We start from the raw sequence: 144,179 nt of genomic DNA on the forward strand, positions 1-144,179 counted from the left end.
TGGGGGGTGCTCCGAGAGTATGGGGTCGGAGGCCCTCTGCTGAGGGCTGTATGGTCCCTGTATGACCGGAGCAGGAGCTTGGTTCGCATTGCCGGCAGTAAGTCAGACCTGTTCCCGGTGCGTGTTGGACTCCGGCAGGGCTGCCCTTTGTCACCGGTTCTGTTCAATATTTTTATGGACAGAATTTCTAGGCGCAGCCAAGTGCCGGAGGGGTACGGTTCGGGAGCCACTTGATTTCATCTCTGCTTTTTGCAGATGATGTGGTCTTGTTGGCTCCCTCGAGCCAGGACCTTCAGCATGCACTGGGGTGGTTTGCAGCCGAGTGTGAAGCAGCTGGGATGAGAATCAGCACCTCTAAGTCTGAGGCCATGGTTCTCGACCGGAAAAAGGTGGCTTGCACCCTCCAGGTCGGGGGAGAGTTCCTGCCTCAGGTGGAGGAGTTTAAGTATCTTGGGGTCTTGTTCACGAGTGAGGGGAGAACGGAGCGCGAGATCGACAGGCGGATCGGTGCGGCGGCCGCAGTAATGCGGTCATTGTATTGGTCCGTCGTGGTGAAAAAGGAGCTGAGCCGAAAGGCAAAGCTCTCGGTTTACCGGTCGATCTACGTTCCCACCCTCACCTATGGTCATGAACTCTGGGTCATGACCGAAAGAACGGGATCCCGGATACAAGCGGCCAAAATGAGTTTCCTCCGCAGTGTGGCGGGGCGCTCCCTTAGAGATTAGTCTAGTAGGAAGGAGGGGTTCCCGAGCACCCGATGGACTCTTTTCTGAAACTTGTTTTTTTGGGATCCTTTAGGTGTTTGCTTACGATTTTTGCTTGTTGCCCGAAAAAAAATTGGTCCGAAAGTTCTTTTTTGGAACCCATTTAGAATTTTTGCCTGTTAAAATGGCAAAAACGCAGATTTCCATAACTTCTGAACCATAAATCCTAGAAAGACAAACAAACACACTTTTTCTCATAATATTGACACCAGGAATCCAATGGAAAGGTTACTGGGATGGTAGAACCACTCTTTATTAGGGAAAAATGAGCTTCAAGTAGTATTTTAGGGCAAAATTACCCAAAAACGCTTGAAAATGTTTTTTTCAATCAAGTGCATCTCCCTTTTGGAAATACCTGTTGGTGTATTGTTTACACCAAAAAAAGGCCCAATTAGTCCCCTTTCCAACGAGGTACAACTTGTAAGAAATCTCCATTTGTGGAATGAGTAATGAAGCAAAATGCGGGGGATGCAACCCATTTAGAATGCTTCGAATGTTCAGTAAAAGGGGCGTGTCTTCCCACTGTTAAGTGTTTAGAATGTTCAGAATTTGAAATCTCAAACCAACTGTAGCATCAACTGTCAACTGTCAAACACAAGCAAACTTGAACAAGGAGTGTAAGTATTTTCTGAATGTTTTATCATTTCTAATATAAGGTTATATCTTATCATTTTTGCTAATATAACATTATACATGGTTGTTTTTCTTATATTAGAGCCAGAGGTAATACATTCTTCAAAATAGCTTCATTTCTATTTGGTTAGCTGGACAAGCTAACCAATTAGCATGTTAGCTAGCTTTTTTCATTGAGGTTAGCTTTTAACTCTTACTGTTTTGCTTGTATTTTGTAGGTTTTAACTAACAGTAGGGTACGCTAAAAGAAATGTGACATACAGTAAGTTCGATTATCCAGGCCTTTTTTTTAATAATTTAGTCCAGTGGCACTAATTGTATTTTTTTATATTCTTTTTTTCTGTGCCCAGTGATGGATTAATAAAACATGAGAAGTGCAAAGAGACTGCATGATCAGACTTCTGATGTGTCTGAACCCCCACTAAAAATCCAATCATATACCTGTGTATTGCACACCCCAAGTCCATCGCCTGGGAACTTCATTTGCTTCAGTGCCTCCAAAAATGACCCCAAAGAAAAGTTGCATCACCTTCTTCAAATACGAGACAAGAGACAAGCTGAGCCAATCGACTCACCTTTTCGGATGAAGGCAATTTGTGATCTATTGCCAGAAACCCTAGATGGTGTCAACCTGGACAGTACTGGTTATCACAGGAACTGTTACTTAAATTTCACATCAAAGCTTGATCGACTAAAAAACAATTCACATCAGCTTGAAGTAACAGACAACAAGTACTCTCCCCGGAAGTCACACCCAGCCACAGGCTCTGCATTTCCAGTAGAATGTATATATTGTGACACAGATGAAAAGAAATTCAATGGAAAAATCCAAAGGACTGTCCCATTTACTTGGAAAAACAATGGTGCCGCATGGAAGCGCATTGAACCCATGGCTGAAGCTTTAGGGAAAAGCAGTCTGCTCCGCAAAGTGAAAAATGAAGACCTGTATGCGAAAGGGGCTCGCTATCATGTCACCTGCTGGAAAGCCTTACAAGTAGAGTACTTGAATCATTCTAAGAAGCTGACAAAGGAAGCCTCAGGTCAGAAACTGACAATCTCTGCGCACCTTAAAGCATACAACGTGGTGAGGGACCACATTAAAGAGCAGGTCATAGAACAAAACAAAGTCCTACAACTTCGCTACCTGCGCCACCTGTATATCCTTGAGCTCGAAAAGCAAAATAACCCTAACCCTGAATACAGAGGAGATAAACTTCTGAGTCGTCTGCAAGGTGATGAGGAGCTTGGTGGTCAGTTGTCTGCTCCGGTACAAGTGCCGGACTGTGGCACATAAAAGCACATGTTTTGGAAGTTTCCACTCGCCATTTGTCACTGCTCTACACAGGTCCTGTCCAATTGAAAGAACAAGTCGCTTTGTTTTCTCACAATCAGAAACAGTGTGTCCAGAGAAGAGAAGTTTGAGGAAGCGGTCTAGCTCTTTAGGTAACACCTCTTCTGCTGTCTTGTTTAGGTCATCTGCGGTAGGTGGCCAAGGCATAACACTGGACTTGAAGGCCTTATTGATGACGCTGCGTAGGGTGAGAGCTACATCTTTTACACTGTCCACCGTTCCAAGTCGATACGCACAGGCCATGGCGTCCTCCACAGAAATACGGGAAGAGTGGACCAAGTAAAAGGCAAGGTTTCCTTTGTCCTTAACAGGAACTTTGGAAAAGGCTAAATGCTTCTTAAGCTCCTCATCACCTTGCAGACGACTCAGAAGTTTATCTCCTCTGTATTCAGGGTTAGGGTTATTTTGCTTTTCGAGCTCAAGGATATACAGGTTGCGCAGGTAGCGAAGTTGTAGGACTTTGTTTTGTTCTATGACCTGCTCTTTAATGTGGTCCCTCACCACGTTGTATGCTTTAAGGTGCGCAGAGATTGTCAGTTTCTGACCTGAGGCTTCCTTTGTCAGCTTCTTAGAATGATTCAAGTACTCTACTTGTAAGGCTTTCCAGCAGGTGACATGATAGCGAGCCCCTTTCGCATACAGGTCTTCATTTTTCACTTTGCGGAGCAGACTGCTTTTCCCTAAAGCTTCAGCCATAGGTTCAATGCGCTTCCATGCGGCACCATTGTTTTTCCAAGTAAATGGGACAGTCCTTTGGATTTTTCCATTGAATTTCTTTTCATCTGTGTCACAATATATACATTCTACTGGAAATGCAGAGCCTGTGGCTGGGTGTGACTTCCGGGGAGAGTACTTGTTGTCTGTTACTTCAAGCTAATGTGAATTGTTTTTTAGTCGATCAAGCTTTGATGTGAAATTTAAGTAACAGTTCCTGTGATAATCAGTACTGTCCAGGTTGACACCATCTAGGGTTTCTGGCAATAGATCACAAATTGCCTTCATCCGAAAAGGTGAGTCGATTGGCTCAGCTTGTCTCTTGTCTCGTATTTGAAGAAGGTGATGCAACTTTTCTTTGGGGTCATTTTTGGAGGCACTGAAGCAAATGAAGTTCCCAGGCGATGGACTTGGGGTGTGCAATACACAGGTATATGATTGGATTTTTAGTGGGGGTTCAGACACATCAGAAGTCTGATCATGCAGTCTCTTTGCACTTCTCATGTTTTATTAATCCATCACTGGGCACAGAAAAAAAGAATATAAAAAAATACAATTAGTGCCACTGGACTAAATTATTAAAAAAAGGCCTGGATAATCGAACTTACTGTATGTCACATTTCTTTTAGCGTACCCTACTGTTAGTTAAAACCTACAAAATACAAGCAAAACAGTAAGAGTTAAAAGCTAACCTCAATGAAAAAAGCTAGCTAACATGCTAATTGGTTAGCTTGTCCAGCTAACCAAATAGAAATGAAGCTATTTTGAAGAATGTATTACCTCTGGCTCTAATATAAGAAAAACAACCATGTATAATGTTATATTAGCAAAAATGATAAGATATAACCTTATATTAGAAATGATAAAACATTCAGAAAATACTTACACTCCTTGTTCAAGTTTGCTTGTGTTTGACAGTTGACAGTTGATGCTACAGTTGGTTTGAGATTTCAAATTCTGAACATTCTAAACACTTAACAGTGGGAAGACACGCCCCTTTTACTGAACATTTGAAGCATTCTAAATGGGTTGCATCCCCCGCATTTTGCTTCATTACTCATTCCACAAATGGAGATTTCTTACAAGTTGTACCTCGTTGGAAAGGGGACTAATTGGGCCTTTTTTTGGTGTAAACAATACACCAACAGGTATTTCCAAAAGGGAGATGCACTTGATTGAAAAAAACATTTTCAAGCGTTTTTGGGTAATTTTGCCCTAAAATACTACTTGAAGCTCATTTTTCCCTAATAAAGAGTGGTTCTACCATCCCAGTAACCTTTCCATTGGATTCCTGGTGTCAATATTATGAGAAAAAGTGTGTTTGTTTGTCTTTCTAGGATTTATGTGTAGCACGGTGAGTGCCACGGGGGCCCGACCGACAGGATGGAGAGACACAGAGTTTAATGCAGACCCTCTTTATTTACCCACAAACACCACACACAGTGCAGAAGCACCTTCACAGCAGCTCCACAGCCCCTTTCTGCTGTGCAGCTATGCCTTATGAAGGCTGGCAGAGTGGAGAGGCTGATTGGGCCCACCTGTGCCCTAATCAGCCTGAGTGGCTGCAGCTCCTCCACCCTGCCACACACCCCCAACGCCAAACTCGCGCCGGGGTCTGTCCGGCCGAGCCTACTCCCCCCCCGCCCTCTCGGAGCCGGAGAGGAAGCCCGGAAGCCCCGGGCCTTCCTGGTCGGGGGGGTCGTCCCCGGCGTCGGCCCGCCCGCCGTGGAAGCCGCTCTCGGGGCCGGGCCCATGGTGGCCTCGGGCCACACGGTGCGTCCAGGACCACCTCCTCCTCCTCCGTGACGCAGACCCGCGTCGGCCGCTGGTCCGCCTCCAGGACCGCCTCCAGGACCGCCTCCAGGACCGCCTCCTCCACGGCGCAGCCCTGGTCTGGAGCTGGCGTGTCCAGGACCGCCTCCTCCGTCACGCCGCCCTGCTGGTCAGCCTCCACCTCTGCCGCCGACTCCGCCATCGCATCCGACTCCGCCTCCGACTCCATCCCAGGAGCCGTCGCCTGGCGGCCTGCAGCGACTGCCTCACGGCCGGTCGGCTGCAGCGCCGCCAGCGCTGCCGCGGCGAACCTCAGACGGGGTGCAGGGATGGGTCGCTCCGTTGGCCATGCCGCCTCGGGAGCCGTCGCCTGGCGGCCCGCAGCTTCTGCCTCACGGCCTCTCAGCTGCGGCGCCGCCAGCTCCTCCCGCGCTGCTGCGGCGAACCTCTGGCGTGGCGCAGGGGTGGGTCGGTCCGCGGGCATCAGCGCCGCCAACACAGCGAGCTGATGCCCGCCCTGGTCCCGGCGCAGGGCGGCCAGGTCCGCAATGGCCTGGGCGAGCGCGTCCAGGGCCCGCTCCATGCCTCTCCTCCCATCGGGCCCCACGTTGGGCGCCAGTGTAGCACGGTGAGTGCCACGGGGGCCCGACCGACAGGATGGAGAGACACAGAGTTTAATGCAGACCCTCTTTATTTACCCACAAACACCACACACAGTGCAGAAGCACCTTCACAGCAGCTCCACAGCCCCTTTCTGCTGTGCAGCTATGCCTTATGAAGGCTGGCAGAGTGGAGAGGCTGATTGGGCCCACCTGTGCCCTAATCAGCCTGAGTGGCTGGAGCTCCTCCACCCTGCCACATTATGGTTCAGAAGTTATGGAAATCTGCGTTTTTGCCATTTTAACAGGCAAAAATTCTAAATGGGTTCCAAAAAAGAACTTTCGGACCAATTTTTTTTCGGGCAACAAGCAAAAATCGTAAGCAAACACCTAAAGAGTCCATCGGGTGCTCGGGAACCCCTCCTTCCTACTAGACTAGATAGGGTGAGGAGCTCTGTCACCCGGGAGGAGCTCGGAGTAGAGCCGCTGCTCCTCCACATCGAGAGGAGCCAGCTGAGGTGGCTCGGGCACCTGTATAGGATGCCCCCTGGACGCCTCCCTCGTGTATATATATATATATATATATATATATCATTTTATATATATATATAATTATATATAATTTTTTTCTCGTACTGCCCTATTTTTATTCCACTGTATCCTGTTTATATTTTGTAATTATATATTTTTTACTTTCTTATCCTTCTTTTGCTGCATGTGTGTGTTGTGTGTACTGCTGCAGCTCAAAGCGAATTTCCCCACTGAAGGATGAATAAAGGACAAACTAATACAACCTGATCTCACAAAAATCCGTGAAATGCCCACGACCTCTCACCACTATTTTCCGTGGTACCAACACGGAAAGTGGTATAATTCCGTGTGGGCACCACGGATATTATACCATGCCCATATACCCATATACCCATATACAATGGGATCCGTTGTCGTGATATATACACAGAATATGACATTATTATTATGTATATATTATTCTTTGTTATAGTGGCTAAATTATGAGTTTTTGTCGCGCAAGGTACTGTTTATTACTGTCAGTTTGTAAAAGCATGTTTTTAACGCTGTTTTGGCAGTGTTTTATTTAGGTTTTAATGGGAGCACCCCGGATATTGTATAATGCGAATCAATGGATTCTGTTGTCTTGATATATACACGGATTCTGACATTATTATTATTTATATATTATTCTTTGTTATAGTGGCTAAATTAGGAGTTTTTGTCGCGCAAGGTACTGTTTGTTACTGTCAGTTTGTAAAAGCATGTTTTTAACGCTGTTTTAGCAGTGTTTTATTGGGGTTTTAATGGGAGCACCACGGATATAGTACTATGCGAAGTCAATGGGATCCGTGGTCGTGATATATACACGGATTATGACATTATTATTATTTATATATTATTCTTTGTTATAGTGGCTAAATTATGAGTTTTTGTCGCGCAAGGTACTGTTTATTACTGTCAGTTTGTAAAAGCATTTTTTTAACGCTGTTTTGGCAGTGTTTTATTGAGGTTTTAATGGGAGCACCACGGATATTGTACAATGCGAATCGATGGATACTGTTGTCGTGATATATACACGGATTCTGACATTATTATTATTTATATATTATTCTTTGTTATAGTGGCTAAATTATGAGTTTTTGTCGCGCAAGGTACTGTTTGTTACTGTCAGTATGTAAAAGCATGTTTTTAACGCTGTTTTAGCAGTGTTTTATTGGGGTTTTAATGGGAGCACCACGGATATAGTACTATGCGAAGTCAATGCGATCCGTGGTCGTGATATATACACGGATTATTACATTATTATTATGTATATATTATTCCTTATTATAGTGGCTAAGTTATACGTTTTTGAACCGCAAGTTACTGTTTGTTACTGTCAGTTTGTAAAAGCATGTTTTTAACGCTGTTTTAACAGTGTTTAAATGGTGTTTTGATGATTTTTAACCGTATTTCGACGGCGAGTATTTAACCGTGTTTTCTAGTATTTAACGTAAATTTGAGTATTTAACCATGTTGTTTGCTGCCGCCATGACGGCGGAGTTGGCGTAAGTGATGTGAAATTATTATTTTTAGCAAAAACCACAAGCGTTTCCTACTTCTAAACAGAGCCGGATTAAATAAATGGACTACACTAGGCAGACTGTGATTTTTGGGCCCCCCTCCATCGATGTTATTTATGAATTGAAATCTTAAACTCACCAAAGTTACTAATAAAAGTTAATTCACATTTTACATAGCATAGCCATAGTCAAGTTGGTTCTTTGTATTCCAAAATAAGTCATGTGTTGTATATTAAACAGTCTATTTATTTATTTATTTATTTATACGTTATTACACCGCTCTATTAAATGCTATTAAATTATCCTTATCCTATCGATTGCGAGTATCATTGTTAAGGTATTAGTACCAGTAAATCACCAATAGGTGTCAGCATTGCTATGTAAAGAGAGTAAAATAAGACAAATGTTTTAAGCTATTGCATTTTGCAGAAAATCTTAATTAAATGTGTTGATTAAATTGAATAGTTAAATAAGAAGTCAAATCTACAAAGACCAATAAAATTTGCAGTAAGACAAAGTGTGCTGTAGTATGTATGTCTGTATGTGTATATGTATGTATAGCTGTCTGGGAGATTTGCGAGGCCCTGTGCGAAATGGCCGGGGGGGGCCCTTGCGCGTGAGCGTAGCGAGCATGCGCGAAATTTTGGGGTTTTTCGGGTCGGATTGGGTGTCTTTATGCGCAATTTTAACTCTCCAATTAGCAAAATACTGGATACCTTCCCCTGCCTCATCATCATTTGGCTTGCCTCGACGCGGGGCCCCACGGCTGCTTGAGACCCGGTCGGATCGGTGATTTTTGTAACAAATTTATCAAACGAGCCTTTCAGAGAGGCATTAAACTCTTCCATTTTCTTTAGTTTTTTTCTTTTTTCATCTCCTGATGGAAATTTCCTGAATCTGTCTCGTTCTCTCGACATTGTGTGACAGTTTGTTCCAACTCCACCCGTCCACCCGTGGATCAGAGCAGCTTGTGTCTGCGCTTGGTCTGATCAGTTGTATTGAACAACAGACACGCACATCATTGCACATATATCTATTGATATGCACAGACTAGTACACATTTAGGTCTGTAATGGAACGTGACTGTTGATATTTATAAGGGAAAAAAGGAAAAAAAAAATGTTTTTGAAAAAAAAAAAAAAAAACCCATAGCGCGAGGCCCCTTGGGGCGCGAGGCCCCGTGCGGTCGCACGGTTCGCACACCCCTTGCGGCGGTATGTATGCGTATATATATATGTATGTATACTAAATATAGTAATAATGCACATATATATATATATATGCCTTAGGTTTTTACCGGCATGGTATCAACCATTAATATGTGTGCAGCCTAGGGCCCGATTGACAGCGGAGGGGCCCAGACAGAGGGACAAAAAAAAAAAAAAAATCTTTTCTTTTTTTTTTTTTTTTTTTGTCCCTCTGTCTGGGCCCCTCCCCTGTCAATCGGGCCCTAGGCACATGCCTAGTTCGCCTTTGCGTTAATCCGGCTCTGCTTCTACACATAAGTGGTGCATTAACCTAACCAGACCTTGACCAGAGCGTCGTCCAGCCACAAAATATGGTCAGGCCATGTTCTTCATGCATAAGGCTCCACAAAAACACATTGATAAGCTGTTGAAATGTCTAGAAAAATGTTATTGACAGAATTAATGCTAATGATGACAACATTTATTTCATGAATTTATGTTACAGCCAAGTCTGTTGGATGATGGCGGATGTTGTAACATTCCCAGAGCCAGGTAAAGGCAGCCCATAGGGATGGTGACTGTAACAGTTGGGCACATTGGTTTCAGGTGGAGGCAGAGTCACTCCGTGGGTCACGAGGGGGAACATAATCAGCCATATTGGGGAGTCCAAACACAACGCAGCAGCTCAGGGCGCTCCGGGAGACATCCATATTCAAGACCTGGCGCCACTCATCTGTTTCTCTGTTGTACTTCTCCACACTACAGGTGTTCTTGAAGCCGTTGAAACCCCCAACAACAAAGAGCAGGTCTTCCATGACTTCGATGCCAAAGTTGCTGCGGGGAATTATCATGGATGCAACGTTGTTCCAAGTGTTGGTTCCTGGGTTGTAGCACTCAGCAGTGCGGAGACGGTTGTCACCATCAAACCCTCCAACCTGTTGGAGTAAATTGGAATATTATGGTTAAAATCTGGCTCTCTGCATCTTTTATAAGAGACTGATTAACAATGGATAAAAAAAGTATTTTGGTAATGTCTGCTGGTTTTCAACTTACTGCATAGACTTTATCTCCGCACGCAACCACCCCAACTCCACTGCGCTGACAAGTCATTGGTGAGATCAATGTCCACTGCATAGTCTGTGAATCGTAGTATTCAGCTGTTTCCAGGCACCCTCGCCCGTTGAATCCACCACAAATATAGATCTGAAGACAAAATAAGAAGTATTAAGTGATTTTAGCCTTTATGAGTTTTGTATTCCTGTGTAATCTTTGATTTAATGTTATGTGGTTTAATAAAATGATCTTTTTTCCATTGGTCAAATATAACTAACTTTGTAAGACATAATATTAATAGTTTAGGATTTTTAACATTCAGCATGTGTCTTCGAAGCACCCTTACATGAAGAACTATGTAATTCAATTTTTTTTATTAACCCCTTGATTTTCTCAACATCTAGCATTTCTTTAGAGTTTTGTGTTTTCAGTGGTTGGAGACTCAATTCCATTCACTTCTACTCCAATGACTCCCTGTGTCTCTGTCAGTTCACCCACCTTGTTGTGTAATGTTGTGCAGCTGGCGTCACTCCTCAGCTCGTGCATCGGTGCAATACAAGTCCACTGGTTGGTCTGGGGCTCGTAGTACTCTGCAGTTCTGAGCCGAGTGTGCCCATTGTAGCCTCCAATAGCATATATGCACCCATTTAGTACAGTTACACTTACGTAGCAGCGGCGATAGTACATCGGTGCCACTTCCTGCCACGTGTGTGTTGTTGGGTCCCACCTGCACACACTGTTGAAATAGCTCCGTCCGTCAAAACCCCCAATAAAGTACACGTACCCATTGAGGAACGCAGTGCCGTGATAGGCACGAGGACGCCCAGCATCGTTTGGCACATTTGTGCACCGGTTAGTCCGGATATCATAGGCCTCAATGCTGTTGGTTGGATGTCCAACACTCCATCCCCCCATGGCCAGCAAAATGGACCTTGGCATGCGAGGCCGGGTAAGTATGGGTCTGGGAACATCACTTATCATGGACTGGTAGTCAAGGTTCCTCTTCACCACCTCACTGGTGATCACTTTCATTAAAAAATACTTCATATCCACCATAGCCAGTCGGACCTAAACAGACATGAGAGGATAGAATCCATTAATATAAAACTGCATGGACTGTACTGTAGCACTTAATGTCAAATAATAATATTTAATAATATTTTATTTTTACAGTAATGTGAAATCAGATTCACAAGACACTTAATTGTAGCTATTATGTCTTTTTTTGTAAAGTTGAGCTTTTGACCTAAGGTGACTGCTTTATAACGTTATATGTAAATGATAAAAAGGATTCAAGGAAAAAAGATTGATGAAAGACAAAGCAGCTAGTCATAGCCAATGGACTAGCTAAAAAGACTCAGATTTCACAATGCAGCCAAGACGCCTTTTTATGTTTTTGTAACAGTTTTTCAATGTTTATGATAGAGGATCCAGCTGCCTGTCGTTGTGACACTAGAGAAGATTGAAGCGTCATCAGACTCGATGGATTAAACCTTAGATTGTGTTCAGTTCAATAAATATGACTTTGCAGTGTTAATTATACAGCTGTCAGCACAACACCATAATTTGAAGCCTGATAATATGAAAATTAAACTAAACATATTCATACAAGCTACTGTACCTTCGGTAAGAGAGCAACAATGTGTTTCTCCCGTTCATTGGGTAAATGGTTAATCCACCTAATGATGGCCTCAAACACAGAACTCTCCTGTTTTACAATGAGTTGGTCTTTTTCAATGATATCAGTGAGCTCCTCCACGGGGATCTGCAGGAACTCTTCACAGCTTGCAACCTCCTCAAAGTGCTCAGTGATGTAGTGAAAAGCCTTGGAGCGCAGTTTGGGGTAGAAGCAGGTGTTGGTTAATTGCCAAATGCCAATACAGTTTTCAGGGCACATTTGCTCCTCCATGAAACTGTAGCAAATACGTATGACATTGTCTATGTTGAACTGATCGGCAGCCAGCAGAAGTTCCCGCACGTTGTCCTCTGTGACAGAAACGGAGCCGGTGTAAGCATGGTCAAGGATGAGCTGCATTGTGTCAGGAGACACGTTGGGAATGTTAAAGATCCTCTTGTCCCGGTTAGACCAGCGATTGAAGAGAGCTCTGAAATGAAAGCACAGTAGAGAGATGTATTTCTGCAACAGTCATCATGCAACATCATGCTTTAATCACTATCTATGTCACATTTTTTCAGCTGAATACTTGACACCATAAGTTAAATGTTAAATAGAAGCTATGTGTTGCCATATCTCAACTATGTATCATAATCATGAGAATATAAACTACTCCAATGGTTTCCTAACTGTTATTCTTTCAGAAACCACCCTGCATGTATTTACAAAGCAAAAAATCCTTAACAATACAGTACTCATTCTGATATCTGATAAGAATGTATCCACTGGGACTTCACTTTCAAGGGAGGTGATTACAGAATTAGGTTTTGAAGGTTTTGATATTGAGACTGACCAGTGTGTACTGCATCAGAAGCAATGCTTGAAATAACTACTTGATGTGTCGCTGACAGAAATATGTGGTGCAGAATTGATTTCTATATGATTACCATGGAAGAAAATATGAACAATTGTTTGAAAAGTGTTCCGTTAAATGGTTTTTTATCTAAACTTCTGTCTTGAACATGTAACTGTGAGAAAAAACAGACCTCGTTGGTTTTAAATCATCTGCCATATCTTTGAACTATAAAACTTGCTTAATGTGCAAGGTTGTCAATATCACATTTGACATACCTGCTTTAGTAAAAATCTTAATTTATATTTTCAATTTTACTTTCTGAGGAGTTAATTCTTTGATTCAGATCTTTAAATAAATTAAAGCTATAATTATATTATCAACTCACCGAAAATATGGGGTACAGTTGCATAGGACGACTTTATGGACTTGAAATTCAACATCCTCAACCTTGATGACGGCGTCACAATGTTCCCCCGTCAGACGAAGCTCATTGTACACAGAGTTGTCTGAAGTTTTCTCTTCTTTATTCATCTTAAACTTTGATAATCTGAGAACCTTTGTCAAATGTTTATGGTTTGTATCAGTTTGTTAAAATGAAGGCAGAACTGTGAACGTGCTGCTATTTATCAGCTCAGTATTCCGGAATGGACCTTTATTTCATCACAGTGAGTGACAACAAAGACATTTAGTTTACATTAAAATGGAAAAGTTACCTTTTGCTTCATTTGTTTTTCACAGTAATAATATCAAATCATTATGTTATTGTGTCATGTTTTGAAGAAATGTGTTTAAAAATCAGTCCTTTTACAAACAGTTCAGTTCAGTAACAAAACATCCTTAGATGAATTACATGACAAACACAAGTAAAGGAACCCTGATGTATTTTTGTTTAATTTAATTTATAATATATATTAGCATCAAAACACGTGCCTCTTTTTTGGTATTTTTAACCCAGTGTTACCAGCTCTGGCACATATTTGGCCTTGATGAGATTATTATCTTTAGACTGTTAGACTTCCAGGTTGGGAGGCCAATGACATTTATGTGACCCTTATCATTTGTAAAACTTTCATGATGTTTTTAATAAATGTGGATTCATGTAAAGTAAATGTGACTATTATAAATACTTATTTGACCTTCTGTCAGCCAAACCTTTAATGCTCAGTTTTGCTGAAATATTCTAAGCAATAATAACATTATTGCTTTAGACATGAAAGATAGATAGTAGGTACAAAAGGTGGATTTAAAAATTCAAGCAATATTCAAAACTCAAGATAGAAAGGCATGTAATGGATATTAGTAATAATAGTAAAATACCCAGTGAAAAAGTCAAGAAATAAACAAGGTAGGGTGCATGGTTTGCAGTGCGTAGTTCAGCACAGAACAGTGAGGAATGTTTTCTTCAGTCTGTTTGTGGAGCAGGATGGTGACAACAGCCAGTCACTGAAGCTACTTCTCTGTCAGGAGATGGTGCTGTGTGGTGGTCGAGCCCGATTGTCCTTGATGAGGGGATTGTCCATTATGCCTTTGTGGATTATGATTTGATACTCATTGGGTTGTTATTAAAATGGGAATATTGTATGGATTCCAACATTAAACATACACATGGTCCATGTACCACTGTCCAGTCCACTGTCTCTTCCGTAAACTCTAGATCAGGGGTCACCAACCCTGGTCCTCGAGGGCCGGTGTCCCTGCAGGTTTTAGATGTTTCCCTGCTTCATTGCACCATGATACAAGTGACTGTGTCATTAAGAGAATTGTGCAGCCCTGGATGACAAGCTGAGGACGATGATTAATTAGAATCAGGTGTGTTAAAGCAGGGAAACATCTAAAACATGCAGGACACCGGCCCTCGAGGACCAGGATTGGTGACCCCTGCTCTAGATCCCTAGCACAAATAGCGCTAAAATAGAAAAAAGAATTGAACTAAACAGAACTAAATGACATTTAAAGAGCCAGAATACATGACTGCAACAGTTTTAATGGATTGCACTCTTGTACTTGTGTTCTTTAACATTGGGTCTAATGAATCGTGCAAGCTAAAGTCGCAAAACACCCCCTGGCATGACCCCGTTCTGATGTGGAAGAAAAAAAAAAAGCAAGAAAAAAACTGTTCGTACAGTGGATGTATTAGTATCCAAGATCAGTTTCCCTTTTTTTTAATCATACCATACACTTTTTCGTCTGTAAATGCGGCTTGAACCATAACGTGCACCCGGGCGTGGCATACATCAAAAACGTCTCCACGGCTCCATTATACAACGATGGGAATAACTTTTCTCCATCAAAAGTGTTACAGTGGTGACGCTAGACACCAAAAAGCAGGTCAAAATAGCCCCATTCATTCCTATGGGGCTGTTAGTGTGGCAACGCAAAACCTATTTATTCCAATGGGGAGCATAAAAATGAATGCAATTCAACCACACCCACCTCAGACAGAACCAGAACCACCCCAAATACAACCAGGCCAAACCACAACTCCTGCGAATCAGGGTGTGTGGTTCATTTACCCCCCTGAACCACCTCACACAGAACCAAAACCACCCCGAACATGCCCAGAACCACCTAGAACAACCCAGAACACAACCAGAACACAACCAGAACACAACCAGAACACAGCCAGAAACAGCCTGAACCACCTCAGACAGAACCAAAACCATCCTGAACACAACCAGAACCTGTATTGCCTAGGCACCTATGACTGCAAGTTGATTTCAGAATAAACCCATGTTAATTGAACTGCAGTATCAAAATAGAATATATCAAACATTATCAATATCAAATATTAAACCAGTGTTTCCAGGGCTTTTAGTTTTTTTGGCCTGTAGTTCAAAGCATAGTTCAACAGCTCGTACATTACCTACTACACATGTTCACAAGCAATTAACACTTTAGTAATAATACGTGGTCCTTTTTAAATACTTTTGTATTATACGGATGAAGTTGTGGTCCCGGCCCAGGTCCAGTACTTCATTTTCAAACATAACATTGTGTCCGCCACAATGTTATGTTTATGTAATAATTGCTCGGGGGTCATGTTCTGGGTCTCCGGACAGCACCTAAAGACAACTTCTGTTGTAGTAGACGCTATATAAATAAAATTGAATTGAATATATATATATATATATATATATATATATATATATATATATATATATATATATATATATATAGCAAACACCAGGAAACTGGACCATATCACATGGGTCATGAAATCACTACACTGGCTTCCAGTGAGTCAAAGGATAGAGTTTAAAATCTTACTGCTGGTCTACAAAGCACTGAATGGTCTTGGACCAAAATACATGCTGGATCTGTTAGATAAGATAAGATAAGATAAGATAAGATAAGATAAGATAAGATAAGATAAGATAAGATAATCCTTTACTAGTCCCACAGAGGGGAAATTTGCAGTTCACAGCAGCAAAGGGGGATAGTGCAAAAAACAAGAGGCATTAATAGAAATAGTAATAACAAATACAGTAATAATAACACACTATAGACAGTAAACTGGTATGTACAATTATAATAATAATAATAAGAAAAATAAATAATAAGAAATACTGGTATATACAAAAATAACAGATGGATATTTACATAATTGCACGTTGCAGAGAGTGATCTTGCACATTATTTCCAGTATGTACATTTATTGTCAGGTTGTATGTGGTCTACTGTGAGCAGTGCTGGTTGTGTAGTCTCACAGCTGCAGGGAGGAAGGACCTTCTGTAGCGCTCCTTCACACATTTAGGGTGAAGGAGCCTGTCACTGAATGAGCTCTCCAGCGCTCTGATGGTGTCCTTCATGGGGTGGGAGTCCTTCTCCATCATGGATGACAGCTTAGCCATCATCCTCCTCTCTCCCACCACCTGCACTGTGTCCAGAGAGCAACCCAGGACAGAGCCGGCCCTTTGTTAGTGAAGCTCCCAGACCCCTGAGGTTCATCTGGATCTGGTTTGTTGTGTGTCCCAAGAACCAGAACCAAGCAAGGTGAGGCAGCGTTCAGTTATTCTGCTCCTCACCGGTGGAACAAACTTAAATCAGGGTTAAATATTACAGTTTACTGAAGCGTACTCTTAAATTAAATACTTACCTGCTGTACTCTGCTGCCCTTACTTTTTAACAACTTGTGCTTTTTATTATTTTACCTCTTTGGTTATCATTGTATTTGTTATTTACTGTTTAATTGTGTCTTGCCGCTTTTAATGTTGACGTAAAGCACTTTTAATTACTTTGTGTTGAATTGTGCTATAGAAATAAACGTGCCTTTCCTTCAGTCCAGTAGGGGGCAGCAGCGCGCCTGGTAACTGCAACTAAAATAACACACCACGAAGAAGAAGAAGCAGCTAATCTGCTAGCTTGCAGTTCAGGTGAGATGAATTGTAATTTTATTTCAAATATATGTTTCTATCAAAAAGGTGGTCTCGTATCTTCATTTTGATAGTCGGACGATAATAGCAGTAAATTACACGAATAAATCTGCAAGTGAAGCATTTTCGTCTCGAAGTTGCAGAGACGTTCATATCCTGTTTATAACAATTCAGTAAAACTTTATTGAAATATCCAACTATTTCATAGTTTGTTCCTGTTAATGTTTTCAAGATTGTATTATTTTACTGATACCATTAAGGTATACATTTAAAGTTACAATAGCATAGTTTTTTTTTTATCCCTTCCTGTAAAATAGTACACAAACATTAATGAACGAGTTTTAACAACAAATCTTTTTTCTGAAGGAAATTTTCATCAATAATGGATCAGAAGATTCCTTATGATGATTACCAGCTCCCAGTGGTATTCCTGCCCTCTTATGAGAACCCACCAGCGTGGATTCCTCCACAGGAGGTATGACCAACACTTGATTGATTGTAATTAATGTGATCAGCTGCTCATCAAGGTCTGCACAGCTTTGTTAGTGACAGTCATTTGTGTGAGACTGTGTGGAAGCAGGGACATATCTCAAATGTGCTGGATAGGGGCCCTCGAGGACCAGGGTTGGCTACCCTTGATCTACACTAGGGATGGGCGGTATGGACTAAAAAATGTATCACGATAATTTCTGGCATTTATCCGATTAAAAAAATACCAATACAAAAACGTCATCAACGGGAATTTATCTTTCTTTCTTTCTTTCTTTCTTTCTTTCTTTCTTTCTTTCTTTCTTTCTTTCTTTCTTTCTTTCTGGCTCATTTCTTTCTTTCTGGCTCATATCTTTCTTTCTGGCTCATTTCTTTCTTTCTTTCTTTCTTTCTTTCTTTCTTTCTTTCTTTCTTTCTTTCTTTCTTTCTTTCTTTCAGGCTCATTTCCTTCCTTCCTTCCTTCCTTCCTTCCTTCCTTCCTTCCTTCCTTCCTTCCTTCCTTCCTTCCTTCCTTCACGTACGTTGTGCGTGGATTTAACGCAGAACACAAAAACGTCATCAACGGGAATTTATCGTTTTTACCGCAAGATGACAAATTCTTATCGTGAGGAATTTTTTTGACGGTTTATCGTGAACGGTAAAATATCGCCCATTCTTAATCTACACACTCTATTCGTCATTATTGAAGTCCTTACCACAAATATGAAAGTCAAGACCACAAATAAATTCCTGCCAGATTTGGTTTTCAAAATGATTTACCGGAGCCTAATTGTCTCTGGTCAAGTAAGCTTTTTAACACTAGCAATACATAGACATTGTCCACAGAAATGTACTGCATGAGAGAGGTTTATCAATGATACCATTTCATGTGGGTCCAAATGCGAAGGCCGTTTTTCTCAAAATCTTAAAGGGGACCTATTATGAAAAACACGTTTTCTCTTGCTTTAACATATGTATATAACATATATAAAGTGATCTCCCCTCAGCCTGCCAACTCAGAGAAGGAGGAAAGCAACCAAATTCTGCAGTATCTGTACAGCCGCCCGGATGAGCCATCCAGTGTGATGTGGCTTCTACGATCCGTTCAGATTCTGCTCCCTTTCGTTACGTAACCAAAATGCGATTTACATAGGTTGGCCTCCGACGCCCACAACTAACTCTGGTCGGTACAACAACAACAACTCCGCCGGCCGGAGCTTCCGCCATTTTTTCATAGCGGTGTATCGCGTCATTCAGGCAGGCAATCAGCACAGAGACTCATTATCATAGCCCCGTCCACTCAAGATCCCACATAGATAATGAGGTTAGAGAATGGGATGATAAAGACATGGCTCAGAGACTGAATTTCTAATTTATTTAGCAAAAACAATCAAAAGCTTGTTTTAAGACATTCAAGGCCTGTTTGAAATAGGTATTAGATGCCATAATAGGTCCCCTTTAAATTCTAAGTCTGCTTGGTGTCCGATTTACAATATGACGGAATTATAAGTTAGTTTTAATGTAGTAAATACAGTGATTCGATCTTTTGACAAACAAATGAGCCTAAATATGCTTCCAATCCTTTGATGCAGATGCCGCCCTGTACCAATATGTATTGCAAGGTTTTCTTTCTGATGAGACTGCATCTGACTTGAAGAGTCTCAAACTTATAGTGGTACTTTGTGAAGTTTTATCTGTTCACTTTTAGAGGATTCATCACCCAGACTACAACAATGAGCTCACGCAGTTTCTACCTCGCACCATTGTGTTGAAGAAGCCGCCAGGAGCACAGCTGGGTTTCAACATTCGTGGGGGAAAGGCGTCACAATTGGGAATCTTTATATCCAAGGTGTGTGTGGTAAAATGGTAAATGGCTTACACTTATATAGCACTTTCCAGCTGTATTCCTACAGCCCCAAATCGCTTTACACCGTAGACATTCACCCACACACGCACACACCGGTTGTCGGTGGAGCTGCCACACAATGGCACTAGCCTGACAACCGGGAGCAACTGGGGCCTCTTGCCCAAGGACACTTTGGTGGACACAGGAGGAACTAGGGTTCGAACTACTGACCTTCAGGTTCATGGGCAAACGCTCTACCAACTGAGCCACCTTCCCCCAGATACAATGTACAGATACAATCAGTGTTTTGTTTTTTCATTTTATGGATTTAATATGTACTTACTGACTATTGGCTTTTCAAAAATGCTTACATTGTTTGTAATAATTTGTTCATTCATGTGTTGGCAGGTGGTCCCAGATTCAGATGCCCACAGAGCTGGACTACAGGAGGGGGACCAGGTTCTTTCTGTGAATGACGTAGATTTTCAAGATATCGAGCACTCGAGAGTAAGTTAGAGCAATCTGAAGTCTGGAAAAATTTTATTCAGAGTTGTAACTTAGGGGATGTACAATAAATAATGGTGTCACGCTATTGAAAATTAATTTATTTTCATTTGCGTCTCTTATTTTTCCCAATATTTACTGTACAAAAATCTAAAATGCCAAATCACTCAATATACTTTTTAGTGACTTCAAGGAACAAAGGAGTCACTGAAAGACGCTGACCTGATTGTCTGCTGTGCTTAATAAGACTTCACTGAGCTTTAATAAGTTTAACTTTTTATTAAGGAAAAAAGTAGGTTGATCAAATTATGATAAAGTGCACAAACTGAAAGTAGTCACAGTCATAAAAAAATAGCAGTCAACAACAAATAGGGTGACCCAGCTCACCCTCTCTCTATCCCCTCAATGAGACTGAACAGGTGGCTAAATTCACTAATATCCCTGCCCATAATCATGTGACCCACTATCACCCTACTCAATTTGACCACATAATGATATTATAACCAAACCATAAAAAACCCAACAATATCCATTCACCTCATTAATAGAAAAAACACCTGCTAATTCATTCATGGCTCCGACAACTAGTCTGTGCTGTACTCAGAACCTATTTCAAATGCAGCTCAACTACAAACCCAAATAAAAGTAGTTTGTTAAATTATTTATCTTTGCAAATGATATAAGGTCAAGATGTTTCATGTTTTTCATTTGAAATTCATAACATTTGTTAATCTACCCCGATCCAGTTTTGCATTTTCACCCTGAAGTGCATTTCAAAATAATGTTAAAACAGCAACTGTTTTACAAAGTTATAATACTGATATTGCATTGTGGAAGAATTCAATTAATTCTTCCACTCAGGATACCAAGCCATGAAGTCGTTCACTTGTTATTTTGTCCCATTTGTTTGGTCCACACTTCAGAGTGTGTGTAACATTACAGGATTGTTGTTGCATTTTCCATTTCAAAATTTAATACACTTTCAAGACTGCGGACAGATGAAGACTGCAGACCCTTTGCTGTAGTACCAGAACCTCTTCCTCCTTTGCTTTGCCTTTGTAATGTACGGAGAATGTTATTTTTCATTGTCTCTTTGAAAAGTATATGGATATTCCTGAAAAAGGTGACATCTTGAATGCAGCATATCGGATCAATCTCAGTGCCTTTGTTCTACATTTACTATTTTGAAAGGCACTGATATAAGCCCACATCATCACAAAGCCTTACTTTTGGACTTGTTGGTCCCTTTGTTCATGATCAAGGGCACATGGCTCTCATGTCTTCCTAAAAACATCTGGTGTGCGGGTGTGTATATTTATAATCAATTATTAAATGGTGTTTTTGATGTGATGCTGTCTGAGAGATTGGAGGTCAAGGGTGTTCAGCACTGGCTTGCACTCCTGCCCTCAGTGCGTCATTAGTCCAGATTCTTGAGGGATTTATCACTATTATGCCATTTTAAAGGAGAAACATGAAAATCTCTTCCTTTTATTTCTTTCTCATGCCTTTTTGTGAAGGAAGGGAACATCTTCCCTTCTTTATTTTTCAGAGACCTTTTTACATGTTTGAAATAATATCTATTTTTTCCTTTCACCTCTTTAGTGACCACACATTCAACCATATTATCTTTTTTGGAGATATGACAGGCTTGAAATTCAAAACTATTTTTTTTAACGTACAGAGATAACATTGATTATGTGGAAAAATAAACCAAATCCTAATTTTTAACCACTTGTTGCTGACTGGACATGACGCCTGTGTTTCTCTTTAGGCTGTAGAGATTCTGAAGACTGCTCGAGAAATCCTAATGAGGGTCCGCTTCTTTCCTTACAGTAAGTGTTTGCTGACCAAGAATATGATGATCTCTTTATGTCTTGTATCTTATTGATTTTAGTGGGTGGTTTGTGTGAGCTGCAGAAAGGGGTATTGTTTTAGAAGAATGGGAAAAATACTCTGGAAAGGATCTTTATATTTAATGTCTCTCTTTTTTAGAGCATTAGAAACCACAAAGCTTAGACGTTTGTTTTTTAGTCTCATTTAGATAAAAAGCTTTCTGTCAAGGAGTATGTTATTGATTACTTTTGGATGATTCATTTTTGACCTAGACTGGCTTTATTATCCCTTAGTGTGCTATTAGGATATCCTTTATGTGCCCCATCATGTCCAAATCAGACATTCACGTCTGAGAAAGGAAACATAATGTGTATCTGTAAATAATTAGATTGTCATTAGTTATCAGCATGTTATGACACCCACATTATAAAACAACTCTCCAGCTGATATCACAGTTTGCTTGCTCTAAAATAAAAAAACTTTGATTTGTCATACTGGTAGCAAGTTTTACAACAATGGTTGTCTTTCTTGTTCCACCAGACTACCAAAGGCAAAAGGAGAGAACTGTACACTAGGGGGCAGCAGAGAGGGAAAAGCCAAACAGCTCTGGACGTCATTTCCTTCCTCCCACACAGGCTGCCTGAGCTTGAAGATACAGACGTGCAACTAACAGACTCATTCAAAGTCCTACATCGGTTTCTGGCTTGTAAAAGTATTTTAGCAACTCTTTATTGCTTCTTCAGGATGTAGTTACACTGACTTAATTTATGAAATTTCTAGTTATTCAGAAATGTAATGGCTGAACTTTAAACATAGGCATTATTACGTAATACAGCACTATATTCAAACACTTTCAAAACACCTGCAAACCTAATTAACAATTGTCTTTTACCCCTTTTTTCTCATTCTCTAATTAAATGGTTCTGCTACAGATGTGTGTAAAAAGTTCTGATAAAAAGTTCTGACATGTATGTTTTGCGTTTGACACTTATAAAATTAACCCATATTTTAGTACAATATCACACACTGACACATACAGTATAGGCTTATATACAGAAAGAGCAAACTAGAGTGCAAAACTGTGAAATCGAAGAAATGACAGCTCTATAAGTTAGTGATTATATTGCACACTAGTTTTAAAATATTAATCTAATATATGTAATTGTGTATGAAATGATACATTATATAAATAGTGATTGCTGTCAAAGACTACTTATCACTTTGATATTGCCCAGTAGTTCACATTTCTTTTATGACAGGTTTTACACGCACTGCTCTTTGGTTGAAAACTGTTAATGCTACTTTGAATCTGTATATTTAAGGTGCCATACTGTTGAGTGTAAGGTGAGTGTAAGGTATAACATTGCTATCAAAGCAAGCATCATGAACTGTAGTGCTGTGATGATGCTTGGACTTCAGTGTTCATCTCATTTCGGAGGTCGTCAACCAAAGAGACACTGTTGAATTCAAGAGATGAAGATCTGTAAAATCTGTAGATTTGCACAACTCTTGGTTGCAAACTTAGTATGCGTAGAGGGGAACTGAGTAGTCCTTGATGTTAACTGTTATATATAGACAGCATTCATGTTTTTTTTTTTTTTTTAACCATTTGTTAGGAGCTACTTTTTGCTCCTGAGTTTTGTTATATTTGATAACCATTTCAGGTAAAATGTATTATGTGTTTTGCTTTAAATTTGATTTTAATTATCTGAAACATTTTTTATAACCTGAATTGACTTTGAAAACCCAAAAAGTAAATGGTTGAACTTTAGTAACCCTTGTTTGTGCAGTTAAAGGACATTTTGGTACCATAGAATTCACAAAACTCGTTCCTATGACTTCAGGTCTCGCATGATGGAATTTTAAAACGAAATAAATGCAGTCAATGACACTGATTACAAATCATTGTAATTGTACAAATCAGAGTGATGTTTATTTTAAAAAAAATCATAAACTCTGCAGCAGTTTTTCAAAATATGTAATCATAGAAAAAAAAAAGGTAAGATCTCAGCCTGCAGGGCTTCATTCCAGTCTGTGTTCACCAGCTCGAATTCATCAGCTTACAGTAATAAATACAACAATAAATAAATACCTTTTATGGTAATTCCAATCATTAAGGTAATGCCATATTCAAATAAAAGAATCTTATTTACATAATAAGTGTTACAGCCTCTGACGATGTTCATTCTGAGTCGAACGTCTGATATTTTTCAATGCGTTCACTTTGATTACACAAAACTGCAATTCTCATTACACATTGAAGGCAGAAATATAAGCAATGATGATCTTTAAACAAAAGCCCAAAAATTCACTTGTGACAAAAAAAAGGTCATTTAAAAGCAACATAACTTCACTGGTGACGCATTATTAGTAACAACAAAGTGAACATTTCCATTACAATTGGAGGCACTTGGAATAAGACAGTAGATAACTATCTTTCTTTCCTTTAATTGGAAACACTGCTGGTGTGTTTTAAGCAGCTGTAGTTAAAAATGGCCTGGAGCTGCCAATGTAGTGCTTTAACACGAATGTCACATTAAAACGGTTCTGACTGGACACTAGCGTAGTTCAGCATGGATTGAGGTGTATGGGAACTTGGTTTGTGCTCATTTCTGTCCCTTGTAAACACTTCATACTCTCCATCATCTAAGAAGGCACATAGATATGGAAAATTGGAGGGCGAGGATGCTATCCTGGAGAGCTGAGAGTCTCCTAAGTAACCTCTTTTTTAAACTTTGGTTTCAATATATACAGTCCGCATTCCTTTTTATCTCTTTAAAATGTTTTAAATGTGATTTAGCTGCTGTCCTCGCTGTCCTGGTTATCTCTTTTGGAGCTTTCATCGACATTTTCCAGTGAATCTGCTCTCTGCAGTGACAGTTCGGCAGGGTCCATCCTGGGCAGGGTGCTCTGATCTGGGTAGAGCCAGGGTTTGTGGTCAGGAGAGTTCTGCTGTTTCCACTCTGGGTAGTTCTGCCCGGCATTGTGCACGTTTTTCATCACCTGGAAAAACACAAGATGATCATGAAGAGGGCTGCAGTCTGACAATGAAGATTATGCCACACCTTCACTCTCGGTCGACAAAACTAAAGATAAAGCCAGTCGCTAAACAATGTGACAGATTATACACATTACTTTTCCATTTTGGATTAGTTTTAACTGTTTAAACTTCCCAAATTGTGTACGAAGTCCAAGCACTCTACACAATTATGAGTAATACACACTGAGAGGAGTTTCACTGTCACAAAAAAAACTATTGTTTCTTAAAACGTGTTATGAGTGATGATACAGAGAGCACAGATGCTTGGTATCCTTAAGATTTTCTTTAAAGTTTTACAACAGGGCCTTGGTTTTGGTGGTGAGTGCTGCTTTAGACATTAAAAATAGCTTAGTTCATTAGTCTGTGACCGGCCTGTCAAACGCAAGTATGACTAGATTTGTTTAGTGGATTAAAGAGCCGGTGTTGGTGGCAACTTTGAACAACTTCAGAAACCTGGCAAAACCCCACAAGTCTATTAAAACTTAGTAGAAAGGAAAGTAGCCTTGTTAAAATATCAGTATCACTATATGTCTGTTAGTTGCAATAGAATATACAGGTCATTGTATCTTTTTAGTGAAAAGATTTGAACCACTAAGAGGCACTTCCTCACAAATGCGTTTAAACTTTAGTCCAAATAGTTTAAATCAAGACGTGAAACCTGGAGAACCAGCTCTGCCAGTGAAAGCTGAAGCTGAGATTATCCTTTTGTCAGCAGCACTTCTTGAAGGCACGGGCCATTCGCATATGTTTCCACGGTAACCATTGTCCTTTAAGATACATGAAACCCACACTCCCTCATGTCCACACACCTGTTGTACACGTTTTGAATTCTCTTTGTGGTGACGCACCCACACACCATCAAGATATCTTGACACTCAGTTCAACAACCTTTATCTCTTATCTCTAAAACTCTTGATACATACCCGAGGAGCGAGGACTTGAGACGCTTTGTTCACCACCCACTTTGGAAGAGAGCCTAGAGAGGATACATGCAGAGACTTTACAAACATGTCCAAAACTATCAAGTCCGCTAAAGTAGCCATTGGCTTTATATCCTTACCTTTTGGATCGGCTTGTGAGAGGTAGATGAAGGTGCAGCTGTCGGGCCCCGTGGGCTTGATCAAATAGCCAGTCAGGATGGAGACAGCTCTCACGAGGTGGCTGCGTGGAGCGTGTTTCTTTGGTCAAACCAGAACAGTTGCACAATTAGGACACTACATGTAAAAAAGTGAAGCTTCAACAATAGCATTATGATAAATATGTGGTATTTAGGCCACGAGATAGCAAGTGTAGAAATATAAGGTTGCTGGAGGCGCCGTACCGGGTGTTTGACTGAGAAGTTAACGATAGTGTACTCATCGTCTGCCACCTGCCATGAACGCAGAGTCACAACATCTCTGTTCTTTATGGGCTTTGGACAAATCCCTGAGGAGACAGAGAAAAATGGAGAAAATAAATCACACAATCACCGTCATGCAGTAAACGACAGATACACCAGTGCAACAACAAATCCCTTATTTCCAGATGTAAACAGAAGCAACTGGCTTTCAATAACAAGAAAGAGAAGTAAAGAGCAATAATAGTTAAATGTACGATAGATTGCCTTATAAAGGGTTTGATTATTTGAAAATAACATAGGTGTACTAGCGTGGCCTATTCTGCAGAGTTCAAACAGGTATGTCTTCGGTGCAGGGTTTACACTACACCAACAGGTTCTTGATGGACAACAAAGAGGATTATGTGAAGTGTGAAAATACAAAATATGGGAGTGCTTACATGAGTAGTAGCCCACATCCGCATTATCAGACAGCTTGGCAATGTCAAAGCTCTCCATCATGGTCGAATCCCATTGTTTCCTGTACTGGCCATCATGAATAATGTCGTACATGGTGGCAGCTGACACATCTCTGATGGTCATTTTACACTGAAAAACACAACAACGGAGTGGCGTCAAATTAGGCCTGGAAATAAGACGAAAACATGCCAAGTATATGCTAAATCTATCCATTGCTGGTCACCAGTAACTAGGGTTGCCACCTTTCAGAAATAGAAATAAGGGACGCCCTGATTTCAGCAGCGCAGGAGCCAAAAAAAAAGCCCCAAAACTTCTAAACTGAATAAAAATGTGTTTATTTTATATGAAAAAACAAAATGCTTTGATTTAAAGTTTAAAGTGCTTTAATAGCATTGAACTTGCATGACTGTAGAGACAGACAACCACACTAGCAACTTAAATATCCTCCTATCTGTGTATGTCCACATCAGCCAAGATGTATAATATAGCTACAGGTGAAAAAATATGGTGTAAAATTTAATTTATTTCAATAATTCAACTAGAATATGGTGTAAAAGTTAATTTATTTCAATAATTCAACTAGAATATGGTGTAAAAGTTAATTTATTTCAATAATTCAACTAGAATATGGTGTAAAAGTTAACTTATTTCAATAATTCAACTAGAATATGGTGTAAAAGTTAACTTATTTCAATAATTCAACTAGAATATGGTGTAAAAGTTAATGAAAATACGGTACAAATCGTGTACCGTATTAGTTCAATACGGGACGCAACATTTTTTTCTCAAATAAAAGGACAATTCCGTATTTTACGGGACGGGTGGCAACCCTACCAGTAACTCACCTTGATCTTGTGGATTTTGGGTCCTTTATTTGCTTTATTCGGAGCTGATTCCACCCAAACTTGCATCCCGTTACTGTCATACTTGTTGATCCAGTGCTCGGTTGATAAACACTGCCTCCTAAAGTCAGCAAAGACGGCCTCGTCGGGTAAAATGCTTGAATTCCCAGACATATTTGTGTCGGTAAAAATAAATGTATCTTTGGTCCGGTCTTGTCTCGGCAGCAGGTGCTTCTTTTGAGTGTTTAAGGTTTCTGAGCGGATCCGCTTCGGGCCAAACACATATATGCGCCCCGATCACCGATCCAGTCGAGCTGGATTTTTGAGTTGAATTCCTGTGGCATGCCGTCGCGCAAACACCTCTCCTGCCGGTGTGACAGCACTTCCTGAATCCAGGTGTGTGGATGGAAACAGGTGTGGGACAAAGGTGTGCACCGCCCTCTCAGAACAGACCAGAAACGTGTGCTTTTTCCCTATCAACCCAAACAACAAAACACAGTCTACAGGTAGAAACTGAACTCCCACAGTGAGGTGACATGTAAAGTGTCCTTTAAGAAAATGTTAAAAACTTTAACAAGCTCGAATTTATCAGGAAGATCATGTAAACCTCACATCCTCATCTAGGGCCAGAGAGGCTCTTCTCTTGGCAGCCAAAAATGCCCATATCATAATATTACCTCCACCATGTTTTACCATGTTGTATCACGTTGCCTTTGCTTCTCCAAACTGTTTTCTTCATCAATGTGAGACAATTCTATCTAGGTTTCATCTGTCCAAAGAATCTGAATCCAGATTATTGGAGGCTTTTAGATGTTTTCTGGTTGTAAACGACCTGTATTTACATTCCTGAAGGCGTCTCTGTGGATATTTGCCCCTGTAAATGGAGGTACATATGTTGAAATGGCTATAATTTTTGAACTGTGAAAGCCATTATTTTTAAAATGTCTAAAAATTGCACAATTGCTTTATGATTGTTATATTTCAAATGTATTGTGGTGTATTTAGGCAAACATCCTAAAAGAAAATACTTATACCTGATGTTCAAGATATATAGAGTAGGTCATTCAAATTCTAACTGACTTACAAGTGTCCAACATTTCAAGGAAAATTCTCTGTACTTGTGACGAACAAAACTTACAGCATGTTTTAAGTTTAAATTTGTATTTTTATGCTTTGAACATGAATTCTCAAGGCTGACAGATGGACACTTTGAAGGATTAGAAGTGGAGCTGCCCTGGTGTCAGGGAATCAGTGACAGCAGCTGTTTGCACAAGCTTTTACACATACTAAATCCATCCTGGTTGAAGGTAAACCTCCAAGCTAAGTGGGACAATATAGCTTCAAATGCTGAGCGACTGATATATTTTTGTGTGTTAAGATCTTTTCAAACAGTGTGTGATTATTGTTAGGTTTGGCAGGTGATAAATTAAGCTACTTATCTGCACGTGTCAGCAACATCTCTATAGTATTCCTTATCCTGGAAGACCAGACGGTTGCTCTTGACTTGCAATTTAAAATTATTTTAAGAAAGGAGATGCTGTTAAGCAAAGTGATATTATTGCATAAAAACCTTGTGTGAGGTTGACAGCAGCTTCACTAATCTACTTCCCCTCAGTCTGTTTTGTATGACTAGATGCGTCAACGTCGAAGTTTTGACCCAAAGACTGTGTCCACTGAAGTTCGGACTTTCCTCACAAAACTCAACTGTGCTTCCTGAAATATTTTAAAATTGAAACTGTCTCTCTTCATAGAAACTTCCAAATTGTCAGATGAAAACATTCCAAGTCTTCTTTCTGAAAGTTTTTCCTTGTAAAGATAGCAGTTTGTTGATATACATGCACTCACAATTCATAGTACATTTGTTTTTTTGCTAAATTGGGCCTGTCTCTATGTCACATTGTAGATAGAATTACTAAAAGCTTTATTCATGCATGTCACCTTAAATCTCACCCACACTTTAACATTTAGCGTCAAACTTAAGCAGTTTTGAGACATTTGTGTAACAATGTCACACTCATTTTGTGCCATTACATGTTGCCACACCCTAATGTTGTAACGTTTCACTCCAGTGACGCAACAGTCAGTTTCAGTCTACTTATGTGACGTCTGTGACACTCCTAAATCCTCCTTTTATCTTTGTAAACTGTACCAATAAACACAGCTCAGTTTTATGCATGGCCCACATGCCAGTGCTCCACAAAAGAAAGAGACTAGAGAAGTTATATTTCAGTGAAATATCTTTATTTTATTCCATGTGATAGGCCTACACTTGTGTTTCATTAACTCTCCTTTTTATACATAAGATAGTAATGGTACATTATTCACACAAACGTTGCTTCAACACGAGTAGACATATTTCAAATAGACAAACACGATTCAGAATAGGACAAAGCTGAGTATTTAGTGACAAGTAATAGAAGAGCTGCTCATGGCAAAATGTTTGTAATGTAGTTATATTAATAAAACCCTCAAATTCATTTTAAAAAGCTGAAATTTTAAAACAAGCATCAGCAAATGACCTGTGTCTTTTGTTGTGCTATGTCTAGTTGGACTGTTATGCCACAGATGTGTGTTAGATGATGCAGCCTTCACCTGCAGGTGTAAACCGAGCTACTGACGACACAAGAGAACATTACCAAGCATAAATGTTGCCTATAGGTGAAGAGTTAGCAGACACGCAAACAATAAATAAAATAAAACATGCGTGTCAGCATCGGTACTTTTGGTCAAGCGTACAATGTCATCTGTTTGTTTGAGTTTCAAAATAAATTAATGCATAAAACCCACTGTCCTACACAGGCAATAGTAATAGAGAAAATCATACTGCAACTAACTTCTCTGCACAACTTTTCAAAACAGTAAGGTGTTAGTAAGCGTCAGCTGTTATCTGAGGACATCTATCTACCAGCTCTACAAAACAACTAGTGAAGCCATGAACCAGTCAGCAGGCTTCGCTGATATTTTACAACATTGTGGCTTGATTTAGTGCACAACGTGGTGAACAAACAAGCAAGGCATCTGTGTTCTTATCCATAGAAATCCTGCATGGTGAGCATGCTGCACGGTTTTCAGAGATAGTGTAATCAACACAACACAAACTATCAATGAGATGGTGGCTATGTCATACAGCAGCCAAAGTGACAATTCCTCATAAAAGGAAGAAAATAAAATAAACACTGGCTTTTATTCAGCTTCATACATTTGCCATTTTATAGCCAAACTCTCTTCCTCAGTTGTGTTAGTGTCCGTGCAGCTATTTTAAAACTTTGTGAAAAGAGTTGTTTTTGTTTCAATGCAGACATAGGTTAAGGTTAGTGGCCAATCAGATGAATTCAGAATGACTTCCCTTTGATTACAGTGGACATGTATTCCCTTGTTACTCATCCTTTTGCAGTGCTGTTTCAGATCTGGATTGACGTTATGTTCATTTGGTTTGATAACACGTGACTGTATTCGGCAGCTTCAGCCATTGGATGTGTAACATGTGACAAAGAATGATCCTCCTCTAAGTAAATGCTGCATTTCAGTCAAATATGGTGGCATTATGTAATGTAAACTCACTGATAAGATCCTGCGTCTACTTCCTCAAAACGAAGGAAGAGAGAGACAAAATAAAAGAAGAATTGAGAGAGATACAACAGTTTTAGCTAAATTCTCCATTCGAAATGAAGAAACAAATTAAATTAGCAGAGAATTAAACCTTACAGTCATTTAAATAATCCCAAGCAGTTTAACTTTACAACAAGAGTAACAGCACTAAGATTCTGAACTGTGCAATAACTCAAGAGCGGTTAGTTATATCAGTCTGCAATCATATATAATGCCATGCAACTGGATGAAAATCTGAACATATTGTTTAACTTATTCCATTATTTAAATGTTTATTTCTGAACCGTTATTCCAAGATAACTGGATTCAATACAGTAATGCACATCCACACGGTTACTTTGAAAAGTCACTGAGTTCAAAAGGGAGAGAAATAAAGATGACAGGTCCTGCATCCCAGTGGGAGAGTGCCACGGGCGGAGAGAGCGGCCACTGAGAGACAAGCTGTTGGTGGGGGGGAAACAGGCTGGGTGGGGCCGAGGTGTACTAGCACGAGCAGCTGCTCTCGGTCACCGTCATCTCTGGTTGTTTCTCCAGTTTGATGTCGATCACTGAGAGAAGTTGGGTTAAGCAATACTGCCAATGATTTGCAAGTTTTCACTTTAATTTCATACAGAACCTGTGTATAGTGAATGACCAGGTTATTCCATCAATGGATTGTTCGTCCCTGATGGCACGGGCATATTCCACAATGACAATGCCAGGATTCAACGGGCTCAAATTGTGAAGAGTGGCTCAGGGAACAGGAGACATCATTACTACAGAGTACAGACCTCACAGAGAATCTTTAGGATGTGATGGAGAAGACTAAGTGCAATGGCCCGACTATCCCATCATCAATACAAGATCTTGGGGCAAAATTAATGCAATTATGGATGGAAATAAACTCTACATTGCAACAGCTTATTGGAATTATGCCACAGCAAAAGCGTGCCGTAATGAAAGCTAAAGGCGAAATATTAGTGTGGGACATCTGTCCTTTTTTGGACAAGCAGTGTATGTGTCAGCATCAACAGTGTAAATAAGCTTTACTTAGACTTAAGGCGTTTTTAGATTAGATTCCACTAATATCACTGGATGATGAACACGTTTAACGCGCGTTGGTGATGTAACGCTAGATCCACGTGTTAAACGCGGGGTATTAGCTAATGTAAAAGGGGCTTTGGACATTAGACAGTCTGTTACGACCTTATTTCCAACTTCCTATTGACAGTAAGAATACAAATGGAGGAATTATACCCGTAACAGATCCTCAGGTGGGCTCAGCATAGCTAGCTGTTGAGCAAGTCAATGACTTGTTTGGTTGAAAAGCATTTTCGTGTGAAACATCACCTGACCTCACATTGACACACCACAATAAAAATCCATATTTCTAAATGACGAGGAAACCTGAAAGAGGTCCTCCTGAAATGCTGGGATGATTAGACTACTGAATTATTCAGAGTTTAAACTCTGGCAATTAATATTTGTTTGGACTTAAAGTTTAATGTAAAATGAATTAGATTTATTCATATATAATTATATTATTAATTATATTATTTAAACTGATCTGTTTAATCTTGTAAATATATATATGTGTGTGTATATATATATATATATATATATATATATATATATATATACACATATATATACATATATACATACACACACACACACACATTTTTTTTTTTTTACGCAACTTTTCAAGGATACTGTCTTCTTTGCTTTTCTCTGGCGTGCTGTCCATCCCTGGCAATGCAGCAGCAACACGTCGGAACAGCTATAAAACAAAAAAAGGGGGGAAGAGTTAAACAGATTGGGCACTTTTACAAATTAGTGTTACTACAGTGAACACAGACACATATGCACAGGTACAAACACACACAAAAAAGCTGTCGAACAGAGTTTGCTGATATAGATGTTCAATTGCTATTAAGATGTCATCATTTCAATAATAATAATAATAATAAAAAAAAAAAAATCAATAAATAAAAAAAAAAAATCACATTAACATTTTTCCTTGAAAACTTTTTAAAGGAGCCGTCTGTAAGAAATGGCCAAAACTGGTACTGCAGTCACTTTCAAAATATTGTTGAGCGCCGTGTACCCTCCCCCTCCTCCCCCCGACCAGAGGTTGCCAGGTAGGCTGCAGAATGCAGCAGGAACGTAGGCTGCCATGGCTGCGATAATTAGAGCCGAGCTGGCAACCCGGATGCCGAAACAATACTGACTTGGTGATTGGGAGATAGGTGGAGGGTGGAGCTTCAGACCAAAACAAAAAATGACAACATAAACATCAGTTGAGGGCTGCAACTCCTCTTTTTAAACTGGAATATCCTGGCTTGAGTGCTGTTGTCAGTGACATAAGTATTTGAAATGAACATGATTTTTAAATGTCTGTTGACATATCAGGGTAATTTTATGATTCGTTTTATTATTGCTCTTACATACAGCTCCTTTAAATAAAGCACAGTTTAAATATGATTTGACTAGTGTTATATATATATATATACTTTGAAAATTTCCTCCAAAAGTGGGTAACACATCTTTGTAGAAACTGCCACTACATATCGGAAAGTGTGATGGTGAAAAGTTTCATCCTTTTTTTTTTTACCATCACATGAATCTTCTGCTGCTCCACACGAGTGAGCAAGGATCAGTTATGAAAAAAAAACATGTCAAGAAAAAGAAAATGGCTTGAACATCAATGTAAGAGCTGAAAAACACAATTTATCACCATGAAAGAAAAGTTTAGGTCTGTCTTTATCACAAATGTTCAAAAAGTTGTACTACTAAGTTGTTCATGAACATTTTTGGCACACAGATTATACTTTTCTTGACACATTAAACAAAGTCATCGGCTTATCGAAATAAAAATAACATTAATGAATCACACTTCATGCATACACAGTGGGAATGCGACTGCTTGTTGATAATATCAGCATACAAGTGCAGGGTGCCATGCAAAGCTACGCTACTGAAAAACTGCATTACAAGCCCACTTCCTAAAAGCTGTGATGCTATGCAAAATGGAAATCTGCATGGACCATGCGTAGATTTGAAAATATTTTATTATCATATTAGTCCTATACAACATTGAAAACAGGAGAAAGACAACACATCAAATACTGGAAAAAAAAGAAGAGAGATGGTATAAAGAGCACAATCCTCAGAGGCTGAGTTTCTAGGATGTGCAAAGAAAATAATGATTTTAACATCAACACTACACTATATTATGAACCCCATTCATGTCTAAGGAGACCTAACAAGATTTAATGACCCAATCACAGTCTGACAACCTCAGGATTTTCTGAAAAACTTACCATATTACCAAAAAGGTTAACAAAAAAAAAAGAAGTAAACAAGAAATGCTGCTCTTTTCTTCGAGTCTAAGTTTAGTTAAGGTGGACTGAGGTGGAGCGTCCTGCTTGCAGATCAATCAAAACGTATAAATCCTATTTTGATTTCATCCTTGCTCACGAGCAGCAGAGTTTATAAAGCTCAAACACCAGCACTAAAGATTGGTATGGAGGTATTTCATAATGCTCATGGATAACCTGCACATCTCACAAGGCAAGATTAATACTGTACACCAGCAAGCAGTTTACGGCAGGTTTGGTTTGGTGTTAAGTTCTGATCCAACTGGTTCTGTCACTGCCCGGCTAATGGTTGTTGTCACCTCTGCTATGCAACAGCGTGACATCATACCTATGCAACAATAGTGTCTCTAGTCAATAGGAAGGAACAACAGATGACATCCAGCACACCATCTTCCTTCTTCTAAGCAAGAAGCAGCCGACCTTTATTTGAGAAAAGACTTCAAAATAGTGCATCTTATATTCGTCTCTACGTCACATAGAGGAGACAACGCTTTGTCGACCAATTGTCTGACTGTGGGGTTTTTTCTCGTTCCTTCTTAAATCTACTGTACTGGTTTGGTACCCCAACAGAGGGGAGCCAAAAATTATATGGTACAGTTCTTTTGTACGGTTTGTACTTTTGATACTGGAAACACAAATAAGTGCACAATAGTGAACTGCACTGTACTGGTCATTAGTACTCCAGTGAGTCCAGAAAACCATACGGTACCATTTAGAAAGCCATTGCTTATTTCATTCAAATATTTGCAAAATGCGTTCTCCAAAAATGACATAAACGTGTTCTTTTTTTCATGTTAATTTGGTGCTAAAGTGGCTAACTTGATTAGCAAACACACTGAACTGAGCAAACAACAACTCCCAAACTTGTTATAAAACATGTAAAAAGTGAGCTTATACTTTAAAATTACAATAATATCACTAAATGTCAATATCTGACATGTTGTCTTTATACCATTTCAAAGTACACATTAGGTTTAACAGACTAAAATATTTGCTTTTTGTTTCATTTCCATTACACAACCACCCAACTTTTTAAGAAAGGGGAATTTATATTCATCAAATTCTAAATTCTGGTGAGTCAAACTAAAAAGGAAGTTGATGCTGTAGCTGTCAGATAAAGTGGAACAATAGTTTTAACTTCTACAAGCCAAGCATGTGGGGGTAAAAATACAACAGAGAGAATGTACAGAAAATCCAAAGTTTAACATCAAGATAAAACCAAATCATGATGAGCCATAGGAGGGAAATGGGTGGTAATAGGAGTGAAGTGTAGATTTTGAAGGAAGGATTAGCTGAACTACCCTGAAAAAAAAAAAACAGAAATGCTACCTGTTTGACATTGTAGCCAGTCTTTGCGCTGGTTTCAATGAACATGACATTGAGCTCCTTAGCTCTTTGCTCGCCTTCCTCCGTGGTGATCTGTCTGCTCCAGCGAAAGCAGAGAGGGGGAGATGGACCAAAAGACAGAAATGGGAAAAACATAGCAAAAGGGAAAAAGCCAAAAGGGAAGGGAAGAATAGAAAGAAAAACAAATAGAGCTCCACACAAAAAATTGCTTGGGTTAAAAAGAGAGATGTTAGTTTATAACTTAGAAAAATAAACAAAGAGAGAGAAGCTGCTGTACTGAATAAGGATGAAGGAGCCAGAAATCAACTATATATATATATATGTCACTCATTCTTCCAACAGGCACACCACAATCCATATGATGAGTGAAAACATGGAGGGCTTGAGAGGTCAAGGGTGAGGCGCACTGTCCAAGAGGATATTAAGACCTGTGCTGGAAAAAAGATCATTCTTTCCCTGCAAGACAATCTGTTGCTAAACACCAACCTGTTTGACGTTATAGCCAGCCTTGGCACTGGTCTCTATGTACATCACATTGAGCTCACGAGCTTTCCTCTCTGCCGCCTCAACAGAAACTTGCCTGCCATGGTCCCAGGAGGAGGGGGTGGGGGGAAGGGTAAGGGTGTAGTGTGGTGTTGAGGGAAAAACAAAAAAAAAAAATCAAAATGACATGGAAACAACATACCAGGTAGAGGAACAAAAAAGGAAGGCAATGAAAAAGCAAAACAGAAATATGCTCAAATTATAAGAAATAAAAATGTTTGAATCAATAATAAAAAGGCTGGCGTATGCTAAAACATACCCAAAAATGATAAGTTAAAAATTGGATGAGATGGTACTGAAGGGAAGAACAGTGGGATTCCCAACTTTGGGAGAATTTACATACTGTACTGCAGTACTTAATACTTTGTACTTAAATTTGTACTTTCGTAGCAGAATGGTAAAATTACAATTGTATCTACGTTGTAAACGAGACGTGCAAGACATTTAGTAAGACCATCCACACCTGTAACACACCAACATACCTTTTATCTGCTAAATCTGTTTTGTTCCCAACAAGCATGATAATGACATCACTTCCTCTCTCCGTCCTAACGTCATCAATCCATTTTGATGTTTGCTGGAATGAATTGAGATCTGTCGATGGAAAGAAAGAAACAAAGAAAAAAAAAAGCATTGTCTGCGTTAGGTATTTTAGAAGCAAAAGACCTAAAAAGTGTTATAAAAGCTAGGATTAAAAGTATACATTGGCTGATGTTACATTTCATCACAAAGAAAGCATCTTCGGGAAGCTTGAAGTCATGTTAGTAAGAAAAAGTACTCAGGGAAAAAGGACTGCAGGAAAAAAAAAATAATGAGAAGTTCTTAAGTTATCAAAATGAAGATGCAACTATGCCAAAATAAAATGGCTCAACACCCCTAGAAGAAAGTTAGAGTACAGCCCTGACTCACTGGTGATGTCATAAACAACCACAGCAATGGTAGAGTCACGGATGTAGCTGGGAATTAGGCTACGAAAACGCTCCTGTCCAGCAGTGTCCCAAAGCTGGAGTCGGACCTGAGATTGGAATGCAAGAAAAGGACAAAAAGGGTAGAGAAAAAGGGAGTCAAAGGGAAAAACAAAACAAGAAAGTGCAGAACAGGAGAGACACAAGACTCGCAAGCCAAGCAGAAAAGACAAAAATGACCTTTTTGGAGGAGTTGGGAGAATCATTCAAGTGCAGAGAGCTCAGAGGTGATGAGTGCTATGCATACAAGGCATGTGAAAAGAAACCCTGCTGAATAATTATTTATGTAGCTTCAGAAAATATCAGCCCATGAAGCAACATTGATAGACATTGTGTCTTATCAGCCTCATATGTGACAGAATTTGACAAGTACAGAACCTCCTGGGTACTGCTGGAGCCTTGATTTACTATCACCACAGCAAATGTAAACAGTCTTATCATGTTGTCTAACAGGGTTTGTTTCGCTGCTAAATGCTGAGGTTTTTAAAAAATGTTTTTGCCCTTCCACATTGTTAGCGAGGACAGGGAGGAGAGGCAAGGCCATGATACCTACTGGCTATGTCATAAACCACCACAGCGGCGGCTGAGTCGCGGATGTAACTGGGGATGAGGCTGCGGAAACGTTCTTGTCCGGCTGTATCCCAGAGCTGCAGCCGGATCTGTGGCCAGCCATGATACGTATGTGGGAACATGGGGAGGGTGCATTTTATGGTCCGGCAAAGGGATGGAAGGAAAACAAAATTTAAAGAAAAAAAAAATAATGATAGGAACTAAAAACATGATGACATTTTTAACAAAATGAATGGCAAAATTTAGGACAATGTGAAATGGTGGGAGGGAAATAAATGGCGCCCACTACATAGAAAGCAGTTGCATGCTTATTTATTTATTTTTAGCACTTTTAAAATGTCTGCAATGTAAACGATGAGAAAACAAGAAAATACATAGTCTTACCGTGCGATCTTCTAGGTACATGGTTTTCGACAAAAAGTCAATGCCAATAGTTGCCTGTAAGAAAACCATTTTGCAGTTTAATAGTCTTATCAACATGTCACTAAGTTATGTATTCTAAGATGTACAGGGATGTGGAAAATCATAAGAAAAAATCATGTACGAAATATGCATTTTATCATGGATTTCACAGAAGAAAGCAACAAGCAGCACTCGTGTTTATGCACACTTTTACATGTGCACAGTAGCTAATATTCTGACTGTTTTGCACATAAACAAGAATGTCAAAGATGCTGTACATAAGATTACATAAAGAGACACAGACAATAAACAGACAAAGAGACAAAGACAATATTCTGATGGAGGAATTGATAAGAATTGCTTTTCAAATATTCAAATTTTTTAATTAAGTTGGTTTTAGTCTTCCTGATATTAAGAGTTAGCTGATTGCTGGCCTGTTCAAATTACACATGTCCTTGTTTTGTTAATTGGACATCTTCGTAATTTCCCTTTTCAAATGACATGATTGACCTCAGGTGGATGGTCCCACACTGCGGGATGCGACAGCCACTCAGTCACCTGACTAGTCTCTAAAACCCCATTTTAGTCAACAAAACATGTGTGAAATGAGGCAGACCAAACTGCAGATGTTTATTTGAAAATGAACCAAAAAAAACAAGGGATAAAAGCTAAAGAGAAAAGATAAAGGACATATATCGTTGAATGGATTAACACAAGTTATAGCAGAAATTGTCTAGCTGAAGAGGCTGAGAAGACAACGGTCACCCTGTTGGAGGTTCCTGTCCGTCGGGTTTACTCTGAACTCCTGGTAGTGGAAACCTATCTTTTGAGTCTTTTATTGTTAATACGTAAGTATTTAGTCCCAACCCCCTGCTGATTTGCCGCTGAGCTCGAGTGACAGGCAAGTCAGGCATAAAACGATCTAGTCTGAAAGAGCCTTTGAGGAGCATTATTCAGTTAATAGTCGTGTTGCCATTACCCCTAGATTTGTGCAAAACGTAAATATTGCAAAGAAAAAAACCTGTAATAGAAATGCCCCTAATTAAAAAAAAACTGCCAAATATTGAAAGAACTTTTATACGCTTTCACAAGGTGGTTTTTCATATACATTATGTTGATAGTCCAGTTTCTTGCAAAAGTGTTATGGAAACACTTTTTGCACATTTTTTGTTGCCAGGACCGAAAACAGTGACAATGAGCAAACGAAGCAAAGCAAAAGTAATAAGAGGAAGAGGCCGAAGATGTCAAACGTGTGGGATTATTTTAAATGAAAAATTAAGGCCATCATGGTGTGTGTACATTGTGGAAGACCCTTGTTCCAAGTCCTGGTCCACAGCCAAGCATTTGTGTTTAAACTGGCCTCTCAAGTGTCATGCATCGACCATGAGACTCATGCATTCCAATAAATTCACACAATCTCACGCCACTCATGGCATTTCTCATGCTGAGAAATTAATTTAACCGGACAGTAATTCCAACAGCCCATCTTACAAACTAGACTACGCCACTGTGCGCTGAGATCTCCGAGTTACCAACCTATCAGCCAATCAGAAAATATAATTTTTTGTTGCCGGGTATGGTCTGAGTTTCAGCTTCAAGCTGAAACTCAGACCTAAGACCAAACACACACAGAATAGCCACCACCGTTCAAGGGGCCCATTTGGGGCTAAATGTGTTTTTCTTTATTTAGTCATGTTGTTTGTTTGTTTAAAGGAGCATAAGGCTCCTTTTAAGAAATGAGACTCTCTAGCGCCACCCTTCGCCACGACGGCCGTTGGGGGTACTGCAGCCAACAGCGAAGCCGGCACGGGAGAACGGGGAGAACGCACATGCAGCGTCATGTGACGTCACATCCGCAGGGCAGCGCGGGAAAAGCGGCCCCAGCCTTGCAGCACATTTTGCAGCACACAGCCTGTTCAAGGCAACGGACATATACTAGAGGGCTCACTCTTTTTGGTTTGGAACGCTTCATCTGACATTATTACTAGAAAAATTAAAACGTATACAATTTTTTTTCATAAATCCAGCCTCAAGCTCCTTTAAAGCAGAATGAGACCAGTGGTGTTCACGGGGCCCGTTTGGTTTTGTTAATATTTTTATTTATTATTATTCATCACTAAAACCAATTATTTAATATAGCAGGAATATTCTGAAGAGACAATGGCCACTACAGTGTTTTCCTTTGTTATAGAATAAATAAAACAGTGTATTTGATATAGTCAAATGTTTTCTTTCTGAAGAAGCTGGGTCCATGGGACACTGGGAGGGAGACATTCCTCGGCGCGTGCAACACAGTAGCGGCAACAAACGAGATGGCACAACCTGCAACAAAATGCAACACTTGGACAGCCCCACAGCCTCCCACCACACACAAGGATCCACCAGCCAACAACAGGCCAACACACCAGCCTACCCAAAAGCCCTCCCCAGCACCAAATTCCCCACCAGAGCCATGCCCCAGTCATGCATAAGCCCCTTGAAGCCCCCACCGCAGGCAAGGCCCTGACATCAGACACACACACCAACAACACTGGCCCTCCCTGGACCAGCAAGGTAGAATGGGGGCAAAAACACCGTCTCAATCCAAGAGCCAGCCCTCCTCCATCCCAGTCAAATATATTTCATTTTCTTAATTTTAAGTTTGTGTGTTTTGGGCGCATTTGCATGTCGCTGGCAGTGCTGGATTGGACATTGTTAGTCAATCTAAAGTCATCAAAATCTAGTTTATAGCTGTTTTGGGGGTAATTAATAAGATGTAGTTGTGGAATAACACGACTTAATTGTTGCATGCAATCATTGCTGCCTTCTTCTTATGTTGACTATTGTCGCAACAGCAGTAGCAGCAGTCTGAATAATTTGTCAAAGACTGAAGAAGTTTTTGTCCATCTTCTTCAAAATTAAGATCTTTTTCATTGTTTTTAAGAGAAGTCTGGCAAGGTCAAGATACAAAGAGTTACAGAGAAAGGAAGAGAGAACTAGGAGAATTATGTGCTCATAATAAGAAAAAAAACAACAGACATAAACAATAGCTCAATAGAAACACAGACTAATGGTACATCTAGCGGTACTTTTATCACAAATTCTGAGTTTTGCTTTTCTTTTGCAAAATGTAATACATTTACAATACATTCCTCTGTCTTCCATCAGGTATACTGTCCAGAATTCAATGCAACACCACTAAAGCTGAGTTTTTCAGTTTAATGATGTCATGCAAAACTTAAATTACAGCTCCATGAATTTGGTGCTTAATGCTAATAGAAGATAGTAGATACAGCTGTTTTTGATTTGGACTTGATCATCATCTTTCTGCAAGCTCACAAAGCCCATGTAACCAATGACTATTTAATAATAATAATAATAACCTTACTGATGGCTATTAGAACTGAAGAACAGAGGGACTGTGGGGGGCCAGTCAGTGTGCAATAACTGTGCAATAACCAGGACAGTGCAGTAACTTGTGCAATATTACACAACACTTTTTCTATCCATATAATTCTTTTTTTTTAATGGCACACCACACTTTTTTTAATGTTTTATTTTTACCTCTTATTTGTATTTGTATTTTTTTTTTAAATCGTTATATGGGTGTTTGGCTTTTGGGGTGTTTGATTTGTAAATGACGGTGCTGTGTGTGTGAGACGGAGATGTAAATTTCCCCGAGGGAACCTCCCAAAGGGATTAATAAAGTCGTCTGAATATTAAAGAGCTTTACATGTCTGCTTCAGAATGCAATTTACAAAGAAAAGAGATTATTTTTCAAGTGACATAAGATAAAATTATTGTTTCTCTTTACCTGGTAAGTGTTGTCAAAACTGTCATACATAAACCTGGTGATGAGTGAGGTCTTCCCAACTGTAAAAAAAAAAAAAACAAACAACACATCAATGAAGTTATGGTGGGAAAAGATGTTAGACCAGCTTCAGTAAAAGATTATGACGGAGTATTAGGGCCAAACTAAGACAAATTTTTTGGGGAAATTACGAGAATAAAGTCATAATATTATGAGAATAAAGTCGTAAAACTACGAGAATAAAGTCATAATGTTGCGAGAATAAAGTCGTAATAGAATAAAGTCGTAACATTACAAGAATAAAGTCGTAACATTACGAGAATAAAGTCGTTACATTACGAGAATAAAGTCGTTACATTACGAGAATAAAGTCGTAACATTACGAGAATAAAGTCGTAACATTACGAGAATAAAGTCGTAACATTACGAGAATAAAGTCGTAACATTACGAGAATAAAGTCGTAACATTACAAGAATAAAGTCGTAACATTACGAGAATAAAGTCGTTACATTACGAGAATAAAGTCATTACATTACAAGAATAAAGTCGTAACATTACGAGAATAAAGTTGTTACATTACGAGAATAAAGTCGTTACATTACAAGAATAAAGTCGTAACATTACGAGAATAAAGTCGTAACATTACGAGAATAAAGTCGTAATTTATGAGAACTCTAACAGGAAGAGCCATCTTCTCCCTGTGTTACAATGAGGAATATTGAGCATCTTGTGAAGTTATATTTTGGTATCGGAATTACAAATAAGGAAATCTTTTGGCACATCAGCATGGAATTATTATCAGTATAAGGACTTTAAAACGATTGTGCAAACGACTGTGTCTATTTTGAAGAAGGAACCACACAGACTTGGAAGAAATTACGTCTTTTGTGGAAGAGGAAAATCTTTACGATCATCCTCATTGTTTCCTGAGAAACAACAAAACCTCTTTGAATGGCAGCAGATGTAAACACCGATAGCCTGCAGTCAACCACCACTACTATACTATACTATACTGCTCCTCTTCCACAAAAGACGTATGTGCTCTTCCTGTATGACTTCTCATAAATTACCACTTTATTCTCATAGTATTATAATATTATCGGGGCGGCAGTAGCTCAGGTGGTAGAGCGGGTCGTCCAATGATCGGAAGGTCGGCGGTTCGAATCCCGCTCTGTCCCAGCTGCTGTCGTAGTGTCCTTGGGCAAGACACCTTACCCACCTTGCCCCGTGTGCAGCCACGCTTCCTTCCAGTCCAGCTGTGGCTACAAAACGTAGTTACCACCACCGGAGAGAATGTGTATGAATGAATAATGGTCTAAGTGTAGCACTTTGAGATTCCTTGAATGTAAAGTGCGTTACAAGTTAAATTAATTATCATTATTATTATTATTAATAATATTACAACTTTATTCTCGCAACATTATGACTTTATTCTCATATTATTCTGACTACATTCTCTTCTTTCCAATTTCCAACACATCTGCTGCCATTCAAAGAGGTTTTGTTGTTTCTCAGGAAACAATGAGGATGATCGTAAAGATTTTCCTCAAAAGACGTAATTTCTTCCAAGTCTGTGTGGTTCCTTCTTCAAAATAGACGCAGTCGTTTGCACAATCGTTTTAAAGTCCTTATACTGATAATAATTCCATGCTGATGTGCCAAAAGATTTCCTTATTTGTAATTTCGATACAAAAATATAACTTCACAAGATGCTCAATATTCCTCATTGTAACACAGGGAGAAGACTGCTCTTCCTGTTAGAGTTCTCATAAATTACGACTTTATTCTCGTAATGTTACGACTTTATTCTCGTAATGTTACGACTTTATTCTCGTAATGCAACGACTTTATTCTCGTAATGCAACGACTTTATTCTCGTAATGTTACGACTTTATTCTCGTAATGTTACGACTTTATTCTTGTAATGTTACGACTTTATTCTTGTAATGTTACGACTTTATTCTATTACGACTTTATTCTTGCAACATTATGACTTTATTCTCATAATATTATGACTTTATTCTCGTAATTTCCCCAAAAAATTTGTCTTAGTTTGGCCCTAATACTCCGTCGTAAAAAGACACTACAATTAAAAGAATAAAACAAATCTCTAGTGATGACATAAAAAAACCCACTGTCATCTAAACTTAAATTTCTATTTCAAGAAATGAAAACAAGGGCTCAGTGAACAGCGACCATCAATGAAGACTGCTGAGCTGGCAACATGGGTGGAGTCACACACATCTGGACAATTAAACTCCTTACACTCTTGACACTGTCTGTAATTAAAGAGCGCAGTTGTCAGAATCAGTACATGAACTATTGCTGAAATACAGCCACGTTTCAAGCTGATTTATGCTTCCGCGTTAAATCGACGCAGAGCCTACGGCGTAGGGTAGGCGTCGCCGCGTACCGTACGCCGTAAGCTCTGCGTTGGTGTAACGCGGGACCATAAATCAGACATGATGAGGCCGAGAGACATGCTGCCGACGTGGCGCTGCGAGATGCTCAAAGTTCAACCGCAAAACTCACTCCCCTAACAACACATCTAAGCTTCTCGCCATAATCAATGACTCGTTAAACTGTCCACAGTCGCATTTAAGTCCCAAGTAGCCGGCGAAGGTGAATTCACGGCAACATTTGTGGCTGCAAGTTGTTGTGTGAGCCACAATCACGCTAATGCTGCGGAAGCTTCACCAAATACTGGGAATTGACTAGTTCATGGTTTTAATTTGACACCATAATAGTCTGTAGATAAATCCCTCACGTGGCCATCACAAAAAAAACCCAATTTTAACAGCTCTGGTGGTTTTAGTGTGAGGGCGAAGTGAAGTGAGTGGTTAGCTCAGCGAGCTACCGATGCTAACGGGGCGACCCGGTGACGTCACCGCCAGTGTGAAAATAATGCCGCGTTCCATTTGTCCTCGGAAGTCGGAATTCCCCAGTTCCCAGTCAGAATTTTCAACTGGAACGCCCCTCGAAGTCGGATTTCCTACTGGGAAAGTGGGAGAAGCTTCACCACCCCCGAGTTACCATTCCAAGATGGCTGCCATTCCCAGTTCCCAGTTCCGATTTCCGAGGTAAATGGAACGCGGCATAACAGTAATAATAATAACAACTAACTGGTGGGTTTCTGCACCGCCTTTGCGAAGGAAAAGTCTCACTTTAGCCCATATCACCGCGGGTTACGCGGCCTCACAGGGGGAACCGGTCGGAGCTAATGGGCTAATCTAAGCCACATCTGGAGCAGCTGTTCTCACCGCTCTGCTCGCCCAGGAACACCAGCTTGAACTTCCGCAGAGGGTTGCCGAACTCCCCGCCGGTGGTGGTCGACATGTCGGTAACAGAGTGTGTAGCTGCAGCAGCTGATGGCTGAGGGTTCTGCACCGGGAGGACTGGATCTCTCACCAGCCGGCGCTTTTGTTTTCCTCCCAAACTGCAGGGAAACAGCGCAGCCAAGAGGCGGAGGAGCAGGACACCTGCATGGTCCACGTAGGACCTCACGTAGGATTTTTAAGTATTCATCTTTTGATTTATTTTTGTACATGTAAAAAACAACACTTCAAGAGAAGTTTAAGAAAACAAAACAACAAAACAAAGAATTTCATCCTTTAACACTTGATATCTTAATTTACATGTGCAAAAAAGGAGTAGGAAGAAGTGTAAACTTATTTAATCCTACCCCCCTTCACTAATCATTTAACCCGTATTTATAAATACTCACACACTGTACTCACACTGCTAAATAACAGTATTATTATTATTATTATTATTATTATTATTATTATTATTATTATTATTATTATTATTATTATTATTATTATATACTGTAATTATACTCACACACATACTTATACATACATGCTTATAGTTGAATATTTCTATATATTTGTACACACTTGCCCATAAAAATATTTATATAAATATACTTATTTACACTATACTGTCTCTATTAACTGCATCTTTCTGCTCTATATCTCTGTATATATATATATATATATATATATATATATATATATATATATATATATATATATATATATATATATATATATATACATATATATATATATATATATATATATATATATATATATATATATATATATATATATATATATATATATATATATATAATTAATACATGTTGATGTAAAGCACTTTGAATTACCTTGTGTTGAATTGTGCTATACAAATAAACTTGCCTCGCCTACTTGCGCATGTCTTCTGTACAACATTGTAAAAACGTTCACTTATAGTTATATGCAGAAATACAAAGTACAACAAACTGGGAACTTTGTAAGGACTACATTGCTACTCCAGGAGAGTTATAGTTTTTAGTTCCCATAATGTTGAAGGAACATTTGGCTTCTGCAACTTTTTCTTTTTTTTTTTTTTTACTTTGGCATTAGGAGAACTACATCTGAAAGACTTGTTATTTGTATCCCTTGTAAATGCACCTAGGTAAATTAACTGTATGAAGGTTAAACATTTCCTGCCAACCCGAAGCCAAACATCAGTGACCTACACAGTACACAGGACTGGCAAACTGCACCTAAAATAGTATAGATAGAAAAACTATTGCTCAATTAATGGCACATACTTTACACCCCTTTACCTTCCATAAGGTTTTCCTTCTTTTTTTCCCCCTAAACACCAGTTGTCCTTCCTGAAACATCCATTCCCAATTATCAGGGCTTTGGACTTGATCAGCCGCCTAGTTAGAGGGGAATAGACTATTCCCTACACCATTAAGTACATTGATTTATAATTTGAGCCATTTTCTTATTATCCCTTAATTGGAGATCATTGTGTTAAAACAAATCTGCATAATGACACAGTTCAAATTCACACTTTTTTAGAGTACATTTATGCAGGCATTTTTTAAAGTAGAAATTTGTTGAAAGCAAAATAACAATTTATCATTTATCACAAAATGAGTACAACAAATATGTGGGGGACAAATTTTTGTTTATTTGATTATGATAAAGAGAGACAGGATATTCATCCAAAGCTGCCTTCATTATCTCTTAATACACTAATAAGACTACATATATTAAACTCAGAAAGTCCAGCTTTGTAGAGATCGGAAACATTACTATTCATTATATGGAGCATACTTTCACAACAGAGGACAATGTGTTTATCTTGATATAATGATAGGATGTATTCAAGTTTTTCAGTTTTTCTTAAAGCAATTTACAATGAAAAATTGTACGTTCAGTGGAAAAAGAATATTATAGTAACCATTATGTATTGTTATGCTTTTCTTCATTGGTGTTGAGTTTCTTTTTGTTCTGATTTCTCTGCCAGAGGGATGATCTTTTTCTTATCCCTCCATGTTGATGTCGGTCCTGTGAATAGAATGGAGAATAACATGATACTAACATACTGAATGCATTTTATCAAATTCTTTGTGCTGACATGAACAAAATAAACAATATACATTTGTGAGTTGTATGACATATGCACTGTAATTCTTTTTGGACACTTTATCTAATGCATGTAGTGACAGCTGAACGGCTTCCCAAATCAGCATTCATGCTGCTTTAACTTTGGGGAAATCTTCTATTTGTTTGTCTTGGGGTGGGGCAGTTGGTGCAAATTCCATATCCCACACAAATGCAACAGTTTTAAGGGGGGGACAGTGCACCGATTCAAGTGCCATCACATACTAGGATACTTGGAAACTTTACATATGCTTTTGCTTGTTCTGAAAAATCTGATTTCATTGTTAATGGTGGTGACGCTTGAAGAAGTGAACACAATTGGCCTCACCTGCACTAAAGGGTCTTTTAATCCAATTGTCTGTGGTTCATAAAACACATAATTACAAATGAGAAAAATACAAGCAGCATGTCATCCAAATTGCAGGCACAGGTAAGCACATGTCTTTTCCTAGAAACATTTTTAATACTTACACTTCTGCTCAATATTTTCCAATGGTATGCAGTATATAAACAAAACAAAAAAAGAAAACAGCAATGATCAGATAATTCACACAAAGTTACACGGTATTACGTTCATCTAAGGGAATATGTTAATGGAATTATGTGTAAAACATTTCACTCACCTGCAGGTTTTGGGGACATCAGTGTCAAAGGAATCTCCACGACAACATCACTAAAACCATAAACCTTTGTCATTAAAGACACTCTTTATTAATGGCAATTTGTGTTTTTTGCAGAAACAGGCCATGAGAAGAAATACGAAGGAAAATATTTACCTTCCTGTTAGCCCACCCAGCATCCTTTAGTGAGAGTGAGGAGAAAAGCAATTAAAACAGGTAAGAAATAGGACAAGGAATACTACAAAATATAAGCACTATTTATTAATATTGGCTGTTTGTTCAATTCTTACCCTCCACCGGACACTGTTATTGAAACCTTGACTTTATAGGAGACGATGATTCCTTGCATCTCTTTATCCCCTTGAGCCCTGTGAGGAGACAGGAATAGTTTACACCTCAGAGCTTTAGGATTTGGTTTAAGGCACTGTAAGTGGATGTGAGGGATGTATACAGTAGCTGCATCAGCTAAATCAAGGGGATGAAACACTGTCCTGTCTTAAGTGTAAGCTCATAAAGAGAAAGTAAAGTGTCTTACAGTGTTGTGGAGGCCAGGCAGGTGTCCTCATCTTTTAGCCGTCCATCTACTGAAATACCTCGCTTCTCTTTGTTGGTGGAGAGCTGGGGTGTTATTTGGAATGACTTGTTAAATGTGGCGTTGGCACCAACAGTCTCTCTATGTATCGCAGAGAAATAAATCAATCACAATGCATGTTTTACTTAACAGGCATTACTAATTACTTATGTGAGTCTACATTCAATTTATGCAAACTAGAAATGTGACTTTAAATCTATGTCTTTGAAAAATATTTGGGATTTAAGATATTTGATTTGATCATTTAGAAATGAGTCTATTCCAGGGGACATGCAATATTTGATACAGAAATACACTTACGCAAACTCCTGGCTGGAGACCTCTTTGGTGTAAGTGTCGGATGAGTACAGGACAACATTTGTAAGCTGATCAACTATATATAAAAAAAGAAGGAAATAAACGTTTTGTTTCACACATTGCTTCACACATTTCGAAGTAATGAGAACCGTTGTCTTGTGTCTCACCAGATATTTTGATTTTCTTCACAGTCTTTGTGGTTTCATTGTTTATGTTTAAACTGACTGAGATCGGGTCTCCGTGGTAGTAAATCTAAAAAGATAGTAACGCTATAGTTAAGTAAATCAGTAACAGCATTAAATGTCTTGAATGTCATTTTGTGGACTTGCATAGGCGTACCTCTTTTTCAAGGGAGGCCTCCACATGAACTGGCTTGTCACTCATCATAAACTGCTTGGATAATTCAACCTTGGGTCCAGCCTTGTTGGTAGCTGGTGCAAACTGTATTTTACGAATCATCAAGCGGCAAGTGTCCCTGAGATCAGAAAAAAAGGCATAGGTAAAGAGTCAGTCAAAAGCTTCAGGCTTCTGCATCCCCTTTATCCTGTTACACGTTAAGCATGTAACGTTGGATTGGCAGTATTAGATTGACCAAAGCTTTGATGCTGAGCTAACTTACTTTTTTTCAATGACCTCATCTATATTGTTAACTTCCTTTGCAATATATGCTTTAACCTCAAAGTCCACGCCACAAGCCTACGAAAAGATATAACCAACATTAATGTTATACATTTACTTAATGGAGAAGTAAAAGAAAATAAGTAACACAATTGGCTGTAGTTGTACCTTGCCAGAATCATTTGGCCCAGGTTGTAAGGACACCGAGCAAGGAAGATTTGCTGGCATCTGAGACAAGGATAGACAAAGGCAATAGAAATGTTAATTTGTGATTGATCAGAAATAGCTCTTTGCTGAAAAGTAGAGTGGATTCGATTATATATGTAAAGAGGCTTTGCTACCTGGAAGGAGAAAGGACATCCTTGTTCTCCAACTTTTTTCATAAGGGATTCCTGAATTGGTGAAGAAGCTACGCTTTCACCTGTGGCTGGGTACACCTGAAATCGTTTTATCCATATGTCTCTCCTGAAGGAAACTCCAATGACATCCAGGTCTTCAGTTCCGTAGCGGAAGGCACAGGCAAGGTAGACAAATACTGCAATGGAAAACAACTAACTTACATATCAGTTCATATTTGCTTACTTTGTGGCTTGTTGATGTTATAAACTGCACAAAATAGAATTACCTTTTCTGCCATCAAGGCCAGAAGGGTCCACTTTAACTACCCCATCTAAAAATAAAAAAATCAATCAACTGATTTTACATTTCACAGAAGTTCATATCTACTGTATATGTTTACAGTTTACTGGGATTCAAATGTGTCACGCACCAACAATCTCCACAGAATCCACATTGTCCACGAAGTCTCTCTTCCCCAAGTACAGGGCAATCTGAGAGAAATGGAAAAGAGCGGTGACTCCTCCACCAAAGTTGCAAAACTTTGGAAGCTATTTCTGGGATTTGGCAGAGTGACATATAAATCACATTCCTGGGCCCCCCGGGTTTGCCCAGTAATAACTATATTATAGAAGCCACTTACACTTCCATTCCCACTGGTTTTCTTGAATACTCTGAAAACATAGATGAAACGGAAAGACCGTGATTGAGACTGTTGTACAAACTTTAAATAGCATACATTTCACAAAACCGTTGTGATAGGCCAATAACTGAAAATGTTGAAGTCCAAATTTTCCTCTGCATTAGACAGATGTTTCTTTCCACAATTTCCAAAGTTGTCCCGTGACTTTTTAAATCCATATCATGATGTCAGTTTAAACATCTGATTGCTCAGTATTGGCTTCAGTACAATCCTTTTTGCCAATACTTCCTTTGCAGCTAACATTTTGAATTACAACTAATAATAGTGCGCTACTTTTGTAAAAGTCTGTGTTTCACAAGACTATCTGCAGTTAGTGAAAATGGCAAGATTTGTATCAGTATGCAAACACATAATCCCTTTGTTCTGTGCGTGTGCTGTAAAGAAATGCTTAATCCTTGGTGGTGTTTGCCTCTTTCAGGTGTTTGTCAAGTAATCCTATTTAATCCTTTCCTTTGTCTCGTAAATCTTTCTTCGAAGATTAAATCTACTCAATCCATCTTATTAAGGGTTTATGTACATCCCAGATAAATGATTAAAAAGTGTAAAATAATGAGCAGCACACGGGAGATGGAGTTGTCTAACACTTAAGGCACTATGCTTGTTACTTGATAAGGGAATTATCGCTTTAATCCTTGCATTGGCTGCTCCTTGTTTGCTCTTGCTTTCAAATGGCCCATGCATTTTCACTTCATTAAATAGCAAACAAATCAATAATATTCTTATTTAACACATTTAATGAATGTTCCTTTTGTCATATTGCCTTATACAGATATGTATACGGCAATATGGATGTAGTTGATGTGATTAAACCACTTGTACTTACTTTGACATGTTGACACTGGTTAAATATCCAATCTGAAAAAAAAACAAGCAAAAACCAAAAAAATAATAAATGTCTGAGTCATTTTATCATATTAAATTGTAATAATTGTCATGTTAAGGTCTTAGTGCCTAGTTAAGTGTACTACAACAGTTGTAAACACATCAGTTGCTTGTGACACATGTAGCATGATTTTCTGATCTTCTCTATGTATATTTATATATACATTTATATATATATATGTAAAAATAATCTTAAATCTTAAAATAATCTTTAGTAGGTCTTACTTGCTCATAAAAGTTATAAATATATTGCTGTTGCACAACTACAGATTAAACTAACTAAATGCTGATTCTGTGCTGTGATTTTGAGTGTTCGATCCCTTCCTCCATCGCTGATAAGTTATAGGTGAGAAAGACACACGACTTACTTACCGTATCCTCAAGTCAGCAAGTGAGTCTTCTCTGATGTCTTCTCTAATCCCGCTCTGTTGAGGGACAGTGAATGCCAGTCACTGCCTCCTGTTTCGCTTTTATACGATGACCCCCCGCCCCAACCTTGACGCTCTTCCTTCAGCTTACCCAGTATGAAGGACGGCCGTTTTAGAGAAAATCTGATTAATTAATTATAACGGCACTCTTTTGGACTACAGCATGGTTAAAAATAATGTCTGCAAGAGAATCAACGCAACATTTTGGGCGGGTTCAGTCTCGGACTTGAGGCACATGCAATGTGATTAAAAACAGGCCAGGACTATTAAACCCTTAAATCGAGCTAGCTAATCTGTAATTCTTTTTGAATAATTTCAGGGTTTCCAAAGTACAAGTATCAAGATAATGTAGTCACAGCGTCATCACACGAGCTAAACACTGTCTGTCAACCCCATGAGTACAGTTAACATGGTTCAGGTCATACCATCGTACCATCTTTAATGTGGCGTGAAGCTTTGCTAAAAAAATTCTGCGTACTTGTAAGTTTAGTTTTCAAAATGTGTCCAAACACAAAATAATGAAGAGAAGGATGAAATATCAGACAGGAAGGAGTGTAGGGGAAAGGACATGATCATGAATGGCATGATCCATCCAGTGCATTTGTAATTTGGCTAATTTGAAATTTCTGTAGATATACAATGAATAATTTTTTTCTGCATTTTATTGTATACTGAATTCAGAATTTTTAGAATCTATCACTACAAACTTGGAGGTAAAATACTGATTCAAGTAGTTACATTATTTTGTATATATTAATAAATAGTTATATAGCTTCTTTGCTTGGAGGAATGAAATAGTATTAACGTACTGTGAGATTAAGTTAAAAGATTGTCTTGTGAACCGACTTTAGGGACTTCCTTGCTTATAGCTTAGACTGGAGTGGAGTGGTATTAGAAGGATTTCAGTTGTTGTGGTTGCCAGGACGACAGATGGGCCCTCTACCAAGCCTGATTCAATCTGTGCTCATGAACGGTTTCCAGAAGTCCAGGTGACCTGCTGACTTGTTGTTTTGCAACGAACAAGAATTTAAAACTGGCATCAATGTTCAAAACAATCCTCTTGCCAATTACTTCTTCCATATATAGTTACGAGGAAAGCTGGTTGATTAATTTTGGACACATTTAATGCATGTGTTTGATTTCAATAGTGGAAACATCCCCAAATTTGGTATGTCATCCTTACCAAGTCTTATAGTTTGAATTATCAGGATTTAATAGTTGACGAGGACGCCCGGAGGGTGTAATTTGGTCTTTTAGTTAGACCTCTTTATTTGAGAAGGAGCCATAATGTAGGATTGACCTACCTTTCAAGTCAAAATACCCGGGTTTGTTAGATGTGACCTAAAGTTGTGAGCTACTGAACTGGTCAAGGTTGTGGAAAAGTCTGATGGAGAAAGGAGGAGGGTTGTTGGTGGACTGATGAAGGAAAGTCCTATTTTCCAACAGTAATTGAATGAAGTACATGGATGACTGGTTTTCTGGATGGATTGCAACACCTTGCTGTTAAGGATAAGGACTCAGCTTGGTGTTTATTTGTGTTGTCCTCACTTAAAAGTGTCAAATGGGGACAAGGTTTAAGATCCCCTTAAAGCTGCCCAGCAAAGACAGCAATGGTGTGAATTACGACACCATATCAGCAGTTAGGGGTGTAATCTCTGTAGGTTTACGTTCTACTGATTAATCTGCATTAGTCTCTCTGTAAAACCTGCAGTGTTAACATGGCATGATTTTTTTTGCACCTTTTTATTCACAATTTCTTTATCAATAACAAAGAACACACAGGATGTCCTGATTTAAGCTGGAGTAAGAGTGTCACATCTGAAAACTGACTGGATTCTGCAGATGCATTTGCAGTTTCACTACACAATTTGGATCAGCTTTGCTGAAGCTTTCCATGCATGCCTTTTTGATTACTTAACAATCTTTCAACCAGAAAGAATTGTAAAAGTGTAAGTGGCCATGCTTCTCTTGCAAAGTGCCTCCTCAAAACAATCGTCAATTGAGTTCTTCTGCTATTTCTTCTTTGGTTTTTTAAAAATAGGACATTGATCCCTGCATATCTGCAGTCAGCATGGTAACAAATGCTTGGGCTGCAGTAGGACTTGCAGCGTTGCAGAGTGGTGTAGATTAAGTTTATTTGACATTGGCCTTGTGCACAAGCAGACATGGAAGTCATGCATTTGTCTTTAAAGATGATACATTTCTTTGATATTTTAAGTTGTTTTTGTTATTCCCTTTTTTAATATTAGAGAATAAAAAGGAAAGGACGCAGCAAATGTATTTTCCACCCTGTGTGATCAGCAATAAGATCACCACAAGAAGCAGTTTTCATAACTATCCTCAAGTCATTCATGTTTATTTTCCCTCAGGGAACCTAAGGGATCAAAAAAGTTCTATTTAATCTATTGTAATCTAATCAGACATTTTCCTGTTAAATTCGGTGAGTTCCCTGGCCCACCTGCATGCACTGCTCTTTTCAGGTCTGTTTAAGATTTTTGATTTTTTTTTCTAGTCACTCTAAAGCCTATTGTAAAGCCCTTGACTTATTCAGTGAAACTTTCATCTATTTCGTGTATGGATTTTGAGGTGTGAAGACACCTCCATCTCATCATTGGTACAAAAAAGTATGATCACATCTTCCCTTGTACTTGCTTCCCTTCACTGGCCTGTAAGATTTTGTATTCTTTTCAAAATCCTCCTAACCTTCAAAGCCTTACGTGTTCTTGCCCCAACTTACGTATTGGACCCGTTGACCTGGTATGTGCCCTTCCGATCTCTGAGATCCACAGATAGTGCCTTTCTAATTATCTCCAAATAACATTTGGTTACAAAGGCCGATTGTTTGTTTTTTCCATTAGAGCCCCGATCTTACAGAACTTTTATCTGCTGCACTCAGCCAGACAACATCACTTGCTTCCTTTGAATCTCTTCTTAAAACTTGCCTTTCTCAGAAGTTCTTTGGTATTTTCTGATGAATTAGATGAATTCTAAACGTTTTTCACTCCATCTTTATTTTTTATGAAATTATTCTTGCTGTAAACTTGTGTTCATTCTTGTCAGCACGTGTTCTGTTCTGTTGTTGCTGTTCTCTCCTCGTTCCTGTCCTCTCAACCCCCAACCGGTCGCTGCAAATGGCCTCCCTTCCTGAGTCTGGTTCTAACACAGGTTTCTTCCTGGCGAGTTTTCCTTTGAGAGTCACCTGGTGCTTGCTCAGGATGGGGGATTGTGTCAAAGGAAAGCTTTGAAGCAATCTGTTGGCAATTGTTATTATTGTCATTTTCATTGGCTTTAAAATAACAATAATTGGACCTACAGTATTTGGATTTCTATTCTATTTTTGTGGGTGCTTTTAGAGCTGAATTGAATTGAATTATCTGCTTTTGTAATACTGTTTAAAAAAGTGCTACACACATATAACTTGTTGTTATTATTATTGTTATTAGTAATATTGTTGTTATCTATGTGTAACTGGTGCAAACATAACCCAAAAGCCTGATTGATGCACCACTATACTAATCTGCTGAAGAGATGTACTTTCGTTCAATTCTGTTGTCATGCAACTTTTTTTAGCAAACTTAAGATGCTAAAATGGATGTTATGCAAATATGTGACTCTGTGTTAAAGGCAGCACAGAAATATCCATCTGTGTCTCACCACAAATAGAGTGAAGGATTTGGGGTATTTATACAATGCAGGCAGGCTTTTGTGTGCAGTTCTCCAAAAAGTTAGTATCTTTCAGAGATTATGCTACACATAGGTTGGGTTGGGTATTAGTTTTTTTTAGTTGAAAGCAAACTTTAGCTGCACGTCAGCCAACAACTCCTTTCATCCACAGATATTTCATCATCTGGGGGAGTTGGAATATGCAGTAGGAGTGGCTGAGTGGAATATGCATCTATTCTGAGTTAGATTTTTGTACAGGCTTGTAATATTCCAGAAATTGTACTAAAGCCCAGTCTAGCGTTCAACGTCAAGTTTCAGAGGGTTCTTGAGATACAATAGCTAATACTATGTGCATTTTATTGCATTTTCTACACCACGACTAAAAGTTAGGAAAAAGTCACTTGTATAAATAGAGCTTATGATAATATTATGCTTTGATCTGATGGTTATGAACTGCCTCTGGGGAGTTTTATTTTGACCAGTTTTGGCCGTGCGGGGCAACATACAATCACATAAGCCCCTTAGAGTTAAGCTGGTGCCATTTTAAGCAAGTGCTTTACATAGAGAGGCGGTATTGTCTCTCAAACGAATGCCTGACTTGTCCCAGGGCATTAGGGCACTATGGTATTACTACTTCTTAACAAAATAGTCTTCAGTGTGTTGCTAAATTAAGGCTGTGATGCAGTGCTCGAAAGACGTACTGGGTATGAACTCAGATTGTAAGACAGGAACAGGCATGTAATGTTCAACCAGCTGTATTTTTAGCTAAGCTTCTTGTCACTAACTCAGGTCAACTGATGATATGTGTTTGAAATGATCATACAAATTTGACAATTATTATTCAGTTCAGTTCTGTTCAGCTGAATTCAGTCCAATGCAATTTAGTGAAAGCAATACAGTTCAGTTCAATTCAGCCCAGTTTAGTTCAATGCAATTCAGTATGTATTCATCCTGAAGGGAAATCATGTTATTGGAAGATTGTTAGTATTAGAAAGTGACAAAAAGGCCATCATAGAAGGTTATACAGCAGTGATCTATACTGCCCTGTACTACAGTGAATCTTAAGGTGTCTTTTATTAAAATCATGCACATTGTTTAATCACACTGTTGTGTACAGGATGTGCCATGTTGTCTTTGGAGTCAATGCAACATTCTTTGTAGAAGTCAGCTCAGATGTGTTCCAGTTTTCCAATTCTTTAAGGCGTATGCAATTTTTAACATGTTAACACAATTTCTTGAGATCCTAATGAAATGTTTCTTTGGTCAAAAGACCTGACCGGCTGAAAAGACTCTCGCCATTTATAGCAGCTGGCTTTAAGGGATGGAGGCAGGCACGTTTTGTGCTACACATTTCTAAGGTGTATCAAATGCAGACATGATAGCTGGGAGTTTCTGATTCTGTAATCACTTTAAACAAATAAATACATTATTTTAATTCCAGATGTAGCTGTATATTTTTTTTATAGGAGGTCCCCTTTAAGTCAATGATGCTGCTGCTCCAACAGATACCTGCAGATAGTTTGCCTGGGAATATAAAATGGAATGAAATTTGTCAAATCCTTTTACAGGCCAATGGCACTAATACCATTCACATAAGTCTCTTTTGGGGCTTTTGCCACTAATTACTCATTGCAGTGTAACCAAGCTAATTCAATGAATTAAGGTTGTCACCACCAACACCTCTGCTGAACTAATATCACGGCTGTATCGCGGCAATCATGGCTGCATTCGGATTAGATTAACTTGTCTCAGTCATGTGGTAAAACGCACACAACAAGAAGAAGTGATTTCAGATTGTAGGTTAAGAGGATGCATCACCAGATTGGGGTGGAATTGCATTTGTTTTATGGGGTCTTTGGTTTGTGGTGGGCACATTTCTGCTGAGTAGTCAGAGGCAGAGCACTAAATGTGGGACCAAGCAGCTTCCCACAGAGTTTTACGCTTCAGCTAATGGAGTGGGAGGAATGTAGGTGGGGTGAATAATGGGCGATGTACTAGGAAGCCAAAAATAAGAGAGTTAGGCTTGATCATTACCATATGGAGACTGTGTTTTGCTGAGAGGGGAGGAGTGTAAAAGGAAAGGAAAGTGAGGCTGAAAAAAAGAGAGGCTGGGATTTCAGAATTAATAAAAGTAAATGTGCCTAAGCAGAGGATGTATTGTCAAAAGAAAAAGAGAGGATTTGTCAAATGGCTTACCTGTGATTGGAAATAACTGTTCTGTGTGTGTGTGAGTATGTTTTTGTAACTTGAGGAAAGAGTTAGGAAAGCGGGAGAGGCAGGGGAGGAGAAGCAGAAAAAGGAAGTGGTCTGCCGTTTCACACACTGGTGGTGCAGTTGAGCCCCTCACAAGAATTCTTCTGGCTATGTCCGCCATCTGGAATGTCGAGTCACTTCCTCTGTCTGCCCTGTGCTCTAACGGATTTTCCTCTGCCTCTTTGCTCCCTCATTCTGCTCTGACAGCACTCCAAAGAACCGCCGGAGACCACAACTGCACAAAATGGGACTCTTCTGACAAGAAAGTCATGCCAGCTCACAAGCATCCAGCATGAAAATAAGACCCCTGGAGTAGTTTACATCCGTCCACACAAACTCTAAATGGAATCTGGGCTTGGAAGAAGCAAAGACAACTGCAGTCATCAGCTGAACTTATTGGAGGGTGTTCCTTTTCCCTTATATGGCAAGAGAGCTGGGAAATCGTTTGAATTAGTCTGGTTTCTGCTGCATGCCTGTCTGGTTTTAGTGCTGACTGAGTTCCATTTGGTATGTTTCTGCCTCTGCTCTGTGCGTGTGTGAGCGTGTGGGTGCCCTGTGTGCTGCTGGATTTGTTTGTTTTGCCATTCTTGGTTTTTCTTTTCCTGTTTTTTGCGTGTAGGGCTTTTGTTTTGGGGCAAGAGGAGGGCTTGTGTTTGTGGTTAAGCTAGAGGTAGCGTCATTGCCTCAGGGTGGCTGGTACATTCAGACACTGCTGTTTTTCCTTTACCGCCTTTAACCCCCCCCCTCTCCCCATGCTGTGATGGTCTGTGTTTGTTGGATCAACACACCCACCTGGGTGCAGCAACTCGCAAAATAGGAAACTAGATTTCTCTAGACAAGGATATTATCTGAATGGTGGACTGGAGCTGCTTCTTCTGAGGAGTGGAGGCGAGCGTTGGACCAAAGAATGACCAAAGAGTCAGCTGGACGTTGCTTCTTTCTACCTTCAGAATGGGTGACTCAGAAACGGCAAGCAGGGACCCAGGAAGTGCTAGCTGATAGGGTTTGACGTTTTAGTCATGACGTAAAGGATCATGAGGAAGTTTTAAACACTCCAGTGGGCCACTCTACATGTTCTGACACTGGTGAGTTGCGTGACAGACCTTTAGCACAGTTCCGTCTGTGCGAAGCCTGACATGGTACGTTTGGGTCAGAAATGACTGTTATGTAAAGATCATCGCCTCATGTGGATTATTTTCGTAAAGGGATCTCTCAGTATCAATTGCCATGGCTTCGGCATCATGGTATCATCGTGACATCAGTCGTGTGCATGCAGAGGAACTGTTGGCCCGGGCAGGGAGGGATGGCAGCTACTTAGTGAGAGACAGCGAATCTGTGCCAGGAGCCTATGCGTTATGCCTTTTGTGAGTACACACACACACACACACACACACACACACACACACACACACACACACACACACACACACACACACACACACACACACACACACACACACACACACACACACACACACACACACACACACACACACACATACACATATAAACACACACCCTTACACACGATCACAGAGAAACATGACATTTTATGATAATCTGGCATTTTTTTAATCATTAATTTTTTGGTAAAATTATAACTTTACACTCAGAATAAATTAGCTTTGCAAAAGATTCTACCGGTTACTTTGTATATAGTTTGGTTGATATTTTACCTCCTTGGAAATATAAATGTGCCACTCGTGAAAGACAAAAGGGCATTCTTCTTTCTGTAACCTAATTATGTAAACTTGTGACCTACTTTTATTTTACCTATAAATTTTGTTAATTTGCCTCTATTTGTAAACTGCTTTGTAAATTTGATTTGTGAATTGATTCAACAGTTTCAGTAATCCAGTCACATGCATCACCTGCACCTACTACGTAGCAGCAGGCTGCAGAGAAACTTGATCTTTTAGACGGCTCTCTTTATAAACACAAAACAAAACAAAACTCTATTTCAGCTAATCAAAGCTTAACTTGTGATTCCCTGTTTCCCCACTTACCCCTCTTTGTTCCTCGGGGCCCCTGAAAGTGGGCGGTAGCTCCAGCGACTTGACTGTGCTGACTGCTCATCAGCCTGAGCCAGACAGATTCCTGAAAGCTGAGTCTGGCTGCTCACCGGGCTGCCTCTTTCTCTTCATTCTTTTCTCAGCACATCATTGTATCGTATAATTTCTCTGTATTTATGATATGCCTTTCATCCTTGACTTTCCTGTTTCCACTTTGTTCATGTAATACACAATGTCTGCTGTTCATCTGTATGTGCTGCTGACAGTCACTGATGGAGGTGATAATAGAAGTTGCTTTCACACATTATATTGCTAAAATTAGTTATGTCAATAATTAAATGGTGTCCTCTTCATAAAGCTGGTGTTTTAGCAAGGTATAAGGCCTTTTTTTAAACAATAAATGTAAGCCATTCTCTTTCAATGCTTGATTGAATTTAAACTGTAATGCTCATAAAAGTTATATCTGGTTTCCAAAGGTTCCAATGTCATGTTCACACATATCGTATTCTTCCTGACGCCGATGGACTTCTTGCAGTTCAGGTAAGTGTTGTCGTCCAGAAGCGTGAACCAGAAAACACAACATATGTCTGAAAGATTAGCAGAAACTATATGCAGCATGTCAGAAAGCCATCCAGTCAGTGGGGGCTGGACGGATCAAACAACGGTCTGTTATTTCATGTTGAAAGGAGAACAGGAGTGTGTTTATGTTTCCTCTCAGTACAGACTCTGTTACGACTGCAGTCACTTTGTTTTTTGAATGGCATCTCTGCCATGTGGCTGCATGCTTTCACCATGAGCTCATCAGCACAGAGGAGAAATTGTTTTTATGTCTCAGAGATTCCTACTCAACCCACTCACTAAGTCACTGACCAGAGGGTGTGCTTCTTTGTTATGCGCATGTATGGTGGTATTTGTATTAGACATAATGAGTGTGTTGGATGTGATGTATCCTCTAAGCATGGGGGGACATTTACACTGAAAATAACAGAATTTTTAGACCATGAAAAAACATAAGCAGTCAGTTTGCAAGTGCATGATTGCACACAGACTATTGCAGTGGGTGAGAGACATGAGCACTTTTTTAAAAACTATAGCTATGTCAAAATCCAATGAAGAATTTAATACCAAATTGCCTGGCAGTTGTTTTTAAGCCTTTGAGTTGGAAAAATTCTCTACTTTCCAGTAAAAACATTACATTTTGTTGCTATTTCAGTTTGTTTTTCCACTGCCATCTTTATAACCTCCAGTATGTGTTTTCCCCCCACTGGATTTGCTCCACTAACTCACAAGTCGCATGCTCGCCTTTTACTTTTTCCAAGACGGCCATGGAGATATTTTGAGGCCAATTTTGTCTTTCGCTGTCTCTCATTCCTTTTCATTTCTTTTAAACTGCTTTTCAAGAGGTCTTTGTGGTTATAAAAAGTACTGTTTGAAGAGTTTTTGGCAAAACATGCAGGTAGCTCAAGCCAAAAAACGGTTTCTGTCACCGCAAAATGAAAACAAAAACTTCTAAAAAGAGGGCACAGGAAAAGCGCTTGCTCGGCATTGTGGTCTAATGTGTACCACGTTGAATTGGTCAACGTGAATGGTAGCCCTGTGAGCACATAATGTTAATTTCTGCCTGTGCTGCTTGAATTCTGACTGAAGTACACTTGTGTGCTGGAGACTTTCTTTTTACAAAGTCAGAGCGGAGGCTTTTCTTTGCTTGGGGCTTTAATTTGTTAAAAATGTAAAAAATCTTCAGTGCAAACACATGTTTGGTTTTTAAAAAGGCTTTTCAGACAGACCAGAAATGTTGGGCCATTTCTAGCCAATAGTAGCTACAGTATAAGGTGATGTCAACCTTCCCCTGCTGCATAGCTTTCTAAATCCCACTGGGACGTTGTTTATCAGAGCACTTCATCTGTAAGTGCTTTTTTAAGTCATGCAAATAAATACTTCTGCTTTTCTATAATAAGTAAGAATTACAGAGGGCGGTGGTGATGGGCTGATGTACAACATACTGACAACTGGATAAAGTGAACAATTCTGATTTGAACAGCTATTGTATTTAAGGTTAATATTTATACGTATAATTTATAATAATACAGTACACTAATTACAACATGGATGCACTCATTACCTTCTTACTATACATTTACATGTATTAGGTGTTTCATACACAAACTTAAAGGAAATCCTTTTTTTTCTCTAGAATTTCTTTAAAATTAGTTTTGGAAACAATGTTTCTGAAACATTTAGCAGTGAAATTTTGCTGCTGTAATGTATGTGTATCTCACAGACAACACAAGGGGTGCAGGTGAACTGTTTCCGAACAGTGGAGGACTTGGTGTTGGGGTACCAGCACCCTCACAAAGGCCTGGTCACTCCTCTACTCTACCCTGTTCCCCGTGACACAGACAGTGGGGACGAGAGCTCCGGTGGGTCACCAGTTAATATCGCAGAAATATTACATTTGTACTCTTTGATCAGGTGTAAAGCACTCTGTCAAGTTTGCTTAATGAACTGTATCCTTTGAAAATTGAAATCAAGCTTCATTTTATTTTGTCTTCTATGCACAGATGATGAGAAGACACCTTTTATTCCAACCTCTGTCCACACAGTACCTTCAACGGGGCCACCAGCAAAGTTGGCCCCTCATGCACTTTTCCTGGAGAAGTTGCAAGAGCGGAATCCATCCAAGTATTATTATTATTATTATTATTATTATTATTATTATTATTATTATTATTATTATTATTATTATTATTATTATTACACCTTTCCACCCCCCTTTTTAGCCATCCAAGGTGTACATCTGTTGTAGTCTTGCATTGAATTATACATGGTATATATGGTGACAACATGTCAGTTTTGGGCTGTATGCACCTGCAGGCAATCAAGCACAGTAACCATTCATGAAAACACTCTTCCGTGTAACCGTTGTCGGCTCTATTAATACACAGTGCTGTCAACTTGGTTTATTTTGTTTCCCACAAGTATCAATATGAATAAAATGCTTGCTTTACAGCATGTTTTAATCTAAATGTCTCCTTTTTTGTTTAACAGTGCTGCAGGCGAAGTGATTGACCTGATCAATGACTACCTCTTCAATCAGCTGCCTCTCGACATTGAGAATGTGCATAAAGGGGCAACAACTTTATGCCACCTCAAGCGCACTCTTGGTACTTCCTGTCAAGGCATAAACAGGTTATTATCAGTCTACTTATGAATTTACTTGCGACTGATGAGAACAGCTTCAAATGTAAGGTCTACTTTATTATTTTCCTGCAACAGTTTGTTGTCAGGAGTTGGTTTGTTAGGACCCAAACACAAGAGAGACCAGGAGGCAGGAGTTTCAAAAATAGTGATTTATTAACATTAAATCTGGAGGGAGGAAACAGTACGGACCCGCAGGGAGCAAGGGAAAGAGAAGACCAGATATACACAGAAGGGTTAACGAGACACAGGTGCAGACGATCAGGACAGATGAGAACAAGTGAAGTCAAAACAGAACTGAAACACAAAGACATGGGCTGCGTCCAAAATCGCATGCTTCCACCCTAATGAGTATGCAAAATGAGTATGTGAGATTTTTTAGTGCGTCCGAAACATTAGAACGTACTCAATAGTAAGCTCTATCCATATTAATTCCGGAGAAATTTATTAGTGTGGATTGATGGACACTAGCTGAGCAGAAACTTCCCACAATGCAATGTAGCGGCGTTTGGTTGCTAAGTGATACGTATATGTTATAAGTATAATATTTAATATAATAATATTATTATATAATATTAATATTATAATATTCGTATATAATAATATTATATAATGTCATCTTGTTTCAGCCAGGATAAACGGGAAAGAGCGGAGCGGTGCGCTGCTACGCTGCTACTGCTGCTACTGCTGCTGTGACACGTCACTTCCTCCCAACGGCAGGGAGTGACGTGTGCGCTCTTAATAGTACGTCCGAATTAATGCACACTACTGATATTTACTAAAAAGTGTGCCGAACTTAAGTATACTTTTTAGTATATACTTTTTAGTATGGCATTTCGGACGCACCGATGGGTTTCAAAATAAAACAGGAACTGACCAAACCATGACATTTGTTGCTTTCATCAATGTGCAGACCAAGCTGATTGGAGGTTGAATTTCCAACAACAGTTTTGATGATATGAAGTACATTGACCTATGACAGTAATGAGTTGTACATTGATCCACAGTGAGATTGATCTGACTCTCTCAAGTCTGGAAACCTTGGCCAAGGTCTTTGACCATCCTAGTTGCTCGCTAACACCTCCCAAGGCACAGGTACCAGTACAATACTGCACCACTATACTGCTACAAAAACAACAGCTCACAGTTGCCTTTCCAAAAATGGTTGCAAATACTGTAAGTTATACAAGCCTTGTGTGTTATGTACACATACTTACCCTCTGTCCCATTTTTCCTGTGTTTTGGGAAACAAGGGTCCAGAGATGGAGATTGACAACTTATTGTGCAAGATCTCGGCCTTAGCTAGCCTCCTTTCTTCATTGGAGAAAAAGGTATGATTATGGTGACGAGAAACTCCAGAGAAAACTGCTGTCCAATGAAGATTATTCCTTTTAATTTCCAGATAATGTAGACTCAGTACATTTAAATAATAAATTAAACAGTCAGTGTGTCAGTCAGCATGCTTTTTCAGTATTATCGTTTTGTCATTGCCATTGGAATAATTCTAATTGTTTGCAAATTAATTTTAAAAAACGAAACAAAATAACTCATGTAAAATGGGGAATAGACTTTTATAGTTTAACAAAACAATATTACCTGCTTCTAAAGGTATTAAAAGCATTACAAGATGCTGTGACCAATCACAATCTGGCAACGCAGCCGAGCTTGCCGCCTCCTGAACCCACACCTGCTGTAACACCTGTAAAGAACAACGCCAGACAGCTGCCCGTCTACTCCTTTCAGGTAAACAGCGTGACATGAAAATCTCTAATAAAACAGATTAAAAGCTGATTTTTAAGTATATTCTGATAGAGACAACACAAAGCAGGACATATGAGCTGATCTCTGACTAGTTATTTTTCTTTGTGTGTGCAGGTGAAGATGGTGAGGTATGGCAGACAAACTGTTTCTGTGGATGTGGACACCGGAGTACTGCTTTTTGACAGGAGAGCTGGTTCATTCAGTATAGAAAGGGTCTCATATGCCAGAAGTAAGTATATGTTTTTTCTCTTCTTCTTTCTTTTTTTTTATATATATATCATGTAATATAATTATAAAGGCAGTCAGTCTAATGTATACGTGTATCAGTTCTTCAGATTGTCAAATTCCAGAGCAGTCCAGCCAAGGTGCGAGTGATGGTGGACAGCTACCACGGCACGCCACGCGAGATGACGTTTGAAAGCGCACGGGTGAGATGAGCTTATGAGATTTATTATTAACCAGAATCTGTAACTCCCTTTACCATGACTCACTTTGATCTGTTTCAGAAATGTGACTCCTTCTGCCAACTTCTCCTGCTGATGAAGTCCAGGCATTCTCAGCGGACCGAAGCTGACTTTGTCTCCGTGTTTGTTGGCACATGGAATATGGGTAGTCATTTATATGTTGACTGTCATTTTCGCAATCTAGTAAAAACGTAGTATCTAGTAAAACTCTAGTAAAACTCACTAGTACGCTGAATTAGAGCAGAGTACTTTGATTGACTTGTTTATCCCATTTCTTTATATACGCAGGTGGTTCCCCGCCTCCTCGAAGTTTGCAGTCATGGGTGACCTCCAGCGGTTTGGGACACACCCCTGACGAGTCGACCGCTTTGCTCCCTCACGACATCTATGCTCTTGGGACTCAGGAAAACCCTCAGGGCGAGAAAGAGTGGACAGAACATATCAAAGCAACCCTTCGCAGCTACACTCAGATTGACTTCAAACAAGTAATTTTCCCCTCCAAACTTTGTCTGAAATGAATTTGGGGATTCTTACTCTAAGTGTAATTGGGGCTGCTACTTGTACATGTAGAAAGAAATGCATTTTGTAGCTCTCGTAGGAGCTTTATGAAATCAGATAAATACTGTATCTGTAAATATCTAATTTTTATCATCTTACTGTCGCATTATCAATACAGTATAAAAGTGTTGCAGCAGAGGGATGCCAAAATTTGTAACTAACATAGCCCTTTTGCAAGACTGTTAATATACACAATTAAAAATATCCTGAAAATAAATGCTAACATATAAGTCCAACCAAGCCAAAAGACCCATACCTCATTTTATGTGCAGTCTCTCTATCTATCTATCTATCTATCTATCTATCTATCTATCTATCTATCTATCTATCTATCTATCTATCTATCTATCTATATATATATATATATATATATATATACAAAGTATTTTAAGTATTTTTCAGGGATGGGAATGAAAGTAATTTTCTAACTCACATTTAATCCGTCCCATCGCCTTGCAGTAGTTGGATATTTGAATAAATACATTTAAGTATGAGGAAGCTGAAATCTTTTTACAAAGTAATAATTATTTCATATCTCATGTGAATGTATCTGATTTGAGAACTTTGAAAGAGGTCTCGATAAAGGTTGGCAGTTTGATTTCTCGGGAAACTGCAATGTATTGTAATGTGTAATGTGGGCCGGTGTCCTGTAGGTGGCAGTGCAGTCCCTGTGGAACATGAGGCTGGCTGTGTTTGTGAAGCCGGAGCTCGAGAGTCGCATCAGCCATGTGAACACGGCCAGTGTGAAGACAGGCCTGGGAAACACATTGGGTAGGCTTTCCTGCGTAATCTCTCCATTACAGATACACACAAAGCAAACAAATATACCATACAATATAATGACTGAAAGCCCGAAAAAACTGTAAATGTAACTAAAACAAAATGTGTTTGATTAACCTTGAGATTTGAAGTGACTAATTTGTTTTGTTGGTGGTGTTGTTTCAGGAAACAAGGGAGCTGTTGGGGTCTCCTTCCTTTTCAGTGGAACATCTTTTGGCTTTGTTAACTGCCATCTGACCTCTGGAAGTGACAAAGTACTAAGGTGCAGTATTTAAGATTAAAAAATGTCTGATCTCCTTTAAAAAAAAAAAAAAATTCTGGCTTGAAATTAAAAGGACTTCGGCCTTTTGCAATATGTTGAATCTCCAGGAGGAATCAGAACTTCGTGGACATCCTCAGACTTCTTTCTCTGGGTGACAAACAGCTTGCTGCTTTTGACATCAGCCTGCACTTCACCCATCTTTTCTGGTGTGGGGATCTCAACTACAGGCTTGACTTGGATGTTGAGGTCAGACTGACGGTTTTGATTGCTGATGTTTTCTTTTGTGAACTCCACAGTGCATGTTGTACACGTGGGCATGTCCTGCATCTTTCTGGTCTTTTCTAATTCCAGGACATCCTGAAACATGTATCCAAAAGAGAATTTGAGGATCTCATGTGTGCAGATCAGCTGACCAGAGAGAGACACAAAAGGAAAGCCTTTCTTAATTTCAGTAAGTTTCAGTAACTAAAAAGTGTGTATTTAATTGTAATATTTCATTCAGCTCTGTGTGCTTATCTCAATTTGACTTCTGTCTGTTAATCATGGTGAAGAGGAGGCGAAGATCACATTTCCACCCACTTATCGATATGAAAGGGGCTCACGAGACTGCTACCTGTGGCAAAAATACAAGTCGTCAGGGGTGAGACTCGTCTTGTTGCACAAGAGACACATCAGAAATGTGATGATGATGTTTGATCTGTTTGAAGCACAATAAAACCTATGCTCGCTAGAATGATTGTAACTTTGGTGCAGATTGCTTCAAAATCCCCACTGAAGGGCTCAACTCTCAGTATTATAACATGACGTTAAAACATGATCTAATTATTGTGTTAGTCCATCCAGGTACAGTAAATGCACACTTTTGTAGTAGGTTGACTAGATAAAAATCCAATACTAGCAACCGTAAGGGGTCCATGTTGCCACCTTTTTATATTAGAACTTAACATGTTTGGATACATAAACTAGTCGCCTCTCCTGCTTGTGTACTGTAACAAGGATAGTAGCACAATTAAATGACTTCAAACTAAAACCATCGCTAGAACTGACGTTCCATGTGCACGTACTGCACTGAATGTACAATGCTGCAGCTTGGCAGCATCAGAGCTTGATCTCTTAACCTTTCCATTAATAAGCCCAGACCACTGAGCCACCAACCAAGTTCCAAGTATACTCTTCTTAGGATAATTTATTTGGAGCCTAATCCTGTTCGAAGAATCTGCAGGGATAAGCGACTTTGACAGCAGCTGCTCTAGCCACTAAGAATACCGGGTTAGGAATTAGCGCCCTGTCTAGAATGTGTGGTGTGAAAATCTTTTTCTGCAGGTACGAGTCAATGTTCCATCGTGGTGTGACAGGATTCTATGGAAGTCCTACCCAGAGACGCACGTCATTTGCACATCATATGGTAAGATCCTAGAGAACTTCTTTGTCAAATAAATGCTATGAAAAGCTTTAGTGAGAAAAAGTGAATGTGTACATGAGCAGTAACACCTGGGCAGTGGTCAAGTGTTGACATCGGATTTCATGTGCCGTATGAAAAAAGATGTCTTTGGTAATTTTCTTTTCTTTTCAACATGTACTGTAAAATGACAGTGACCCTAAAATATAAATAACGATCAAATGCCACATCCTGCTCTGTGATACTTGAAGACACACAGTCATTTCCTTCTGCTTCCCCTGAGCATCTGTATCTGACTAACCTCAGCAAATTATCAGAGCATAACACATACGCTGTTCCCCCTAAATATAATTTGACTCTTGGAATAACACTGACAGCTTTTGTCCGCCTAAGAATATTTAACATACATTTAAGGACTGTTTTTGCTACTGTGTCAGCATAAAAAGTAACGGGATGGTTCGTCTGTTTTTACCAGGCTGCACAGATGACATCTTCACCAGTGATCACTCACCTGTTTTTGCCACATTCCAAGTGGGAGTGATGTCACAGTACAGCTCCAAAACAGGTGCCATCGTTGTAGTGGTTCTGTAGATGCACACAGCGAGGACGTGACTGAATCCTTTTGCTAAGTTAAACAGGACTCGTCTCTTCAATTTGAGCAGATTCAAAGTCCAGCCTGGAGAAGGCCTGGATTGAGCTCGAAGGCATTGAGGCCATTGTAAAGACGGCAAGCAAGGCAAAGTTCTTCATTGAGTTTCATTCCTCGTGCCTCAAAGGTGTGGTGCCATACCAACCATACACATACAAGCTGACTGTAAGTTGGTCACAAAAGACTCAGTTGTGTCTTTGATTCCAGAGATGCGACGCTCCAGCGACAATGATTCACAGAGCTGTGATGTCCCTGGGTTTCTCAAACTGGGCTGGTCCTTTAAGCAGCTGCCCAAGGTCAGTGGCTCAACTCATCGAGAGAGTAAGATTAAGATTTTGTGATACTAAAGTCTTTCGTTAACTTGCGCTTTATGTGTGTCGTAGCTCCTTCCACTCATGTCTGGCATGGAGTATCTTCAGGATCAGCACCTGTTGTTGTCTGTGAAATCATGTGATGGCTTTGAGTCATACGGTTAGTTGCGTCACAAAAATATTTGGTCTACTTATCTATTAAAAATGTCACACTATTCTCACGGGATTCTTCATCACTAACTTCAAAGGGGCATTTTTATGCAAAAATACTGTGTACAGTTTTTGTTTCACTACATTTTCTTGATATGTTTTCCTTAAATTTGCCGATTTCATCTCTCCTTTCCCCAGCAGAGTGTAACATCTAAAGAGGAATTGAGTTAATGCTGATCAGATTATAGCTTTCATTTAAAGCCTGTAGTTCCTTAGAAGCTGTACAATGGTTTTTTTTTTTTTTAATGTGATGAAGTAAAAAGATTACTTCAGTTTCACTTTCTTCAGCTTGTAACACTAAGAGAAAACTGCTTATTTATGTTGTGTAGTGTCATTGTATGTCACTCATTATTATATTTATGCTGCATCATGGTCTTTCTAATCGAGTTTTGGTAAATGTGACATACATAAAGCATTTTAGTTGGATGGGAACTTGCATTAATGTCATCAATCATTTTGAAACTCCCTACCATAGGTGAATGTTGTGTGGCTCTGCGCTGGTTGACTGGTGCGTCAGAGCAGTTTGAGACGTTTTTGAGTCACCGAGGTGAGGAGATGGGCTCCATACGAGGACGGGTCAGAATCCACGTGCCAAAGGACAGACGAACAACGCGGCAGAAGATCTATGGTGGGTCAGCCAACACTCTTCTTTTCCGAGTCGCTGCCTTGCTTGCACTATCACTTCCCACTAAACCTTCATCTCCAATTCCACTACATTCTTTGACTCTCCTATGAGTCTCACATTGCTTCCTCTATTTGGTTCCTCAATGATCTCTGCCTTGGCGTTTCATTTGCTGGTATCTATCGGCCGCTTCCTCTTTTGGCTCCTGATTGACTGACCCTGACCAGATGCATCCTGAGACACTGAAACAGGACAGTTGGGTATTTTGACACCAGGTCAGACACAACGCACACAAACATCACTATGTTGTGTGATTGCAAACTGGCAGTAGCCTTTTGCCTGCATGCAACACCCAGACTTGCAAAAAGGCTTACTCAATACAAAAACATTTTTCATTTCCTCTAACTTGGCTTTTTCAGAGTTGTTCTGTTTTGAAAAAGACGACAAAGGTCCTGGGAGGAGCCATATGTCTCCGGCAATAACACGGAGTCCAGTAAGTAGGTGAGGACTTCTCCATTTTTTTTTTTTTTTAAATCAGTGCAATATGATAATTAAAAGTTCTCAAGTGTTAATTGAAAAGTTTAATCACTTCTCATCAATATCACATACCCTCTTTTCCTCAATCTGTATTTTGTTTTCAATGTTTATAAGTCACTTTGTAATGTTTTGCAAAAATTTGTATGCATAAAGCTTGAAGTTCAATTTACTTATTATCTCATTCCTTTATTTTGAGAGAAGTCATTTTGTAGATAATTTTATTTTTCCTGCTGCATTGTTATGCATTCGCAATTTTATGTAGTATATTTGATTTTGATTTTATTAGAAAAAATACACAGCCTCTCTTGTTCCACCATTTGCAGAAGGTGAAATATATTGGATTAAATTTCCTGGAGAAAGTTAAAATAGCACTGAGTACAACATCATTAGCCGGCTAAGCTAGTGGGTCATTTATTCTCAGACAGGCTCGATGAAATTCACAGGATTTTTGATTGGAGTTACTCTTAACAGTAAGGTTTTTGCAATAGTGCAACAATGTTACTTCCAGAGTTTCAAGGTCCATTTTCATTCTCAATAACTAAAAACTGCTGTGCCGTGGTGTGAGGCTCACAGACCTACTTCAAGCCCACAGATATACAGTATATATAGTGTATATGTACCCATGTCTAACAAAGTGCAGGGAACATTTTAAAGGAGCAGAAAGGATGTTTCCGATTGTTAGGTTGTTGTGTTTCCACCACAGTCTAAGAACACGTAAAAACATAACAAACCTATAGGTCTCAGTTCCCTTGACAGTGCAAATGCAGACAATTACACGAAACAAAATATGCAGATGTGTGCACAATATGTAGGCACCCTTCCATGCAACAAAAGATTAAGTTAAATAGCTAAATAGTTTCAAAGTGTTAAGAAATAGAGAGAGCTCTCGCATTTAGAGTCATTGGCAACTTCAGAAAGCGTGCTTTTCATGAGCACGCAATCTTTCTATAATGGCTTAATATGTTATTAATGGTTTTCTTGGGGACTGTGATCCCACCTGCTTCGGTCCATATGAACAACCTTGCCCCACAAGGTGAGATCTTGCACCGAGCTCCAAATTGCAGACAACAGATGGTAATTTCGTATTTCTCCCATCTTTGAATAGTGGCACCAATAGTTGTCTCCTCTTCATCAATCTTCTTCCAGACTTGTCCAGGTCTACAATAATTTCCTGATGTCCGATAGTGGTTTTTCTTCCCGTGTTAGGGAAATGGTTGGAATAGAAGAAATTCATTCTGTGGGCAGATATCTTTCTGTACACACAATGAATTGCGATCAGGAGTCCTTCCTTAATGTGACAGGACTTATCTGTCTCACATAACTGCTCTGTGAGAGCCACAAATTGTGCTGGTTGTTAGATCAAATGCTTACTTGACTCAATCAAATGCAAATAAATGTATAACATATATATTTTTGGATTAATACTTAGTCTCTTTATGTAAAAAGTGGCTACCACAAAAATGATAGGCCATTCTTTTCATTGTAAGTGGACAAACATGCAACAACAGTGGGGGCGAGGGAATAATTATATATCATACTGTGTGTTCGTTGCAGGTCTTCTGGAGTCGCTCCAAAACGTATTCCGAACAGCTACACGAACCCTGCCTATTTCATCTTTGAAGGTATTTCAGTGCCACGGAGTGTGGAGGAGGCTCTCCCCCACCGGAGGGACCCTCAGGTGATCTGGTCCGGGACTGAGGCCTTGCAGCTCCCAAAAGTCTCCGGTCGTCAGGGCTTTGACAGGAGACCCTGTCGGAGATCGGACTTCACTGAAATTGAAATTCCAGACATCCTGCCCCAGTGCACTCCAACCAATGACTTTCATACATCCCAAACCAACTCCTCTTATCAGCTATTTCCAGCCAAAAGCCCATCCCCCATACCCCCACCATCGAGCAATGCCATCCCACAGTACCAGGAACAGGCATTACAGCCCAGAGAGAAGTACCAAGAAAAAAGCCATGTTGTTCAGGACTCCATTCACCCTGAAAACAATGTCAGGAACTTGTATATGAATCACTCAGCAATCATCAGGGAAAAATCCAGAAGGGATCAACACCAACTGTTTACAGGAAGGACCAATGCAATCCAAGCAGTCAAATCACAATCACCCCTCCCTTACGCTCCCACTCCCCTGGCGCACTGTCAAGCCTCTGTTTCCTGGATCGCCAATAAGCAACCTCCTGGGCCGTCAGGAGACAACTCACTCACTGCTTTGCAAATCGCCAAGTCTCTTAGCGAGGTTGATTTTTCCAAATCAGAGCAGAGAGGCCCATCTGTACTCATCCAGAGAACAAGTTATAGAAATGGCCCTTCCAAGCTTGGGGATAGAGTCTACAGCTGGGAGAAACAGGTAGAACATACTTACAAATGCAAACGATAAAACCCACTTCTCTTGGTTCCTTGTAGAACATTTCTCTCTTTACTTTATTTCAATACAGGTATCTGTCCTCAAAGGAGCACCAGAAACTGTTCGGGAACTTCTAAGTAGTCTGGGCCTGCAAAAATACACCTTTGGACTCAGCCTCAATGGCTGGGATGATCTGGATTATTTCAGGTAAAATGAATCTGACGGATACAGAGCTTTTTTCTCTGCAGTCAAAATCTGAGCTGCCATGAAGAGGCTGAGCCAGGGGGACTGACTAAACCCATTTTTTCATCAGGTCTGTGTAACGGTTTGCAGTGTAAAGACAAATGCATACTTTAGGACCTGTCCATCCATTTTCTGTACTCGCTTTTTATGATTCAGTGCTGCAGGAGAACTGAAGCCTTTCCCAGTTGCCACTGGGTGACAGACGGGGTACACCCTGGACATGTCATCAGTCCATCACAGTGTTGCACAGAAACAAATAAGACATGCTCACTCGCAATCTTAGTCAAATTAAAATGTACCATTAAACCTATCAATTTATCGCACACAAAGAAAACACTGGATCAGCGAGGGATAAAGGTTCTAATAGGAATTTTAATATTTCAGTATTTCATTTGAATTTTCAGGGAAGTCGTGGCAAGTAATCATCACAGGGACAGTCTCTTAAAATGCTTATATGCTAAGTTCATCACAAATTATGTAGTTCCATCCATCCATTTATACTTGAATCCAGTACAACTCATTTCAATTCGTATTACTGCCTGTTCTTAAAAAGCAGTTTTATTTATTGACAGAATACTGGTGTAACGATCTACAAACCCAGCTGTATTTCTTAAGTCACACTCTGGATGGCAACAAATACTCAACCTATAGATATGACGTTGGTGTTCAGGAATTGCAAGAGTCAACAAACTGATTGAATACATGTGACAGAGATGGGTGTGGTTATCATTCACACAAACCACAGGAGACACTTCGAGATTCTCTGATATCGTGTTTTTATTCCTGAACTTTACTGGAACAAAAATATATCTGAGTGAATTTTATGTAGCGGCTTTGGCGTGTAAAAAGCAACAATATCAGATAAACAGAGGAAACTAGAAGCATGATATCTGAGAAAATAAAAGTAAAAGGGGTGTGTAGCGCATGGGGACCGTAAAAAGAAAAGAAAGTAAAAGTTAAAAACACTCACGCACACACACTCCAACAAAATGGAAAACACCAAATGAAACGACAAATTTACAGAATACACAACAGGGTAGATGCAAAGAAACAGAATATTTCCCTAATAACAAAATGTAAAAAATGAGACTAATAACAAAATCATTTAAAAAAAAAGCCATTTTGAAATGTTGTATTTCTAATCTATTGTAATGGTTTATGCTTTGTCACTGGACTTTTTGGGAAACGCTTTCCACTTTATGGGTTTTTTGTTCCTTGCTTTTCTCTTTTGGTATTATTCCAATTTCTAGGTTGTTATAAGCTTTGATTACCTTTTCCTTGATCATTTCTCTTTATTTTGCCTCCCGTGTTTGCCTGCTCTACATCTGTTTTTAGTTCTCTTGATTACTTCTGTCTTTTGATCTTCCTGCTGCACACAGCTGGTTCACATCAGTCCTTACTCAGCCAGTACTCACTGGGTTCTATTTGTTGTTGTTGTTGTTGTTGTTTTCCACCTTGAGTCCATTTTTTTTCTTCATTGGAGTGCAACCACAAGACCACTTTTGGGTTTTTTGGACAAGGTCTTCATTTTCATCCATCCTGCATTTTAGGCTAAATGTTAAATTGCAGATAACTTGGCTACATGCTAACATGTAATTCAGCTGGCCTTCAGTTGCACAGTGTATTTAGTTTTTCTTAAGCAAAATACAAGTGAAAAATGCACAAAAGTTACATCCACCATCAAGTACTGCCCTTTTTGTGCCTGTGTGGATATGCTGACACCAGGTGCAACTGTAAATACAGTATTTACCAGTGCATTTTGCCTAAACTATGCATGGCTTATACATATGTTCACCCCAGTCCCATTCAGCAGTGTTTGTCCTCCACAGTGGCGTCACCGAGGAGGATCTGTTTGCTGCAGGAGTGACAAACCCGTCCCACCGACGCCGGATTTTGGAGAACCTTCCCAGGAACTGGAACTGATAGAGCGGTGATGTCAATGATGGTACAAAGAGTCTGCTCAATTAAAACTGGAAGAACTTTCAGCAATGAAGGAAGGACAGATGGATGTGATTGTCAGTCACATCTGTGGGACCACATCCATGGCATTTCCACTGATCAATACTATAACAGTAGTTTTATCTATGCCAATTCAACAGGGACAGCATAAGGCAGGAAGTAATCATTGCACATAACGCTTTCTTCATCTGCTGACTTGTGAAAGAGGTGGGTGATATGAAAGGAAACCCTTGATGTGTGGCTCCTTTTGCTGATGCATCATAAATATGATATTTACATCTCAATGACTGTTTCAATGAATAAATTGCTATGAAAAATATATATAGACCTTCACTTCCCAGTGTTCACTCAAGTTTGGTGTTTGACACACATACACACACACACACACACACACACACACACACACACACACACACACACACACACACCCACCCACCATGCTCCTCATAAAGTTATCTTATTGAGCCCAAGTTTGTGGCCCTGCCATAAACCTATAAAACATAAAATCCCTTCATATCTAGTAAAATATTGTCTGGGGAGACTTGCCATATGCCATTTTTTTGTTTGCTGTCTCATAATGGCGCTATAATTTCACCCAGTCAGTAGCTGTGTCTATTGTGCTTGTCTAGTGCAATGTTTGTAAAGTGCATAAAGCACTTGAAGTCCCAATTCATGCTGTCAAGTGATGGCAAGAAAGAGATATGTCACATTGGCCGCACAGTGCACTGCTCATACGTCGTTTGCCTACATAATGGTCCAGTACTACAGCACATACAGGTAACTGATGTGGAAAAACAACACAAGTGCCACTTTCTTTCTTTTCCTTTTTATGTTGACCTTTAATGAGAAAAACAATTTTGATTTGTTTGGCAGCTCTGGATCATGTACTGTGTGATGTCTGACCTTGATGATCATCATCCTTAATCTACTGTAAATGTAGAAGCTGTCAAGGATCAAATATTGACTCCAGCCATCCTCGTGAATGTAATGCACATACAGTTTGACGTCAATGAAGTCATTTAAGTACCAAAATACAGCAAGTATGAGTGAAGCAGGTTCGGCCCTCAAGCAAGTTAAACACCTCATTGTCCAAAGGACAAGTGGCTGAAAATTCTTAATATCAAACCCTGAGAAATACACCTGAATGGGATTTTATTTTCTCAGATAATTATATTTCTCATGGGTCTCTGATTAGAGATCCAAGTACCAAGCCAGGTTACCTTAACATTCCGTCTGTATTTAGTTTTATTTAATCGAGGTACATTTTCAATTATTATATAAGCAACTCCATACAGGATGTCTGAAAGGATAGTCAGCTTACTCGTATATAGGAATAGATTACCATAAAAAGAGACTGAATGACTCTAAAAGTGATCCTTAAACTACTCCTAGAGTTTGCATTCAGTGTCCAAGTGTGATTTGTGCTTGCAACATTCAGTGAAGGGTGGTTACTTATTAAGGCAAGGCCAAACACATCTGTTGACAGCAGGTATGTCAGTGACCACTAAGTCAATGCCTCACTGACTATGATGATGTCATCACCTGCAGTGCTGGGAAGTTCTGGTCAAGTATGACTCCCTGCATGTGGCTGGGGATTATCCCAGCAGTGATGAGGTGAAGAGGAGGGATGTACCATGGACAGGCTGGTAGAAACGCTAGAACAATCATGCACATTATGTATAACCTGACAAGAATGTTAATGGACCGTGGGAGGAAACGGAAGTACCCAGAGCAAAGCTACACAGGTATATTCACCACATAACAAGGCACTAACCAGATAGAAAATGAACAACCTTCTTGCTGTGAGGCCACCAAATCACCATGTAGCCTGCAAAATGAATATTTTTGTCTCTTTTGTTTTCTAACAATCTGATTTTATTGATATAGGATTTGATTTCACTTCAAATGAATGATCCTGGTCATGAAGCTGCATTTTTATTCCTGACTGAGTGAAAGTTTAATTTGGCTAACTGGAGCTTTTCTATTGTCATAAATGTTGAAGGAACTTTGCCTTCTTCTTTGTGTACACACTGCAAGGACTACGCCTGACTGTGGCTCTTACAACTGCTCGTATGTTTTCAGGGGGGAACATCTGTGATGGAGCTGTGCAAGATGCCTTTTGACAAAAACATCTCTATTTTAGCTTAATATCGCATATAGCCTATAACCCTGACTGTAGAACTTAATCAGATGTCACAATTTCACACAGACTCATTTCCATTACCTCTGTTTTTTAGGGAGTCTTTATTACCATAGTAGTAGTTATTATCAATCTGTAATTACATTGTGTTGTTATAATGCATAAATGACTGTTTTAAACTTACTTTAAGAGCAGTGGATCTTGGGACTTCATTAATGAACATCTTTGGGTAGATCTCCGATTGACTTGTCATGTATCCTGGTTAACACAGCGGGTATATGTACACGCATAAATAATTCAGGGTGGCAAAGACCTTTCACGAATGCCAAATTGTATACAATCATCTTTATAAACACAGACTGGCAATTATAAGACTGGAAACAAGATAAATACTGTGATCTGTACTCTGTGTCTACGGTAGTTCATAGAGGACACTAAAATGAGCTTCAAACAACATTAGAAGAGATGCCATGGCAGGCTCTTGTGGCTCTGTGTCCCAGTCAAGCACCAGTACCTGGTTCATGATGGTCAAAAACAAGGTAAATGACATCTGCGTTGATGCTGAACTACACATCTGTGACGAGTGCCACATGTAAGTCTTCTTGAGATTGTCATAGTTAATAAATCATTCAGCCTCGATGGTTAAAGGGGAGAAAAAGCTCAGTAACTGAAATACCGGTAGTTTATTTATTTTAAAGCAATAGCTTTCTTTAATTTTGGCTCACCGTATACTTTTGCTTGGGTTTCAGTCGGCCAGTAAAGACTTTTGCTCAATTCAGGCCATGAACTCTCCTCCTTTTGTTGTCTATTTACAGTAGTTTTCACGAATTTGGTTGTCGACCTTCATGGATCAATGGTAGGAGCGAACGTATGGAGCTGTACTAACAGTCCTTGTATTTAACATCTGTTGAACATAATACAAAGTTAAAAATACCTAATTTGTGTGTAGAGACCCTCTCCACCCTATCAACCGAGTGAATCACATTTGTGGATTTTGTCAGAGACTTAAAAATAGCTATTTATTTTGACCTATTTGCCCTTTGTGCTGACATGAACTTCCATTTGGCAGCAAACATATATTCTGTTTTGACTTAAAGCTGTTTTATTTTTTCATATCTTTTTGGACCCTGAAAAAGACATGCCACATGCCACAGTTTGTGAAATTATCTGCTTCAATACATCGAACACTGTACGTGGCAAAATAGAGAAAGTGATAAAAATGTATGAAAGTGGCACAAAGCTCTAATTGAACTTGTACGAAGTTAAACATGGCCAGCCAATATGGCCAAATGTTTTACATTTGAGCCAATATCAATCTTGCTATTCGGACTATTATACTTAAGATATCAAATGACTCAGTTAGGATTTAATACAAAACCATTTCTAATTCAAAATTATTCATTTCAGAACTAAGCAATAAGCCTTCACAAACATATCGTTAGTATACTAATTTCACTCAATTTTAATTTCAGTAAATCCATTAAAGAAAAAACAAATGAGTTTGAAACAACAATAATCTATAAATATATCTAAGTTCACAAAGCTTTTATAGTTGTATAAGATATCAAACATGACTACAAATAAGGTTACATATTATCTGGCTAAGGCTAGTAGCTTTCCTATTTTCCATGACTTGATCAGACAGTAATGCAAATGCTTACATGAAAAAGATCTGGTTAAAAAATCACATAAAGCGAAATAATAACAGTTCAAAATATGAAACAAAGAAACTGGTGCAACCACGCTTGTCTCTTTTTTGAATGCAGACTATGATGATTCGTGGTTGTGAAACTGCATTTTATACAACGGTGATATTATCTTATAAGCTATTTTGAGCTGTGTGTTTATCATAGACTGCTGCTTCAAGGGCTGGAGCATATGGAATAACCTTTGCATTGCAATGGTGGTGTCATTTTCTATGTTGCGAAATTAGTACAGTAAAAAACCCACAGTAAACAAACCACTTTTATGTGATGACATCACAATCTGCTTGCTCAGTGACTGAAGTGTCAAGCTGCCACTTTGCAGGAGCAATCAATAGCACAGCCCAAAGCAGGAAATCCAAAAACCAAAGATCAAGCCAACAGACGATAAAAAGAGTGACAGAAAAAAGACAGAGACAACAGACTAGCAGGGAAAGGAGGAAGGACAGGTTAATATATGGACAGGAATTAGGGTAAAACGAAACAAGAAACAAGTTTTCCAAGGAATATCAGGAGTAAACTTAAAAATGCAGAAAAAAAGAAACCCTGAATCGAATATTAACAAAACACATATGGGTTTTAAAGAAAGAGGAAAACCCCACAAAACCGTTAGATACCAACTCCAGGGATAATAAGCAGCATGTTGATGCAGGGCTGAGTGCTCAGGTCTGTAGAGCTGACCTGACGCTGGCCACCATTTGGCATTTGAGCTGCTGAGCTGTATACCAGAGACACGGCAGGACCCAAGAGACAACAGCTGCGATGAGGCCACCCCGCCCCCAGGCCCCCAACCCCCCAACCCCATCACGTTCCCATCACATCAATTTAGAATTATTCAGTAATGACTTGGATTTATAGGGATTTCAGGATATGGGTCTATGATAATAGTTTGTGACATATTTTATGCAGTATTTTGGAAACAGATAGTGGTTCAGTATTATATTTTTAAAAGTGTGAAGTGGAAACTTGAAGCCTCCAACTTACGGGGACTGGAATAAAACATAGGAAACATGGTTGCGATAGGATTTCTCTCTGTCCGTCATGACAGACTAAAGTTAAGCAACAGTGCCAAATTGAACACTACTTTTCTTTGTATAAACTTTATTTGTTTCAAACATCAGTACAAGTATAACATTTGTCTTCCATGGGTATAATAACAAGTATAAAATAAAATAAAGTATGGAAAAGAAATTGACTTATATTGTTGTTAAGTCCTTCAATTGTGCTGCTGTGTAGATGGAGTTCCTTGCTGAAATAGATTATGTTTGGCTTTGAGTTTGACCATTTCTTCTTGTGAAAACACTACTTACAATTTTTTGCCTCTTGTTTAAAAGACCTTACTGTCAAAGCAGTGCCAACAAAAGTGTAAAATGATCCTTGCAAAGATGCTCTTTGCATACAGATTGAGTCTTATAATGTACTTTAATGCAAGGGCGTAGGTTTGCATAGGGACGGTAGGGACATAACACTACCAACTTTTCAGGAGGCTCAAATTGTCCCCACCAACTTTTAAGCAACCTTATTTGCATTATATAATGAGTTCAGATATAAAGGTAATTTAGATTGTCTTCCCAAATGTTGTAAGGATAGAATTGACCCTACCATTATTAAGTGAATTATTTTCATTATGTTCAGACTTACATTTACCCCTTTTCACTTGCTGAATTTGCCGGTCCATTTTTTTTTCCTCAAACGCACGTTTGATTGGCTGATGACTTGACCATTTTTTCCATAATTGCTCAACCCACTGATGCATTTTAGAGATGAAAATAAGGGAGAAGAAGGTGAAAGAGACAACCAATTAAAGCAATGTATTACTCTTGTGGTGAAGGACAATGTAGGCTAACATGTAGTTCCATATATAGGTTAAGTAGTAGGTAAGAGATTATTAATAAGTTTGTATTTATTGTGTATGTTAATATAATTTGAGTTATGTTCAAATATTGCAATTTAAATTGCTAATAAAATCCTGGAATATTCTGGAAGTTTTCAAAATGTTTCTTTAGTAGTTTTTGAAAACAAAGGTTTGAATGGAACCGTGTATCAGGTGAACCAATACACATTATACACAGTATAAGTCAATACAGATTTATTTTGCATTGATCATTTAGCCTATCAATTAATTAGGTTCATATTAGTGACAAATGTAGCCCTGACCCCCGTTCACCCAATCTGTTTGGTCTTATTAATGTCCCGTCCCCAGCTAAAAGTACATGCAGGTTATGCTGTTATATCGTCCCTACCAATGTGGAGACCAAACCTACGCCCTTGCTTTAATGTTAACGTAAACAATTAAGGTTCATAGTCTTTGGGTTATCAAAGTTGATATCTTCCCTTAAGGCCACTCAAGCTTTAGTAACTCATTAAGCAAAAGATTCACCTTAACTCATTTCACTGTCTGTCTAAAATATTGTTTCACATCCTCTTTACTTTTATTTCTTTATGAGCATGCTTTACAATTCAACACTATCATGTGAAGTGTTCAGACAACTTTCAGATGGCAATGATCACCAAGGAAACACACAAGTCCATACCACACAACTCCAAAAGGTAAATATTTTAACTGTGAAACTGTCTGTTGTGCTGGAGGGCAAACATGAACTTCTTTAAAATGTCAACATTCGTAGAAATTGTAGAAAACTGTAGTAAAGGTAGTAAAGGAATTATTATCTTGGAAATGTGTGTCATTCATGAGATGAGTCATAGCAGTGTTGGGAGGATTATTCAGCTCTTTTTATTGGACAGCAAATGTTGTTCAAACAACTATACTACAGCATAAATGCAAGTGATCATGTGACGTCTCTGAACGGGCTCCATTGTACTGACTGGTATATTCCAGATTGTGCAAGTGTTCGAATACGGTGCACTATAGAGAACCTTTTTTGATTAAGTCAATTCACAAGTAGCATCATACGTGGTTACAAAAACATGTAGAGATCTTAGCGGATCATAGTCAGGTGTATGATTAACCAATGTCACACAACAGGTGTTCAAAACCATAAATTTCAGTTGGAGGTTGAAACATGGTCATTAACTGAAATAGAAACCATTTAAAGGGATTACATTTTGGTGATGAACAGCCAAATGTTTTCAGGTCACATGTCGTACTGCTCCTAGTGTAACTAGTGATGGGTTAAAAGCAGAGGACTAATTCTGGTGTGTTTCGTGAGATATATACTGACAAATAAAGATTATTATTATTATTATTATTATTATTATTATTATTATTATTATTATTATTATTATTATTATTATTATTATATAATATGATATAATATAATATTATATGATATGATATTACATTACATTACATTACATTACATTACATTATATTACATTACATTATATTATATTATATTGTAGTATATTATAGTATATTATAATACACTATGGAAAGACTGAGCACAGCAAAATGATACAAAAGGCAGTGAAACTGCAAATGGGGATGTTAAGTTCTGCTGTCAAAGCTCTTCTGAAGAGGCACAAAGAAACTAGCAACGTTGAGGACCGTAGACAGAGTGGTCAGCCAAGGAAATTTGGTGCAGCATTAGAAAGACACATTATTCTTATTTCCTATGGAAATTGGTAGGTCTCCAGAAAGGGTTTTAGATATCAGAACTAGAATAAATCAGTGCGATCCAAGTTCACACATCTGCTCTCTGGAAAAGTCTGGACAGAAGTAGTCTTCACAGGTGAATTGCAGTCAAAATGCCAGACCCCCAATGTGAAGCCAGACCGAGCAACTCAAATATGCATATAAACTTAAGCTCAGATGCAGAAAAATTGCAGCAAGTACTCTGGACTGATGAGTCAATAAGTGTCTGATGACTCAAAGTTATTACAAAATATCTTCATCATAAGATTGAATGAGAAGTCCTAGAATTGACCCCAAAGAGCGCCAGTATCAATATCAACGATTCTGTGGCACTGCATAAAAAGAAAGTCTTAAAGGCTTAAAAACAAGGCAACTGGACACTCTTCTATTCTTCTTCTATGCTTAAAGGCAAGGCAAGGCAAGTTTATTTATATAGCACAATTCAACACAAGGTAATTCAAAGTGCTTTACATCGACATTAAAAGCGGCAAGACATAATTAGACAGTAAATAACACGTAAAATAAAATAAAATTATGAGAAAAGAAGGTAAAATAATAAAAAGCACAAGTTGCTGATTTAAGAGTACGCTTAAATAACAAATAAATGAAATAAAATTATAAGAAAAGAGGTAAAGGCATTAAAGGCATTTCACCTTTTATCCTGAAGGTAAAATGTCTTGGTGCCTCTTGACCAGGTCTCGTTTGTAAATGAGAAGTTGTTCCCAAACTTTTACCTGGTGAAATTAAGGTTAAAAAAGACCACAAAAAAGGGTTTTAACAGAACTGACCTTCTATTAGGATAGAAGATTAAACATTTGTGTGAAAAAAAAGAAAAACAAGTTCAGCTCCCTCATTTCAAGACTGAGAGTTACCAAGACTTGGAAAGAAGCATTTAAAGCAGCCTACCTCCACTTTTGAAAATGATTGTATTTCCTACAGTTTTACTTATAGAGGTAATAACATAATTTGACAGAAATTAAAGAACACACCACTGACCTGCAGCCTGTGTATGTGTTATTACTCAGTTTTAGGGCAACTTTAGAAAGAAACCCAGGTCCTGCAGAAGAGGGACTTGGTTTGTTGTGATGGACAAGTAATGACTCAGCCCATTTATAATGGGACATTTGAGTAGTTTCACACTTTTCACCTGCTCGTGGTCCCAAACATTTGGGTTGAAAACGTCTCTGACATCCAAAGTTGGATTTATTTTATTTATTTATTTATGATCCCCATTAGTTGCTGCCTCCGCAGCAACTATTCTTCCTGGGGTCCAACAGTACAAATATACATTTCTAAAAAACTTTTACAGTACAATATAAAATGTTAGTTAAACAGAATAAAACAAAGTAGATAACAAGTACAAAGAACAACAACTAAAAAGAAAAACAAGACAAAAAACAAAAAAGATAAAGATAATAAGAAGCAGAAAACAATGAAAAAAAAGAAAATGAATTTTCCTAAATGAAAAAACGAAAATGATTCAAAAAACGAAAGCGAAAAAAAACTTTGTTAGGAGTCTTCACGTGGTTCAGTAGCGAAAATAGTGTTTTTTTCCTGTTCATTCAGCAGTTTAACCTCCCATTTCCCCCTTGCCCACACACACACACACACACACACGCACACACACACACACACACACACACACACACACACACACACACACACACACACACACACACACACACACACACACACACACACACACACACACACACACACACACACACACACACACACACACACTCACTTCTGCTGCTCTCATAACTGCCGTGAACTCCAGCGTGACTTCCCGCGACTCATGATAGTGAAGTGTGAATCCAAAGTGCGCCGTTTATTCTTCATAGGCTGTAAATAAGACGACGGTGCGGGACCAGCAACTTGTAAACTTCTTGTAAAAAGTAAACACTGGGAAAACACAAGGAAGGAGAAGAGAGTTTCCCGGATTAAAGCTGCCTGGCAGCAGCAATGTTCGGGATCCTGTTTGAGTGGGAACCGCTGCTGGACTGATGCCACCTAAACTGGTGAAAGAAACACCAACGAAGTTTCAGTGGGTGAGTAGTCAAAATAACTTAAAACATCAACGGGAAAATCTCTAAATATCATCCGAGGAAGTAGTGGTGCACATAATAGTAATAGTACTGTAAGTGAAAATGATAATACTTTTGTTACAATTAAAATAACACGCAGGACACTGTTTAGACTGGTTAGACGATGACGCTACGGCTTTATTTGAATGATGGTTTAAAAAAAGATACAAATTCTAAACCTCTCTTTTGCATATTTGCAACTGTGTGAATTGCAAATATGCAACAATTTTGAGATACATTTAACTCAATTTAACCCTACATTTAACTTAGAATGGCATATACAAAATGTCAAATATTGAAATCAATAGCACCACGACCTTGAACAAGATTCAGCAGATGGATGGATGGATGGACCCTTACTATTTTATTGTTAGAAATATGTTTCAGAGAGATTCTGAGACTATGGCAGTAAGACACTCAAAGTTAATCAATTCCACACAATTAGTTCATCAAATTAAAAAAAAAAGTAAATAAATAAAAAATTATCTACATGTTAATTTGGGAAGTTCATCATTCTCAGTACATGTCATTAAAGATTTATAAGGAAACGAAGAACTGTCTCAACACAAAGGATGAGATTAAGACCATTATTCAGCCTCTGAGATGACACCTCATTAAAAGCAGACTTTTTCTGATGTCACTGCACCAGCTTGGAGGAACTTCTGAAAATAGTTGCCATAAAGCACATTAAATTTATGAAATCAAAAATGCTATAGTCAAACTTTTATCTTGCAAAGACAACAACCATACAATATTTAAACAAGACATAAACATTCACACGGCTTCTAGTTCATTGAAGAATTGAATCAAATCAAAAACTTATATTTTGTTTGGAAATCCCACATCCATAATATTTTTTCTCAAGTAAATAATAATCCAACTGTTTGTTATCTCACAGTTCATTATGCAGGATTTTTGATGAAAGTGTTCCCCAGTGAACACTGAATAAAATGAAATGAGCTTTAACACACTTCAGCAGACCCTGATGGCAAGTTGATGGTGAAAAATTAATTTCAATCAGGTAATACTGGGAACACGTTGCCCTCGAGGACCCGGATTCAGAACATTTGTAGATGGCAACTTGAACATCTCTGTAGACATGATTCATTCTGAATGATCAAAACAGGTTTTGGCATTACTTTTTGTCTTCACATCGTTATTTTAGCCCATTTGAACAATAAAGATAAAATAATTAAATTGATAAATAATTAAAAACCCAGCTGCCAAAGAGGCCAGCCTGGAGTCCAGACCTGACCTCCAAGCACAGGCGGTCTATCATGGGAAAAAAAAATGGCATTAGTGGCCTGTTTAAACTGCAAAATCCCCCAACCAGAATGGGGGAAATATGTGGCTGACAGAAGTAGTGATTGGTTTCATTTCCATATTACCTGTTAACAGAAGTGTTTATGTAAAACGGTGGTACATATGTTGATGTGAGCCTTTTTTTTCATTACCATAACATTCAAACTTAAAGTGAACCAAGATGTAGCCTACTTTTCAGTAAGTAATGTTTTTTTTTCTTTTTTTTCTTCTATTTTCTATTCCTACAGAAGGCAGGGCTCTACAATATTTCGAGGGTTTATTGATACTTCCAAGGCATTTGACAGAATAAATCACCATAAGCTTTTTTACTAAACTCAAGCTTAGGGGTGTGCCTGGATGCATCATACATATCCTGGTTTACTGGTATGACAAACAAGGTATGCAGGTTAAATGGGGAAACAGCCTATCCTCACCCTTCAGTGTAGGCAATGGTGTACGGCAGGGGGGGCTTCTGTCTCCAGCCCTGTTCAACCTATACATGGACAACCTGTCCAAGCAGTTGGGGAAGTGTAAGACAGGTTTTCTGATAGGGAACACTGTTAAACCATCTGATGTACGCAGACGATTTGGCTATTATCTCCCCCAGCACTGTTGGGTTCCAGCAGCTGTTGGATATTTGCTCTGAGTGCGGGGTTGAGTTTGATGTACAGTACAATGCAAAAAAGAGTGTTGTATTGATATGTAGGACCAAGGAGGATCAGATGCTGCACTTTCCAATGTTTTACCTGTCAGGGCAATCCCTTTGTGTATCTAACTGTACAAAATATCTTGGGCATATAATCACTGACATGGAAGATGATGCTGACCTGTACAGGCAGAGACGAATGTTGTATGTCCAAGCAAACATGCTAGTCAGGAAATTCCATTACTGTTCCGATGATGTGAAAGTGAGCTTGTTTCGTGCTTACTGCACCCCTATGTATGCAGCCCCATTATGGGTCAGCTACAAAAAGGAGACCCTGTGCAAACTTCAGGTGGCATATAATGACTGTCTGAGGATACTGCTGAAAAAGCCCAGGAGTAGCAGAGCTAGTAAACTCTTCTGTGACTCAGGGCTAAGCACTTCACAGGCTCTCTTGAGGAACCTGATGTTTAAGTTTATGTCTCGACTTGATGAGCCACAAAACCGTATTATAATGAAGCTCACAAGCCCCAGGTGCAGTTCGGTCAGATATCAATCATATCTATGGAAACATTGGTATGTGCCTTTTAAGACTCTCATGAATAAGAATATGTTTGTATCTGTTTATGTATTTGTTTTTTTATTTGTTATTTTTTATGTTGTATATCTTGCTATTGGGTCTAGAGCCTGTAATAACGTTTATATATATATTCAGCTTAAGTTTTTATTAATAGTTAGAGGAAGAAAAGGAGCTTCAAAAGAAGCTTAAAAAAATAATTATTTATTTATTTATTTATTTTTTGCTGCTTCAGTAATAATTAATCATCATTGCGATGTAAAAAGCTCCTTGATTAATTGAATGACAAAGTTGACTTAAAATCTTTGACATAAGTATTTTCCGTACTAATTATATAAAATCACTCACAAGGCAGTATTTCTTCTTTTCTTTCTAGGTTTTGCAACACTGGCTATAAAACTAAAGTCAGACGCCGTCTCATTATGGAAAAGATCACCAGTAACTTCAGCGTCCACAACCAGTCAGAAGTGTTCATGACCATCTTCAACTCCAGCTGTCGCTTTGATGAGGAGTTCAAATACATCCTGCTTCCTGTGTCCTACGGTGTGGTGTTTGTGGTTGGCTTCATACTCAACGCTACAGCTTTGTGGTTGTTCCTAAAGATGCGTCCGTGGAAACCCAGCACGGTGTACATGTTCCATCTCGCCTTGTCGGACTTCTTGTACGTACTCTCCCTGCCCACTCTCATCTACTACTATGCCAACCGCAGTCACTGGCCTTTTGGTGTGGCTGCCTGCAAAATCATCCGCTTCCTCTTTTACGCCAACCTCTACTGCAGCATCCTGTTCCTGACCTGCATCAGTGTGCATCGTTATCTTGGTGTCTGCCACCCCATTAAGACGATGACCTTGGTGAAGTCTCATCACGCCCATGTGGTGTGTGCTATGGTATGGGGCGTGGTGACGGTGTGCCTGGTACCCAATCTCATCTTTGTCACAACCTCCAGGAGGGACAATGACACCCTGTGCCATGACACAACTCACCAGGAGGCCTTCGAGGAGTATGTGGACTACAGCTCTGTCGTCATGGTTCTTCTCTTTGGCATACCGTTCTTGGTCATAGTGGTGTGCTACTGTCTGATGGCGCGGGCCTTGTGTCGCCCCAGACGAGGACTATCCGCCAGTCAGCAGGGCAGAGGCTCGCGTCAGAAGTCCATCAAGCTCATCGTTGTGGTGCTGGTGGTGTTCGCGGTGAGCTTCGTACCATTTCACATCACACGGACCCTCTACTACACCGCCCGTGTTCTGGATCTCAACTGCCATGTCCTCAACGTTGTCAACTTTACATACAAGATCACCAGGCCGCTGGCAAGCATCAACAGCTGCATTGATCCCATTCTGTATTTCCTGGCTGGGGATCACTACCGCTCCAAACTGATGTCCGCCCTGTCGAGAAGAAGACAGCAGACAACCAGCCAAACACCCGAACCGGCGCAAACAAAATCTGGCAACAACTGCAGCATGGGTTTAGTCGATAAGAAATCAGCCCTCAAAGCCAGTGTAGAGACAGAGCGATAGCAGGAGATTTCAGGCACTTTTTTCATGCGGGATTTGGACAACAAGAAGTTTTTGTAAACAATTCTTTCAGTGAACATTTATGTGAAAGGTTTCATTTCTCTTCACCATTTTCATATTTCTATATTTTCGAGGGGATTTTAGGGTGGTTCTATATGAAAGTGTGAGTTCCCTTTTCCTGTGTATGGTGCTACATCACAAGGGGTTTATTACACAAAACTATATGTGATAATAGACAGTATTATATTAATGTATATAGTTTGTCTTTATGAGAAAATACTAGATGCCAGGTTCTTGGCTAAAAGTCAGTGCCACATGCAGTCACACATGGATGAAAGAATATGTGACTGTCATGTAAGATATCTAAATCCACATGTGACGGAGCATGCCTTTGTATCGCATGAAAATATGGGGATTGTGGGCTTGTTGTCCCAGCTATAAGACTCTGGTGAGGCAATCCTTCCTGTTTTATGAGCAGTGTTTCTGTGTTACTTGGAAACTGCAGCTACAACTGCTATAGTTCTAGATCCGAGTCCAGCTGTTTTTGTCCTTCAACACTCACAGCAGTCTTTTTTCAACCAATGAGAGAGAGAGAGAGAGAAAAAGACGGTTCAACCGTCTGCGTGTTTTTAAACCACCCACACATTACCTGGGGGACAATTGATTTTCCTATCCCTTTCCTTTTACCTTTGGGAGTCATACATGGAATGTAAAGTTCATGACATTCATCATCTAGCGTTAACTCCTCATGAGTTTTCCCTGAGCTGAAATCAGTTTTGAAATGATTTTTTTACTGAATGATATGGAGGCCTCCACCCTTGTTTTTAAAGTGGATATATGAATACTGGGTCACATGTTTATTCCCATGACTGAAAGCATGAGCACTGTCTTTGAGGTTGTTTTTGTAAGTGCAATTTGATATGTCTCATTAAGTTTTACCGCATGCAGTCAAGATGTTAGGAGGTCAGTGTATCTGCAACAAAGGGCCTCATTTCTGTGTTGTCAATGGAAAAAAGACAATGAGTCCAATCGAGTTTTAATGTCTTTGTTAAGCTGTAAAATGACACACAGGGAATGTTCTTGACCGGCCAACCAAAATAAAAACAGTTCTACAACATAATTAGACATAACACAGATGATGTTGGGAAACTGAAAGCAGATTGTGTGAAACAACGGTTAAACATTTTTCAGTGGAAGCCTGTCGGCAGCTGCACATGACTGCAAAAACATGAGAGCATGAGAAACAGCTAAAAAATCTCTGGGCTAGAGGTGAGAATGATCCTGTTTTTCGTGTTTTCACTTCCAGTGTAAAATGACACAGCACTGGATGAGCAGCCTTCTTGAAGTAATTACACTGCAAATGAAAGGCTAAGGTTAAACCAGTCAGTGTTGCTGATGCCCACAAATCATCCCAAATCAGACAAAGGTGGGATGACATACAACATGAAAATTAAAGAAAAAAAATCAATTTCTTTTCAGATGGTACAAATCCAGGAGGTCCCTGGTTTCTTTTCCCCTCAATCTCTTAATTAAATTTGTTAATACATGTTAAGGATTCCACATGATGACGCATTGTAATGGTGATTAGGCACGGACGGCGATGGATGGAAGTATTCATAATACATATATTTAAAATACATTTTCTAAATGTAAAAATATACCATGTAATATGTATTTGTATTTGAGCAATGAAAGAAATGTTTAATATTTTGTATTAAAATACTAAACCATATACATATGGAAAAATACGCGTGCAGCCCCTGAAATGTCATCCAAGACTTGCCCAGACACGACAATTATTGTTGTAACTTACAACATCAGTTTGTTCTAATTGCTGGTGAATATAACTGATCCCAGGTATCTACTTTCTGATCTTACATTCAGCTTGAATACATCTAATGGTCTCCTAGAATCTTGCCATAATGTAGTCAGTGGGTTTCATTCATTTATACAGTTCATGAATAAATAAACAAACAAGGTTTTTGTTAGGGTTATATTTCTATGGGGTTAGGGACACTACATGTGTTTTTAGGTATAATTGAGGTTGCATTGATGTATCATGTCAATTTAGGTGTTAATATTGATACACATTTCCCATTTTGAGCACTTTTGCACTTGTAGCATCTGGAAAGGACAATCAAATGCTACTTTGGTTAGGAAATGAACGTTCCAGATCTTTTTTGGGAAGAAACAGACACAGTGTGCTCCAGACTAAAGATGAAAAAGACCATGTTATTAGCAGCAACTGCAAAAGAGAGGATCTGTCATATGGTTTTGCATTCTTGAAAAATATCATTTAAACTTCTGTGATGGCATTGTTAATACAGGGAACTATGTTGAGATTTTAGACCAAAGTGTGTACTGTCTTCATTGCATCTTTTCCTAGGGCTTTCTTTCATTTTTTTCCCTGATGATGATGACAACTGGGACAAAATACCCTAGGATGCAACAAAAACCCCAACAAAATAACACTTCATCGTCCATTAAATTAAGCTGCAAGGTAAAACGCAAAGTAAATCTAAGAAAAGTTATAACTTTTTTTCTGATTTGGGGTTTTAGTAAAACTATAAAACTTCAGTTGAAATTAAATTATTTGCATCATGAAATGTGTTACTGTCTCAGTTTATAACGTGTATTCAAATTAAAAATACCATGCATATTGTATGGCAGTAATGTGATATTTGATGTCCTTTGAATCATTTTAAAAACTTTTTTTAAATAAAGTTGAAATTTAAGATTTAACTAAGTTTATCCATGTCAAAGAAGTTATGAATACCCACAAGCAGTCACTGTTTAAATATAAAATACTTATACTCCTTATAGGCTATTTAATATCGTATAAAATTTGTGACAGCTGGACATCAATCTCTTTTTTTCGTATTTATTTCACATTCACAACAAGAGTATAGCCTACATAAGACTGAGAACAGTGTATACAATAATGATGAGATGTCGTATACAACATTAGTACACAAACAATCATTATCAATCAAACATGCCAGGGGTTGACAGCAGGACAGAAAAAAATAAAATAAATCTTACTCAGTAAAAAATATTGTAAAGCTTACATAGATCCTGTTTTAACAGCTGTTTTATTCTCACAATCACAGAGGGAGGATATATATTGTTTAATATATATTGAAAGTTCAAAAAAGTTTGGTTTGGAGACCAATATCAGGCGTCAGCTCTGTCGGCAGCTTTCCCTCGGAGGTGACGTGATCGTCTGATCGTGTGGAATCAGCTCAACAGCGCCGACCCGTGGTCTAGTTTACTCCCGAGGCTGCGGCGCGCCATAAACGCATGTTTTAATTAATCAGCCACATGATTACATGCAAAGCAGTTGCATTTATTGTGTTTTGGGGGAACTCTCGTTTCCCCGGGGTAAATATGTCTCATCCCAGCTTTCTCCAGAAGCAGTTTGTCCCTCTGCTCCATAAAATCAGTCAGGATGGAGGATGGAGGATGGAGGATGGAGGAGAGCAACCAGGACCCAGCAGTCTGGGAACATCTTTGGGACACACAAACAGTGATTCCCAGCACTTGCAGAGCAGTTTCCACTACAGATTAGAAGGCACATTTGAAAATAGAGAGATTATTTGCTTGTTTAATTCCCTTAAATGAACAGCACGGTCCTAAACCGACCTGCAGCACTTTGCGCCGAAAACACGATGAATGAGTTTTGAATCAAAAACATCCTAGACTATTGAGTCGATTGAAGCACAACTTTGCAGGATTACTCTTTGCCATATTTCTTCTGGTTTCCCGAATGATATTTTTTATTTGAACTAATAGAACAAAATAATTTACAGATTATTTTGTATAACGAAGTAGGCTATTAAACCAGATGTTCACATGAGGATGCAGGAGTCAGGCTGAGTATTAGTTCACATGAAGTAAATGTATGTATATTTAATGTGAACATTTACTATGATAAATAAACTATAATCCGAAAATTTTGCACTATGGGATTATCTTTTTTTTTTTAAACAAATTAATCTAGTTTGCGCATTTTAATTGTTTAATCTGGGACTGGAGTGCAGCTCACACCCGTTATGTTTTATGGTATGTCAGATTTTTCTGTCTCATCAATTGAGGTAGAATATAAAATAAATAATAAATAAATATAAAACTTGGAGGACTTGACAAACAAAACTGTCCGAATTAAATCCTGGATGGGGCACTTTGCGCACCTATGCTTTTATGTGTAGATCACGATTTTCCCGACACCCCCCTTTTTTGTGTTGTTTTTAATCTTTCACACAACACCACTGATTAAATCCCATAATGTCGAGCAGTGAGGATGTCTGTGCTCAAGGACACTGTGGATAGTTGTGCAATAGGTGATCAGATTAAAGACATGGAAAGAACAACATTTATTTCTTTTTATTCTTATGAATTAATTGAAAAAATAAGACACAGTTTGGCACCTTTACTTCGAAAGATTTATTCAAGTTAAATCCAGTATTATAGTCCTCTTGTTTGACTTTAAGGCACTTTTCAGAAGCCTTACATCCTTCACTTCCTTGTTGCAAAGATATAAAGCCCTCTAGATATATTTTATTTCAGAAAGCGAGGCTGATATTTGAAATTCAAAAGTACCCATGAACTGAATCCAATATGTAATGCTTAAAATCTTAGATTCAGACTTGTGTGTAATCTGTTTAAAAAGTTTTCTTAGATAAATTGTATAAGATCTTCTGAAGAATATGTCATACCACATCTTACTGTGAAAATAAAGTCAAACAAAACACAGTCTTGAATCATCCCTTTATCCCCAAATACAACATAACAGTGCATTATTTCTCATTTTAATTAAAAGATTTATTCATTTTACTATCTTTGTAAAAATGCACTGTATATTTATTGTTAGATACACTCCGTGGCCTAAAGTGATACATTTCTTGAGCCTTGAAAATGTTTTGCTTGTGTTTTTCTGTTGTTTGTCAAATCATAAAGTAGAGACGAGGGATTTCAAGGACGCATGGACTTCAGTTTAATCGAAGAGGCTGAGAGATGGGTGAAAGACTGACACAGAGGAGAGAAGTTCATTATTCTGCTGAAAAGGAAACCAATGGCTTTCATGGTCGCCATGGTAACCGGCCTTTCTTTTGCTGCCAGACTTATGATAAGGTACTTTACAGCGTTAAGCGCAATTATTGCATGGTAAAAGTGGAAATATTGCTTTCCAGCAGTGATAGATGTTAGATATTGATTGGCATGGGGACTTGCAGAGTGACGTGCCCCAGCTGTCTCACCTCTCTGCAGCCTCAGGGGAGGCCTTTGTGGCACTGAGGGATTCAGCTGCTTTTGCATTTTCACTTGAGCTGAAGCTGCAACAGCAGATGAAGACAACAAAAACACTTTCCTTGTGACGGAAAGAAAATGGAGAGATAAAACTACAAAAAACTGCAAAAACAGAGAAAGAGAGAAATAAAAGGAAGTCATGATTAAGATTTTTGACAACAAAGCTGTGTACGGCACCATGTTTTTCATCTTGCAAAAATTCTTGCACCTTTAAATGCCCTCATTAGCATGTTATTTTGTTGTGGAGTGACCCTGCTCGCTTTCTAACACAATGATGGGTTGGCCTTGGTAGCATGGAGGTCACCACCAAGTAAAACGTCCAGGCCATGGGGTCTGGTTTGTCGGTGTCAGTCTACTCACTTGGTGAGGGAAAGGAGGATTAGCATGTAGTAAAGCACAAGAACAGGATGTGTGTGCGCCTGTGTGTGAGAATGGATAGGGTGGTTGTGAGGGCAAATTGTTTTAACCCCTATTACAGCAACTGCATGGCGCTCCTCTTATCTAGGCGACTGCAGCTACTCATTAATATTCTGTACATATGGCAGTACCTTCTGTATCATTGTCTAATAATAGGAGGGATAATCGCTCATTCAATTATCAGGCAGTCAGCAAAAGACCAACTGTGCCTGTACAGCCCCGGTTCTTACAGTGGCACAACCCAAAACAGAGGTGTGCCACTGAGAAGGTGAGAGCGATAGCTGGGATTACAACATATTAGCTACTTTAATAAGTCAGGCACCAGGAATAATGCAAAGCAAATACAGATCCCTCTGCAAACAAGAAACACGCCTGAACTTTGTGGCAACAAAGCAGAAGAGCTCTGCATCTCCAGCCTTCTACCTATTCAGCCAGTCGTCTCACTCATTAGTGTCATGGCCATGATCCATCCAGAGTCTTCATGCCTTTGAATGTAGCAGCTACTCCTTCGTTATCATGGATTGTGGTTGAAAAGCACCTTTCATAGCTTGGATGATAGTCTCTGACAGCCCCACTGATTTAAGCTTGACCCTGATGTCTGTGGGCCAAAGATCTTTGAAGTGATCAGATTAAGCACTCATCAGGACCTTGCGCTACTGCTCGCCGTGCCGCCAAGGCCACAGCCTGGATATGGAGGGGGTTACTGATAATAGTTTGACCTCTGGGTGTTTTAAACCAGAGGGACCTTGTTAAATCAATGCAAGCGTGCACACAGAAAGAGTGAGGAAAGTGAAGAGGCAGAGTTGGAAACGAGTTGCTTAGTTATCCGGGGAGTTTCTTGGAGAGGTGGGTCATGAGACTGGGAGAGCAGAGCTGCCTCCGAGCAGGAGGGGATGCTTTGAGAGAGCCTGAGCAAGATAGGAGGTGAATTGTTAACAAAAATCTTGTAAAATGTTGTAGTTTGATAAATTTTTACATTTTGAATGAAGCAGAGGCCACCGAGGCTGAGTAGGGCCTTTGTTGGATGTCCCATTTTCTCTGGCAAAGCAGCACGCTCACAGGGTCAGCGAAGTTACGAAAGTAATTAAAGCTTGGTGATTCACTGCCTGCTGCAGAGAAAAGAAAGCAAGCTGTCATTCTGATTTAGAAAAATAAATTACAATTTTAATAATGGGGGAAGATGGGGGTGCGAGAACGGCTAGAGCCTTGGTGGGTTGGGGGTGGAGGCGAAGGTGGGCCTGTTGGGTGGGAGGAGGGGTCGAGGAGGTTGCTAGCTGCCGACTTATCAATAGTTGCAATATTTTTTTTCCTTTTTTTTTGAAACCTCATCGGTACATTGCGAGAGCACAAGTGCCCTTAAAAAGAGAAAACCCTGGAACATTAACATACTGATTTCATGCGCATGGCAAAGGGCCTGAGCCAATATCAGAGAGGACTCAGCAGTCCTATTGTCTGCTGGGACTCTGGTCCCCTCTGATATGAAAATTCAATTATTTTATAACTAGATCTGGCGCTGCGTTTTGACAGTCAACGGTAGCGCCTTGCCAGCTGCATCAGCGTGGGGGACCAGAGGCCCCTGATAGCGAGGGGGAGTCCATTCAGACATCGACATGTTTTTGGGGGACAAGATTGCCTAAATGTGTTGCATTTAAGGCCTGAAAGTTAATCTAATGCACCACCATTATCTCTCTCAGGTAATTCCAATGCAATCCTCAATCTATGTTTGCGCTCATGCGCGCACCCACATGCTCGCACATCCATTCATTCCTCAGCACTTTGAATCTGATTCCCGGGTGTTCTGCTTCCAAACAGGTAATGTATTTATTTTGCAGCAGCACACTCTCTGCAGGTTGGACACTGTATAAAAGTTGTTTTCTTATAGACATCAGCAGTTTCTAGATAGTAAAAACACACAGAAAAAAGCTAATTATATAAATATATATACCATAGGAAGCACTGCTCAGTGTCACAGACTTTTTAAAACATATATTTACAATATGTGTTTGCGCTCCTGTGTGAAACATAAAGAAGACTAAATTTACCAAAAGCTTGTCTGAAACTATGCAACTAGTTGTAGGAAGTTTTCTCTGACTCTGCGGATCTATTTCACAGTTAAATATGATTGTATATGATTTATATACATATACTGTATATATCTCTATATATCTCTCTCTATATATATATACATATATATAATATATATATATATATATATATATATATATATATATATATATATATATATATATATATATATATATATATATATATATATATATATATATATATATATATATATATATATATATATATACAGTATATATTTATATATTTACACACGTACACACCCAAATACTTGGTATCTACAGACACATAAGCTGGCCTATTTTTGGAGTATTCTTCTTTTTGGAGACAAAATGCTTTCATTAGCCTGTGTCTCATTGTGAGCCTTCTGAGGGGGGTCTGTTAAGATTAGGGAACAGGAAGCAGCCCCCCTGGTATGGCCCTCTTTGCTGAGACCCCACTGTGTTGTGCTTATTAACCCAGCCTGGGAGAAGACGTACCTGCCTCCCCTCATTAGGCCGTGCTGGAGTACGCGCTCGGCTAGCAGAAGAATGGGACATTAATTAGTATTCTCGGCAGGAGGAACTGCCATTAGCACTTAATTAGCAGTAGGAGTACCATTCAGTCTGGCAGCCAGTTAGTGTCTAACACAATATGTTACGTGTGTTGTTCCTGAGTCACAGTAAAATCTTAATCTTGTTGTTTTCTGGCTATGAATAATTCTACTTCCATGTACATTTGTGCTTGTGTTGTTTTTCTCTTCTTATGTGGTGCATTCATTCACTTTTCATGGCTCATTTAATTATTTATGTATCTGTTTTAAATAAAAACTCGAAGAGAACAACAAAAGTCTTGGTCCTGACACAACAATGTCAGCAGGTACCTCTCCTTATTTCTGTCAGTTTTAACTCTGTCTTCCTGCTGCTTTTCGGAGGGAACCAGCTACTAGATGGTTCGATTAGTCTTTCGCCCCTGCCGGAAGGCCAAATGCTGCTTTCTCACCTGCCACACGGCGAGGCCCAGGGTGGTAAAGTGGGCGATTAGTGGGTTCAGGTCAACTTTTCCCATTGGTCTCGGGGAAGGTCCTTTGATCTGCTGAGTAGGCATTCATCTCTGTCTTTTCTCTGTGTTCTCTGTCCAGCACTGTTGCCACCGAGGAGAACAAGGGAGGCTGTTAACCCACCTTGGTCCACTCCTCTGCCTGCTTTTCTTTTTTTCTCTCACTCTTCTTCTATTCTCTCCCTTCCTCTCCTCCCAACCCTCCCCAACGGCTCCTGGATACTCGGGCTCAGTACCTTTCACTTCCAGCAATCTGAGAGGTGGAGAGCTGTCATTTGCCAATTTTGGTCTGAATGGGGCAGACAGCGGATTGAATGTCGTTTTCCCACCAGGCTGCACCATCCACACCAGCAGGGGAGGGAGAGGGGTGTAATGCTAGAGTAAAATTAGAGCTTTGATGTCGGCTAATAGTGTGTGATGGGTGGCGCTGACGTGGATTTCCAGTCCAGACGCCACAGGTTCCCTGTATCTCTGCTTCTCTCTAGCACACCTGCAAGATTACGCCAACCTTGCCTCCCCCCTCAGAGCTGTGATTTTGCCCTTAATCAGTGTAATCAGACATATCTAACTCCAGGTCTGCCCATGTTAAAGGGCCAGAGAGGTCTTGTTTCTCGAGTCACACGCACACTTATACATGACTAATACACAGCAGATTTGAGCAAGAGAAACATTTGAGCACAGGAAGACACACCAGAACAAGGCTCAGAACGTTCCCTCTCAAATTCAAGGGCCAGTTGAGATGTGAGGAAACACATTTTTATGTATAAGTCCAGGGTTTTGTAGCTATGACACTAGGACAGGATGGAAATTATTATTTTTTTTCACTCTTGCATTCTTTAGTAGGTTCTTTTCAGTCCTTTTTTCAAAACATGAAGGTATTTGCTCTGAGTTAGACTGTTTTCTTATTCTGCTTAAGAAAATAAATGTCATTATTAAGTCTATTCATACAGCTTTTTTTATGTATTTTTTTGCAAGTTGCAGCAACACGGACAATTCAAATAAAAATCCCTGCATTTTGACACAAACTTTTATTTATTTGCAGACAGTATGATTTCCTTTGATAATATACATAAATTTTTTTCATTTCATACTTCCGCCACATTCTAAAAAACAGTACAGTAAAGCGTTTACCACTTTGTAATGCTACCATTCCTTCTCCAATTTGAAAGACATACTGATATTGAAAATTTTAAGCTGCAGAGTGTTGAAGTTGATATTTTGTCAAATTGTCCCTGCAAACACATTTTACAATTTGCAACAGTACTGGTCATTGTTGTTGAATTTTTCATTTCAAAGTTCTCCGTACATTCTTGTTAGGGACAGGTCTGGACTGTTAGCAGGCCAGTTCAGCACACGTAGGCGCTCCTACCTCAGCCATGTCTTCTGTAACGCATTCAGATTGTGGTTTTGCATCATCTTGCTGAAGAATACATGTACCCATAAAGTGGTCTTGAAAGCAACAGTTTATTCAGATTTTCATGCTGCTATCACGGAAGTGGAAATTGACTTTTCCAAGAGCACTGATACAACCCTATACGATCACAGAATCTGACTTTTGGAAATCCTGATCTTTTTCATCTTTGATCTAATGTCGATTTAGTTTGAAAAAAAGATATAGAGCACTGAATTATCTGACAACGATACACATTTATGCTGTGTGTTGATCCACCCCACCTTCAAACCCAGAGACATTAATGCTTCCGTTCATTAGTTCCCTATGAAGCTCCCAGACCCCTGAGGTTCATCTGGATCTGGTTTGTTGTTTGTCCCAAGAACAAGAACCAAGCAAGGTGAGGCAGCGTTCAGTTATTCTGCTCCTCACCGGTGGAACAAACTTCCTGTAGACCTGAGGTCTGCTCCAACTGTCAGCTCCTTTAAATCAGGGCTAAAAACATTACTGTTTACTGAAGCTACTCCTAAATTAAATACTTACGTGCTGTACTCTACTGCCCTTACTTTTTAACAGCTTGTGCTTTTTATTATTTTACCTCTTTTCCTATCATTTTATTTGTTATTTACTGTTTAATTGTGTCTTGCTGCTTTTAATGTTGATGTAAAGCACTTTGAATTACCTTGTGTTGAACTTGCCTTGCTTTCTTAGTGCAAATTGTCCTCAGACAACAATCCCTAGCCCTTTTCACTCAGACATTTAAAAAGACTCTTTAAATTTATATTTTACACTACCGAAGAAGAAATGTGCAAATTCATCCTGGTGTTTCTTTTGAGAACACCGTTCTCACACTTTTGTTCAGGAAGTTGCGTCTCCATCAGGGTAAACCCACTGGACAGGAACCTCTAAGAGGGCTGACCCCCCTCTCAGCCCCCTCAGTCAGTGTGTCTCCATTAGTGCCAATGTCACACAAGAACTATTGACTGAACGAATAGCAGGTGCCCACTGGGTGGCGGTAATGCGCATTTTCTACTATTCTATTCTATACTATTCGTAAACAGCCAGCAGCATAGAAGGAGACGAAAAAGAAGAATGCAGCAAACAAGAAGGAGAAGAAAACACAAGTAAACAATGGATGGTACTTCTTTTTTTTTCTTTAAAAATGCACTGTGGTGGTAGCTGTAGCAAAAAAAAAAAAAAAAAAGAAACCCCCGACACATAACTCAAGAAATGTCACAGTTGTAGGAGATGTACTCAGATTAGCCTTGTTTACGTTTTTCTTCTTTTTTTACTTCTTTTGCTGCATTCTTCTTTTTCGTCTCGTTTCATGCTGCTGACTGTTTGCTAACAGCAGAAAATGCGCATTACCGCCACCCTGTGGTCACCTGTGTTATGTCAGGTTCTGGTGTGGCGCTGAGTGTGGAAATGACCGCTAATTAGGTTGATGGCAACAGAATCAAGTATTAGAATTACATCTGAATCTTTCAAAATGTAAAGATACGAAGTGTCTGAACATCAGAGGTGTCAAAAGTATTCACATTCATTACTCAGTTAGAAGTATAGATACTAGAGTTTAAAATACTCCTGTAGAAGTTGAAGTATCAACTCAAGTTTTTTTACTCAAGTAAAGGTATAAAAGTACTGGTTTAAAAACTACTTAAAGTATAAAAGTAAAAGTAATGTAAGGGGGAAAAAAGCCATTAAGGACAAAAGCCATTGAAAATGAATGCATCTTAGTATTTGCAAATATATTAAAGAACCATACATGTGTACTATTGAGCATTAACATGTGTTTCAGAAAGCAGAAGATATGATGACTAGTATTGTAATGGTGCAAAAAGTCAAACTTCAGAGGCATGTTATCATTTATCCTAACCTTTATTGGAATGTACATCCAAGTTTAGTTGTAGGAATCTGTAAGAACAAAACTGGACAAGAACATCTGTGCCACAACCACAACCAAATTCACTCTATCCGGATGGCGCAATTTAACTGGATAGTTTTTTTTAAAGGCCGAAATGAAATAGAGTAACGAGGCTGTTTTGTTTTGCATTTCACATCCCTCACAGCATTCCTTTGCCATATTCGAGCGAGCGGTCTTGCGACTGCTTCCCTCAGAGTGGTTTAAAATCTACATTAGGCTAATCAGTCCCACACAAGGATGTACAAAACATAACACCTCAGGGCTGTCTGGGCGTACACACACGCACAGACACACCTTCATTTGATCTATTGATATCTTGTGAGGCACGAGCGGCTCTGTGATGTTCTAACATATGGACGGTTAAGGGCTTCTTAAATATCCACATCAATTTGCAAACTTGTCAGCTCAACAATGACAGAAACAGAACACTATTACCAGCATCAGGGCGTCTCATTTTCTAAGCTGTGTGACATTGGGGAAACACTGTAGATGGATTTCATCTGGGTGCATTATGGTTGAGACTTCTGGTTTTGAGTGTTGGCATAAATATTTAACCAATTGGGAATAGCATGCATAGGCTCATTTTTGACTATTCTATCAGTCTGCTTCCTTTTTTTTTCTTTCTTCTTTCAGGAGCCAGAAATATAATATCCTATTTTAAAGTGGCTCTGATTGCGCTGATTTCATTGTTCTTCTCTGACTTGGTAACGTGTATACACTTGTGACTGTGCAAGGTGATTGTCCCTCTTCCTGGTGCACAGAATGCATTATACTCTGCTCTCCTGGGATGGGAGATGTTTTGTTTTTAAGGCTCTTTCACACCAGCTCTCCCTCTTTTTTTTTTACACAATAAACCCTCTTTCCTCTCATCCAGTGTGGCAACCCTTTCAAATGTGAAGCTCCAGGTCAGTTTGCCTTGCCAAGTTTTGTAGCCTGCCATGTTGTCTATTCTACTCAGCTATTTAAAAAATGTTGAATATCAACAATAGCTTTCACTGGTGTATTGTCAACTTTTGTATGAAGCAATCTTGGCTGAATGAGATGGGTCCCAGAGCAGGGAGAGCTGGGCTGCAGCCTGCACTGCCATACCAGTGGCTGCCCTGCTCTCTCAGGCTTCGTATCCCTCTGCTGCATTGTGAAAGCTGCTGTGGTGAGAGCTGTTGTTTTAACGGTTGCGGTCGGAGTCTCGGCTGAGGCAGTGAGCTGTGGATGTCCTAGTCATCTCTGAGGCCATGGTTCCTTCTCTGGGGGCTTCTGACAGTCAGCTGTTACAGGTGTGTCCAACAGCAGGATTTGGGGAAACAGCAGCAGCAGCCTTGGGACCTGTGAGAGCTTGGTGAGTGTCCTCAAATTTCTGCCAGAGTGGGAGGAGGTAAAGAATGTGGAGAGAAGAGGGAGGGGACGTTCAGAATGATGGGGCAGGGGGCCGATTTTTCTTTGAGTTGTGCTCTGTTCACGTGTACTAAATTTGTAAAGACTCTGTAAAAAACAAAGAAGAAGAGAGAAAAAACTATGTTTTTTCAAATATATTGTGTCACCTGTTGGTCTTGCTGTCAAAATGATCAGACACTAAATAGCAAAAACTAACAAGACATACAATTTAACAATATTGAAAACCTTCAGAGTAAAAATTCAAGTTAAAAATACTTTTTTAAAATTAATTTATTTGTCACACATCCTGTCTAACCCTGTGACATGTTAAAAGTGTCCAAACTCTCTTCCCTTCTTGTGGTCCATCCATGCTGGACGCATCAGTGATTTTATGCAGAGCTCTGTATCTCCGTTTATACTTGTGAAGAAAAGGATAAAAGCTTGCCTCCAGATAATAGTAGCTTAGGCTCTTTGTCCTGCTGTCAGCCAGGAGAGGAGCAAGGCTGGAAATCTCTGCATTGCAGCAGCAACATGTTGTATGTTTCATTGACATATCAGTCTGCAGGGCAATGAGCCGTCGTCTCCGCACCCCCTCGGCGCACTGCTGGACTGTATTTGTGTGTGACTGCGTGTGTGCTCGTGTGTCTGTGTGCAAATAGGCGGCACATATGACAAGGTAGCTCTTAAGCATGTTAGTGAAAAGCAGACGTGAATAAGAGGAATGTAACAATAACAGTAAACGTTATAAGTACACCAAAGTGGTGAGGCCGTTCAGCATTTATGCTTAATTATTATCCTTTTTCTCTTTTTGAACCATTTTTTTTTTAAATATATTTTTGCATTCTGTGGGTGCAATAAAGGGGAAGCCTTTTTAACAACACAAAACACAACTTGACGGGATAGTATCTTTTTCTGGTTCAGGTAAAGAAAATATGATTAAAAACAAAAACTAACAATAATTTAAAAAAAAAACTGTTTTCAATATTCCATTAAGCTCAGGCCAAAACTAAACACAGATCAATGTTAATAAACTCTCAAGCATAATTTAGTCATGCACTTCTCTTACTCACAAACAACAAAGTTAATTGATTTGAGTGTTATTGAAAATTCTGAAAAATATATAAAATGTCTCTACTGAGCTAGAAAACTAACCGTTGGAGCTCCAGTAAACACAGCTGAAACATTTCTACTTTTTCAGGACCCTGTTGTCCTCTGGATCACCTCTCTGAGCTCAAGCCAACGCAAGGTGAGCAAATTCATCTCAGGCCGGCCCATCCATTATCTTGTCAGCACCCATGCTTCCCACCTTAGTTTGCTCTTCCCCTGGAAGACTCCCTCTAATGAAATACGCAGTAATCACTGCACTTATCTAGTCATGCTCAAGGTAATTAATATATTTAGAGGGCGATGGCTAACTCTTAATTAAATTATGCCCGTCTTAATGAGACCTTGACTGGGACTAAATTTATGACTACTATCTGCATTATCAAGTGCTTGGCGTGCAACAGAGATTTGTCATTTCTCACATACCACATTAGGGTAGCCTACTTATGATTTATACATCAATTTATACTTGTTTGTTTTTATGATTTTATAAATCACCTCTTATAATTACCTCAACCTAACGTTTCCTTTCTAAAAAGCACCAATTTCTGCAATTAATGCTCCACGCCGTATCGCTGTTACATATTCATTTTGGAGAGAAAAACAGATAACAACTCTGCAGCATTAATCTATTACAAAATTGGGCGTATTTAATTAATTACGGTTACACTGAAAATTAATTGAGCATCCTCACATATTATCTTAACCTAATGAAGGCTTGACAAAGAGACTGTTTCACTTTCTTTTTTTTTTTTAAAGGAGCCTAGATTAGCGGGATCTCAATTATGACTAAAACAAAAGAGGGCCTATTGCTTGGGCAGCGCGCAAAGCAAAGCGTGACTATTCAGCACTTTCTTTGCAAACAAAAAACGGAGAAAGTTTCCATTGTTTTGAGGGAAAACGAACATGGCATTGATTCAGCAGATACATGGACAATAATGAGTGCTGTAATTAGTTGGTTGGGCAATAACGGTACTTAAAATGATCATCTGTGAAGGTGCGCGATAATGCACCTGCACGCTGACACATTATCATTCTGTCATTAACTTAACCCTTTTTTTTGTTTCTTTGACTTCTCCAGTTATTCACAGTTCATTCTCGTGATTTCTAAATCAGGTAAATGGGATGCAGCCCATCTTTGCACAGACATCAGAGGTTTGAGCTGTGGAAGTTCGTTGCGCACACTGTTTCTGAGCAAACACAGAAGTCGTGTTGTGAACCGGATGACTTCATGCAGTGGCTCAGAAGCAAATGCACATTAATAGACATTTTCTGCTTAATTTAGCCTGAATTGAAATTAGCTTTCAGTGGATAAGAGCCCATAATTTACATTCATCTATTATTTTATTTTCCATTTAACGCATCATGTACCAAATGCCTTGAGTAAAGAGTATCTACTAATCTTTGTATGTCCTTTTAAAAATGTATCCGCAGATGTCCTTCGCTGCAATAGCCTGTAAAGCCTTAATTTCATTGCTTTTAGCGTCATTGACCAATAATCACCAAAAAAAAGAAAGAAAAAGGGAAAAAAATACTTTTTTCAATTATGATGACTCCAAGGGTCGGTGAGTGGGATTTTACACACTTCTTAACACAGTGTGTGTGGAAATTTTTAGAATGTGCATCCCTTAGTGATAAGCAGCTAACGTCAAGGATGTGAAGTGAAGGCTGATTTATGGTTCCGCGTTACACCAACGCAGAGCCTACGTGCGCGTCGCCGCGTAACTACGCCGTAGGCTACGCCGTCGATTTAACGCAGAAGCATAATTGAGGCTTGAGAAAGTATCCCCGGGCTGAATGAGACGGAGCATCAGTGTTTCCTGGTCACGCCTTGTCTGCTCGCGACAGTGGCGGGTTAAAGAGATTACACGTGGGTCTGTGTCAGCAGCCTTGGCCTTGCTCGTATGGGAAAATAATGAGAAAGGACATGGTTGGCCTGCTGGGGAAAGAAAAGACAAGAAGAAAAAAAGAGAGAGACGCTCTGGTTTAACGCAGCTTTCACAGGCATCTGAGAGATTGTTATGTGTTGTTTTTACAAGGAAAGGTTATATTTGCGGAGCAGGGATGACGCTGCTGAGGTTTAAATCCCCCCTGTCACCACAAATAAAACACAAAATAACACTAGAGACAAATGCAGGTCTCTATTAGCCTTGGGTAAATGATGCGTCTTTCCTCTGTGTTAATGTGTGTGTTTTTAATCATTTTGAAGGTTTGAGTCCGCTCTTATTGGCTGGACTTCCAGCACCTCGGATGACCACAGAGATGATCAGAGATGATGCATCCATACGTGGTAAGTTTACCAACCTTCAAGCTTGACCATAAGAGGTAAACCTGGGATGAGAAAGGGATGAAAACAGATGGAAAAACGTCCTTTATCATTACAAGGCTTTCAGTCATCTATTGTAAAAATCTTTATTAATTCTTTTTTTTTTTTTGGTGAGCGCATTCAAAAAGAAATACCACTAAATTAAGCAAACGACAGAAATCAAGATCTGAGACCAAATCAATACCTGTTGCTATATTTGATTATTTCACCGCTTCCTGCTTGTCTAAAGCAGAAGGTGCTGCGGAACAGCTGCACATTGACTGTCGAATTAGCGAGATATCTTTGAGGGATATTTCTGACAATAAGTCAAATAAGTGATATAAAACATCAGAAAAAAAAACAGCCAAAGCACTGGAAACATGTATTTCCTTTAGTGACAGCTCGTACTGGTCAAATAAGTCAAATTATCATTAAGAAAACTGCCCCTGTGCAATAAATAAGCGACGACAGCGACACTTTAAGTCTTTTAAATGACCCGTGAATATTGTTTTACCTGTATTTAACTGGGAGGACGCCACCCTTCCCGGGACACAATAGGAACAACAGACCGTGCGTAAATTGCATCTTCATTTGCATTATTAGTCCTGAAAAAAGAAAAAAAAATCATGAAAATCTTAATGAGACAGTCTCCATTGTGGTTGTAATTGAAAAGCCATTCTTTGTTAATTACTTTTTCTCACAGGCCTTTCCGCGGTCAGTGGGCTAAAACAAAACAAAAAGAAAAAAAAAGTTACTCATGCTGGAGGCTGATTGGTTTGAAATGGACACTCAATAAATAGATAAATAAACAAATATAGATTAGAGATGTGACATTTGATTGTAAGAATGTTTGTATTAGAGAATCGAAATAAAATTAAAATAAAACTGACTTTTTAATGCATGCGGAGAAGTTAAAATGGAGAAGTAAATAAATTACAAACATAAGCAACTATTTGTTGGAAGTCCAATTTCATGCCTTAAAATGAAAGTTCAGGCCATATTTTCTTATTAAAAATAAATAAATCTAAAGCTATGTTAGATCAGAAGACCAGATTTAAGCTGTGTCATCTGCAGGTGTAGATATGAATTCTCCCGAATCTATTTTAAAACATACCTGTATTTTTTTTTCTCTTTCAGGCCTAAATATTTTGTACAGCCTAATTTATCCGTTTTCTCCAATTTTTTTTCTTTAATGGAAAATATATCACCACAGTAATGGAAATTGTTTTAAAATCTGCACAAATTAAATTTACTAAAAGAAAGTATATATTTCCTAATGCATGCTTTAGTTTTATTTTTAATTTTTTACGGACTGGTTCCATCCTGCTCTCACATGAGCACATTTCCCAGCATTGAACAGGGATCTCGCAGCGCGTCCTGAGAGCCCTGAGGGCTGTCAGGCTTGTTGAGTCTGAATCTAAGTAGACTGTGCTGGTGGTCCTCCGTCCCTTAATTAGGAAATTAGCTGCACAGAGGCCCTCATTATCAAACTCCGGGTTTCTCCTGGTGGTTTCTTCTCTCCGTCTCTCTCCCCTGCTACCGGCCAATTTCCATAAGGAGATTACAAGCGGATCAGTATTGAGATTTTCCCAGATAAACAAATAACCGCTCCCTGAGAATTAGACGACTGCTAATTGGACGTTAGGTTTATTGCTCCTGCGCCGTTTGTCACGCCCCATTGAACGGGGAAATTAAATTCAGGATTCATGAAGTGATGATGTCTCTTTTGAGCTCCAACTATGAGGGCATATCCCTCCCTGGAAGATATCAGATCAATTTTTACACAAGCTTTTGTGGCCTATATGTGATAAATGTACATGTAAATCTTTTTTTCCTTCAGATTTATGTAGGTTTGGTCAGAGATTTTTGGTCAGAAAGCGTGACTCGGTGTGAGTTGCAGGCAATAAACTTAATTTTCTGACACAGTCAACTTTTATGCCAAACAACCTGGACTTGGATTTCGATCTTTTATACGCCGGGCCTCTTCAGGGCCCACGGTAGCTGCAGTCCATCTTGTAAAACTCCAGGAGGTTTGACGCTCCACAGAGCAAACACCAGGGCATCTGCATGACGAGTTCATGCAGATAAAGAGGCGTTAATGGTCGTTTTCGATGGCCGATTCGCTTGCAGTCATCAGAAGGTGCGAGGTTTGCCCAGTTGAGCGGCTGGTTTCGATGGCCAAAGTCGTTTGTAAGGCAACACATGCAAATGAGGGCCGCTCCATGAAACATGTTAACAGTTCTGATAACCATTAACACCCCTGAGAGAAAACGACTCAGCAAACAGTAGATGGCTTGTTTAAAAGTTGTCGCCCCAGAGGGTCCCAAAGCAAAGCTTTCCACAGGGACCCGGTGGATGGCCTGTCTCCTCCACAAGAGGTCGTTGATGTATTAAAGTTTCACACGGAGGGCCAGTTTAATATGCCACCGATTTGTCTTACATTTTAACACCCTATAGTTTTTAATTTTGAGTAAACAAGTCATTTTAAATGTGTTAGGGCATACGTCTGCAATTGTTTAAAGCATCAAATGTAAAATCATCTATCTTAATTAGGTGCAATCATCAGCCTTTTTCTATTCAGTCTCAAATGGTTTCACCTTAAGACTCTCGGGAGGTTTTGGAAACGCTGAGGACAATTTATACGGGGGGAGGGTCTGGTGAAAAAAACCTGCTTAAATGTTCAGGTCATTTTGAACACTGTATGTGAGATGATTTGAGAAGTGTCCTTGATTTAATTAGAAATGTATATAATTTGACTTAATTAAGTTGGATTTAAGAAAAGGAGCGCATGTGAGAAAGACAGAATGGTTTTGCTCCATGGAAATATATTATGCCCAAATTCCCCTATTTATTGTCAATAAGTTTTTGCTTTTAAGTAATTTAATCCGCTTTTTTAATTCACTTTTATGACACTAATCCCAATAGCCTCCTCTCATGACAGGATTCTTACTCGTTTCAATTAAGATATATATCAAACTGCTATCCCCAAATAATCCTTAGACTTTTTTTTTTTTTAAGTCAAGAAGAAAAAAAATTAACTTATCACTAAATGTTGCCTTTGGAAAAACATGTATTTTTCGTCCTCATCCTCAGATGATAAACGTTATAAACCTGTGAGGCTCTTGGTTCAGGTTGTGGGGACTGCGCTGCGGGTTTGAAACTTCCCGTCTCCCTCCTCCTCCAGCCAAAACACGGCGGAGCGCGCTCCGGTTGGATGTGAGCGCCTGCGCGCTGATTGGTCGGCCGGCCCTCATTGTCCCGCTGTCAATCCACATCACATGGTCCGGCCTCCAGGCCTATTAACAGATGAGCTTGGCAAACGAGTTTACAGACTTCTGTTTCGGAGCCGAGAGGAACGCACCGGCTTTGAGCAGGAGAGAAACCAGAAGCACCTGCGGAAGCGCTTCCCTCCAGAGTGACAACTTTTTTCCCTCCTCATGTGAGACTGATCAGTAGGCTACTTCCACCTCTCTTCTGAAGTTTTAGTTTGATTTTTTTTTTTTTTAAGTGCTTGTCAGTGATCACTTAAAGTCGCCTAGAATGTATAACATGATGGAAACCGAGATCAAGACCCCGCTCCCGCAGTCCAACTCGGGCTCTGCGCCGGGCGCCAAGAACAACAGTGCCAACGACCAGGAGCGGGTGAAGCGGCCGATGAACGCCTTCATGGTCTGGTCCCGGGGCCAGCGGAGAAAAATGGCACAAGAAAACCCCAAAATGCACAACTCTGAAATCAGCAAGCGGCTCGGCGCTGACTGGAAACTCCTGACAGACGCAGAGAAGAGACCATTCATCGACGAGGCCAAGCGTCTACGGGCCATGCACATGAAGGAGCATCCGGATTATAAATACCGTCCCCGCAGGAAGACCAAGACTTTGCTGAAGAAAGACAAGTACTCTTTGCCGGGGGGGCTGTTGGCGCCGGGAGCCAACTCCGTGAACAGCTCGGTGTCCGTGGGGCAGCGCATGGACGGTTACGCACACGTGAACGGCTGGACGAACAGCGCGTACTCGCTGATGCAGGACCAGCTGGCCTACCCGCAGCACCACGGCATGAACAGCCCGCAGATCCAGCAGATGCACCGGTACGAGATGGCGGGGCTCCAGTACCCGATGATGTCCACGGCGCAGAGCTACATGAACGCGGCGTCCACCTACAGCATGTCTCCGGCGTACACGCAGCAGAGCGGCGGCGCGATGGGGCTGAGCTCCATGGCGTCCGTGTGCAAGACCGAGCCCAGCTCGCCGCCGCCGGCCATCACGTCCCACTCTCAGCGGGCGTGTTTGGGGGACCTGAGGGACATGATCAGCATGTACCTGCCTCCCGGCGGGGACAGCTCCGAGCACTCCTCCCTGCAGAGCAGCCGGTTACACAGCGTCCATCCGCACTACCAGAGCGCAGGGACGGGCGTGAACGGCACGCTGCCTCTCACTCACATCTGAGGCGAGAAATACAACATCAAATAAAAAAAAGACTAAAGACTTCTTTTTTTTTTAAAAGGGTACTTCGGATACTTGAACTTTTTGGTTGTTAAGAAAATACAAAAAAAGTTTTATTCCTTTTTTTTGTCTTAAAAGTTTATGATAAAAAGCAGAGGCTTTTTTATCATAAAGCCTGAATTATGGTTCCGCGTTAAATCGACGCGTACCTTACGCCGTGGCCTACGCCGTACCCTACCGCGTCAATTTAAGGTGGAACTATAATTCAGCCTTTAAGTAGAAGCAATCAACTTATGTAGAAGAATTGAACTTCTATATTTTAAATAATGCCATATTTTCTCTCTATGAAAAGGCATGTGGCCTCGTGAAGGGGCTGGTGTATTTCAGAAAAAGCTGGATGGACAGTTGTTTATAAATGTTTACACTTACTTTGTAGAATGTCAGTTGTCTCCATCGTGTCCATATTTTGTTGTCTTCTTATCTTTTTTGTTTTCTCCCCATGAACTAGATGAAATGAAATGTTGAGACTGTGCGGGTCGCAAACGCAAGTTTTATTTATAGCAACATTTTTGTTTTTGTTTTCCTTTTCAGCTTGTGAACCCGATGTTTTCTCACGTAAAAAAATGTTCAAATTTGTCTTTTTGTAAATTGTTTTGTGATGGTTTTTTGACAGTGTCACGTTTACTCATTATCCTGAACGAAAAGGTTTATTTAAACTGACGTTTCTACATATTTTAAGACCATCCTCTATTCTTAAATGCTGAATAAATTTCTAAGAAACATCATTTGTGATTGTGTGTTTTGTGTGGACAATTAGATGTGGAAATAACTTTTAGGATTTCCTGAATTCAGACTTTTTTCCCCTGTGAAGAATCAGATAAAAAAGCTCTTATGATCATTTACAGGGTCTTCAAACCATCAAATTTATTTAATAAACTTAATAATAAAAATAAAAAACTCGAATTTATGTTTTCGATGGAGTGTGCTTTCAATGGTGTCTGTGTGTGTTTTCACAACAGATCAGGTGCCATATTCATTTTAAATACTTAAAAACTATTACTTCAATGGCTAGACTTTAAAAAAAACCTTTAAATTAATAGGCTATATAATTTGGTTTATTTGTGTCTGTCTTTCTGTTACCTTTTCCTTTGTTTACAAGGTCATTTCTTGCAAGAAAAGTTTGAGAAAAATTTTGTTTCTAATTCTTTTCTTCAAAAAAATGTGTTTATAATTCTTTTCTTCAGTTTCTTAGTTCAATAATTTATATTTAGCCGTTGCCCAACTTAGATTACATCTTTCTCTTCAAATTAGATCAGTTAAAAAACACTTTGCTACCTCAATGAAAGGTTGGCATTATTTTATTAAGTCACTTTGAAAATGTTTCAGCTGTATAACTGGGCTTATTTTCTAATTTCTAAATTAGATGTCCAACAAATAAAGAAATATGGAGGGTTTCAAATTGGCAAACGTCCCATTTAAAACACATGAAAACTATCTGAAATTGTAATTTATTTAGTATCTCAGCTGTTGTGTCAATGTATGTTTATCAAGGCATCTTTATCAAGGCAACTTAAATTGAATCACATTATGATATTTAAAATAAGATGTTGTGCAGAAGGGATTTTATCATTTAATCTGCTTTATAATTTGTGATAGATATACAAAAGTTTTCCCGCATCTGTTGTTGAACACAAGCAATCTGTTCATGGTTGAATTAGTTCTTAAAAAGTCCGGTAAAGTTTTATATCTGTAATGATTTTTGCTCTCCAACAAAGTGGGTTAAAATTGCACAGCATTTAGAGACAAAGGCACACTTTTTGAGGCTGACACTATAATACAAAGGTGTAGGGAAGAAAGGCCTGGCCTGCTTTGCAGTGTACCTTGAGCATAAATAAGCTCTGGCCACCAAGAGGGCCTAGGCAGGGGCGGCCCTGCTGGCCTTCCCACACTCCCCGCAGGACTGCGTCCACAGCTCAGCACAGCAGCCTGGATTAGCCCCACACACCTTTGTGGAGGGACAGATTATCCAGACCTCCCTGCATTCACTGACAGGGTTTAAATCACTCTAGCGTGCCAGCAGCCACCCGTCATCTAATTGCACTCTCCAACTAATTTTTTTCTTTTTTGTGTGTATTTAAGCAGCTTTTCTCTTAGTGATCTTGAGAAGTGTGTTTCATGTTTCAGAAAGTTCAGAGGTTAGTTAAGAAGAAAATGATCTGCTGTCACGATGGCTATCTCGATCAAAATGCCAAACACCAAGTTAACTTTCCATCCTAAATGTTGAAATCTTTGCTGAACAATGGATATCAAGTCTTAAACATGTCAATGCGGTGTATTTTGATGAGTAAAACTCATCTATCTGGATATGAACTCTTGGATCTCACACAGAGCTTTACCTGTTTCAGCACTGACAGTTGTGAAGATCATCAACATGTAGTGAATGAATTTGAATATTCGGCACCTAAAGCATACGAGTTTGGCTCCAAACCACAGCCAGCCCCCCATCTCTTGCACTCCCTCCCCTGTAGAGTGCCCGGAGGGCCTCTCTCCCCTGTCATGCGGAGCTCTGTGCCCACTCAGCAAGTGCAGGCATATCCCACTTCCATCTGCCTATGACCTCACAGCCCCTGTTTGTTTAACCCCCACTCCAAAAACTAACCTAATTATAGCCCTGTAGAACACGGATTCAGCGGATTCCCAGTGGATTCTGCCGCTGTGTGTCTACCTATCTGTGTGTGTGGGTGTGTGTGTTGCACGAAAGGGTTGCAGCTTAACAGCAGTGCCGCTATAGGCCATGTGTCACTCAGTCCTGTTTTTCGCCTGTCTCTCCTCACGTTATGTCAGAACATGCCCTGCCTGTCCTACCTCTTGTGGGAGTATTCTTCAAAAAAAAAAAAAAAAAGGTGGTAAGCACGGTAGAAGTGTGCGCGGAGTGTCTCTTTTTACGTCAGTGTGTTGAGTGGAAAAGTCATTACACAAATCTGGTGGAGAGACTGACGTATGTGACATCACTGACTCCTGCTCGACTGGCTGGGCAACTTGCAGCAGGAGCACACCTTCTGTGCACACTCTCGACATAATCTGTGACTCAAATCTGGAAACTCCTCTGATGTTCGGATCAGACATCGGCGTAGTTTGGGTGTAACGGATGAACGCTTGAGCACTGTTAAGGATTGCACCTATGACAGATTCAGACTGTATTGATTTGCTGGGGCTGGGATCCTCGGGGGGCCCTTTGATCTGAGCCTGAGGGTGAGGGTTGGGTGGGGGGCAGCTAGGGTTGCCTGTCCAGCTTGGGCAGGCCTGTCCGGAGTATCGGGACCTGTGTGAGGTTCTGAGATTGACAGCAGAGCAGTGTGTGTCTATGTGTGTGAGTGGAGGTGCGGGGGCTGGGGATGGGGGTTAATCTCCCTGAACTGGGGCAGATGTTGTTAACGAGCTCCTCTCAGGTCGACTCCCTGCGTGGGAAAATGGCATCAAATCCTCCTGGGGTCAGGGCTTTTGGGCTGACCCACCGAGAGCCATCCCTCTCCACCACACCGTCCCCTGTATCCTTCTTCATTCACTCACCCACTCACTCACTCATTCACTAGCAGCAATCACCAGAGACACTAGAAAATCACATTTGACCGTTTTTTTTCCCCAATGCCTCTCCTCTTTTAAGTACATCTCAAGAGTTCAGAGCTCTGCCTGAACTCATGTGGGCAATGACTCGTCTTGTTGCGAGATGTTAATGACTCATTAATGATAACTGTGGTATGATCAGTGTGCCTTACACAACCACAAGGAATGCTGAGTGGGAAATGCTTCAAAGACAAGCATGCCGCAGCTCCAGAAACTGCATCCGCCCATCAGTGAGCTACTTGTACTTATGTCACTGGAGGTTAAATTAGACGACTTAAGGTCTTATAGACTTCCAGGCACCCGAATTGCCAGACAGCAAGATTATGCGCAGCCACAATCTGAGTTACCGCCACCCTTGATCTGCAAGATCAGATATAATATTATTTAATACCAATATTATAAAAGATAGATGCAAAAAAGATGAGGAGATTAGTTACAAATGACTTTCTCAGAGACAAAAAAACAATCGAAACACTTTCCTTAGTTTTAAGTGTTGGTATCGACTGAATTAACAAATAGATCAAATGATACTTTGTCCAGTTTCTTCTTCATTCTAGGGAAACAGGAGTGCACTGTTTGAGAGAATCAGAAATGTTACTATCAAAAATCTTATACCAAAAGCTACATGCAAAAGTTTGAATGTTAAAACAATCAAGATGAAACTCATAGGGAGAAGTGACAATTGGTTCAGACTGGAAAAATACCACATCAGACCTCAAAAGAGCTCCAAATTGACCAGAAGCAATCTGGAGGGCTAATTTTGACTTGTACTGTACATTACACACTTTAATATATATGATCAAATAAAAAGAAAAGAACGTCCTGCCAGCACTAAAGCATGGTGGAAGTTCATGCTTTAGGGATGCTTCGCTGCCACTGAGATAACTAAAATGCCCTTCGGACCTCGCATTAAAATGCATTTTAGGAAATCCAGTCACAAATGGCCAACATCAATATGAAAACGTTAATGAACAGAGTCGGACCTGATCTCTCAGGATATTTTTGAAGGTGGTTTGACTCACTTGTGTCCACTTTTTTTTCATGGTCTGAACAAGAAAACATCCTGGTGAGGGTTCAGGGACCACCTAATAATAATAATGAGCGCCTGCTTAGGCAATGACTCATTTGATTTTGTGTGCAAATGACTATAATAAAGCTCTCTGTGATCATGATTGTGGCAAATCTTTCTTTGTATTGTGTACATCCTGACTTGTATTGTACACATTGTTCGTTGAATAATGTCAAAAAACAAACAAACAACAAAACAAAAAAAAAACATTATGCCAGATTTTCATCTTGGTCTTGTGTTCTTTCTGTATTTGTTTCATTCCAGCTGCTGTTTGCAAGCAAAAATAACATGTATTTATTTGCATACAGAGCAGAAAAGTCAGATCTGATCGCTCAAGACACATTCAGGTACCGATTTTAATGGCAGGTGTTCACACCTGCTCTAGGCAGGTGTAAAGCGCCGACCACTTGTGACTGGAGTTGAAAAGGAGCATTTTAATGCAAAGTCTGCATAGGCCCTGTATGTAACAGGAGCTGAAATGAGAAGATTACCAGGCATTGTTGGTGTAATGTACATCAAGCACTTCAAGATGAGGAGCAAAATGAAAAAAAAATACTTTTTTAGTGAGTCTTGGAACAAAATATCCATTGACACATGATGAATATTCCATTGTTAAATAGAAAAAAACAACAACACTTCAAGGAGTACAATAGATAGCAATGTAATAATATCAGACTGCGGGGAAAAAAGGTGCTATGAGTTTCTGGACAACCATAAAATACATTTAGAGGCTGCGATTGGTGCTGGAAGCTCCACATCTTAATATGGTTGAACTGTTCTTACTTTAGAAATAGTTTTCTTTGACCTTTTTTTTCTCCACTTTTTGGGATTACCACCGTGAAAAACAATTCTGATTCTGCAAAATCGTTGATTTTAACTTGTTTTTCAAAGTACTGTTAATATATATGTTTCATAATTTGTGACTTGTTTTCTCACTTAGACGCAAGAGTCATGAACAGGTGCATTGCCATGCTGTGCTTTAAGGGAAATCTTATATGTATATGTAGATCTGGGTCACTTTCTTCAAAACAAACAGAAAAAAACATGGGGCATTGATGTTGGGGAGGAAAACACTTTCATTGTGTCGCCTAGGTTTGAAACCTTCAAAGATTCAAGCAATAATCTGTTTCAAAGACGTGCAATTACAGCAGAGAGATAGCTACGAGCACCATGGCCATTATGTTGTTTGACCTGTGTACAGACTGAATGCACTGTACACAAGGTACCTGTGATGTGGCTTCTCCTCATCAATCACGCCGAGAATGGGCATGTCTCTGTTCCATATCATGTCAGCATGCCTGCTTCAGGGTTTATCCTGGCTTATGTTTTAATGCAAGGGTCATCCATTAAGGTGTTTGACTCTGAAGGTGTGTTTACTTTGTCCCAGCAGGTGTGTGTGAATATGAGACTTGTCAAATATGAGGCAGGATTACCGCTGCTTTTGTCCCAAACAAAACAAATACAAATCACACGAACAGCTGAATTGGGAGGAATCCGCTTTCTATGTTGCTGCCCGTCCTGGGATCCTTTGACATTTTGTTCAGCTAAGCACTGCTTAGTTGCACTTGAACTTGTTTTTGCTTGTAATTGTGCCGAGAGAAAAATCTGTAAAAAAAAAACCCCAACGCCGGCACACAAACACACACATTCGTAGCAGTGAAAATGAGACGGGATTAAGAGGCTTCTTCCTGAATAACTTGTAGTGCCAAATAAAAAGAAACAGCCGGATCAAATGGGAAATGCTCAGGCGAGTCACTGTAGTGTAAAAGTGATTTGTGCCACAGATGGTCTCTTTCTTTGGCACAGATCACTTTGTTTATGAACACTGAAGCATGTAGAGTTGCTTATAAATTGCCAAAATATAACGTACTGACCGGTCCTTCAAGTCTGGAAAAATGGGGCCATGTGTATGTGAGCTGATGTTTGCACTGTGCCTAGGGACAGTGACCTGAGTACAGGACACTTCCAAGACAATGCAGGGCCGGGGGACTGGGACTTAAGGCGGACACAAGTGGGAAGATTGGGCCTCTCATATAGGCCACAGATATTGATTACTGTTTGTTGAGGACAGTGAGGGGAAACACAGATTGACAGATACACAATGTGGTGACTGTAGCCCATCAAAGACACCCAGATCCCGTCGCAATTGTCAGAAACAGCGCTCAGCCAGAACCCCCCCCCCAATGCTCTTAACACTGCACACACAAAATTGGCCGTTCACGTGTTGAAAGTTATATAACGAAGCTGACTTGCAGTGTGATTGAAGATTTATTCTCCGGGCCGGTGCTGAGGGCAGTTTGCTGAGTTTATGAGTGTGTGTGTGGTTTATGGGAGCGTAACCCTGGGAATGTGGGGGGAGGTGGGATACACTTCGGCTATGGGTCAGTCCTGACTGCCTCTGTCACTTATTGATTAGTTGCCATGGAGAGTTAGTCAAGCCATCTCTCTTGGAGGTGTGTCCCCGAGGGCCGGCAGCGCAGCCCAGATGAGCCTGTTGAGGCTTTGTCCGCAGGGGGTTTAGTGTGTACGTGTGTGTGCACGTGTGTGTGTGTGTGTGTGAGTGCGAGTGTGACCTCACCAACTCTCACTCACGTTTCCTTCATCTCCAGCCCTCCTCTTTCATCCCCCCCTCTTTTTCACTTTTACTTCCACTTTACTTTTCCATCCTTCCTCCGAGCAGAATAACTCTGGACTAATCTGCAATACTTGCAATACCCTAGAAAATGCCTCAATATTTATGTATACACCTACTCCCTAGGGATTGGCGGTAATGGGGATTGTAAACAAATTGTCCAGAGCTACTGAGCTGTGAAATCCCCTTCACAGCCTCTGGATTTGCCTACTCATATGATCCTCTCTCATCTCTGTTTTTGTATTGTCCCTGTTCCTATCAAAGCTTAAGACGCAGGAGGATGGTCAGGGCTTGCCGGAGTCAGAGTTCCACCTGCAGTAGCTGATGACGGTGGTGACAGCCCGGCAGGGGCCGGTGATGGTGCTGATCTTCACACCTATTTGGAATACTAATAGATTCAGGAGCGGATAAAGAGAACAGGTAGAAACTAACAAGTAAAGACAAGTTGGACAATTAAAGATTAAAATATTATGATGTGATATTGTTACAACCCAAATCCTTTTTGGTTTGCCAAAAATGGTACTCAAGTAAAAGTACTGTTACTTCAGAATAATATGACTAAAGTAGAAGTCAAAAGTAGTCATCCAAATAATTACTTGAGTAAAAGTAAAAAAGTACTTGGTGAAAAAACTACTCAAGTACTGAGTAACCGTCTGATATTTCAGGCAAATTAAATCAATAAAATAATAAAATAAATTAAAATTAATAAAAAATAGCTTCAATTAAAATAATCTTAAAGTAAATTCAAGTACCCTAATAAATAATAAAATACATAAAATAACAGAATAAAAAAATAAATTAAGCATAAGTAGCACAAAATTTCAAGCCTTTGTACTTTTCTTTTTTAACCAGGCAGAACTAGAACAAACATGAACTCATAGAAACTCTGTGTGTGTTTGAGTCTGTGTAAATGTGACAAAAAATGCAAAAACAAACATTTTTCCCAAAGAATCACCTAGTGATGTCATGAGATTGATGCGTACGCGGAGGATTAAAAGAAAAGTAACAAGCTCAATGTAGCCTAATGTAGCGGAGTAAGAGTAACAGTTTCTTCTTCACAAATCTACTCAAGTAAAAGTAAAAAGTATAGTGATTCAAAACTACTCCTAAAAGTACAAAATTTCCCAAAACGTACTCAAGTAAATGTAACGGAGTAAATGTAACTTGTTACTACCCACCTCTGATCATAATACACATAAAGCTGAATTTTGTCAGAGTCACCCGGTTTAAACAGAAAACGTTATAGGTTGACAAGATGGTTTCAAAGTTTAGCCGATTTCTTTTTCTTTAATTAACAGCATTAAAACTGCATTCACTAATTGATGATGTCAGGAAATAAAGACGTGCAACTTCTCAAAAATTTGGAGAGAACAGACAAATATGACGAGTAAAAATGAAAGAAGTTCTGCACTTATGCAATCAGTAATTCTCCAAGGTGAAAATGTATTCCTATAACTCTGGATACATTAACTTGTGGCCTTTCTCCTAAATAGTGATAAAACTGTGTCTGAACATCCACATTTTCATTTGTGATATTGCTGGGCCTTTTGGGAAAGACATGTTACCAGATTGGAATAATCAATTTTGTGAGAATGATCCAATAATAAAGGATACCATAAATTAAAAAAATCAACTTAATAAATCTGTTAACTTTTCAAAGGCTTGAAAAGAAGCAACTGGACTTCTTCTTTCTTTCTTTTTTTTTTTTTTTAAAGGAGAATCCTCTGAGAGGCTATGAGAGTTACGATGACCTGTAGGAGTGAGTCCACACTGGCGTAAACCTGTTAAATATAAGGGTAAAGCCGTCCGTATTTATACAAAGTTTCACTGGGAATATCACTAAGAAACCTAAAAGGTGCATCTAAGTATGCAAACTTCTCCTTTTTAAAATATGCACACAAACTTCTAATCCCAGTAACTTGATGACCCCCCCCTCACACACACACACACACACTGTGGCCCCCCTCCCCTGCACCACCTCCTCGATATCACACCTTAGATGCATAAACATGCCTGTGCTCCACACATCACCCCACCCCGGGGGGCCTGCATGGCTTTAGTGCCGCACTGTGACACCAATCAGGGGAGATGGCGGGCTCCTTTGTCATGCAAACACCACTTGCTTCTTGTCTTATTCAAATGTCTGCCCTCTCTCTTTCTCCTCTCCCTCACTCTCTCAACCCCTACCCTGCCTCATCCCGTTCCCCCTCCACCACCTCCAGATTCAGTCGCTATCCGCTTCTCCCTCGCTACTTCTCAAGTCCAAGTAAATCCTTGCTGAGAGAAGAAGGAGCCTTCAGACCTGGGGCTGCTGAGGCAGGCCTCTCTCCTGGGGGTCAGCCAGTGTCTCAGCACATGGGGCTGTTTCCAGGCCCAACCAAGTCTATTTCATATTCAAATGCTACAATCAGGCCTCTGACCCACAGGGGGCTCTTTATGGTTGCGGCTCCAGGTCGCAGGGTCAAGATGGTGATTTAATAGCTCGGGCAGAGGAAAAGAGTGGGGGAGCGAAGTGATTTAGGGGATGAATGAGTAATAAAAAAGCATTTTTCCTAAGTTGTCATGTAAATTTCAATCCTTATTCAATATGAGGCTCCCTTCACACAAGAGAGCGTCTTCTGTGGCTTTCTAGTGGCCTTTAGCCACTCAAAATTAAGAAAGTCTATTTTCTACATTCACTCTTGACCTGCAGTTGGTGTAAACAGTAGCTGTTGGGGAAGCAGACGAGGCTTAGTGATGAAGAAAAGGAGACGTTGAAGAGTCATCGTGCTAGTATGGTGCCACTGTGTCTCAGCTGTCCTTGTGCTCTGGAGTGGCCTGTTATTCCTGTCCCCGTGGGTGTGTTCCCCGCGCTGCAGGTTCAGGAACATAGTCAGTTTGGAGTGTTTGTATATGTATGTATGATAGAGATCAGGCTGGAGTGGATGTGGGCTGCTTTATCATGTGCGTAGAAGAGTTTTTACCAATAGGGGAAGCTGAACTGAAGACACATACAACACTCTGACTTGAATTATCAAATGATTTCTGATAAGTCTTCATTGATCACACAGTCTGGTTATAATCCAGAGTAGAACAACTTTGAGCTGTTAGGAGTTGTTATTAAAAAGTAAAGAAATAAAAGAAATACCTAACAGTAGATTATCAATAAAAATAAGAATTCCTTTATTCGTCTCACGGAAGAGAACTTGTTGATGAAATAAATTAAAAAGGTATCATTTAAGAATGACAAAGTTGTTTTTTTAAGAGGAGCAATAGCCAAATAGAATAATTTAATTTAATTTATTGATTCATTCCAGACATGTCAAAATCCTTGTATAGAGCATAACAATTTTAACACTAGAATTATTCTATGTATCTAAATAGATATACATACATGCATGTAAACACACGCACACACACATATATATATATATATATATATATATATATATATATATATATATATATATATATATATATATATATATATATGTGTGTGTGTGTGTGTGTGTGTGTGTGTGTGTAATTGTTAACAATTTTGTCAACATAATACATTTTATTGTACTTATTTATCATACCATTCTCTTTTCAATCTGTTGATTTGTGTATGTTGTATAAAGATTTGTATGTTCTGTTTACTATTCTTTCTATCTATCTATCTATCTATCTATCTATCTATCTATCTATCTATCTATCTATCTATCTATCTATCTATCTATCTATCTATCTATCTATCTATCTATCTATCTATCTATCTATCTATCTATCTATCTATCTATCTATCTATCTATCTATCTATCTATCTATCTATCTATCTAAGATGGATATAATGTTAGTAAGAAGAAATTCAGTGTTATAAAAACGACACAGTAATTATGAGGGGACATGAACAGTTCTTATAAACAAAATGGTTTATTTTTTAATTTTTTTAATTTTACATTTCGTGCAAGAAATTCATAAAAACTGGCAAGTAAGGGTATCTCCACTTTGTCAACACATGTGGAAGAAAAAAAAATCACTCACATGTTTAAAACAATGTTCATTAATAGTATATTTTAAAAGTGGATTTGCACATTTCTCCATCTACAATAATATAATTAATACAATTCAAGGACTCTGCAGGAATTTCGGTGTGTAGTGAACAAGGACGCAAATCTAAGACAGACAACTGTGATCTTTTATTCCCCAGACAAGACTGCATCAAGAACTGCCCTTTATCAATAGCTAACATAACCAAATAGGTACTGTAAGTTTTAACTCTGAAATCTGCATGTGTCAAGCACTACAATACATAGGAAAATTCACAAATTCCTATTAAAACTTCACTGTGCAAAACAGAAGCGTTACCTTTACCTCCCTGGAGGCATGGGCTGACATCTCTGGGCTCATAGGCAGATACACTGAGACATTTATTGTTTCAGGCAAATCAATATCCCAGATCTTTTCAGGAGGAAATGGTGCCTTCTACTCTAAAAAAAAAAAAAAAGACCCATCCAAATCAATATCAAAAAGTATGTGCGCCCATGGGGCACAGGCCATGTATACTTCTGTGATGAAAACAGATCTATTTTAGGAGATTTTAGGAGAACATATTTTGATAACGATAAAAGGAGAACTTTTAAAGGAAAAATTAGATTATGATGAACCCATTCTGATGCACAGCTTAAAGGAGCTTGAGGCAGGATTTAGGAAAAAAATCCGTATACGTTTGAAGTTTTCTAGTAATAATGTCAGATGAAGCGTTCCAAACCAAAAAGAATGAGCCCTCTACCGTATCTCTCCGTTGCCTTGAACAGGCTGTGTGCTGCAAAATGTGCTGCAATTCGGACTCCGAATTTCCCGCCCTGGCGGCGGATTTGACGTCACATGACGCTGCATGCGCGTTCTCCCGTGCCGGCTTCACTGTTGGCTGCAGTACCCCCGACGGCCGTCGTGGCGAAGGGTGGCGCTAGAGAGTCTCATTTTTTAAAAGGAGCCTCATGCTCCTTTAACCTTGTTTGCAGTGAGAATGGGATGAAATGACAACTGAATATATCCTCATTAGGAGGGTTTCCTTTACAGGTTTTCGCAGAAAAAGTGACAATTCTGAAATTACGACAGTGGTTTTCACTGAACTGTGTTTTTATCTTTGAGTGTAATCCTCAGTGTATTATTGTGCAAGACTTCTTTTCAAAACAAAAAAGAAAAAGATCTCGAGGTTTGAAGAAGTTGGATAGACACATTTTTAGTTTCTGGACATATTGCGACTGCCGCTAACACTCTAAATCAAGGTATTGGCAACAATCTAACTAAGTATTGAACTGGAGAACTGGAGTACATGCGCAACAGGACAATCAATTATTGAGTGAGCTGCGTTCGACTCCGCGATGCTAGGTGGCGCCACATGCACTTTCGCTTTGGTGTTCTTCTGGTTAGTTCTTTGTTGTTTGTCTTCTTCTTTTCCTACTGTGTTTGTCTTCTGGCTTTCGCGGTGTCGTCACTTCCAGAGGGGGGAGTCCTAGCTCGGCTAAGCGTGGGTTGCGTATAGATGCCGGCATCACTCAAATTAGGACAGCATTATCTGGCACAAATAGCTCGATCTCAAGAGCTTCAGTTCGGTTCGACTACAGCCCGGCTAAGGTGTATACATGACTTTAAAAAATTTGATATCAGTCGGATTAAGGCAACAATTTGACTTTCTGTTGTGCATGTAAACGTACTGACACAGTTATGCACAGTTATAGCACAACTAGACCATATAAATGAGGCCAAAAACAGCTAAACAACTAAATTTTGATGGCTTTGGATCAACTGACTATGTCGTAAACAGTGATCCCGAGGACGTGCACAAGCGAAAAAAATGATTTTCATTTCACTTTTGCGCTAAACAGGACTATTAACACATCTGAAAAACCACCTGCAATATCTAACATTTTTTTTCTATTAATTCTTGGTGTTACCATAACAGGCTTTTCTTTGTTAAATGTAAGTTTCGCACAAATCAAGGGGTGATTGAAACGGTAATATTGACTCAATACAAGAATATCTTTTAGGTAAAGCTGGACTGTCCCAACCTTTAATTGGTTCACATTTTCATTTCCTCAACTTTTTTTGATTTGGGATTGTACAAGTTAAGGGCTTCTAAAATGAGAAAAACATTGAGAAGAAGTTAACAAAAGAGAGTGAGAAAGTAAAAGAAAGAAAGACAAGTTTAAGCCGAATTTGGCACCACGGCGGCTCTCAGATGAAAACAGTTTTTGGGTCTGTTTGTTCTTTTATTGTCCCGAAGCGTCTGTGTGACGGCAGCACTTCTATAGAGACTGGAGAGAAGCTATCGTTGAACGTTTTACAAACTTTTGATTTTCTTTTGGAAGCAGCAGGAATGACTCCCATTGCTGTTATCTCACTGGCCCAAATTATTTTCACTTGTTCAACTGTAAAAGCGACTTTTGTATTCAGTATAAGTAGTGAATTGGTCTCTGAAAAACTGTTACCGGATTATTACACTTTTACTGTAAAGGTGATCTGGAATTACATGTTTTCAAAACTCGTGTTTATAACATTTATAACCTCATTTAATCTGTTCCTAACTCTTAAATGTTCTGAAAGTATGTCTTCAACTAATGGGCGGGAAGACAGGAGTGGAAAGCAGCATGTTCCGATGTGGGTGAGGGGCCACTGCAGATCGAGGTATGGCAAGCACCGGTAGGCACAGCTGTAGCACAAAGTCATTACTGCTCCTCTACTGATTCAGAAGAAAAGGGCCGCTCCTGCCACATGGCCACCCTGCCACGCCTGCCCCCCGCTCTCCAGCCATGCACCCCACACAAGGCCTGGCAGCGCCAGGCGGCACCACTCGCAGCTGCACTCGTCCCACGTGTGGCAGGGCAGCCGAGCAAAACAGAGAGGTGTCGAGGTGTTGCCGGGTATAGTCGGGGCTGGCTGGAGGGGAGGGGGGGGTCAGGGCGGGTGTAGAGGTTAAACCAGGGTAGGGGGGCTCTGTTCCTTCCCCTCTTATCTTCCGACTGACCATTCTCTTTCCCATCCCATCCCCTCCTCCACCCCAGCACCCCTGTCTTCCCTTTTGTGGCCTGTGCACCTGCAGCCCTTAAGTCCGGGCAATAAAGCTGAAGGATTTGTCTACTGGACTTTGGAGGAGAAGTGGGGGGGATCATTAGACAGCATGAGAAACACAAAAGCAACAGGTTCAAGCTGTGGTTGCTAAATATGGTGCATTGCCATATTGCCAAATGTGATGGGTTTGATGTAATTTAGTTTGACATAGAGAGAGCAGGTTTAAGCAGATTTGAGTCCAGATTTGTGCTGTGTTTGGGTTAGTGTCATGATGAATCAGTTTGATCATAATGACTCATGATCCTGGGTAATTTAAGGGCCTCGCATATGTAAAATGAACAAATTACCTCTGTTCAGTGATAAACGGAAAGCTTAAAGATGGCAGCTTTTCATCATCCAAACTATCTTTAAATTATTTTTCTTGTCAGATTAGGAAGTACATGGAGATTTTGTCCCAAAAAGAAACAATGAGGTAACCCCAAAAAAGAGAAACGAAACAAAAACAAATGGAGATCCATGGTGTTGTCTGCCCCTGTGAAGCCTATAATGTGAAATAATTGAATACTTTACTTTTTCTTTTTTTTTTCTTTTTTTTTACTTTTTTTAAATGTAAGTTTTTATTCAGCTTTTTATTCAACAGTCCCAGCATTTATTTGATCACCATTAATCCTTTGTTTCATATCTGAAAAAAAACTTTATTGCAGTTTTTACTATCCACAATATAGTTTTATTTTATTTTACTTGGAAGGTCTCATCATTTTAACAAATATGATGCGTTTGGCTCTATAAGGCTAGAACCTAAAGTGCATAATCACAATGATTTTATCTGAATATTTTAACAAATCAGGCTTTTATTTCCCAGAAAGTCTGAATGTCTGAATGTTTCTCTCTTTAATAATTAAAAGAAATGAAATACTCACATTGTGCTATATTTGAACTTCGTTTTCGAACTTATCTGGTATTTTACAGTATCTCCAACATAATTCAAACTACGGAGGGATGAACCACAATAAGTTTTTCCTATGCATGTAAACTTTCTGACGAGATCGAAACCATAAAGCACATAGGATGCAGAAGAAGCAGAGATTGTGGCTTTTGTCTTTGGATAGAGATGGAGAGAACATTTTATCTGTATAGCTTTGTATATTGAAGAATTCGTTGTCCTACAGAGTCCTACAAAGTCGCTGCAGGGAGGTTGGCTGTATAATTAAGATAAATGTGCTACCAAAAACAAAATCCCATACTGGAATAGTTCATTTTGAGATGGATAGTTGAAGGTAAAATAGTTCTCAGCCATGTTCTGCAGATTTTCTGTTCAATTCCCCACCTGTTGTAATGTTATGTTCACTCATGCAGAACTTTTCTCTCTCACCAGTTGCATGCCAGACCCCCCACATTGTAAATCGCTGCAAAGGGAAAAAGATTCAGCTCTTTCAGAAAGCGACCATGAAGGCAGAGGAAATCACTCTAAACGGTCTTAATTCTGCCATTAGATGAGAAGGAGCGCGGTGGGGATTGGCTGGCCCTATGCTCCATATTCACAGAAGCAGGATGAGGTTGGGAAGCCCGCTGAGAAAATGGTGTCGTAATCAGGAGCCAGCAGTTCTGCCTGATCAGGTACGCTAGCCCCTCTTCTTGTTTCCTCAGCCCCTTCTCCTCCACACCCCCTCCTGTTATTTCTCTCCCCTTCCCCTGCCCCGTAAGGAGAGCCTAATAAGACTCTGGACGTACTGAGCTGTTCTTATGTGAAGACCTGGCTGGAATGAACAGAGATGAGGCCTAAGGTGGGGGCTGATGGGGTGCTGGAGCTGGAGGTGTATGGAGTTGTGGTGGTGTGAGGCTTGTTTTTTTGTTCCCACATTTGATTATTCAGGTTGGCTGAACTAAATTCTAAACCCATAAAATTCGTATCCCCTCTGGGGAACCATTTGCATATATTTCAGTACCCCCTCCCTCACATCCCAATTCCCCTTTTTCTCTCAGAAAGTGAAAGAGAGGGTGAAGCAACCAGGCCTGTCTAGGCTTTAAGATGTCACTGTGGTGTGAAATATGGGCGAACAAGCAGGGTCTTTGAAACCCAAACTAACCCCCCACCAGCCTCTAGCCTGTGCCACACACACACACACACACACACACACACACACACACACACACGCATTGACATATACAGTCCTTCTCTCGCACTCCGCTGGTTGGTTTCTCATTTAGAAATAGATTTAATTGTGGAGCTACAAACTCTTGAGCTTTACTCACGAATGGAGATGCGTTTGTGTAAAACACTGATTCTTGGTGATTGGTTGTCATATGGATTAAACTGAAACCCGTGGCAGCGGTTCATGTTATATGTTCTCACATGCTTTCAAACAGGTGGGGTCATCTGCTTGTGGGTCGCGTACATACGTCTGCCTTCAAAATAACTAAATCCATTACAAGCTGAAAAGGAGTCATTATAGTGTGTGTGTATGTGTGTGTCAAAGCAGCAGTCTGGACTTGTGACCTCGCCACTTTTACTCTTACACCGTGGTCGATGCCGGGGATTATTTTTCAGACCAGAAATGTTCTGAGGGCAGGTCTTAAAATTCCGTTTAGGATGTGTGCCGAGCAGCGTAAAGATGAAGGGGAACACACATGTAGCGGGGCAGGCGGAGCGGGGCAGGCGGAGCGGGGCAGGCGGAGCGGGGCAGGCGGAGCGGGGCAGGGCTCCACACCGCCAGTCAGCCATGAGAGACACCTGTTCGCTGTTTGGCTTGTGAGGCTGACGTTTTGTTTTTCACTTTGCCAACCCGGCTTGCTGGCTCTGTTTTCACCGTCAGTCTGCATGGACGGGCAAAGTTAGACAACGGGAAGAGTTGGGTGTGGATGGGGACGGGGGGACGGGGGGGGGGTAGTTGATGGCATTTTGGTCACATGGGGTACGTTTCTGTCATCCTTTACTCACTCCCCCTCAGCTCCCATCACATCCCCTGCCCTCCCGTGCCCACTCCCTGTGCACAGGCAGAATGCAGTGTTGGGAGGGTGAGCACTGAACACCCATTGTGTGTGCTAACCAAAGCGGAATGCCCGGGTGACAAAAGGGGGAGGAGTGGGCTCAGGGCACACAAAGCCAGTGGGAGGAGGTGGAGGAGGTGGAGGAGGAAAAGGGGGAGGAGGGACTTAGAGAGGGGGCAATCTGCTGGAGGCTAAATAGACCCACTCAGCCCCAAAAAACTCAGCACCCTAAAAATCTTCTCTAACCTCCTTTCCCCCCGTTGCCTTGTAACCCCCATCACGCCTCCCTCCCTTGGCTCCGGGGTGTACAGTGTGCACGCTACTGGAAGCTGCCCATTTGTTCCCAGCAGCGTGAAAAAAGAAATTCAACCACCAGAACCATCAAACTATCAAGTGTTGGGTTAAGCATTATGATTCATGCCCTGAAGGTCCAAAGCAGGATGTGTTTGCCAACTGTAGTCATGGTTTCCAAATCTTCTATCATCAGGCAGGGATGTCCTATAAGCCCCATCTATCACTCTCAAGCAGTAAAAAAAAAAAAAAAAAAAAATCAGAAACAAGTGGCACAAAACTTCAGGTAAAAAAATCTATTCATTATACATGAAATAAAGTAAACCTGTCCCTGCTGAAATTCAATCTCCACCTTGCCCCAGCACAGTTACATGAACCTGATCACCCGTGTGACTTTGCATCCGTGTTTTTAGTGTGTGTACATGGCAGAACAAGGGGCACATGTGCGTGTACTCACCTGCCTATTCCAGAAGCTGAGAGCAATATCGCCTGTGTAGTATCGCACGTCAAAGCCAACCTCTCAGATCCTAAACAGGACCTGGGGCAATGGCGCAGCAACCTTAAAAAGTACACCAGACTAACCCTGAATTAACTCTTTCTAACGTCATTATTTACTGCAAGTAGGAGCATATCTGTTTTAAAACAGATGCCTAAAAGCTGAAGGATCTTAATACCTCCAAAAGTGTGTTGAAAGTGTTTCTTCTCTTTATGCTTTGATTTAAAACCATGGACATTTGTTTGATGATGTTGTGTTAAACGCTTTGGGAAACTTAATAAATTATAATGCTATACACTATTAGGTCCATTGCTCCTCTGTTTATACAGGTTCAAATTTCTTTTTTTTTTCAGTATCAAATGGGAGTGAAGATAAGAGTTTTATTTGGGAAACCTGCTTTTTGAGCCTGTCCATTAAGAACATTTTGAAAAATTTGCAATTAATCAGAAGTTATTCCCAGATGTCAGTTGTTGATGAAACAAAACTATTCACTGAGATCATGAACTCTTTTTTATAAAGTTTTTTTGTCGCGGTCAAAAAAAGCCGAGTGTAGATGCCACCAGTGCCAGTGAATCCTGTCGGTCAATTCTTTTCTAAAATCTTGACTAGGCAGATCAAAGGGGGTGCTTTAAAGATCTCACTTGATGAAGACACCCCCACGCTGTCTCCAACTCCCCCACACACACTTAACATCTGAACTCCCTCCTTCTTTCATTCATGCAAACCTCAGCCTTTCCCGTCGTATTCACAGCCACTGCTGCAGGGCAGAGGCAGCTTCCCGTTTTATCTGTGCTGACTTCATAGGAAGTGGCTTGCTGAGTTGTTTTAGTTCATGTGTTGTTAGTGAAATGCAAAAGGTCAAATGCAAGCCTCGTGGCCATGTTTGGGTCACAGAGAAAACCTGCCAAGGTTGATCCCAGTATCTTTGTCGAGAACACCAAGTGTGTGTGTGTGTTTCAGGCTCTAGGTGTGTGTTTGCATGTGCAGTCATGCATGTCTGCACATCAGTACAGGTGAGTCTGAACTGTCTGTGCTGGTACAGTTAGAGGCTCTCTGTCAGCATGGACCCAGGCAGCCATCATTGTTCTCAAGCTGTAATTCACCCCACTGCAATCAGTGCCATAATCTGGGTTTCGCTGAGCCCTCTCTGCTCCGGATGATTCTCCTCCTGATTGGCCTAACTGGACTCCTGTCTTTGGCGGTAGATTACCATGGATTGTTTTTCTCTGTGGCATATAGATTGCTCCATGTTAACATTCACAGCATAGCAAGACTTCCAGGAGGCCTTGTTATGTCTGAAAGTTGCTGATTTAACTTTATATGAGACTCTGGTATATGTTGTTGCCAGATATGTCGCATGTGTACAGTATGTATATTTTAATCAAAACCAGAAAACTTTATTTGCCAAATCTGATTGCAAACATACGGCATTGTCTTGGTGAATAAAGCACTTTGTACTTATTTACAACGCACATCAGTGGCATTTATAAAGAGATTAAAAACGAAAATATTAATCAAATGTCTAATTAGAAAAACACTAACTAGACAAGCCTAAACTCCACATCTAGAGGTAAGCACTGCAAATAGATATTTACAGTAAATGAATGCTTACAGAGTATACTCTATGATAGAAGTGAACATATATTTACACATTAAGGCTCATTGTTTTGGATATATAAATCAATAGCAATGTGAATGGAATACATAAGTGATATTATCTTTAACCCCCTTTTTGGTTGCAACCTTTGTTTTTCCCTGACCTCTGACTATGTTTCTTTCTGGTTGCAGAAAACTGAAAGGACACATTTGCTTTTGTATCCTCTTACATGCACACATTGCTAAATAGACGAGGAGAAAATCAATATGCACGTATAACAGCTAAAAATCTTTCTTTTAAGCATATAAGCAATAACACTACACACAATCACAGTTAAGCAACGTCCACAGTAGTGTGGTTTCATATCTCATAATTTGAAACATTTCTTATGGATTTGCTTGGTTTCCACATTATTTCAGAATCAGTTTGCAGATTGTGGGGTTGCAGTTTGGTGTGGACCGACACGACCCAAAACCTTTGGAAACACTGATGCAATTACACACATTCACTTCGTGATTTACTCTTCTGGGTCACTATATCTGATTTGCAAAGTGAATATTATATGACAAATACAGGAAGACAAAGAAGAAAAGAAAAAAAAACAGACAAGCCTTACATTGTAAGCAACAATGTGGAGAGGGAAGACTAAAACCTGCTAATTGTGTTGTCCTCGGCATCAGCTGTTATGCAGCTGTAGACTAGATTTAATACGTCCAACTGTCTACATGTGCAGCAGCCAGCGCACTATAAAAGCAGTCAGCAACAAAATTTATTTCCAGTGACCATTAAATATGCATTAATTGTGATAAAATGCTGAGAGATTCTTTCAGACACAGACGGAAAGTGCTTGTGTGAATGAGGATCTAAACCTGGTGAGATGCTCATGAACCAAAGTTGTAAATGTTTGAAGACAGATGTGCTCCTTCAGCACTTTGATGGGCTGACTTTTGCACCAATATTCCACCTTGTTTTACACGTAAATGACCCAGATGCAGAACAGCAGGGCTTTTCATCGCCCTCCTGCTCCACCATGGGAGGTGGTAACTGGGGCAAAATAAAGACTTGGTGAAAATTGCCAAAGGAGAACAGTGGTGGGGATTTAATGAAGACAACTGCATCAGTGTTACATAAAATCTTATCTCTCTTTCACAGAAAGGTTAAACACCAAGGACAATAAACATAAAATTAAAATTCAACTCAATAAAATAAACAAGGAAGATAATGGTAATAGCAGGAGGTAAGAGCAATAAGCTCCATGTCAAATGTTACTAACCTCTCCATATTTATGTAAATGGACATTTATTTACCATCCCATTAAAAAATAGTGACTATAACCATTATTTTCAATTGATTAGCGTTGACTTATGAGTATTTTTACATTCTGCTCTACAGCTGTGTACAAAAACACTGAACTGTATTCTTCATCACATGATTTTGAGCCAGTCCCCAAGCACAAAAGTTGCGTTTTCATTACACTTAATTACAAAAGAAAAGCTAAACTCTGAATCTGTGATAAAAGATACTTCTGGAGGGGGTTGGTGTTTCCATTGAATGGTGTTTTACTAATTATGAGTGTAACTCATAGTTCTCTCTCCGTATCTCTGTAATTCGCCGTATCTCGTCCTGCGAGATTTCTCTTCAAAACAATGAAAAAGAAGATCTTGACTTTAAAGAAGATGGACCAAAACATTGTTAGTTTTTGACAAATTGTTGCTCCTGTTGTGAAAATGCAGTATGTGTTATGCAGTCAGGCATACTGATTAAGTAGTGTTACAGCACGGCTATATCGAATTAATGACGCCAAAACCAAATGGAAACTAGATATTTTATTAGTTTAGATTGGCTGGCTCCAGTGCTGCCAGAGATCTGCCATTACACCTTTGTGATAAACTGGATTATTGACACGTCTGGAAAACCCACCTCGTGAAACCGGAAAAAGGCTTTCGCGATATTTGGATGTTTTTTTGATTTAGAGGCATTACATGTTTTTTGGGGGGATATCTAGGTTCTTGGGGTAATGGAAACGTGACTATTGACTGGTCAAAAGAAAATCAGTCAATATGCTTACATGCACTGACTAGAGAGAGTCGAATTGTTGCCTTATGCCGCTTTTCCACTAGTACCTACTCAGCACGGCTCGGCTCGGGAGGCGCATCACGCCTCGTCCCGGCTCAACCTGCTTTGGCCTTGTTTGTTTTTCCACAGCCAGGTGAGAAGTGGGCGGGTTGGGGTGAAGCTGCTGTGACGTACTCGATTGCGCAACGCCTTTGTTTGTGTCGGCGCAGATGAGAAAATCAGCTGGAGCCGCGAGCGGCTGAGAGTAAAACAGCCCGTCTACATCCCTTTTTTAATTCTCTCGTCAGCCACCAGGTTTATGAACATCTGCACCTCAGAGTTGGATCACCAAACAGACATTTGCGCTGTATAATAAAATCGCTGCGAGCCGCCAGTCGTTCTCGAGCTGATTCCCGCTTCCTGATTCAAACGTCTGACGGCCCGTCCCCCGACCAATCAGTGGCCTGTAATGTGATGACGTCAGATCCAGCCCGACTCAGCCCGGTTAGAACCTCGACAGCCTCGACAGAAAAAGTATCTGCTTGGCGCGGCTCCACCCGCCTCGGCCCGTAGTGGAAAAGCGCAAGACGGGGGCGTGGCGAGTAGAAACGCGCTGAGTAGGTACTAGTGGAAAAGGGCCATTAGTCTGACTGATATTGAAGATTTAAAAGCCATGTATACACCTTAGTTGGGCTGTAGTCAAACCAAACTGGAGTTCTTGAAATTGACCTTTTAAAGCCAGATAATGTGGTTCTAAATTGAGCCATTCCCCCTTTCAGAAGTGACGAGACGGCGGAAGTGGGAATAACAACTGTCACGGCATGACAACAACACAGTAACAGGAGAAGAAGAGGAAGACTTTGCGTTCATGATCAGGCGTAGTATGTACGAAATGTACAGAGCTGCTGCATTGTTGGCGTCAACATGTTCATGTGTTGTTGTCCTCCATCTACGTCTGCTTTGCGTTTGTTTAATAATTGTTCTAACTAACAGGAAGAATGCCAACATGAAAGGGCGTCCAGCGCCACCTAGCGTTGTGGAGTCGAATGTACCTCACTTAATAATTGATTGTCTTCCCGTGCATGTATACTCGGATTTCTCGGAAATTAAATTATTGCCAATAGCTCGATTTAGATGTAAACGTAACCGTACTGTGGTGAGTGGTCCTTATTTCTTGTCAGTTGTTAAAGCAAGGCAAGGCAAGTTTATTTATATAACACAATTCAACACAAGGTAATTCAAAGTGCTTTACATCAACATTAAAAGCGGCAAGACACAATTACAGTTCACAATCACAGTTAAGTGTGAACGACTCAAGGACTTATCAGAGTTGCTTGTCAATATGTTACCTGGCCATTGCTGACAGATAACAGATATCTTCCATACCAAATAGTACAGTAAAGCTGGGCATACACTGTGCGATATTTTAAATCGTTTGAGACTGCCCCATCTCACACTGCACGACTAGATCGCGGAGTTCAAAAGTTCACAGCCCACGATTTATGGTCTCACACTGTACGACCCGATGCTCGGATGCGACCCGTCTGCTCACACTATACGATCATAATCCTCATGTTGGACCTCTGTGTACTGGAACTCGAGGCCGGTTCTGGGACAGGGGTGGGCTGCCAACCCAAACATGCGTCCTGCCCACCCGATCAAAGGTTATGGGGATCCTTTATTTTTTTATATATATATAAAAAAAAATCCCCAAATATCTGTACTGTTTCTGATTGGGTGGGCACTGTGCATCATTTTTAGACACAACAATGAACGCATACCGCAAAAGTTGTGTCTCGGCGGAGGGAAGTGTTCAGAACAGCACAGAGCACACACTAAAGGCTGATTTATGGTTCCGTGTTACACCAACGCAGAGCCTACGGCGCAGGGTACGCGGCAAACCGCACCGTACGTGGAAATGCAGTCTTTTTTTCTGCTATTAAAACATGATTTGTGATGTGAATTTGCAACAGTTAAACTAAAAATAATAGTTTTTGCGCATGCTCTCTGCAAAATGATGAGGCAAATCGGGTCGTAGCTGCTTCAACTGTGCGATTCCTTCACGAGGAGCGACCAGGATTTCAAACACGCTTGATTTTCTTGCGACCTCACGATTTGTGATCGGGAACTCGTCGTGAGGTGTTAATCCCTTGTCGTTACCCCACGTACACTGCACGAGGCACGAGCAACGATTGGGTCGAAATCCATCCCGATCCAAAAAATTGTCGCACGACTGGAAAATCGGCTCAAAACGAGCCGATAATCGCACAGTGTATGCCCGGATTAACTCCCCATTGGAGCTATAAGAGAGCAAGGCATTGAGTAATCATGAGGAAAGGAAACTCACAAAAGAAGAGGAAGAAGCTTTAATCATCTAACAAGACACAACACACCATACCACAAAACAGTCAGGAAGCTATGCTTTATTTGAAAATATGTTTTTCTCACCTTCAAACTCTGCTGCTTGTTTGAGCTTATCCATGCGTTTGTCCATGATTTATGTCTTTTTTTTAATTGTTGTTATGAACAAATCATCAGCTGCAAACAGCTTGTTGCGTAATCTTTTTCAAATAAACAAATGCTTCTTTGGTTGGTTTTGATTTATAGCATTGTTGACCACCAACTTACCACGTTGCTGTTTGAGGTGAACATAATTTTCCCATCCTGTCACATCGTCTGACTGTCACAATGATTTCAAGATTCAAGATTACAAAACAGTGAGTCTTTATTCCGAACAGCACAGCAATCTGCCAACAGTAAAAGTCTGCACTTAGCCTAAATAATAATTTAAAAAAAAATCTTAAAATGTGCTGTTCGTCCAAATGAGTCAAGACCCAATTCTCCTCGTGTTTACATTCTACATTTGCAGATTTTAAAAAAAGCCTCAGGTATGAGACAGTGGTGTCATAATGAATAAGAGATTATTTCCTGCGTGTTTCAATTTTGATCAATATTCACATATTCAATTCAGTTATGTAAATGTCATCATGATTATCCACTACCTGTCCATTTTGCGTCACTTTCAGTCACAAAATTCAAATACCGGTAAACAAATAACAAAAACACTTATTAATGACAACATATTTTCCATTTTTTTTCACTTGACTCTGCCATTCCTTCTGATTGTCCAAACTGGTCACTTGTTGCATTGTCCTTGAAATTTTTTCTCCACTTTACAAATCACAATCAGTATGTTTACATGCACATCAGAAAGTCGAATTGTTGCCTTAATCCAACCGATATCGAATCTTTAAAAGCCATGTATACACCTTAGCTGGGCTATAGTCGACCAAACTGAAGCTCTTGAGAATGAGCTATTAATTCCAGATAATGCGGCCCTAATTCGAGTTATTTCGGCATGTACCGAACCCACGCTTCGCCGAGCTAGTGACGGCCCTGGGACTGCCCCGACCCCCCCCCCCCCGATGACAACACCGCGAAAGACAGAATATCAACACAGTAGGAGAAGAAGGAGACAGACAACAAAGAATTAACCGGAAGAACGCCAACTCAAAAGTGTGTGTAGCGCCACCTAGCATCGTGGAGTCGAACAGACATCACTCAAAAATCGATTGTCTTCTCGCGCATGTATACTTGGATTTCTAGGAAACTCCGGTTTAATCCTTAGCTAGATTGTTGGCAAAAGCTTAATTTTAGATGTGCATGTAACCACACCGATTGCTTCTACATTCAGCAGATCAGGTGATACCAGGTGTACTTTCACAGATCCCCACCTACTGCAGTTTATGCAGCCCTTAAATCGCAGGGTCCTTTGTTCTCCAAGTGGGGGACCATTAACCTGACAACCATGTCAGCAACAATCGGGGAGTGACCAATGACTGGGGAGACCAGAGCCATGGCCTCCCACGAAGAGAGACTTATCTATCAATATCTATGCAGCCGTCAGGGGAATGACAATGGTCTGTGACACAATACCATGGGTGGTATGAAAGAAAGCTTGGATGTGGGATATGTGCATGGCAACCAACTCACAGCCATTTTATAAATATGGAAATATTAGGCATGTGGTGTTTTATGTTGGTATATTAACTACTGTTTCTTTACATAGCTGATATAAGCAGTTTTTTAGATCAGTTATTTCTTAGATACTTATCCAAACTTTAAGCCCTACTTACCTAAACCAACACATTAAACCATGTTTTCACCTTAAAATGTAATGCAGCAGGTCCCTGCAATGTTAGTGTAAACAGCTCAACATGAGTAATGCCTGCACCCACTCTCACATTCACATTTTAATCCAGAGCTGGCTGAGTTATGTTGTCATGGAGACGGTCATTGTGCAGGCCTCATGGAATCCTGATGACATCACAGTGATTCCAGGCTCTGTGTGTTTGGTGATCGGCAGGATCACAAGCCTCCAGTTTGGCTCGTTACAGCAGAGTCTGACACCAGAGAGGCATGGAAAGTTTCAAATCCCAGTCAGAAGTTTGTGTGTGCTAGGTGAGGCCACTTCATTTCAAATGCTGTCATTTACTGAATGCAAAGTATGTGGCAATTTCGGTAAAAAAAAAAACAAAAAAAACAACAAAAAACAGCCTCCTAGATTAGATAGGACAAAATGAACTCTTTTGAACCCCAAAATCAAGCAAAAGAGCCACATTTGTTTGTCTCTTTAGACGTTTAAAAGCATTTTTAACAAAAAACAAAAAGTTTTTCATACACACTACAAGTGGCTATGAAGAGGATTTTGGTCTTGAAAATAAAATGTTAATGACATGGGAATAAGAACAAGTATTGACAAAATCATCAACCTGAAAAGAAATACTTTTGATTTCAAGTTGAACATATTCAGCACTAGTTAAGATCCACCACTTTATAAACAATTTCATTTTTTCCATTTGTTAAGATTGTGTTCCCAAGTTGTTAAAAATATAATAAGAATGAACAAATGCAGCACATCTAAGCATTTTTTTCTTTTTCAAATGTATTTCCTGCAACATCTGTATGGAAAAGCACATAAAGAGGGGAAGTTGTTGAAGATCTGTGTCACTGTCTTCAGTAAAAAGTTTGCTTTTGGACTGGTGTCCTGAAATGTGAATTCTGATAAAGGAAACATGAATATGTCTGAGATATTTAATTGCCAGAGAGACTGTCATGGTGTTGGACATTATGAGGTTTTAAAACTAAGTACTACAGTTTTTTTGTTATCTTTTATTGTAATGTTTGCACTCTTTATACTTTTACATTGTCAGCTAGAAACAATCTGGAGAAGTTGCAATGCTTTCCCAGGACCTTGCTTGAAGCACCAGGTCATCTCTTGAAAACAATTTTTTAAATTTAAATTATTCTGAGGAGGCTGTTTATCCCAGCTGAGCAAACTCAGTGTGAAGAATGGAGTGACATTTAACAGTGAAATTAGATTGATAAAAAAAACTCACCCTCTCTGGCTGAAGACGAGGGGAGGAGGTTGGGGGGAGGCGAATTTCACAAACTGACCTAAAAAAATTGAGAAAAGAGTCTTCCAGACTCCTGCAGAAGGAAGTTACACACTGCAACTGTGACCTGAGAGATAAAACACATGGGCTCCAAATATACACAATTGTGGAGTATTCTCAGTTTAAGAGCCTGTCCGACACAAATAATCCTCTTTCGTACAGAGTACCACAGGAGCGTTATCACCACCTGTGTGCACCGCAGCCCATGTTCCTCTGTTCTGTGTTGTAGCAGTTGGACTAGTTGTGGGTGCATGTTACAAGCTACATATCAGAGCATCCGAATGTATGCTGCACAATCAGGATTCAGGGAACGCCCAGATATTCACCCACTGAATAAAATACCTACTTCTAACTAAATACAAACAAAATAAAAACGCCCATGAAGATAAGATGTTTAAAATCAGAGAAAGTTAATCCTTCTTTGATTTTACCAAGGGAAAATATAGACGAGGTTTTTAGAGGCCTCAGATTTAATGCTGACAATAAGTCAATGCAGTTTGTTAGTTTTTTTTTTTTTTAAACAAAACTCACATTAGGATTTCTGATACCCAACTGAACTATGATAAACCAGAATGTGTATGCATTTGATACTTGTAAATGCTGTTTCAGTTCAGCTCGCTTCATGTGAATTTAGAAATATTCCATTTGTAAGTAAAGCTTACAAAAAAAGCTTGACTTCATTTTTATCTTTTCTTTTTTGTAGAATACATTGATATGCATTTAGAGGAAAAGTAAAAACCCTTCTGAGTTTGTAAACTTTTAAATCAGAGTTCTTCATGATTCTGGAGAACCAATATTAATTCCTGTAATCGAAGCTTATTACAATGCGCTTAACTGAACAACATTGCTAATGACTGTCCTCACATTTTCTGAGATATAATATTAAGGCAGATGGAGTTATTTGTTATAGCCACATGCCATGTAGCCCATACAAAAATAAAGAATAAAGAATATTTATTGTCATCATGAGATCATACTGACATTTTGTACACACTCCCAGCTTAAAGGAGACCTATTATGGCATTTAATGTATATTTTAAACAGGCCTTGAATGTCTTAAAAACAATCAAAAGCTTGTTTTTTTTACATAAATCAGAAATTCAGCCTCTGGGCCATGTCTCTATTTTTACCGCTTCTAACCTCCTTTTCTGTGAGGGATTCTGATGATATGATATGATCTATGATAATGAGGCTCTGCGCTGATTGGCTGCCTGAATGATGTGTAGCAGGGGAGGGAACAAAGCCTCCGGGCAGAAGAGCAGCGGCTCCGGAGTCCGTACACTATTAAAGCATGTCCCATGCGATGCGATCAAACTTCAGTGACAAAATCAATTCCATCGCTTTATTTTCTATTGGACTGTCCTAACGGGCCGCAAGTTTAACGGTTTCAGTGTGGACAGAGAGCATCCGATGTCACGCAGCTCCACGCCATAGTCGGACGCTCGCATTCAGTTACACTGTGTAAACGGATCTTAAAGCCTGAATTACGGTTCTGCGTTAAATCGATGCGTACCCTACGCCGTAGGCTCTGCGTTGGTGTAACGCGGAACCATAAATCAGTCTTTAGTCACCTGAAGGGGGAACGGGTCACCTCATCTTCACACTAATTCACCCAGGAAGATTTAATTGAATTCTAAACAGGTACACCACAGTTATTTACTCCGATTCCTCATCATTTAATTTCTTATGTTACAAGACAGATGAATCATGTTAACTGTAAAGAAATCACAACACTGAAGGTTCACAAATGGCAACTTTATTGTTACATAAGTTGTATATAAATAACATTTATGCACTATTGCTGGCTTAAGGAAGGACTGTGCATTTCTTCTTCCTAACCCTAACCCTAACCCTAACCCTTCTTTCATAAACAGAAAAAAATGTATTACGGTACTAATAGAGTTCCGTAACACGGAGTAACACCGGAGCTAAGCTAAATACTTAGCCCATGCAAAGATCATGCTTGTAAACAAATATAAATAACGTAAAAAAATAACGTCACTTACCGCTGACTCGTGTGCATTTGCGGGGTCCGTGCTGTTGGTACTGATCCTTTTATGAGGGTAAGTGTCGATGCAAAACCTCATTTCTACTGTCCCTCACTGTTCAGCAGCCACCGCTTCTGAACAATGGCGGACGCTCTGGCCGGCGGAGTTAGTTGTGGGCCTGGTTTCAGCAGCGGAGGAGACCGAGGCGTGGTTTGCATTTTGGTGACGTAACGAAAATGCACAAATCTGAACGGCTCGTAAAAGTGACATGACACTGGAAGGATCCTCCGGGCGGCTGTTCAGACACTGCAGAATTTAGTTGCTTTCCTCCTTTTCTGAGTTGTCAGGGTGAGAGGAGACCACTTTATATATGTTAAAGCAAGAAAAAACGTGTTTTTCATAATAGGTCCCCTTTAAGGGCAAACGTGTAAAATGTACATGTTAAATAAAACTCAAAATTAAAGAAAAACACAAAATTTCAATAGAAACCCAGTCGAGTTGAAATATTTAGATATTTTAAGAAAGTGCAGTCTGTTCAGTCTGTGAAATGAGATGGGCTGATGGGATGTAAGTGTTAAGCCCCTTTTACATTGACCGACATGGGGTGGCGTGTTGAGTGAATAACTTGCCTCCGAGAGTCTTAACCACTGGTCAGGTCTGATGTAAACAGAACTGACGTGGGGTGGCAGGCCGTGGGAGGGATTTGTTGATCATGTAACCTCAGTACAAGCAACCAGGGAAGTTTTTTAAAATTATTATTATTATTATTATTATTATTATTATTATTATTATTATTATTATTATTATTATTATTATTATTATTATTATTATTATTATATAAAATAAGGAAATGGCTGATGAGAGTAACAACAGCAGCAGGAGGTCACAGGTAGGGCCTATATTTGCAAGATGAGTAACTGGGGAGACGAGGAGATCTGCGAGCTACTCAGCCTCAGAGACGAGGATGCCATAAACCGGCGTATCTGGTTTGAATACTGGTACGTGGCCACAAAAATTACAAACCAAGGCTTTGCAAGAAGGAAAACCCGGCCAAAAAACGCTCATCCCGATGTTTATTCATCCTCGTTTTGAAAAGGACACCTGTCTGACGGCGATTATGTCACAGGTTACGTTATGTTTCGCAGATAACTTCTCCCGACTCGCCTTCCCTCCCCTCAACTCGCTTTCAGGCCTGAGGTTACAAATAACGTGCGTTACACACGCGTTTATCATCCTGCGATATTAGCAGGATACAATCTAAAAAAGTCCAGTTCTACTAGATGCCAATCCCTTGTGCTGTCCTCACCACCCAGGCTAAGTCTTTCTTATCTTGTGCCATGCAGATCCTAAACCACATCGTCACCCTTCAATCGTGGCTTTGTAGAAGTTAGCTAGCAGCTGTGTAGAGAGTCCAGTTCGCTTCAACTTCCTGAGAAAGAAGAGCCATTACCGGGCATTGTTCTCCAGGTGTGAGGTGTTTTCAGTCCAGGAGAGGTCTGAGGAAATAAGGATGCCCAGGAACTTCGTACTGCCCACCCGCTCCACCGCCTCCCCATATATGTGGAGAGGAGCCTGTTCAGTCTTCCTGGACCTCCTGTAATCCATTATGATCTTGCTGGTGTTCAGGATGAAGTTGTTCCTGGTACACCATTGTGTCAGATTGTGGACCTCTTCTCTGTAGTGGGTCTCATCATCATTGGACATGAGACTCACCACAGTGGTGTCATCTTCAAACTTCACAACGGTGTTTGTGGGGTAGATAGCAGGGGAGTCATGGGTAAAGAGTGTGAAGAGGGCGGTGTTCAGGATCAGTGGGGCAGATGTTGATTATTCTATCCTAACCACCTGGGGCCTGTACTACGAAGCAAGTTCAACATATCCAGGATATCTTTTCCTTATCCAGATTCACTAAGCGGGACAATTGCAATCACGCTAAGCGGTCACACGACGGCGGTTATCAACTCGGTATATCAACCCAGGTTTCTCCAATCTGGATATGAGCGCGTGCACATAAAAGGGGCAGTGTTTTCAGCGCATGACCAATCGCAAGCATGGAGAAGTCCGCTGTCAGAGCCGCTTATTTCAGTAGCGAAGAGCAAACAATAATTTTACGGAAATATGATGAGTATAGGCATATAATACAGGCAAAAAGCAACACAGTTGCAGCTGCAAAATGCAGGAAAGACAGCTGGCAAAAGATCGCTGACTGTATAAATGCGTAAATTCATAGGGATATAAACATATATTTGAATATTCTGGGAATCTTAATCTTAAACTGTAAACCATGATCAGCAATATTAAAATAATAAAAGGCTTGCAATATTTCAGTTGATTTGTAATGAATCCAGAATGTATGACATTTTTTTTGTTTTTGTGTTTGCATTACAGAAAATCACAATATTCTAATTTTCTGAGACAGTCCTGTATATATTGGTTCTATAACTATTGTTGTTGACCGATAACTTGTGCTGATGCTGTACCAAAGAATTGGGTTTTTTTATTTATTTTATTTAATTTTTTATTTTTTCAGGAGGGGGGTATTTAGTATTTTAAAGTGACTTCTCAGAATGTTCGAGGGACGAAATTGAAAATCCCTTTTTTGCTATCCCCTTACAAATGCATCTTCTTTTTCATTTCTTCTTGATTTATTTATTTAATTGGTATTAGTTTTGGATTGACTGTACATCGGATTTTGGGTGATGATTTGTTTTATTTATTCATTGATTGATTTATTTTTTATTTTCTCCTCCACCTCTTTTTTCTTTTTTTCCTTTTTTTTTGGATCGTTCATACAGGGAAAGCAAAGGGGTTTTGGTGGTCCCTGAATACGCGTTCTCTTCGGAGGGATCCTCTCACGATCCGCGCACCAAGCTCCACTTCACCAAGCTTCTCTTCGAAAGGGCATGTCATTTTCCAAGAGAGCTGATTGGTCAGTGGGCGGTGCTTTTACACCCGGCGATCTGTATCTCGAACATAACCTGCTCCGGAGCAGGTTAGCGGTTCAGCATAAGTTACCATGGCGATGTACCCCGCTAAGAAGTGAACCACCGTCGTAGTCCTGAAAACCCAGGGTTAAACCTGAAGTTACCTCGCTAACCCCAAATCCCGCTTCGTAGTACAGGCCCCTGGAGTCTGTTGGCGAGGAAGTCACAGATCCAAGAGCACAACGATAGTGATAAACGCAGATTGTGGGCTTATCACTATCGTTGTGCGTTATTTATTTTCGACCAAATATTTCTCTTAAACTTGATATTTAGTGAAGCAAAACTTTGTGGAGCAGCTACGTAAAATGAAGGTGCTTCTACACTGGAAATTGGAATGTGGTCTATTTAACACAGCAGGTGTTGGAAAGCATGTCACAACCAACATATACACTTGATGAAATTTACTCTGAAAGTGATACTTTTGAATCTAAATAGAGTTAAAATAACACTGATTACAACCAATACTGACAAATTAACTGGCAGATTTGCTGCATGGGTTGAAACCAGGCCCAGAACTTCAAAATAGTTTGAAAATGCTTGACCATAGGTGGGAACTCAACTCAACTCATGTCAACATGTAGTATAAAATATCATAGTGTTGCATCTTGGGAGTAGTAAAGGATTAAACGCAGATGTTCCCCAATTAAAATTGTCTGAGGTCTAACATTTTATGAAACTCCTCTCCTGGAATTTCACAGGAAGTGGAGTAGGAAGAAAGGAGCGAGAGGGAGGGAATGGTCTCAGGTGTAGATGTGACTGATAACCCCACCGGTGTGTCTGAGCAACACTTTCTTCAGTTGATAATTATGGTGATGTATAACTAGTTCCTCTGGTTGTTCTCATGACATGGCATCGACTTTCAGTTTATAACAGGTACTGAGCGACTCATTATAATTTCAATACGATAAGAAAGTCTTCACTGTGATTTAGATCATTTGTACCCTGTCTGTCCACTATGTCTGTGGGGTTTAGTGTGATCTGTCCTTGCTTGTGGTTGCAAGTCAAAGCTGAGTTTCTCAGGCTCGTGTGTGCACTCCAGTGTTTGCCTCATTGTCTCATAGTGTTGATGTATTATGCATATGTTTGCTTATAGTGTGTGTATTTACCTTTTCAGGGTGAGGCGAAGGGCTCAAGGGGTAGACGGGCGAGGGGGGCGTGTGGGGGACCTCATCTCCTAGGAAGCTTGGATGTGCCAGAAACCTGAGCTCCAGCCTGTTAAGACAAAGAAGGGAACACGTGAGACTCTGGCACATGGTGGCTTGGGTTACCTACTTGTTTGCCTCACTCTGAACTTTTGGCCCTGGTAGCCAAACCTCTCCACCCTCATGACTCCTGCCCGGCTCCACCTGCCTCCCTTTGTCCAGTCTCACGCTGCTCCTTGCATCTTCCTGTGAGTTCTTCTAAAATTGAATTTAACTCTATTTTTAATTGTTTGTGTGCTCGTGCCTCTTACTGTGTCTTGTTTGTGTCACAGGTCTTATTGACTGATTTATTTTGAGTCGCTCAGAATTTCTTCATTTTTTCTTACGTTAATATGTTTGCTGTCTACCTCCCTAGATAAAAGTCTGGCCGGGTCCCTGTCATCAGATTTGCCGTCCACCCACCAGTCTGCGCATGAACTCCTCCTGTCAGCCAGGCAAACCTGACTTTCAGGTCTCCCACCCACACCTACTGGACGGCTCTCCTCTCACCTGTGCAAATATGAAAGAGGGAGAGAGATATATAGAGGAAGGGCGGAGAAGAGTGAAATGGAAAGATATCCCGGCCTTTGGTTACTGGGTGGGGCGCAGAAAAGAATACCGCACAGCTGAGCAAACCTCCATAGCCATAGGACTTCACCTGCTCACTCTCCACTTTTCTTCTCTCTGTTTTCTCTGTTAATCCATTCTCTCTTTCTGTAACCGGCCCGATAGCGATAGCGGGCTAAGGCGTTCTTTTATGGCCAATGAATAGAGATTTCCTTT

At 39.8% G+C, this 144,179-nt stretch overlaps 8 protein-coding genes across 14 annotated transcripts; 4 read left to right on the top strand and 4 right to left on the bottom strand.

The window, feature by feature from the left end:
- Window positions 1-9,698: 9,698 nt before the first annotated feature.
- LOC133447378 (kelch-like protein 10) lies at window positions 9,699-13,151 on the bottom strand. Its single transcript, XM_061726050.1, has 5 exons — window positions 13,006-13,151; window positions 11,771-12,254; window positions 10,648-11,217; window positions 10,150-10,299; window positions 9,699-10,031 (listed from the first exon to the last, which is right to left on the bottom strand). Exons 1-5 carry the CDS (start codon window positions 13,149-13,151, stop codon window positions 9,699-9,701), a joined length of 1,683 nt encoding a protein of 560 aa, XP_061582034.1.
- Window positions 13,152-16,914: 3,763 nt separating this feature from the next.
- On the top strand, window positions 16,915-23,564 carry pdzd11 (PDZ domain containing 11). The gene is made up of 6 exons (XM_061725500.1): window positions 16,915-16,993; window positions 17,360-17,468; window positions 19,170-19,310; window positions 19,716-19,814; window positions 21,583-21,643; window positions 22,185-23,564. The coding sequence occupies exons 2-6, from the start codon at window positions 17,376-17,378 to the stop codon at window positions 22,217-22,219; spliced, it is 429 nt and encodes a 142-aa protein (XP_061581484.1). The 5' UTR covers window positions 16,915-16,993; window positions 17,360-17,375; the 3' UTR covers window positions 22,220-23,564.
- Window positions 23,540-27,690, bottom strand: stard14 (START domain containing 14). The gene is made up of 6 exons (XM_061725499.1): window positions 27,325-27,690; window positions 26,461-26,608; window positions 26,006-26,109; window positions 25,745-25,862; window positions 25,608-25,660; window positions 23,540-24,647 (listed from the first exon to the last, which is right to left on the bottom strand). The coding sequence occupies exons 1-6, from the start codon at window positions 27,493-27,495 to the stop codon at window positions 24,441-24,443; spliced, it is 801 nt and encodes a 266-aa protein (XP_061581483.1). The 5' UTR covers window positions 27,496-27,690; the 3' UTR covers window positions 23,540-24,440.
- Window positions 27,691-29,546: 1,856 nt separating this feature from the next.
- On the bottom strand, window positions 29,547-45,367 carry rab41 (RAB41, member RAS oncogene family). 4 transcript variants are annotated; one of them, XM_061725504.1, is made up of 8 exons: window positions 45,168-45,367; window positions 41,910-41,968; window positions 38,099-38,152; window positions 37,089-37,194; window positions 36,662-36,773; window positions 35,619-35,712; window positions 32,623-32,689; window positions 29,547-31,478 (listed from the first exon to the last, which is right to left on the bottom strand). In XM_061725504.1, the coding sequence occupies exons 1-8, from the start codon at window positions 45,241-45,243 to the stop codon at window positions 31,414-31,416; spliced, it is 633 nt and encodes a 210-aa protein (XP_061581488.1). In that variant the 5' UTR covers window positions 45,244-45,367; the 3' UTR covers window positions 29,547-31,413. The 4 variants fall into 4 exon arrangements, with proteins under 4 accessions (XP_061581488.1, XP_061581486.1, XP_061581487.1 ...); XM_061725502.1 differs by lacking the exon at window positions 35,619-35,712 and adding an exon at window positions 36,123-36,216 and having other exon boundaries at window positions 45,168-45,351; XM_061725503.1 differs by lacking the exon at window positions 37,089-37,194 and adding an exon at window positions 37,698-37,803 and having other exon boundaries at window positions 45,168-45,351.
- Window positions 45,368-47,957: 2,590 nt separating this feature from the next.
- arr3b (arrestin 3b, retinal (X-arrestin)) lies at window positions 47,958-51,863 on the bottom strand. 2 transcript variants are annotated; one of them, XM_061725508.1, is made up of 15 exons: window positions 51,778-51,863; window positions 51,347-51,378; window positions 50,464-50,494; window positions 50,254-50,314; window positions 50,110-50,154; window positions 49,826-50,019; window positions 49,653-49,712; window positions 49,486-49,562; window positions 49,206-49,341; window positions 49,034-49,118; window positions 48,870-48,942; window positions 48,513-48,650; window positions 48,268-48,345; window positions 48,134-48,157; window positions 47,958-48,030 (listed from the first exon to the last, which is right to left on the bottom strand). In XM_061725508.1, exons 2-15 carry the CDS (start codon window positions 51,352-51,354, stop codon window positions 47,973-47,975), a joined length of 1,068 nt encoding a protein of 355 aa, XP_061581492.1. In that variant the 5' UTR covers window positions 51,355-51,378; window positions 51,778-51,863; the 3' UTR covers window positions 47,958-47,972. The 2 variants fall into 2 exon arrangements, with proteins under 2 accessions (XP_061581492.1, XP_061581493.1); XM_061725509.1 differs by having other exon boundaries at window positions 51,774-51,852.
- inppl1b (inositol polyphosphate phosphatase-like 1b) lies at window positions 48,177-75,467 on the top strand. Of its 2 annotated transcripts, XM_061725505.1 has the most exons (29): window positions 48,177-48,193; window positions 57,957-58,834; window positions 58,955-59,113; window positions 60,238-60,301; window positions 62,043-62,181; window positions 62,323-62,443; window positions 62,810-62,950; window positions 63,967-64,054; window positions 64,213-64,290; window positions 64,568-64,702; window positions 64,835-64,949; window positions 65,048-65,148; window positions 65,227-65,329; window positions 65,473-65,669; window positions 66,396-66,513; window positions 66,688-66,784; window positions 66,892-67,030; window positions 67,136-67,235; window positions 67,336-67,424; window positions 68,108-68,189; window positions 68,659-68,748; window positions 68,843-68,959; window positions 69,040-69,128; window positions 69,216-69,303; window positions 69,829-69,981; window positions 70,395-70,476; window positions 72,067-72,865; window positions 72,954-73,069; window positions 74,935-75,467. In XM_061725505.1, exons 3-29 carry the CDS (start codon window positions 58,977-58,979, stop codon window positions 75,026-75,028), a joined length of 3,672 nt encoding a protein of 1,223 aa, XP_061581489.1. In that variant the 5' UTR covers window positions 48,177-48,193; window positions 57,957-58,834; window positions 58,955-58,976; the 3' UTR covers window positions 75,029-75,467. The 2 variants fall into 2 exon arrangements, with proteins under 2 accessions (XP_061581489.1, XP_061581491.1); XM_061725507.1 differs by lacking the exon at window positions 48,177-48,193 and having other exon boundaries at window positions 57,763-58,834; window positions 68,846-68,959; window positions 74,935-75,466.
- A 395-nt stretch (window positions 75,468-75,862) lies between these two features.
- Window positions 75,863-91,261, top strand: p2ry4 (pyrimidinergic receptor P2Y4). 2 transcript variants are annotated; one of them, XM_061725511.1, is made up of 2 exons: window positions 75,863-76,809; window positions 87,488-91,261. In XM_061725511.1, the coding sequence occupies exon 2, from the start codon at window positions 87,534-87,536 to the stop codon at window positions 88,626-88,628; it is 1,095 nt and encodes a 364-aa protein (XP_061581495.1). In that variant the 5' UTR covers window positions 75,863-76,809; window positions 87,488-87,533; the 3' UTR covers window positions 88,629-91,261. The 2 variants fall into 2 exon arrangements, with proteins under 2 accessions (XP_061581495.1, XP_061581494.1); XM_061725510.1 differs by lacking the exon at window positions 75,863-76,809 and adding an exon at window positions 84,167-84,553 and having other exon boundaries at window positions 87,488-91,260.
- Window positions 91,262-108,889: 17,628 nt separating this feature from the next.
- Window positions 108,890-110,788, top strand: sox3 (SRY-box transcription factor 3). Its single transcript, XM_061725512.1, has one exon. It carries the CDS (start codon window positions 109,104-109,106, stop codon window positions 110,004-110,006), a length of 903 nt encoding a protein of 300 aa, XP_061581496.1. The 5' UTR covers window positions 108,890-109,103; the 3' UTR covers window positions 110,007-110,788.
- The last annotated feature ends 33,391 nt before the right edge of the window (window positions 110,789-144,179 follow it).

The sequence above is a fragment of the Cololabis saira genome, chromosome 7 (assembly GCF_033807715.1).
Source record: "Cololabis saira isolate AMF1-May2022 chromosome 7, fColSai1.1, whole genome shotgun sequence".
Lineage (NCBI taxonomy): Eukaryota > Metazoa > Chordata > Actinopteri > Beloniformes > Belonidae > Cololabis > Cololabis saira.

Bases quoted from the DNA above. Each gene is read 5' to 3' on its own strand.
- LOC133447378 (XM_061726050.1), bottom strand. From the start codon at position 13,151: ATGAATAAAGAAGAGAAAACTTCAGACAACTCTGTGTACAATGAGCTT. The intron at 11,218-11,770 runs GTACAGTAGCTT...ATGTCTGTTTAG, and splicing joins TTGTTGCTCTCTTACCGAAG to GTCCGACTGGCTATGGTGGA. The intron at 10,300-10,647 runs GTGGGTGAACTG...TTTTGTCTTCAG, and splicing joins GCACAACATTACACAACAAG to ATCTATATTTGTGGTGGATT.
- pdzd11 (XM_061725500.1), top strand. From the start codon at position 17,376: ATGGATCAGAAGATTCCTTATGATGATTACCAGCTCCCAGTGGTATTC. The intron at 19,311-19,715 runs GTGTGTGTGGTA...ATGTGTTGGCAG, and splicing joins TGGGAATCTTTATATCCAAG to GTGGTCCCAGATTCAGATGC. The intron at 21,644-22,184 runs GTAAGTGTTTGC...TTGTTCCACCAG, and splicing joins GGTCCGCTTCTTTCCTTACA to ACTACCAAAGGCAAAAGGAG.
- stard14 (XM_061725499.1), bottom strand. From the start codon at position 27,495: ATGTCTGGGAATTCAAGCATTTTACCCGACGAGGCCGTCTTTGCTGAC. The intron at 26,110-26,460 runs GTAAGCACTCCC...CTGTCTCCTCAG, and splicing joins GGATGTGGGCTACTACTCAT to GGATTTGTCCAAAGCCCATA. The intron at 25,863-26,005 runs GTACGGCGCCTC...GTTTGACCAAAG, and splicing joins ACTTCTCAGTCAAACACCCG to AAACACGCTCCACGCAGCCA.
- rab41 (XM_061725504.1), bottom strand. From the start codon at position 45,243: ATGTCGACCACCACCGGCGGGGAGTTCGGCAACCCTCTGCGGAAGTTC. The intron at 37,195-38,098 runs GTAAGACTATGT...TTCCAATCTCAG, and splicing joins TGTACCTAGAAGATCGCACG to GTCCGACTCCAGCTTTGGGA. The intron at 31,479-32,622 runs GTATCCTTGAAA...AACTTCTCTCAG, and splicing joins AGAGAAAAGCAAAGAAGACA to TGATCGACATCAAACTGGAG.
- arr3b (XM_061725508.1), bottom strand. The intron at 50,315-50,463 runs GTAAGTGGCTTC...CATTTCTCTCAG, and splicing joins AAACCAGTGGGAATGGAAGT to ATTGCCCTGTACTTGGGGAA. The intron at 48,158-48,267 runs GTAAGAATTGAA...CTCTCACTAAAG, and splicing joins ATAACAGTGTCCGGTGGAGG to GATGCTGGGTGGGCTAACAG.
- inppl1b (XM_061725505.1), top strand. From the start codon at position 58,977: ATGGCTTCGGCATCATGGTATCATCGTGACATCAGTCGTGTGCATGCA. The intron at 64,703-64,834 runs GTAAACAGCGTG...TTGTGTGTGCAG, and splicing joins TGCCCGTCTACTCCTTTCAG to GTGAAGATGGTGAGGTATGG. The intron at 68,960-69,039 runs GTGTGGTGCCAT...CTTTGATTCCAG, and splicing joins TCATTCCTCGTGCCTCAAAG to AGATGCGACGCTCCAGCGAC.
- p2ry4 (XM_061725511.1), top strand. From the start codon at position 87,534: ATGGAAAAGATCACCAGTAACTTCAGCGTCCACAACCAGTCAGAAGTG.
- sox3 (XM_061725512.1), top strand. From the start codon at position 109,104: ATGTATAACATGATGGAAACCGAGATCAAGACCCCGCTCCCGCAGTCC.